Source organism: Canis aureus, chromosome 11 (genome assembly GCF_053574225.1).
Source record: "Canis aureus isolate CA01 chromosome 11, VMU_Caureus_v.1.0, whole genome shotgun sequence".
Classification (NCBI taxonomy): Eukaryota; Metazoa; Chordata; class Mammalia; order Carnivora; family Canidae; genus Canis; species Canis aureus.
The window spans coordinates 6,214,309-6,358,487 of NC_135621.1; the positions used below are offsets into that span (position 1 = coordinate 6,214,309).

Below are 144,179 nucleotides of genomic sequence, written 5' to 3' on the forward strand. Positions count from 1 at the left end.
CTGTTTTCAATCCCACCCTTTTGTACCTTTCTTTTATTTTAGACACTTGCTTTTCTACTCTAACAGTCCACAAAGTGTTCACTATTCTTGCTCTTTAATAATTTTTTACCTACTCTAGCAATGTATTTTGAGGCTGTATTTAGAAGGGTGAAGGGTCAGTGCCAATAAACAACATAAGAGAACAACAAATTAAGACTTGAAAATTTGCATGGGCATGTGCAAAAGAATTCCTTCTGAGAACTTGAAAGCCAGAAAATTTAGTGAATGAAACAATGGATTCAATAGTTTGAAAAGGGTTTGAAATATTTGAAGTTACAGTATAATGACATGTACAAGGAATTTTCAACACCATTATCCTTTCATTCCTTGACAGAATAATGATCCAACAGCTTCAGAAGCATTACATCTCTATTGTAAATTATTACTTAGCTATTGTATATCGTGAAATAATCATGTTGAGTTTATTTTATTTACTCTCATTTGAATATTGTTCCAATTAGTAAAGACTTGGCTTTGTACTCCTGGGTAAGTTGCAATTGCTTCAGAAAAATATTAATTCTTTCAGTGATGGATTCTAGATGTTTTATAATTATTATAAGATTCAAAAACCATTTTATAAGTATGAACTATTTGGGCATATGCTTATGACAATATTAGAGGAATTATAACTGTACACATAAGATTTTGAAATGGTCTGTTTAATTAAATTAAAATTATTATGACCAACTGTAGTAAGTGATAAAAGCAGATAGAAATCAAGACCAGATATGGCTTGTGACCCCATAGGACAATTGCAAGTCTATAATTTAATATTTTAAAATAATCATTTATGTAAATATTTAAATAATTTTTCTTAATCAACTATAGTATATTCACATGTGCTCATGTTTAATGATGGTTTCCTTTAACCCTAAATGTGATTTAAAATGATTGGATTGAATATTAGAAATATGCTAAATCAATTTCAAATAACATTAAATTTTAGTACTCATATTTTTCATGTTAATGCTTTTATAAACCCTGCATGTCCTATGACATGCTGTCATAATTGTCATTGTACAATTTTTAAAAACTCCAGTAATCAGGTTTGATTCTTAAATATATTTAAGAAATCATCATATAAGCTGAAAGAATTATTTAATACTCCAGAAAGTAAGTAGAAAATGGATATACAAATAAGAAAATTCAAGTCACTATCTTATTTAAAATGTTTATTCTATTTAAAAACACTCAAGATGTTCTTTTGTAATCTTTTTACTTATTACTAATTTTTGTAAATAGCAAGAATAAAATCAAAACAAAATAAGTAGAAATCTGCAAAGACATGCTTTCCTAGCAAACTGCAATAACAGTGACATGTTTTGAAATTTTAATATTTTAAAGATTGTATTATTTATTTATTTATTTGAGAAAGAGCGTGCACATGTGGGGGGAGGGGCTGAGAGAGAGAGAGAGAGAGAGGGACTCTCAAGCAGACTCCCACTTAAGCACAGATGATGAGATGGAGCCAGATGCAGGCAGGGCTCCATCTCAGAACTCTGAGATCATGACCTGCACAGAAATCAAGAGTCAGATGCTCACTGACTGAGCCACACTGGTGCCCCTTGAAATTTTATTTGCAGGTATAGGGACAGGATTAAGATCGCTCCTGGAGTAAGCATAGAACTCTTTGTGCCACTCTGCGAACACATTCCAGGCAAGGAAGGCTCAGAAAGAATGAGTAATTGAGGTTTGATGAGGATCTTCAGGCTTCACAGGTGAAGCAACTGGGATGAGACCATTGCTGTAATGACATACTCAAGAACCTTGTATGAATATAATCTTTCCTCTCTTTTTCTGTGTATTCCTTTTTCTTACCCATTTTTCCATCTCCACTTCTTTATTCTTGGAATCTCCTCTGTGCCTTCCTGAATTTGAAACACTTTAGTCACCTGTGTTCACATTTAATTCAAGGCCATGTGTTTACCCATTTTGGATTGATTCACATTAGCTAGATAATTCCAGGATGATGAATTTAAGCCTCATGGTTGCCAAGACCTACTTGGAGCATATCTTCTCACCCTGTGGACATGCTTCCAGGTCATGTATTTCTTATCTACATATCCAATATGGCTCATTGGCTGGGGTTCTGATCAGCATAATTATCATTTCTTGGAATAAATAGGAATAAATTTAGTTAAATCAGCCACCTGTAAAGTATACTTCTTATATGATCTTTCCAGTATAAATAGAAAAATATTTGCTATGAGAGGAGAGGAAAAACAATTTTCCTTTTACCCTTCCTTCTAAGTTCTCATGTAGGGCCCCTGTACCAAAAGACAAATTAATAAGAGGAATAAAAAAACCCAGAAATTTATAAACTTGTATAATTTATATGTACATCAGAGATAACCAAGGAAAAATGAGTAATTCTCAGAGATGGCTTAGGGTCGAAGCTTAAGGGGTCCCTAGGTGGCTCAGTTGGTTAATGTCCAACTCTGGTTTTGGCTCTGGTCATAATCTCTGGGTCCTGAGATTGAGCCCCTGCATGGGGTCTGGGCTTAGCATTGAGTCCGCTTGGGGTTCTCTCCCTCTCCCTTTGCCCATTTCCCTGCTCATACTTGCTCTTTTTTGTTGTTGTTGTTAAAATGAATAAATAAAATCTTTAAAAAAAAAAGGAATCTAAACTTAAATACCATCTTCAGCTAAAGACAAAAGAAACAAGGGAAGGGTGTGGAGGAGGCCAGTTATGAGGAGGTGACCAGGAAAAATGCAGAAAACTAGACTGAGCTCTGTTCTATATATAAGTCTGTATTCTTCATAAGGTTCTCTTATGATTTAGAATAATCCATTTATTTCTGGTACAGAGATGGAGACACTATTATAAATAGAAATTTCCTTTACGTAAAATGCATATTTCCCTTACAAACAGATAACTTCTACTCTGTTTTCAAAGCTTCTCCTGTGTCTATTGTTTCTCAAAAAAATCCTCTGAGGCATAGTTTGGCATAATTTGGAGTGGAATATTCTGGCTTCGAAAAGTCAAAAAAAAATTCAAGTAAACTATGAGGATGGTTCTTAATTTGGAGTTAAGTAAAGGTAATTACATAATTAATAATAACCACTTTTGTTTATGGCAATATAGCAGGCTGTATTTCCTACACTATCTGAAAAAAAAGCCCTATTAAAAACAGCTAAAAATGCTAATTAGAATTGACAACATTTCAAAAGCATAGTTAGGGGGCGCATGGGTGGCTCAGTAGGTTTAGCATCCTACTCTTGATTTCTGCTCAGGTCATGATCTCAGTCGGATCTCAGAGTCTGGAGATCTGAGGTGTGGGGGTCCCCTTTTGGGCCCCCACTGGGCATGGAACCTCCTAAAGATTCTCTTTCTCCACTCCCACTCCCCTCCACACCCAAAAAAGCATAGTTAGGTTTTCGAGGAAATATGGAAAAACTTAATGATAATATAAGATTCAACAGTGGTAAAGATAGTAATCCATGGAAAATGCCTCTCCAGTGAACATTTATCAATCTTCTTAATCAAGATACTCAGTATTTAACAACTACACAGAGTATAGAAGACATGTTTCAGGTCCTTGAAATCTTTAAATAAATTTCTGCCCAAATCTCAGACCTTTGAAAGTTTATAAACTCAGTAAAAGGTCTAGAAACAATATGCTCACCATCAAAAGTAGTTGGCAAGGAAACTTTTCTATCTCAAGTTGGAAGGATAAAAAGAGAGAGTATCCCTGAGACTTTTTAACTACAGACTTCCTCTTAGAATGACGGGATTTTATTTAAACCAACTACTTGACTCAAGAAACTCCAAGCTGAGAATTTAATTAGATTAGTCCTTATTGTTAGTTCATCAAGGTGCTGGTAAAACCAAAAATGAATATTCCTGGAGGAGCACAATATTGACAAATTTCCAAAGAGAAAGCCCAGGCAAATAGGATCAGGAAAAAAAAGAGAGAGAGAGAGAGAGAGAGATTCAGAGAAAGGCAGACATGCCTGCTACATGTCACTTACTGAAATATTGCTTATCAAAAAAAAATAATAATAATAACATTATTTTGTATAGATTGTTAAATAGATATATAAAATATTTTAATAAATAAAAGATAGTATAAGATAATGGCAAAGAAAGAAGATACTATTAAAAAATGCAAAACAGGGAAAAAAACTAGTAGAACTTCTAAGAAAAATAAAATAGTTGTAATTAAAACTCCGTGGATAGATTAAATGTTACAAGACATGCAGCTAAAAAGAGAAATTATAAAATTAAAGAGCTCTGAAGAAATTCAGAAGAAGCAAAGATAGACAAATGGATGAGGAATATGATGGAAGCATTGAGAAGAGAAATAGACATCATGTCCAATTAGAATTTAAACTCATCTGAATTATATACAGTAAAATTCATAATACATGTATGTATATACATTCTCATAAAATTCACTGACTGGAATATATGCACATATATATATATATATATATATATATATATATATGAATTTTGAATTCAAATGAATATATATATTCATTTATATAATATATATACATATATACATATATTCACTCAGTGAGTGAATTTTGAGAAATTCATAGAGATGGGTAATCACACCCATGACTGGGATACAGAAGAGTTCCCTTACCACGAAAAAAAGTTCTGTTTTCCCCAATTCCTCTCCCCATCTCATTACACCACTAATTATTTTCCTTCCTGATAGCTGTGACTTTTCCAGAATGTCATATACATGAAATCACACAGTGTGATATAGAATGTAACCTTTTGATTTTGGCTTCTTTCAGGAAGCATGATGCATTTGAGACTTATCTACATTGCTGCATGTAACAGCATTTCCTTTTTACTGCTGAGTGGCACACAGTGCTGTATAAGTACATACCCGTAAGGGCATCTGTTTGTAGGTTTTGACAATTATAAATTATGCTGCTACAAACATTCATATGCAGGTTATTTTGCAACTAACGTTTTTATTTCTCTGGGTAAACACCTGGGAATGGAGTTGCTGGATATATGGTAAGAGTATATTTAAGTTTATAAAAACTATATTATTTTTCATTCCCTCCCAACAATACGTGAGTCACATTTGCTCAGATCCTCAGTGCTTACTATTGTTACTTTTAAAAATTTTGGTTGTGCCGTGGTAATTGCTTAGAGTTTTTAATTTGTACTTTTCCATGACTAATGATGTTGAATATGTTTTATTGTGCATATTTGCCATCAGTATATCTTCAGTGGTGAATTATTATTCAAATATTCAAATTAATTCAAATATTTTCCACATTGTCCTTCAACAGATATGGAGAAAGTATTTTCTTCAGTCTTTAGCTTATCTGTGTATTCTATTAACAGTATCTTTCCCAGAGCAAAAATTGTTAATTTTGATGAAGCCCAATTATCAAATGTTTTTAAATCATGCTTCTGATGTTTTAACAGAACAGTTGGGTTAATCTGAGGTCATGAAGATTTTCTCATAATTCTTTTAAAAAAATATTATCGTTTTACATTTACATTTATTATTCATTTTGAATTAATTGTAGTATGAAGTATAAGTTAAGAGATACCAGAATATGCCATCCCAAAATACTCCTCTTTGGCATATAGATTATTTTGAGCTAAAGGCCACTCAAGAAGAGCTCTGAAAACAGGGCACAAATTTTCCTTTTTAAAAAAATTTAAAGTATGAAGGAAATTTCCATTTATAGAGATACTTACCAGGAAGGAGGATTCTTAAAAACGCTCATCAATGGAGAAAACACTGACTTAAAACTGCAAAACACACCTTACTAAAAAACCCTTGTTTATCATTATTTTCCTTGTCACGTCCCTATAACTTGTCTTCTCTGCCAAGAATGCCCCAAATCTCCTTTTTTGTTTGTTTCAGCTAAGATGATCTATAAACCAAACTAAAAGTTCTAACCAGACTTTGAGTTATGCATCTCTAGGTACTCCCACTTGTAAGTGCTATGCACATGGTATTAAATTTCTGTTTGTTTTCCTGTTATTAATCTGTCTTTAGCCAGTCTCATGTACAGGGCTCCAGCTGGATGACCTAACATGGGAAAATGAAAAGATTTTTCTCCTCTACAAAGGCAGAGATCATGTTCAATTTTTTGAAATAAATAAATATTGCGTGTACAAGGAAAGAAGACTCAACATTATCAAGGTGTCAGTTCTTTCCAATGTTACCTGTAGATTCAATGCAATACCAGTCGAAATCCTAGCAAGTTATTTTGCGGATATTAATAAATTCTGCAGTGTATATGGAGTGGCAAAAGACTCAGAATCGCAAATAAAATATTGAAGAACAAAGTATAGGACTAACACTACCCAATTTCACGATTTATTACAAAGCTACAGGAATTCAGACAGTATGGTACTGGTGAAAGAATGGACAAACAGATGAACGGAACAGAATAGAGAACCTAGAAATAGGTCCACATGAATATAGTTAACTGAGCTTGGACAAAACGGCAAAAGCAATTCAATTGAGAAGGGATAGTCTTTTCACCAAATGGCTGTAGGAGCAACTGGACATCCACACGCAAAATCATCATCATCATCATCATCACCACCACCACCACCATCACCATCTAGTCACAGACCTTACACCTTTCTAAAAAGTTAACTTGGGCAGCCCAGGTGGCTCAGCGGTGTAGCGCCTCCTTCAGCCCAGGGCCTGCCTGGAGACCTGGGATCGAGTCCCACGTTGGGCTTCCTGCATGGAGCCTGCTTCTCCCTCTGCCTGTGTCTCTTTGTCTCTCATGGATAAATAAATAAAATCTTTTTTAAAAAATTAACTCACATTGGATTATAGATCTAAAGGTAAAATGAAAAACTAGAGAATTCCTGGAAAATGTCATACGACACTAGGAGGGGTGGCTCAGTTGAGTATGTATCTGACTCTTGATTTCAGCTCAGGTCATGATTCTCAGAGTCCTGGAATTGAGCCCCAAGTTGGGCTCTGTGCTCAGCAGGGAGTTGGCTTGAGGATTCTCTCTCTCTGTCTTTGTCCTCCCCACCTTGCATTCTTACTCTCTCTTGAGCTCTCTCTCTCAAATAAACTTAAGAGGAGAGAAAGGAAAAGGAAAAGGAAAAGGAAAAGGAAAAGGAAAAGGGAAAAGAAAAGAAAAAAGAAAAGAAAAAAGAAAAGAAAAGAAAAAAGAAAAAAAAAGAAAAGAAAAGAAGGAAAAAAGAAAAGAAAAGAAAAAAAGAAAAGAAAAAAAAAGAAAAGAAAAAAGAAAAGAAAAAAGAAAAGAAACGAAACGAAACGAAACGAAACGAAAAGAAAAGAAAAGAAAAGAAAAGAAAAGAAAAGAAAAAAGGAAAGAAACCAACAATGCCCTCTCCCAACCTGTGGGAGTTTCCCAAAGTTCTTTGGAAGCAGCCTCCAGTAGAGACCTCGGCCCAGTAGTTATAGCTCCTCCCAGCCCGGAGAGACCCTATTAAATCTATTCCAAAACATCTTTGGGAAAGGAGAGAAAATGAGTGGGAAAAATCAGAGAGGGTGACAAACCATGAGAGACTCCTAACTCTGGGAAGTGAACAAGGGGTAGTGGAAGGGGAGGCGGGCGGGGGATTGGGGTGACTGGGTGAGGGTCACTGAGGGGGGCACTTGACAGGATGAGCACTGGGTGTTGGCAAATCGAAATCCAATAAAAAATATACCAAAAAAAAAAAAAAAAAGAAAGAAAGAAAAGAAAATCCAAAAAAACAAAACAAAAAAACCAACAACCCTGGGGCAGATCTGCCTCACAGAACCCACTGGTTCTCCCACCTTGACACATACTTTTGCTTTAATAAGCTGCTTTGTGCTGCTACTTTCCCTCTGGCTGTTTTTATTCTGAGCATGGATCCTCACCTAAATCTTCCGGTGGGGAATCCAAGGAAGGAGATTCCCATTCACACAGTGACTCTCTCGCCCTTAATAGTGTGATTACTGTAGCTTAATATAGTTATGCTTAAAATTGAGTATTGAGACCCAGTTTTGCTCTTTTCAACATCATTTTAGCTATAACAGTAACTTTGTGTTCCATAAACGATTTTGATCCAGATTGTAGATATCTACACAAGGTCCTGCTGGGACTTGATTGGGATGTCTTTAATCTATGGAACAATTTGAGAAAATTAACACAGTAATTATATGGAGATTTTCAAATCCAAGACCTTGAGATATCTCTCCATTTATTTATTTTATTTCTTTTATCCATTTTGTATAATTTTCGATGTGCTAATCCTACACATATTATGTTAGGTTTTTGACTAAAATATCTAACTTTAGAGCAATTTAAAGATAACTTTTTATTTCTGCTTTCAAATGGTCTTTGCTAATAAATAGAGGAAATATAGCCAATTTTGTATATTAATCTTGTATTCTGTTAACTTGACAATTTTTTATGCCTAGGAACTGTGAGATACATTTCTTGGTACTTTCTATGTAAACAAGCACTTTTTTGCATATGAATATAAAAGTTTTGATTTTTCCTTTTAAATCTGTATGCATTTTATTTTATTCATTTATTTTACTTATGGCATTGGCTAGGACTTATAGTGAAATCTTAAATAGGAAGAATGAAATCAGATGTCCATGACTTATTTAAAATTACAAGGAGGAAGTTATTTAGTCTTTTTTTAAGTATGAGGTTAGGTGGAGGTTTTGTTGATGCTGCTTGCCAGAGTAAGGATATTTTCTTCTATTCTTAAATTGCTGAGAGACTTTTATCATTAATGCATATCAAATTGTCTAATGCCTTTAAGCATATATTAATATGATCATTTGGTTTTGCTTCTTTATTCTGTAAATATGATAAACTATGTTGATTTTTAAAAATAGCTTTATTTATATATAATTTAGTTACCGTAAGACCCTTTGTCTACTTAAGCCTATAAGTTCAGTGCTTTTGGAAAATGTACACATGTGTACAACAATCACTACAACCTGGTTTCAGAATATTACCATCACCCCGAAGGGCTGCTTTAACATTCATTCAAACTTATTTTCTTTTTTTTTTAATTTTTATTTATTTATGATAGTCACACACACACAGAGAGAGAGGCAGAGACACAGACAGAGGGAGAAGCAGGCTCCATGCACTGGGAGCCCGACGTGGGATTTGATCCCGGGTCTCCAGGATCGTGCCCTGGGCCAAAGGCAGGCGCTAAACCCCTGCGCCACCCAGGGATCCCCAAACTTATTTTCTTCTTCCATTTTCAGCCCTAGGCAACCTTCTCTAGCCTTAAGTAATTCATACATTTAACATTTCTGGTGTTCTTCATATTTTCCTATAAATGGCATGGTGTTATTTCATTTCAACTTGAAGAACTTCCTTTAGTGTTTCTTACGATATAAATATTTCTTCAATTTCTTATTTAAATTTCAGTTGGTTAACATACAGTGTAACATTAGTTTCAGCAGTAGAATGTAGTGATTCATCACTTGCATACAACACTCGGTGCTCATCACAAGTACCCTCATACTACCTATCATCCATTTAACCCATTCCCCTGCTCACCTCCTCTAGTAACCCTCAGTTTGTCCTCTATACTTAAAGAGTATGTTTTCTGGTTTGCCTCTCTCTCTCTTTCTCGCTCTTTTTTCCCCTCTATGTTCATTGTTTTTGTTTCTTAAATTCCACATATAAATGAAATCATATGCTAATTGTCTTTCTTTGACTATTTTTTTGTTTAGTATAATGCTCACTAGCTCCATCTACATCTTTGCAAATGGAAATACACACCTATCAGAATGGCTAAAATTAACAGCATAGAAATCAACAGATGTTGGTGAGGATGCAGGGAAAGGGGAACCTTCTTGTGTTATTGGTGGGAATGCAACTGGTGCAGCCACTCTGGAAAATATTATGGAGGTTCCTCAAAAAGTAAAAAATAGAACAACCCTACAATCCAGCAATTGTTGCACTACTACGTATTTACCCAAAGGATACAAAAATACTGATTCAAAGGGACACATGCACCCAGTATTTATAGGAGCATATATCTATTAACACGAAATTATCAGTCTTTGTTTATCTGGGAAGTTCTTTATTTCATTTTCATATTTGAAGTATTATTTTTCTGGAGATAAAACTTTTAACAGTTTTATTGAGGTATAATTGATATGCAAAAAACTACACATAATTTAAGTATATACTTTTTGGAGTTTTGACATATATAAACCTATGAAACCATCATCATAATCAAAGTAATAAATATATCCATCACCTCAAAAAGTTAGGAAGAGGTTGTGTTTTCTTTCTAAACTTTTAATATATTCTTTCACTGCCTTTGGACTGTCAATATCTCTAATGTGAAATAGGCTTCAATAGTACTGATGTTTCACTATATATGATGAATCATATTTCTCTTTCTGTGTTCGAGACTTTCACTTTTCACTTTAAACTATGTAAGTATAAGTTTCTACGTATGATTTTTGTATTTATCCTATTTGGAGTTGATTGAGTTTCTTTGACATGTACACTGATGTTTTTATCAAATTAGGGAGTTTATTTATTTATTTTTTTTTTTCAAATTAGGGAGTTTAAAAACATTTTTAATCAATATTTTTCTTTTTCCAGTTTTCCATTACACATATTTTTGTATTTGATATTTTCCAAAAGTTCTGAGACTCTATTCTTTAATCTTAATTTTTTTATATTATTGGATTATTTATTGATAGTTTAAGTTATTAGATATCAGAAGTTAGTCCAAATACAGAAAAATAAGTCAATAGAATAAATAGAGAGAATACAAATATATTGGCATGGGATATATAACAGATAATACACTCCTAATTAATGGAGTAAGGATGGGCTAGTACAAATACAAAAATTAGACAAAGGGAATTTAAATTTTTTAATGTGAAAGGAAAAACTTCTAAAGTTTCAACAGCATTCATATAAGAATAACTTTATGATCTTAGGGGAGGGAGGTTTTCTGAAACAAGATGAAAAGCATAAGCAATCATGAAAAACTAAAAAATTTGATTTATTTATATTAAAGCCTTCTTTGTATCAAAATATGACAGAAAAAAGCATGCCACTCAAAAAGAAAACATTTTGAATGTATGCAAGCAATTAATATCCAAAATATATGAAGGTATTCAGTAAATCAATGAATATATGTTAAACATTAATACACAGAAGTAATTATATAAAATTAATTCCAATTATACTAGTAATCAGCAGAAGCTTAAAATTATGAATTATAATATTATTATCAAAAGTAAACATGTACAAACAAACAAAACAAAAACCTTAGCAGTATCAAGTTCTAGCACGAATATGGAATATCAGAATCCCTTATCCACTAACATTAGAAATGCAAATTGTTATAACCACTTGAATAACTATTTGGCAATATTTAATCAATTGAATATGCTTATACTCTCACAGTTCCACTACCAAGAGCTTACAATATTATAGTTTATATATGAATATAGGAAGATATAACAGTAATATCAGAATGGGATTAAAACATAGTGGAAGTAGATTACATGGAAATATTGAGTGTGAACAAATCTTTTGATTTGCAAAAAAAAAGAGTTTATTCAAAATATTTTTTAGATTGGAGAAATAACTTCATGTTTATATGCTAAGTGAAATGATCTAGTTGACATGTATGAGATTCAAAGGCTGGTAATAAATGGATGTGATGGTGAATATCAAAAGAAATTTTATGGAAATATTTTAGATCATAGAATATCCATATAAGAATACAATAATTTCCTCCTGACTTCTAATCTCCATCTCTACAACACTTCAGATTTTCCCAAGCAATGTCTCTATAATAAGTAAAAATGACAACAACATTTATATCCAGTATTCTAGCCTTACTACTTGGCAGGACTTGCACCTTGTTAAGAACTGCTACCACGATTTGGACACATGGAGAATCCAGTTTTGACCAGCTAAGTGATTCACCCTAGATCATCCAGCTAGGAACACAAGTGTAAAATTTAAACCAGCATCTTCTAACTATAGAATTCAATTAAAGCACTGTCATACTGCCCATATGACTATCTACATACTACTGCTCAAGTATTCTCCAAATATATACGTATATATATATATGCTTTATAATGCAGATTTTTCAATTGTATCTATTTTTTTTGAGATAGCAAGCCTCAAAATTCACATTTGCAATTACATTGCAATAGGCTGTTTGACAAGAAAACAAAGAGAAGGAATCTGATCTGAGATAGTCTTGTTTCTTTTATGTTTCTAGATCCATCCTTATCTAAAATCTATTTAGTCTGATATTTTATCTTTGCAGTTATATGAGCCAAAAGTTCTTTTTTTTTTTTTTTTCTTAAAATTATTTGAGTTGGACTTCTGACACTTTCACCAAAAGGGACCAGAGTAATCTATGTCCTCACCTTCAGTAAGGTTCAATCTTTCCCTTCCTTATATTCTCAGATATGACATTTAGGAAACTATTATTAAACTTTTTTTGTTTGCCTTTTCTACATTTTCAAACTGGAAGGTAAGAATTATGTCTTCTTCAGTTCTGGAGCACTGTTTTCCTTGATACTATGCTTTCTAAATAGTTATGGTAGAAAAATTGTTAATATAGTAAAAATGAATGAAAATGAATAAAAAGAATTGTGGCAGGACTTCTGATGCTTCAATAGTTGAATTCTTCTAACACTGATATGCTATGTTTTAATTTTTCCACTGGCATAATAGAAATTAAACAGCCTTAAAGTGTTAAAAGTATTAAAATTTTAGAGTCTAACATTTTTAGTATATGCAGGTTGATTGTATTGAGGGTTGTACATATATGCCTTCTCTATTTCTGCATGAAATTTTTTTTCTAAATATAATGAAAAGGTTTTAATCTTTTTACATTAGTAATCAATCTGAGAGGCATATTAATTGCTAGAATCAGTTACCATACACAGAAGTAGTTTCCCAGTTTTTTAACCTACCAAAATATATTGCATTTCCACGCTATCCACATTTTAATCAGCAGAAATATTATTCCATTTACTAATAAAATTCACATTTATTGTGGAAATATTTATGGTTATGCCAAAAATTGAATACGATTTCTTTACAAATCAAATGAAATTTATTTAAACTCGAAACAAATTTTTATTACCAGAGTCTTGTCACATAATTGAATATTTCTCTGCTTTGTACACAATTATTGGTAGTCTTCACAGAAAGGCCATTTCTTAACTTCTCATCTGGTGATGGCAGGTATTAAAATCCTGATTCTAACAGAATAGTTAAAAGTAGTAAAAATGACTCAGTGATTTAAGTTGAAAGCAGTACATTGGAACATGGCTCTTGTACTTAGTTAATAGGAATGTACAGATTTTTTTTATTAAAAAATGTAAAATAAAAAATAAATAAAAAATGTAAAATAATTTGTCAGCATGGACAATGACAGCAGCAAATCATTATTTACTGTCAATTGAAACCAGTAATTTAACATTATAGTGATTTTCTTAAACATCAGCCAGTCTTTTCTTTAGTCATTTCCTTCAATTAACCTCTCTGAAGTTATTGATGAGGAACACGGCCTTGAGCTTCCCTTCATAGTTCATTAATAATGGTAAAGTACTATTCTAGGAATTAGAACACGCCATCTGCTGTTCCACCTATTGCACCTATTCCAGGGTCTTTCTCTTTTTTGAGAATTTCTGTGACTGCAGTTCCTGCTATAGAGTGGCCACTCCAACAGCATCCAATAAAATAGTTCTTCCAACCGTAGTTGGATCCATGATTCCTTTTTCCATCATATTCACATAATCTCCAAATAGAGTGTCATAACTAATTTCTGAGGAATTTTGCATAACTTTCTCAATTATCAATGATCCTTCAGTACCTACATTCTTAGGAATGGGTATTTCAGGGATTTTGAGTGATCTTTTAATAATTTCTATGTAGATTTTTGATCTTCATTAGTGCGGGTTATTAAGTCCAAGGCTGCAATGAATGCACTGGTGCAGAGCACAAAGTCATCCCAGAAGTATGCTTTCTTCAAGAGCAGCTCATAGCATTGAGAACATCTCTTTCTTTTTAATCATTTCAACACCATTTGTCCCACCAAATTAGGCATAGCTACTCCTTCTGAGAGTTTTTCCAGTTGATCCTTTAGTTTTTTTTCATATTTAATAGTTGTGATATCTAAGTGATGATTTATTGATATATGTGCTGCCGAAGCGAGCACAGTGATGATTTATTGAATACAGTTTTCAACTTGAGCCTTCTCACCTTTTCAAGAGCATAGCATCATCTTTGGTCAAAATGACTTCTCCATTTTTTTCTCAGTCATGAGGCTGAACATCTTCAAGATTTAATCTTTCTTCTCCAGACATGGTACTACTAGTAGCAATAGCCATGTCTTTAATCTGGTTCTATTGTCACCAAAACCAAGTGCTTTGACCACTACAACCTAAAGACCATCTTTTAACCTATTCAAAACTAATGTACTTAGACCTTCCCCACAATATCTTCAGTGATTATGACCAAAGGCTTAAGGTAAGCATTGACAATTTCAGAAGCAGATGCAATGTACTCGCCACTAGAAATTTTCTTTTCATTCAATAGAAAATAGGTGTCTTGGAATTCATACTTTTTTTTTTTAAGATTTTATTTATTTGACAGAAAGAGAGCCCAAGCAGGGGGAGCAGGAGGCAGAGGGGGAGTGAGAAGCAGGTTCCCTACAGAGCAGGGAGCCCAATGTGGGCTGAAGGCCGACGCTTAACTAACTGAGCCACCCAGGTGCCCCCAAATCACATTTCTAACCTTCTGATGTATTAATAAAGTATGGAGAAATATAAATCAAACTTCATGTCTTCAATAATCTCTAACTCCTCATTTAGTATTTTTATATCCTTTGCTCCGATAACACCCTTTGTTCTGGCCTTCTTCATTGCAACAGAACGGATGTTGCCAATTCCTTTGTCTCCATTTGCAGGAATCATTGCAACCTGAGCAGTTTCTTCAGGGGTTCTCACAGGTTTAGACTGCTTCTTAAGTTCAGCAATTACAACATCAAGAGATAACATCACACCTCTTCTGATTTCCACCGGATTGGCATCTTTGCTAATCTTCCCAAATCTTTCCTTGGCAATAGAGTGTGCCAGCAATAGTAGCAGTCGTGGTCCCATCCTCAGATTCTTCATCTGTGTTATTGGCAACATCTCGAACAAGTTCAGCACCAATAATTTTGTATTCATCCTTTAAGTCAATGGATTTTGCCACAGTCACACCATGTTTTGTTATTTTGGGACCACAGCTCTGTTCAATAATGGCTGTTTTTCCCTTAGGCCCATAATATGGCTAAAGCATGGCATAAGAGGTATATGCTCTGAAGCATTAAGAGTCGGGAATCTGTACGAGATTTTATATCTTTAGTACATGCCCCAGTGAGAGGAGGAGCTAGCGCCTTGGATACTGGCCTTATTTGGCAAAGGTCTGTGGATAATCAAAGTCCTTCTGTGGTGTGTGGGCAGCCACTGAGACCCTTTGAGGGTCTGAAAAAAAAGGAAAACTGTATTTTTTTAACCTTGTTATTCACTTAATCCTGAGGTATCCTAATTTAAATTTGAACACACTTAAAGAGAAGGCAAAAAAAAAAAAAAGAGGAAAGATGACTAAAATTCATCTCATATTTATATTAGAAACATTATTTCATGCCCTAAGATATATTTGAACACAATTTTCTGTTGAGTAAAGGGTCAATATTTATAGTTGCAAATTAAGAACTGATGAAGATTACAAATAAAATGTGCAAGTTATACACTAGGCATTATCCCTGACCCATGAAGAAGTCAGTTCTTTATCTACCCTCAGTTTCTGAGAACTGAATTGAAAGGGACTTAATTTAAAAAATAGAGTGATGAGCCTTCTGTGCACTAAAAACTTAAGCTATAAACTCACTTACATAATATTCATTAAATTCATTAATCAAGAGATCCTCTGACCTTAACTCGGACTACTGCTTGTGTCCTTGTTCAACAACCTTAAGGAGCCCCTGTATTTTATTTCAAACAATATGTTGTTACTAATAATTAGTTTTGCTTTAATAAGCTTTTTCCATGGCAGAAAAGCATGCAGTGTTTTCAAACAAAAGTTTTAAAATGGCCTTATCTTGTGTTATAGTAAAACCTAGTTTCCTAGTTAATTATTGTGTAAATGTGTATTTTTTAAAAGATTTTATTTATGAGACAGAGAGAGAGAGAGAGAGGCAGAGACACAGGCAGAGGGAGAAGCAGGCTCCATGCAGGGAGCCCGACGTGGGACTCGATCCTGGGTCTCCAGGATCAGCCCTGGGCAGAAGGGGGTGCTAAACTGCTGAGCCACCCTGGCTGCCCGTGTATTTTTTTTTAATATCGATCTAACCAATGACATTAAAGCCTGTTTCCTAAAGTCCAAAGTGTATTTAACATGTGTTAATGTATGTGTATATATGTATATGTATAAATTATATAATTTTTTGTATAAATTATATAATTCATACATAAAAATGAAAGTAGTCCTTCCATAATTTAAATTTGTTTCTTTTTCCCAAATCATATGTAAGCATAAGAGGAAGACAGGAGTGTTTGTTTTTGTTTGTTCACTGCGGCCTCCCCTGTGGTCAGATCCATGCCTCCCACATAAAAGTTTGGTTAGAATATAGGTAACAATGTATGAATAAAATATCACCCATTAAAGGTCATCCTGTACCTGCCAGCGTAAGTGAGCAAACAAACAAAATACTTGCCTGGGAAATGCTCATTGCTCATTTATACCCTCTCACCCCATGAAGTTGGTTTTGCTGTGGAATGTCGGTAGGGAGTTAAAATCCGTGCCCAGGGATCCCTGGGTGGCGCAGCGGTTTGGCGCCTGCCTTTGGCCCAGGGCGCGATCCTGGAGACCCGGGATCGAATCCCACGTCGGGCTCCCGGTGCATGGAGCCTGCTTCTCCCTCTGCCTGTGTCTCTGCCTCTCTCTCTCTCTCTCTCTCTCTCTGTGACTATCATAAATAAATAAAAATTAAAAAAAATAAATAATTTGATCTAAAGAGATGAAGAGGGATCCCTGGGTGGCGCAGCGGTTTGGCGCCTGCCTTTGGCCCAGGGCGCGATCCTAGAGACCCGGGATCGAATCCCACGTCGGGCTCCCTGCATGGAGCCTGCTTCTCCCTCTGCCTGTGTCTCTGCCTCTCTCTCTCTCTCTCTGACTATCATAAATAAATAAAAATTAAAAAAATTAAAATCCGTGCCCATCTCTTCTTTCAAGTGTGGGCCACAAAAACTCTCAGCTTTTGCAGCAAATTAGCCAACAACCGGAGCAGCTCATCCAGATGCTGAATGGGACCCCTGGGGAGCCAGCAGACCTGTCAAATGTGGAGGGTGGGGTAGGTGGACGGGGAAGGAGGCGCTGCACATAAACTACGTCTAGGCGAAGCCACAGTAGAAAGAATTTATAAGGAGGTTGAAGGCCCTGGGCCTCTCAGAGAACCTGGTGATCCAGGACTTTCTGCGAGGGGGCGGGAGGGGGCTTGGGGGGTTTTGGAACTTGGCTGCCAACTTCCTCTAGAGTCACGACTTTGATACCATGTGATGCTGGGAAGCCAGGCTGCCCCCACCCACCTTTCCCCAACCCCAACTGCACAAAGAAAGAAAACCCTTAAAACAGAAGCACTGCAACTTCCAGCACCCCGCAGTAGCCCACTCCCACCTCAGCTGCGACCCGGCCGCGGGCTCCGTCCCATCCCTCGCCCCGGCGCGGCCGCCTCAAAGGACCCGGGAGGCCCAGTGGCGACCGCGCTCCTCTCGGCCTCTGCCCCCAGGCTCCGCAGCCAGGAGCGGCGCGGGCGGCCCCTCTGACGCCTCCCTGCCCCTTTCAGGGTGGAGGAAAGCTGCCCGCGGACTCCAATCCTTCATCACGCGACGCCAATCTCCCTTCCCAGGGGGCACGTGCAGGCCCGAGGCCGCCCCCGCAGCCGGGCCCCCGCCTCCCACCGGCATCCCCTGCTGCGGAGAAGGGCTCTGCTTTGTCCTGCGCGGGGAAGGGGGAGGATCAGAGCCAGTGCAGGCCGCGGCCCCCCAGCCCCAGCACCGAGCGCGGCCTACGACGTCTTGAAGGCAGCAAAACGAAAAAGGCGGAGGAACCACCCCGCCCTGCTGCGGGCTGCTGCGGGCTGCTGCCGCGCTGGGCCCCAAGCGGAAGAGGCCCTGCAGCTGCGCCTCCAGGAAAAGGCTCCAGGAACAGGCTCTAGCGGCCCTAGGGGGCGCATTCTAGACCCTTCGCAGCTGCTGGGGGCCCCGGCTCCGCGGACGGCAGCTGGGGCGGCGCAGGGGCCGCTGCAGCTTTGCACGCGCACCTGTCACCTTGCGCCCCCAGGTCGGTGCCTCGGAAGCCCCTGCCCGCCCCCGGCCCCCCGGCCCCCCGGCCCCCCAGCCCCTGACCTCCCCTGCCCGTGATCTCTTCCTCGTCGCCTGCCCTTCTCCCGGCCCCGTGACCTCTCCCCCGCCCCCCTGACCTCACCACCCGGCTTCCTCTGCCCTCCCTCGCCCCCTCCCCCCCGGGCTCCCCCCGCGCCGCCCTCCTGGGGGCCTTGCGCTCCCTCCACGGCCCCCGGCCCCGGCTTTAGGCTCAGAAGATCCATTCAACTGCGAGAAAGTGGCATTCGTGACTTAAACAAAATAAAAGTCTGGAAACAGCAGTTAGAATTAAAAAGCCTTTTCGGTTTTCGTCGTTCAAAGGTTCTTTCCGACTCGGAACCACAAGGAGGCTGGAAGCTCGAGGCGCGACATCAGGTCAGTGGAGGAGGAGGGGGGATGGGGAGGAGGGGGGATGGGCGGGGGCGGGGCCCGCTGTCCCGGGGGTTGGGGGTCGTGGGGGGGTCGGGGGGTCGGGCCCGCTGTCCCGGGGGCGGGGGGGCTGGACCGTGTGCCCCGCCCCGCGCCTCGGGAGCCCTGGGCGTGGCCGCGGCTGCAGGGACGCACCAAGCAGCGACTCAGTCCGGAGCCGAGCCCGGGTCACTGCGCCCTGCGGTCCGGGGTCCGGGAGCACGTGCGCGGCCGGTGGTGTTCGCAGGTGAACCGAGGGACCGGCCCTCCTGCTGGGGGGGGGGGTAGATGGGCGCCACGTGGTGCCCCGTGGCGGGGTCTCCTGCTAAAAGAGATGCTGCCGGCGGGGGCGGGGGCGGGGCTGCAGGTGCGTGCAGGGCGGGTGCCCCTGATGCCGCTAAACCCCTCTCTGCCTCCCTCGGCTCCTTTAACACCTGCTCGGTCGCAGTCACCGCCCGTTGCTCCTGTGAAAATTCAGACCAGCGCAGGACTTCGGTGGCTGTGAATCTGCGTCCCTGAGATCTCTGACTGTGGCCAAGGGCTCAATTCTCTGGCAGCCGCCAGCTGTGGCCCCTTGAATCCATCGCTGACCCCCACGGGCTGCTCCCAGCAGGGATCCTATCCTAACGCCCCATATGAGCAACTTGGGCTCAGAGATTTTTCCATCTGCCTGGAGAACGCCCTCCTAGAGATGTGCTGCAGGCTGGGACCCCCTCCCCCCCCCCGGTTGTGGCCTTGCTGCCAAGTCTGGAGGCTCCCCGAGCCCTCTCTGGCTCTAATGCTTTTTCTTCATAAAAAGTTTGCCCCAATAGATAAAATTTTGGCGTCTGTTTCCTTGAGTACCCAAACAATGCCTCTCCTAAAACTTAACAACTATCATCTCAGTTAAGAAATGGGCACTTGGAGCACAAATTATCAGTGCGAACTCGAACCCATCTTAATGGGTTTAACCTCCTCTCAACTTTCTCAAGCCTGTTGTCAATAGAAGCCTTACTTGGAATGAGGGCCAAGGCTCCATCGTCTTTTTCTCCCCGCTGTGCGTCTCCTTTTCCTCCTTCTGTTCTCTCTCTCTCTCTTTTTTTTTAATTTTTAAATATTTTAAAGAATGTATTAGAGCAAGAGTGTACAAGTAGGGGAAGGGGCAGAGGAAGAGGGAGAAGCAGGCTCCACGTTGAGCAGGGAGCCCAGTGCTGGGTCCCAGGACCCTGAGATCATAACCTAAGCTAAAGGCAGACTCGTGACCAACTGAGCCCCCCAGGTGCCCCGCCCCCCAATGTCTAATCTTATTACCCAGTTTTTGTGGAGAGAATTAGGAAAAAAGCAGGAAAAAATATCCCCCTGGAAGCTAGTTCTCACTCCCTGGACCTGATATTAAAGCTGACTGTATTAAGTAGTCTTTCCTCCAGACACTCAAAGATTCCCTGTATACTCCTTTGTCTACAATTTCTTTGACCTATGCGAGTGCAGTTTATCCCAATCTTTAGATATCTGCCTTCATCCCAGTCAGTTCCTTTACTGCTGGAATTTCTCCATCCTTTAATAGACACACATCGGAATAATGTGACTTACATGGTAAGAAATATATATTTGGTCTTTGTTCCCATTTTTAGCATACGGCTCCTAAAGCCATAGGGATTTCTTAAGTGCTAAGAGCAATAAAACTGTCTTAATATTCATAACCTCTTTCAACCACATCTGAGTTTATGTTACTGAGTTAATACTAAAGGGGAACCCTAAGATTGCCAGGGGACCCAGCCATGTGATTAGAGGGTTGGAACTTTCAGTCCCTGAGGGGTAGAGGGCCTGGAGTTTGATTCAGTTGATGGTGGTCAGTGGTTGATCATGTCTAAGTAACAAGGCCTCTATAAAAAAAAATCCGAAATGATGAGGTTTAGATCGCCGGATTGGTAAACACCTGGAGATGCTTGGGGGATGGTGCTCCCAGAGGGCAGGGAGGCTCTATGCCCCTTATCGCATACATTGTCCTATGAATCTCTTCCATCCGGGTATTCCGGAGGTGTATTCTTTTATAATAAATTGGTGATCTAGTAAGCAAAATGTTTTCTCTGAGTTCTGTGAGTCGCTCTGCAAATTAGCCAAACCTGGGGAAGGGGTGGTGAGAACCTCTGGGCTATACACACACTGTTGTGCGGCTGAATGTGGTTTAGATGAAATGCTGGCCTAAGCCGTGTCCTGATGAATGCCAAAAATGCATCATTTCAACCATCCCTCTGAGTTTGAAGTGAAGAGGCATCAGACTCTACTACTCTCTGTAATGCTCACAGATTGGAAGAGCTCTTACCAAAGAGTTCTTATCAATAAAACTTTCTCCCCAGTCAGCCCATTTTCTATCTGCATCAGACTTAGGAGTCTAATAATTGTGGAAATAGTCCTTAAATAGTTTCTTTGAAAATTTCCAAGAGGTGATTTTTTTTCCTCTCACCTTCAAATAGAACATTGTGTTCATGGTTCTTTATGCACACTTATAGTAAACGCACAATTACATTAATTGCAAATGATTAAAACTCACCCAGAGATAGAAGACAAGTAGCAGATTAGAGACATGGTACTTGGAGTTTCTTATTTCTGTCAGGTTCACAGAAAATTGCTAGAATTACTTAGGAATATTTGATGCTTTAGAAATAAATGCATGTGACAGGCAAATACCTGAGTCAAACAGTTTTTTAGGTGTAATTGGATTATTCCCATTGTCATGAATATTTTACCCATGCTAGTTAATCATAATTAAAATTACATTTAATAATTTGGGAGTTTCACAAGCAGAGTATTTTGGGGCTATTTGTATCCCAGTAGGTATTTGGATATTAATTAAGAAAAAAGACAAAACGAAAGGAAAATAAGATTAAGTTGATTTAAAGGAAAGGATAATTAAGTAAGATGGTGATAATAGTTGCAGATTATTAATAATAACAGGAATTCCTATACCTCAAGGAATAATACTTTTGCTTTGAATAAAACTAAGTAAATTTTTAAGATTTTTAATTCTTTTCATGTGATGCTATCATTTAAGATTTGTAAACCTTATGATATATGGGCCTCTATTCGTCTGAGGAATTTCAAAGTAGAAAACCCTAATCATTTCTCTAATCAATTGTTTTATATTAAGGAAAAAATTGAAATGTCGTGTATGCAATATGACATTTTTATGTAAAAGTTGTGCTCTTAATATATGTGGGAACCTTCAAATTATTGCTTCAATACAAAATCCTGTGTACTTTAAGGTTACATTTTCTAGGAGCACTGTGTAGAATGTATATATGTTTGGCACAGTGAACTCAGCACAAAATTGTTCTTTGAAATGATTTTTTTTTTTTTTTTTTTTTTTTTGCACTTGAGAGACTGGACAGATGTTTTTCCAGTATGTAGCTGCATCATGCTACCTAACCTGGTCTTTTCATCTACTCAAGTTCAGCTCAGTTTTTCATAGTTCTTGTTATCCAAGTGGATCAGGATATTGACTTGACTTAGTAACATTTGCTCTTGGTCTATAAGGCTTCTCTCCAAAACATGCATCTTTACGTTAATTAATTGTACAGATTGTTACCGAACCTTTTTAATGTTCTTGCTCTGGTTAAACAAGTGTCAATATAACAACCCTTTTTTTAAAGGACTTTTTGTCTAATCAGTAAAAGAAATTGTCCAATACATCACTAATTATAATAAAGTGGGATAATTATTACGCTGGGAATAGGCCTTAACCCTTAGAGAAGTACATGAGAGGACTGAGGATTCTCTCCTATTATGATATATAAACAATCTATATGAGAAAATGTATGTGGTAATAGGTACTTCCCAATCTGAGGACAATTTCCTCTCAGATACATTACCTGTAAATAACAATCAGATTTTGCTACATAGGTACATATGTTGATTTGTGAGCTTATTTAGGAATTTATGTCCTTAAGTAAACTAAAAAATTAATTTGATCTATAATGTACCTTCGGTAGATGAAAATAATGTGGTATGGTTTCAATAGGACCCATTAGTAGAAAGTAAAATTGAATAATTGATTAAATATAAATATGTTTATCTTGAATGATAGCAAGTAAAATATAAAAAAAACATAAAGGGAGAAGGGTGGCTGGGGAATGTAATTTAAAAAACAAATACATAAAGAGGCCATATAAAATAGTACATAAGCGTTCAGGCTCTGCAGACATTCTATACAGTCAAATCCTATCCCTATAACTTACTAGCTTTTTGACTTTAGAGAAATTGTTTTATATTCCAGTATTTTTGTTTCTTTTTCTGTGAAATGGAGATGATAATAGGTCGAATAGCATGAAATTATTATGGTTGGCTATTCTTTTATTTTTTAAAGATTTTATTTATTTATGAGAAACACAGAGAAAGGGAGAGACACAGGCAGAGGGAGAAGCAGGCTCCATGCAGGGAGCCCGAGTAGGACTCGATCCCAGGTCTCCAGGATCAGGCCCTGGGCCAAAGGCGGCGCTAAATCACTGAGCCACCCGGGCTGCCCAAGGCTCTTCTTTTATAGCTTTATTGCGGTATAGGTGATTTACAATAAACTACATGCATATAAAAGGTACAATTTGATGATTTTTTCTAAATATGTATATAAGTAAGAAACCATTGCTATAATCAAGATATAAACTGAGTAGTCAGTGGGAAAATTCCTTTAAGGACAGAAATTATCAAAGCTCAAGAAAAAATGAGATAGAGGAGTAGCCATGTATGTATTGAAGAAATTGCTTTCACAGCAAAAATAAAACTTTCTATAAAAAGAACTTTACCCTTAGATGGTTTCATGAATGATTATACCAAGTAATTGTTAAATAATAACAATATTACATGGATACTTTTAGAAAACTGAGGAGGAAGGAATACTCTGCAATGCATTTTATGAGACTAGTATTACTCTGAAACCCTAACTAAATGAAGACATTACAAGGCAGACTGTGTAAGGATAAAATCTCCTAGACCTAAACACAAAAGTTCTTAACCAAAAGCATATCAAATCCAGTAATATATTTAAAGATTAATACATCATGACAAGTGGGGATTATCCTGTAATACAATAATCAATTCAATATTAAAAATCAGTGTAATTCACTGTAGCTACAGACTAAAGAAGAAAAACATTGTAATTGCCTTAGTAGAAAGATAAGCAGCATTTGGCAAAACTTAACCTTTTTTCAGGATAAAAACTCTCAACCTGATAAAGGATATCTGTAAAACCCACAGCTAAACATCAGACTCAATGGTAAAAGACTGCATGTCTTCTTGACATTGAGAATGAAGCATGGGGATGCCTGGGTGGCTCAGCGGTTGAGCGTCTGCCTTTGGCTCAGGGCATGATCCAGTCCTACATGGGGCTCCCCTCTGGGACCCTGCTTCTCCCTCTGCCTGTGATTCTGCCTCTCTCTGTGTGTCTCTCATGAATTAAAAAAAAAAATCTTAAGATAAAAAAGGGAGGATGAGGCATGGATGGATGTTTAACCATTTCTATTCAACATTTTACTGAAGGTTTTAGTGTGATACGTTAAAAAAAAAAAGGAAAGAAAGAAAGGAAAAAATACATATTGGAAAGGAAGGATTAAAAAAAATTTTATTTGCTGGCAACCTGATTTTCTAAACACTACATCTATTAAAAAAAAAAGGCATCATTTGACAGTTTTAAACTCCCAAAAGAGCAAGTCTCTTGTTTTATCTTAATAATAATACAATGTAATTCAAAGGTTACGGTGATTAATTGATGTATTTGAATATGTTAATATACATATGGCATTTATCATTGTGTCTGTTTCAGAGAAAGTTATCTGTAACTGTTAGCTGATGCTTTTTGTAATGCATAACATTTATTATCTGCAAAACTTGGAAACAGCAATACAACACTATTTAAAATTGAAAAAAGATAGAAATAATGAGTAGGGACATGAAAATTAGAAATGAAATATTGTAGCAGGTAGTGTTACCCTAAGAAAAAAAGTAACCTCTGAGAGAGGAGTAGAAACTTTGGCTCTGAGTTTCCTCGCAGTTGACACTAAAAAGTAATCACCCACTATTATCACACGTTTATCAATATCCATACCATTTAAAAACATTATTTTTTTAAAAACAGATTAAGATATTAATGAGAAGCACAACCATTTTTGTTACTATGACCAAATAGAATCTATCTGGGCTCTCTTATTAAGGACACAGTGCAACTTAGGGACCACAACCCAAGCATTTTTTAATAACAAATAAATGACTAAATTTAAAGTATATTGTGTGAAGCTTATATTGTTTTTCCATTTTTTAAAAGATTTTATTTGAGAGGGAGAGAGTGAGCGTGTGTGTGCACTAGCAGAGGGAGGCACAGAGGGAGAAATAGACTCCCCACTAAACAGGGAGCCTGATGTGGGGCTCGATCCCTGGACCCCAAGATCATTACCTGAGCCAATCATATCATGAGGTACTTATACTATTATTGCCTATGTTTTAAAGATAAACATGCACAGAGAGGTCGAATGGTTTGGCTAAGGTCACACAGTTTGCAAATAGCAGAGAGAATTCAAAGGCCAGGTTGTTTAGTTCCAAAGGCCACTGTCTATTTTTACTGCCTGACCTTTCCTTTTTTGGGATCTTGTAGGTACCATATAGCACAGTAGTTTTTTCACTGTTGATGTGATTACATGTGTCTAATAGTCTCAGGTATTGTTTACCTGTTCTGATCATTCAGGATAGAAAAACCTGTTTCTCTGAATTTTCTAACCAAAGTCTACATGTAGGTAAAATTGATGAATCTGATGATTTGAGTCTAAGATAGTCTAATGTTAAGCACACAGGATCTTGAGCTAGACTTTCTAAATATATGTTCTTATTCAGTTACTTACTAAGTAACATTAGATGAGACACACAACCTCTCAAAACTTTATTTTCGTTTGTCACTTTTTGAAATAATAATAACTATCACAAAAGATTTATAGAAATCAATAGATAAAATAAGTGTTAGGTGAGGTGAGTAGAGGGATGGGTTGCTGTTTAACTTTACTGGAGATAAATAAATAGAAAAAAAACAAAAATAATTTCTGCTGCTCTTGTATTATTTCCCTTGGAACTAAGTTGCTTTTTTGCATCTTTCTTTAGTGTAGGAAATAAATTATTTTAAAACACTAATATTTTGTTTTTCACTTTTCTCCTTTACCAAATGATTCCTAAAATATATGCAATAGGGCATTTTTATGTAGGATTATCCATTTTATCAATGCATTGTGATTCCTTTATGTTGGAAACAATAGAAAAACAGCAATTGAGAGTAGCACTTACTATACTTTATTGTATTTCACCTGTTATAGGACAGTCTCCGTAACTAGCATAATTGTTGTTACAAATAAATGTCATGAAATAAAACATTCAATTATATATGTGAGGAATTTAGAACTGTGTCTGGAATAACTCGTGGAAGAAGCAGTCATAGAATAGCAGTGGCAGTTGCTCCATTAGACTGCAGGGGGCATTAAAGACAAGAACAATGTGATTTACCCTGGAGTCTACAGGATCTAGTGGCTCCTTAAAAAGGTTGGTTAAATGAATGGGCGAAGAAATATTAAACACATAAAAAATGGTAGGCTACGATTCTTTCATACCCCCTCCTGTGGAATATGCCAATTTGAAGAAAAGTAGAAATATAGTCAGGTTCAATTTTCACCTTATCTTCAAGAATACGATTACTTTTGTGTCAAAAAACTGGAAGCAGTACAAATAGTAGCATCCATGTCTACATATTCTAAGAGAGATTAGGGAAAATACAGAATAACTCAATGTTGTCTTGTTAAAAGGCTCAGAACTGGGAAAAGCTCTGAAAGTTTCCAAAGTTACAAGAGAAATAGATTCTCTTGGTTTTGGCTCAGGTCCCGATATCAGGGTGCTGATCTCAGGATCTCTGTCTTGTGCATAGTCCATTTGGGACTTTCACTCCCTCTCCCTCTGACTCTCTGTTTCACACACACTCTCTCTTTCTAAAATAAATAAATAAACCTTAAAAAAAGTACTTTATCTGTTTTTATATTACCAATGACACAATAATCTAACATTTGATAAAATATAACCTGAAATCTCTTTAGTCATTTCTTTCGACACACGTGTCCAAGATAATCTTGTAAAATCTTGTAAGGGCAGTAAAACCTGGAAGGCCATTCATTGTCAATGACTGAAAGTTCACAGAGGTAGTAATTTGTTATATTGCTGAGATAATTGTAATGGGCATCTCGTGTTCATCTTTGGAGAAAACCTCTTTAAGGGTCAAAACATGATCAGGTAATGGACTTTGTATAAGGACAAATCAATGAATAACTGTCTTTTAATATTTACAGATGGATACAAAATGGTGGTTAAATAGAAATCACAAATTCTACAATAACAGTCTCTCTACTAGTTTTTAATAGGGATGTTGAAATAGGACAGAATAGACTCACTGAAGAATCTTAACAATTTTAAGCGGTTATTTTATAAATCACAAGGAAGTATTTTCTTTGCTGGAAACTAAGGTAAAAAAGACTATAAAAATCTTACAGTTTTAGAAAGTTAATCAATATTGTGTAGAGTCACTCAAGATAAGGCACTTGGTAAGGCAGATTCAAGGATTTGGAGACATATATTCTTAAAATAGAGTGTACTTACATGGCCTAAATATGCTATTAAAAATATAATTAAAAATAGGTTAATAACAGGAGCGCCTGGCTGGCTCAGTCATTGGAGCATGTGACTCTTGATCTTAGGGTTGTGAGTTTGAGCCCCACATTGAGTGTAGAGTTTACTTAAAAATCTTAAAAAGGGGTACCTAGGTGGCTGAGTCGGTTAAGTGTCTGCCTTGGGCTCAGGTCATGATCTCAGGGTCCTGGGATAAAGCCCTGAGTTGGGCTTCCTGCTCTATGGGGAGTCTGTGTCTCCTCCCTCTGCCTTTCCCTCCCCAGCTCATGCTTTCTATTGCTCACTATTTCAAATAAATAAAAACTTTTAAAAAATCTTTAAAAAAAATAGGTAACAAGACTACAACAATTGATTATCCATTGCATGCTAGGAATTTTATCATGTTTAGTAGGCATCATTTTATCTAATCTTTATGAATTTCATTCATTTATTATTGTTTTTCAGTGAGCAATTATTTAAATATTTGATGCACTAAAGGGAACTTTGGACTTTGGAAAAAGAAGAAAAGTAGCATGTGAAATATATCAGGGAGTTAAATGATTGAAAAGACTTTCACATTGACCCTAAAGTGCCAGAGGAAGTTCTTTGGAGTATTTTAAGAAGTTATGTGATCTGATTTATGTTTTGACAGGATTACACTGTTGCTCTGAGCATTGAAACCTTCTAATTCATTAATCCAGATTAAGAATGATGGTGGTTTACAACAGACAAATAGTGGTAGAAATGGTGAGAAAAGGACTGGACGTTTTATTTTTCTAAAACAGAGGCAGAAGAATGTACTGAAACAGTATGTGTAGCTGTAAGAGAAGATTGGATTTGAGCATGTTGGTAGGGTTTTGTTATAGCTGAGAAGGGAAGAGTTGTTGAAAAAGCAGATTGAAATATGGAGAAGAGCAATAGTTTAGTTAGGGCATGTTGAGTTTCTGTCAGGAAATTGAATAAATTTGGAAATACCTAGTAGGTAATTCTGAGCAGAACAATCAGAAGGGAGTTCTGACTGAAGGTATAAATTTGAAATGTGCAAAAATATACATAAAAATAGCACATAAAGGCATATGAATGAGCTCATCAAGTAAGTGGTCAGTAAAGGTGAAAAAAAAAAGAGAAGTTAAGAGGCAGAGGTCTGGGGAATTGAAATGTTAAGGAAATAGAATCTATCAAAGACAGAGGAAAAGGCATTGCCATAGGTAGATAATCAGGGGAGAAACTGAATGGTCTGATAGCCATGTGAAGAACATGTTTCAAAGACTGATTCATAGTTAAATGGAATACCAAATTATGCACCCATTTTTATCCAAAAGTCATGTTCTCAGGTAATTAAAGATCTCTTCAGGGAGTCAAAGGGAGTATATGGTCTTTGGATACTGGTAGACCAATGAGAGTCAACCATTGACTAAAAAAAGTGTATGACACATAAGCTTGAAGATACTAGATACCTAATAAGAGAGTGGAGAAATAAATAAAGGCCAGATCTGGACAGGATGGAAGTCCAGCGAGATGAGACTAGCAATTCATGCCCCTTTGACCTGTTTTGAAGTCATGATTTTTCAGGAAAGTAAGTAGATTAAGAAGCTGAGTTAAAGTTTTAACTTGGTTGTTTGGCTAAGGCACTAGAAATTGGTGTTGAGAACATAAGAGGGAACCCTGGTGAACCCATTTGCTCAAATCTCAATTCCTGAAATTGGGTTAAGTGATTGCAGGCTGAATGTGCCCCCCAGTACATGGTGAAAGCAAAGACAAAATGCCTCACAGATTAATATGATGTATTGTACCTCAAGTTACTGCTTCAATTTTCACAGACATTTGGTGCTCTGTTAAAAAAATAACCACCCAGAAGGGGAAAGGAACAACATGAACAAAAGCAAGTTACAGAATATAAAAATAGATTTATAGTAGTTCTAGATAATGAGTCAAAAGACTCATATATAAAATAACTATAGTATTTTAGAAATATAATATTTTTAAAAACTGGTGGCAGAAAACCAAGAACTTCACAGCTGAAATATATAATAACCAAACTTAAAAACTCAATGGATGGATTTAATGGCCTATTTCCTACAACGGAGGAGAAAATGACCATGAAAAGAGAGAAAGAAAGAGGAAGGGAGAAAGTACTCATATGGGACAGACTGTATCTAGAGAATATAGAAGAGAAGCAAATTCAATGCAAATAAAGGAGGAAGAGGTAAGAGAAGAAATAGAAATTCATGAAGAAAATATAATAAAAGTCAAATTGTAAGAGTTTTTTGGGGAAATTCTAGTAAAACTGATAAATCTCTGGTGAATTATTGCGTCAAGGAAGTAAGAGAACAACTAATACCAGAAATGGAAAAGGAACATTATTAAATGTCATTTTAAAAGGATGTAAATAAATTTATGGATTAAATAGATAAGTTTGAGGAAATTGCAATTATATAATCTTAAATATAAAGACTAAAAAATCTAGATAGTTCTATAAACAATAAAGGGATTAAATATATAATATATATATTTTCAATCCCACTAAGTAAGATTTAGGCCTAGGAAATGTCATTAATGAATTCTACTAAGCATATAAGGAAAAAAATGAAGGCCAATCCTACATAAACCTTTTCATATACTTTTTTTAGGGTAAAACTCTATGAGACCAGCCTAATTTTAACAATGAAAAGACAAACATATTAAAAAGAAACCCGGGCTAACTGATGAACATAGAATTAAAAATTTTAAATATTAACAAACCAAATTAAAGACTAATTGAAAAGGATTACCGTTGCATCAAGGTTGGTTTTGTTCTAGGAATGTGATTTTGTTTTCACACTTAGATACCAATCAGCATAACTCACCAGATTAGCAGAATGAGGAAATATACACAATTACGGCAATAAAGATACAACAAGGATAGTTAAAATGCAAACTCAATTTTTGTTAAAATTTCTCAGCAAATTAAAAATAGAAGAAAGTTACGTTAAGATATTATATTTCATATAACAAACTATATTCAAAATCATAGTAGATGATGAAATGAGATGTTGAAAGTTTTCTTCTTGTGATCAGAAACTAGACAGTAGTCTCACAGTCACTTTTATTATTGTACTGGGGGTACTAGACAGCACAATAAGAAAAATGAACAAAAATGTAAATATTAGAAATGAAGTAAAACTTTCATTCTAACCAAAATTTGTTATTTTTATCTAGAATAGCTAAATAAATATAGGATTCAATAAAAGATTTTATAAGCTTGGTAGATGAAGGTCCAAAATATGAAAATAAACTGACCAGAAGCAAGAAACCAATATATGAACAACTATTAAAATTACTCAAAGTAACAAACATTTAAGAATAGACTTCATACAAATTATTAATAGCTCTTTAAAACAAAATATAAAATACTGTCAAGAGCAAAGCGATATATATTTTTTAATTAATTAATTAATTTATGATAGTCACAGAGAGAGAGAGAGAGGCAGAGACATAGGCAGAAGGAGAAGCAGGCTCCATGCACCGGGAGCCCAATGTGGGATTCGATCCCGGGTCTCCAGGATCGCGCCCTGGGCCAAAGGCAGGTGCCAAACAGCTGTACCACCCAGGGATCCCAAGAGCAAAGCCATATAAATGGAGGAATATATCCTATCCACTAGGAAAATATAATATATTGTGAAATTTATTTAAAGGACTTACCCAGTTGTGAAGTCTGGCGAATACAAAACCTGCAGAGAGGATGGCAGGGTGGAAACTCATGCAGGAATTTCTGTTACAGCCTTCGGCAGAATTTCTTCTTCACTGGGAAAGCTCAGTTTTTGCTTTTAAATCTTTTTGACTGATTAGATGAGGTCCACCAACATCATTAAGGATAGTCTACTTTATTTAAAGTCACCTGATTGTAAATGTTAACCACATCTGCAAAATACCTCCACCGCAACCCCTAGATTATTGTTTGATGACATTTATTGGACTATAACATAACCAAATTGACACTTAAAAGTAACCATCACAGTATAGCAATTCATAAATTAGCTATTATCTTTCCCATTTACCCATGGGAAAACAGAAAATCATTGATTTTTAATAAGATCTCCAATTTCACTCAACTTCTATATGGCTGAGCTAAGATTTTCATTCAGGTCTAGTAGGCTCACAAGTTCAAAATTTTAATCAGTTTATCATAAAACCAAGAACACAAAAATATTTTTAAAACTGTATTTGGAACAGAGCAGTATTTCTCTGGTGTACGTTTGTGTCTCTTTTCCCACATGTGTGAGAAGTTGAGTAACAAAGAGTCAGATGCAGTCAGAATTCCATCGTGGAGAACAAAAACTCATCTGGGCACAGAGCAGATGAGGGAAAGGATTCTGGACAAGATTGTAAAGGTAGACCTGTCAACATTCCATATCCAACAATCCGGTATTTCCTTTGGTAATTGAGATCACTGGTTTAGTGCTATTAACAATTTTTTCTTTAGAGTGTGAAATATAAATATTTGATCTGAATTTTCTTTGATGAATGCTTAATGTTTAGTGCCAGTTGCGTTTTAAGCTGCTAAATGTCAAGTCATTTGGAGACATAATGAGATGACAAAAAAGACTTTTTACTTTATTGATAAAAAGGTTGAAGGGCACATTCTTCATACTCTTTTTCACAAAGTAAACCACTCCTTCTGACTCGTTTCAGCTTTTCAAATAAAATATTGCATTATCATATTGTAGGTAGTGAGGTCAATTAGTACATGCTTCTGCAAAGTGTTCTGTGCTTAGCATCAAAGGAGATACTAGTAAAAGGTTGTGCTTGTCAACTTCATTCATATTCAAGTTATCTAAATTATAAACATTCCATCTTAAAGCTTTTTATATTCTCTGAACTGCTCAATTACACTACTTCTCTATAGAACTGTCAAATTTATATTACTTCAATCATATGTTTTTTTCTCGGTTCATCTTTGCAATCCTTCTCAAGCATGACTTAAAAAACCATTTTATCTATTTTAAATTCTCTAAATGGCAAAGTGTGTAGCTTAAGCTTTGTGTTATTTGAAAGGGTGCTTAAATTTCTGACAATATTATGAAATTTTAAGTTTGAGCAGTGATCTGTGATATCCGTAAATTCTTATAGTTATACAGTCAATAATATTTCTTTGCCTTCTTCTACAAATACATTATGAAGTAAATGTTATGTTTCCGTATTATTTACCACGAGACAAATATACATGTAGAAGATTGAGAATTAGGGAACACATGCAAAGGGAAAAAGTCACATTCCATCCAGGCTCTGCCTTCACTATTAGAAACAGAAATGTTAAAAATAAAAGAATAGGAAAAGATAATCCACATAGTAGAAATAATAAAGCTAATTTAGTAACGTCAACGTCATGTAAGAATTTCAGGCAAAAATCACTGCTGATCTTAAAAAGAAAATCATCTCATACGACGTCTCATGGTAGTAAAATGTTAAGTTAAACATCCATCTATACAGTAACACTAAGTTTGTATACATGTAATAACAAGGTTTAAAATGTATGAGGCAAAATTGACAGAAATAAAGAAGAAATGAATAAATTCACAGTCATATTTGGAAACTTTAAAGAAACCTCTCAGTAAATGATAGGCCACGTTGACTATATATATTCAAATATGAACAGCATGAAAAACAAACAAGCACATCCTCTAATACCTCCACAATGGAAAGTATTTTCAAATGCATTTGGAGCACTTGCCAAAATGGATCATGTACTGCTCAATAAGAGCAAGCTGACACAAATTTCAAAATACAAAGTCATATCCAAAAAAAATTATGTTAACAACAGTGGGATTAAGCTAAAATTGAATAATAGGTAAGTGGAAAATCCATTATGCAAGCAAACAATGTATTTCTGAATAACCCATAGGTTAAATGAGAAATAAAACAAGAAATTTGAATATTTCAAACTGGAAAATGGAAATAGGACAACAATTGTGAGGGAGCTAAAGCCTCACAATTGCAGAGGGTAATTTATAGCCTAATTCTTTACATTAGAAAAGAAGAAAAGCTAAAGAAAAAAAAAACAACTAATAGAGCTTTTCTTGATAATCTAGAAAAAGGATATTAAATAAAATAAATATAAGCAGGAAAAAAAACAGAGAAAAGGGACATTAAGTATAATCCTAAGTAAAAGAAAGGAAATAAAGAGAAAATCAGAAATCATAAGAGAAGATGTACAAAGAGAAGTTCAGCAAACCAAAACTTATGTTTTTTGAAAATTAAATTGCTAGGCTGATAGGAGGTCTTATTAAAAATAAAAAAGAAGGGCAGCCCAGGTGGCTCAGTGGTTTAGCCCCACCTTCAGCCTAGGGTGTGATCTTGGAGACCCAGGATAGAGTCCCCTGTTCTGCCTCCCAGCATGGAGCCTGCTTCTCCCTCTGCCTGTGTCTCTGCCTCTCTCTCTCTCTCTCTCTCTCTGTCTCTCATGAATAAATAAAATCTTAAAAAAAAAAAAAAGGATTTGTTAATAAATAAATAAAAGAGAAGAATAAGAATTGTCAATACTGGGAATGAAAAAAATATTGCTACTTCAGTATTTTAAAATATAAAAATAATATGCACAACTTAAAATTAAAAATTTAATGGACATATTTATTAAAAATATGATAAAAACAAAAAGGAATAAAACTCTCTGTGTCCTGTAGGTATTAAAGAAATATGAAATATAAATAAAACCTTTCCTACAAAGAAAAGTCTATTCAGTGATAAATTATTTGAAATATTTAATAAATAGCATCAATTTTAAATGAATCTCTTAGTCAAAATAAACTTACAAAGAACCTCTTCCTAACTCATCTTATGAAGGCATCAAATGTTTCTGAAGCCAAAACAAAATAAAAATATTAAAAAAATAAAGGTCAATTTCTTTAATAAATAAAATTCTCAATATTACCAAATAAGATGAACAAATAAAATTCAAAAATAAGTCAAAAGGACAACGCACCCTGAATAAAGGAAATTTACATACCAAATGCAAATTTAGTTTAACATTTAATGGCATTATTTAAATTAACAGAAAAAGTAATCATCTCCATAAAAACATTTAATAAATGATAAAAAATCTTTTTCACATTCTAGACATAAAAAGGAATTTTTATTGTATATTCTACATACAGCAAACAAGACACTTTGGGGGAAGCCATGCATCAAATTCAATTTAATCTAGGATTTCCTTTTTCTTTTTTCTTTTTTCTATTTCTTTTCCCTCTCTCTCCTTCCCTCCCTCCCTCCCTTCCTTCCTTCTTAGCAAAATTAGTATTAAACTATAGACATTTTGCTAAGAGTATTTCACAGATAGGGAGTCTTCTAGCAAATGTCATTAGTCTTTTTATCAGGAAGTAAGCTATCAACATATTTACAAAGAAATTAGACCAGGCCATCTACTTTCTTTCTAGGAAGAATATTCAGTAAAATGAGACAAACAGATGGCAGACCAAATAAATTTGCTGTCTTTCTTCCCACAGAAAAACACATTTGATTATTATTTTGATTTTAGGGAAATTAATTTATATTTCTTGTATTATGGATATGGAAAGTTTTTAAAAAGATTTTTATTTAGATAAATAAATAACATCTATTACCTAGTCTTGTTTTGCAGCACTTTCTTTGCTTACTTGGATTTAAAGCAAGATTGCTTCATTAATGCGGTTTCCATTGCCAAAAATGTAGAAACAGCTAATCACAACTATTTCCAGTCCTGGCTTCACTGGGGACAAAAATTCTTTGCTCGGTCACACTTTTAGTCAGATTCCTGAACCTTCTCAGCTCATCTCTATACTTTCTTGTAAATTCCAGTTCTAGCAAGAATCCTGCTAAGTCAGTTTAGCAAAAACCCTCCATTCTCAATGTCTGATCATCCTTAATATCTAATCAAGTTCCTTGTCTTCCCCCTTCCCTCAGGCCACGTCTGATCACATTAGGTGGGGTTAGCCAAAATCTCCCCTTAATCTTGTTACCTCTTAGTAAGTTCCCATCCAATGACCTCTACCTTGCTCCATGGCTATAAATTTCTACTTATCCAGGCCGTATGTGGGGTTGAGCCAATCTCTTTCCGCCACTGCCAAATCCCGTTGCAGCTGTCACTATATCTATCTATTGTGATGGTCTTGAAAAAGTCTACTTTACCTCTTTAACAAATGTTCACACACCCGCACCCTAGTCCTTTCTATTTGTCAGTAATTAGGGAGTCAGTGCAGCAAGTATGTGATGAACAATGACAATTTAGAAAAATAATCCTCAGTTCACCAGAATTTGTTTATTTTTTTTTCCTGGTAAAGGGGGAAAAAACAGGAACAAGAGAAAAGAATCAGGTGTTCTGTGGTAGTGTTAGGATTGACATCTGAATTCTGACTCTAAGCATAAGACTGATTCCTTTCCTGCTTGCACGCTTAAGAGTTCCGAGTTCCAGAAGTCAGGTGCAAGTGGGAGGTATTCCTGTAACAGTGATGGAAACATAATTGCTCAAGTTAGCCAATGCAGTCAAATGCCCAGCTGTGAATAAATTATAACCAGCAGCTTAGCTAAACTAATAAAGAATTTTTGTGATATACTTTTATTTTTTATTGTTGTTAAATCTTAAAAAAAAAAAAGTCATTTAGACTCAGATTAGTGGTTTTGCTTTTGTTTGCAACAACCAGTCGGGAAAAGTTCAGTTCAGCTCAAATCATTATGTTCAGGGAAGCATATTAATTCTGCTTTGATTTAAGAGAGAGTTGCTTATTCAAGTCTTGATAGAGCCTGGATGTACATCATGAGACACTAGCCGCTTGAGATGAAAGGAAAATGCTTAATAAAGAGAAAGCCTTGATTTGAATTCTCAATTGTGACATTGATCTAGAACAAACCTCATTGTACTGTAAGTTGATCATATATAGGTGAAGATAATTAAAGTGGCATGTGGTGGTATGAGGATGTTTGGTGCTTAGGACATTTCTGGGAACACTGTACACAATAGAGGTAAGCTAGCACCATGTAGGGAACAGGATGATAGCAAAAGGGTCTATCTGAGCAGAAGTGACATTTTGCTATCAGACAGAGAGCCATGAGAGGATCTAGGAGGGCTCATAAAGAGTAAGCACGTACTGCAAGCAGTGCCTGCGGGTACAGCTACATAGGGTCTAAATATGTAGGGAGTGAGACTGTCAGTTACAGGAGCCAGGTCCCTGTAAAATCATTTCTGATTTTAAAGTAGAGTGATTTCTGCTTTTTCCTTTTGGAACTCTTCCCCCAGATTAAAGAATAGAAGCATAGGTTTTAAAAAATTAGTAGAAAAAAAATTAGTAGATATCTGTAAATTAAAATCTCTGAGGGAAAACTACTAAATGCAGTCAAGCTCAAATGGGGGTGATTTTTTAAAAATAATTTTCTTTACAGATTTTATTTCTTTATTCATGGGAGATACAGAAATGCAGAGACACAGGCAGAGGGAGAAGCAGGCTCTGCGCAGGGAGCCCAATGGCAGGACTCGATCCCGGGAACCTGGATCAGGCCCTGAGCCAAAAGCAGATGCCCAACTGCTGAGCCACCCAGGTGTCCCAAAATGGGGTGATTCAGATCAATTCACCTATAAAAAAAACTGATAGTAAACTGTAGTTCTCTAAAGTGGAATTTTGTTCTCTGAGGAAAAGAGCTAATATTTATTTATCTGAGTCAATTAGGAGTATTCACAGGTTGGTATTGTGAACTTTCTTGGACCACACATGTTACCACAAAATAGTGTGAGAAACCATTCTGAACCAAGGATGAAAAAAAAAAAAAGCCATATCTCTGGGCAGATACCTGTTAATGAGACAAATTGAGGGTAGAGTCTCAATTTCAAACAGCCGTGTAGTTGCTAGTGCATGTATACTTGCAGAAAAAAAAAAAAACTTTTAAAGAAAATAACATTTTGCAGTGGGTAGGCACCACCTTAACTGGGTCAAAGTGATACTAGGTATTTGTCAGTATGATGCAATAGGAAGTAAGTAATACCACCCATATAGTTTTGTTAAGAATAGTTTTAAACTGACTCTAATCATGAAAAAAAAAAACGATCAGGTAAATTGGGGTTATGCACAATCCATAAGAAAACTGGTTTAGGATCTTGAACAATGTCAATTCCTTAAAAGACAAAAGTGTCCGGGGACTCTTCTCAGTTAAAGGAGATTAAAGAAACAGGATAACAAAAGGCAATCTGTAATCAGGCACTTGGTCCTGAAAAGAAAATAGCCACAAATGACTTGTGAGGAAAATTGGAGCAATTCGAATATGGATTGATAGTAGGTACTATTCGAGAATTAATGTGAAATTTCCTATGTGTGATAATGGTAGTTTTAAAAAAATTATATTGTGGTAAAAACTTAACTTGACATTTACCATCTTCTTATTTTAAAGATTTTATTTATTCATGAGAGACACAGAGAGGGGCAGAGGCACAGACAGAGGGAGAAGCAGGCTCCATGCAGGGAGCCTTATGCGGGACTCGATCCCAGGACTCCAGGATCACACCCTGGGCCAAAGGCAGGCGCTAACCCGCTGAGCCACCCAAGGATCCCTATAATAATAATACCAGAAATGCTACTTTTTTTGTGTTAGAGATTAGTGTTTTTCTTCGTTATCACTTCTTTATTCTTGGCTTTGAAAGTGATATACCTTTAAAAATGTCAACTTTTGCTAAAGTGTTAACTACTGAGTAAAATTTGGTCAACTCTTATATGATTAAGTATGTTACAGATTATCTATTATGTTATATACCCCATGATATAAATCAACACTCAGAGTAATTATTAAAACTAGCATTTTTTTATTAGAAGGAAAATTGTATGCATTGTGAGAATATTTTCAAATGCAAATTACAAATGGTCAGCCTGAAAATTGTCCATAAATGAATATTGATTAATAATGTATGATAAACATTTTCTACTAATACAATACTAACGAAATTTGCTGTGTTGCAGATATGATTTTTATGAAATTTGCATTTCAATTCAACCTTTTTTTCTTTTTTAGAAAGTATTTTGTTGTTTCAAAATTTGTTTCTTAAATTGGCTGTGGGGAACTAAACATATTTAAAGTCTATTCTTATTAGGATAAAGTACTCTAAATTTGGAACTTTCTACTTTGTTTTGATTGCATTGGTAGGTGGGAACTTTTTATCATACATAATGTGATCTTGAAGAGGTCTGTAAACAAGACACTTTTCAAACTATGATTTGTGCATTGGAGTCATAAACTTCAGTGGCAGTCAGTATCAACAGGTGAAATAATGCATAATATTCAATAATTTCTAGCCAGTATACACATAATAATCCCTTTGCAAATGATTTTTTCACATACACACAAACATCTCCAATTGCATATATATTATATACTAATTCACACAAATCACAAACCTTGATGAATATATGCATGTCAAATATCTCATGTTGATTTATTTTTTCTAAGGGAAACTAAGAAACTTAGAGTAAACCAGAGGAGTGAAACAACAATATAATTCTAGACCAAATTGTGTCCCCACACATTTCATGCTGAAATCCTACCTATCAAGGTGATAGAGCCCTTAATAGGTGCTTAGGTCATGAAGGTGATGAAATCCTTAAGAATGGGTTTAGTTCTCTTAACGAAAGAGACCCCAGAGAAATCCCTCACTCTTTGCAATATATGAGGTCACAGTGTAAAAGATGGTTGGCTGTGAACCAGGAAGCAGGTTCTCACCTGACACCGAATTTGTTGGTTTCTTGGTCTTGGACTTCCCACCTTCAGAACTGTGAGAAATAAGTATTGCTTTTAAGCCACCCAATCTTTTGTTATAGTAGCCTGAACGTAGAATTTCTAGGTCATAGAAATAATGTAAGCCTCTTCCAAATGATTTTTAAAAAACACTATATATTTTCTTTAAAAATAACTCCGTGGGGAAAAATGATAAGCATAACATTCTACTATGACTTATTTTCTTTTTACTTCATTAAAAGAAAAAAAACATGACTTTTAAGTTTTGTTTATGTGGTACCTGGGTGGCTCAGTCATTAGGCATCTGCCTTCTGCTCAGATCATGATCTTGGCTCATGGGATCAAGCCTCCTGTCGGGCTCTCTGCTGAGCAAGGAGTGTGCTTCTCCCTCTCCTTCTCCTCCCTCCCCGATTTGTGTGCAGTCACCTCTCTCTCTTTCTCTCAAATAAATAAAATCTTTTTAAAAAAGCTTTATTTTATTGATATTTTTATTTATTTATTTGAGAGACAGAGGATGGGGGGTGGTGTATTGGGAGAGGGAGAGAGAGTCTTGAGATTACTTGTTGAGTGTGGAGCCCAACTCTGGGTTTGATCTCACCATCCTGGGATCATGACCTGAGTGAAACCAAGAGTTGGTTGTTTAACTGACTGTGCCACCAGGCACCCCAGGTTTGTTTGTTTATTTATTTATTGAGTAGAGTTGACAAATAATGTCACATTAGTTTTAGGTGTACAACATAGTGATTTGACAAGTTTATACATGATGCTATCTATACTCCCCACAAGTGTAACTACCCACCTGTCACCAGCTAACACTGTTACAGTGTCATTGACTCTATTTCTTATGCTGTACCTTTCATCTCTGTGACTTATTCACCCATAACTCCACTTCCTATTGTATGTATTTCCTACTCCTCTTCGCCCATTTTGCCCATCACCCTACCCTTCTCCCCTCTGAGATCCATCCGTTTGTTCTGTATTTACAAGCTTAATTCTGCTTTTTCTTTATTCATTTGTTTTTCTTTTTCATTTCCACATATGAGTAAAATCATATGATATCTGTCTTAAGAAGGTAAATTTAAATGCTAATGTGTGAGATATGCCTTATGGCCTAATAGTTATGAACTACATTTACCAGAAATTCCATTCAAATAAAAAAAAAAAAAGTGATCTACTTAATGGGTTCCCTTTGGCAGAGTCTTGGCATTATCAATTAGAACAACATTTAAAAGATAAATGCTTAATCTTTCAGATTTGGAATAATTAACTTAAAAGATTTACTGTCTCAAGTTCCAAAAACGTTTCTCTGCCAAGTACATTTTAGAAATTACAAAATAATCTTTATCAATCAAGTGTTTTTAACACATTTTGGTTATATTAAAAATTAACCTAAGAATATATTCAAAATTCACACATTCTGAATATTTGGAGAGAAAAAGCAAAACTAAGCAACCAAAATGTTAACAACAAAAATCTATGCAACAAGTTGGTGGTTTTAAATTTTGTCTTTGTTATCTTGGAATGATAAATCTCTCCATTTTCTTAAGAAGATAAATCTCTCCATTTTCTTAAGAGAAGTGCTAGACCTATTCAGGAACGATGGACCACAAAAGTCCCTGATACTGTTTTTCTGATTATCCATGTCTAGTCTACCTAAAAGAAAATAGAAAAAGACAAGTCTAGAATCTGTGATGTGTTGACCCAGTGGGCATGACTGTATAACCCTTCTTTTCTCTCCAGGAGCTATTTCTCCCCTACTTTGAATAAAGTTGGCTAGGAAAAGAAGGTACCTTCACAAAGAGAAAACTAGTGTCTTCCTGCCTGGCTAGATCTTTGCTGAATGAGCAGTAGAAGGTTGTATAAGCACTTTGGTGTGACAGAGAGAGAGAAGAATCAGTGAGTGATTTTTTTTTGAAGTCACCATCTGTTCTCTGAAATTGGATGTCTTATGTAAAAAAAAAAAAAAAAAAAAAAATTCTGGAAAATTTTGAGGGTAGTGGCAAACTGAAACATCCTATCTTCCTATGGTGGCTGGAGTAAAGACAGACATTAGAGAATTTTGTACCACCTGCATTTATTATGTCGAGAAAGCATGATTGTCTGGTAGGTAATGTATGTACCCAGAACAGGAGCTGGGTATTGGTTATCTTGATGGGAGACCCAGATGAGGTGGTATCTTGGAACAGAGTAACTGCACCAGTAAGAGGTTGCAGATTGTGTAATTGGGTGGGGACAGACAAGGGCTGAGGAGGTTGAAAGAGTTTAGCCAGGAAGTGTATCACAGAGTCTGAAAGCTGGACTTTTCAGACAGTCATCCTCCAGGGCCAACTAATGACCCACACATGACCTAAGAGAGAGCCTGAGACCAGGCCGCATGTGACTATGGAAAAATAGAGCCACTCGGTAAAAATGTTCTTGTTCCAATTTATGTAGTTGTTTTCTGTACGTACTCTGAATTCAGCCCACTCAGAAAGATTATACTAGATCTTGATCTGAAGGACTCACAGAAATATTTTCAGATGGAAATAAGTATATCTGCAGTGATAGTTCTGTAAGATGCTTTCTGTGGTCTCCCTCACACCTCCATTGACCTGAGACAGATTTCATGGTTTGGAAAATAATCCGGGATGGTTATACTTATATGACTAGTACTAGGAACTTAAATTATCTTCCCAGTTGCATACATAGGACATTTTTAGCCTCAGTACCTTAATGTAGTAGAAATGTAGATCTATGAAAATATAAAAGGATCAAATTACTATGGCTGTTGTAACATGTTTTAATTCTTTTCCAATAAAATTGATTTCATTATGCTAATAATCACAAAAAGACTACCATCCCAAGTCAAAATATTTTGGATACCTCATATATTTGCATAATCAATGGACTTGAAAATGTTTTATTTTTAAAATTTTATTTATTTATTTAATTTATTTTTTTTTAAGATTTTATTATTTATTCATGAGAGACACAGAAAGGGAGGCAGAGATATAGGCAGAGGGAGAAGCAAGCTCCCTGTGGGAGGCCCAGTGCGGAACTCAATCCCAGGACCCCAGGATCACAATGTGAGCCAAAGGCGGATGCTCAACCACTGAGCCACCCAGGTGTCTTGGACTTGAAACATTTTTAAAGTGGGGAGATTTTATTGAGTTTGTTCTTAGTGTAATTTTATAATCAGATTATTTTGAATTGGGAAATGTATATTGTTGCACAAACAAAATAATATGTGTATATATATTTCACATATATGTATGTATAAGTTTGAATGATTTGTTAAATCTATTGTCACCAATTGGTCAAAAATCATTGAATATACATAATTGTGTGTGTGTGTGTGTCTGTGTATAATTTACAAACATAATGACATACCCATCTTATACTGAATCTTGTCATTTTACACAGTGTGATTTCTTACTGGGCTTGCAGCTTCCATTATTCTTTCTTCTTTTAGATAGGCTGAGTACACTACTGTGATGTCTGTTTAAAGTCAGATTCATGAAAAAAAAAAAAAAAGTCAGACTCATGATAATGACGACTGTGGCTGAAGTGGCCATTTAATCCAACATATTTTAATGCAGTAAATATACTGGTATAGTGAATGAATAAACTGGGGTAGTGTGAGATCACTTGGCACAGGAGTTTATATTAAAGGAAACATTACTTTAACTCTTCACATCTGTTGTGTACTCTAATTTTAAAAGACCCTAATTTACAATTGCAAAAGTAGGTAAGATACAAGTGATTGAAATGCATAAATGCATATTTATGTGCTGTGTTCAGCAGAACATGCACCTGTTTTGTTTACTTCTGGAATATTAGACGCTAATTGGGATGATTTCCTCTCTTCACTTACGAGGATAGTTTGGGGGAGGATTAAAAGTAGAAATTATTTTAAGGTGATTATCTTTTACAAAACTGTGACACTAATATAATTGGAACCCAATTAATAATGAATTGATAAGTATTATATTTTATATAAAATATTAGATCATAAAGAGCTTATCAAAAGTACTCTTTAAGAAAGATTGCTATTTTAATTATATTTAGATTGACCCAAATGAAATCAACAATATTAAACAATTTTTTTTCTTACATAAAAGGAAATTTCTTATGGTTCAATATAATTAATAAAGGAAATTGAGGCAGTCTCGAATTTAGTAAAGACCTAAGCCTTTTATGTTAGACAATGAAACAAATGGGGTGATTTCATGATTTATTCATGATTAATATTCATTTAGATTTTTAGATGTTGAATCATTCTTGCAGAAAAATTGAGTCTGTAAAGATATGTAGAGTTTCACTGTGCTTTTATCTATAGTATATGATCTGTTTACAGTCCTGCTAACTCCCTTTAATATGAACTGAGGATCATGGAAATTATATTATGTTCTCAAGTTTTATGGTCAATTGTTCATCCTCTCTTTCTCCATCTCCTCATCCCTGCCATTCTCTTGCATATGCGGGGGGACACACACATACACACACACACACACACACACACACTCTTATGCATTCATGCAAAATTGCATTAGCAAAGAGAGACCAGACTTCAGTTGACCTTGACTCAGCTGAAACAAAGGGTGGGAAGACTTTTAAGCAGTGAAGTGAGAGAGAAAACAGAGGCCATTTTGGTTTGCTGATTGGATTTATACAAAGGAAAAGTCAAATTTCTTTTTGTGAAAGAAGGTAGTTTACAACTTGGAACAAAGCACTACTGGAGGATGGCTCCTACCCTCCCACATCTGTGGGAGTCTGGATACTATCTCCCTTGGAGATTACATTTCAAAAGGACACTCCCAGCTCCTTAAGAAAGACATTTCTGGGTTATATAACTAGCAACAGGTTTTTTTAAAATGATTTACGTATCTAAAGGAAGAGGAAAATTTTGTAATGAACTAAAACAAACCCCCTTAACAACAACAAAAAAAGAAAGATCAGGGGACTAGAGTCTGAAAGTAGCCTGTCAGAAGTTTGGTTAAGGTGAGAGGAATGTTAAGACATATTAGTCACTAGTTTAAATTTTTTTTTCCTAAAGTTTCTAATAGTATACTAGACCTATATTCCAAACATGAATTTTGCAGACAGTATTGATCTGTATATCCCATCACCACATGCTCGCTTTTCTGAGCAGAGAGAAGGAAAAAAATTGTTATTAAAACTACATCTGAAAGATTTCCGAATCCCACTCGAACATGTAAAGAACTTGTAAGTTATTACTTCAACCTTCACAACAGGAAAAAAGCTGAACAAACTGAAAATCAACAACATTTCTTAGATCCGTGAGAGAATTGGGGTCACAGTATAAACCACTACCCTGGAACCTGGAGAGAAGGTGAATACAGAGAATATAGATCAGTTTAGCTGAAGCACAAGTTGCTGGAGCCAGTAAAGAATACTTACAGAAGAACTTCAGTAACTGTTGGAAGCTGAATGTCGATCCAGATTGTGAGTTAAAAACTGCTGGGGGCCCCTACCCCCCATTTTGTGGGCTTTACCTCCAGGAACCCCACCAGGTTCTCATGGAGACCAGAGAAAAGTCTCTTGTGCTTGGCCAAGAGGAAGGAAAAAGGTACCATTTTGACATATACCTAAAGGAAATGTATTGTGAAAAAAGCCTCTAGAAACTGCTACAATGAATGTCTACCAGACAAAAGAAAAGACTGCACTAAAGTCTGACTTGCAGGAGAGGAAATGACCTAATTCCATCCCCTTCTAGACTTCCTGCCTCAACCAAGGGAGGAAAAATGCTGAGAAGTTCTTGTGAAGTCATAACCCAGGTCCACTATAAGACTAAAACTTAAGCCCAGAAGTAGGGAATGCTCCCTCTCCCACACACTAACTACACTTTGCTACCACATTAACAGGCCTCCTAAGATATTTACTCAATTGAGATGAAAACTTGTATTCCACACAGTGCTCTGCGCATGAATGTTTATAACCGCCTAATCTGTAGCTACAACTGGAAACAAGATGTCTTTAAATAGCCAAAAGGGTAAACTATGGTATATTCATAATGAGATATCATCCATCAGTAAAAAGGAGAGAGCTATCAAGCCATGAAAAGACATGGGGGAATGTTAAACACATATTGCTAAGTGAAAGAAGTCAGTCTGATAAAGCTACGTAATGTATGAGTCCAACCATATAACATTATGGAAAAGGCAAAACCACAGAGACAGTAAAAAGATGAGTGATTGCCAGATGTTCTCTGGAAAGAAATGTAGAGGAGGAAAAATAATATTCCCTCTCCCTCTCTAGGTTCTTGTTGAGACCTCCCCTCCTCCCCCAATAATAAGACAGATTAACAGGAAAAAAAAAGGCAGAAGTTTAACAGCACGTATACCTCCTGTATACATGGGAGATACCCAGGGAAACCAAGTAACTCCCTAAGAGGCCTAAGCCATTACCTTACATACCATCTCCAGCCAGTTGTGGGAGGTTGCTAGAAAAAGCAGGGTGAACAAGGGTCAGGGTGTTACGCAGATCTGAGTCTGTCTTCTCCATTGATAAGAGTTTCTAGAGATTCACAATCATTCTCTTCTGATACAGACAGGTAGGCACCCTTACAAATGGAGATTTCCCTTGTAAATGTCTCTTACAAAAGGGTATTTTCTAGTCCGTTTTCAGAGCTTCTCCTGTATCTACTATTTCTTAAAAATAACCAGCTGAAGATAATCAGTATGCCAAAGAGGCATAGTTTTGGGTGGTATATTTTACTCCTCTTCAGAAGGGATGGATAGGTGAAGCACAGGGATTTTTAGGGTGGTGAAACCATTCTGCATGAAACTGCACTGGTGGTTACATGGCAATACACATTTGTCAAAACTCATAGAACTATACAACACAAAGGGATTAAACTGTATAAACAACGTATTGCACTTAATAATAAAGTTTGAATATTCTTTAGTTGTAACAAGTACACCACACTAATGCAAGATGCTGAAAATAGAGAAAAATATATGGAGGTAGGAGGTGCATATGTGGAATTCTCTCTCTTTAAATCTAAAAATGTGCTAGAATATAAAATGTATTATAAAAATATACAAATATAGGGAGATTTGTTATATAATTTTGTTGGAAATGATCACTTCTTTTTGAGTTTTAATTTTAATTCTAGTTAATATACAGTATTATATTAGTTTCAGGTATACAATGTAGCAGTACAATTCCTTACATCACCCTGTGCTCGTCACACACTTTATCTTGAGTATAAATGGCATTTGATTTTGAAAATACCTTGGTAATTGTGTTTGACTATAAAATCTGAAGCTCATAGGGCATAGCTTTCAAAAGAGCAGTGAAACAAAGAGAAGACTAAAATGTTCTGTATATGAAAAGAACAGAATTTGGTATGTAACAAAAAACCTGGTGAGCTTGAGAGAGAGAAAAACATGGGTGATTCTGTAAAATGACAGTTGAGGATAAAGAAGGTCTACAGAGAAGTACTGGGGTGAGATTCGCAAGGGTATGAGTAGATAAAAGAAGCATAGAAGCAGAGGTGGTTAAGTTATTTGCTCCATGGTGCTGTAAAGAACCACCTTCCATTCCCTTAAATTTTTAGTCAAATCTAGACACAAAAATATGGCTAATATTGGAGTCATACTTGAGAGCTATTTATCTATATTAGGCTGTAGTTTTTTTTTTAATTCTGTTATAACAAATCAATGCCATTCCACTTAGTGTATCAACACTAAAAATAATTTTTTTTAAAGATTTTATTTATTTATTCATGAGAGACATAGAGGGAGAGAGAGGCAGAGACACAGGCAGAGGGAGAAGCAGGCTCCATGCAGGGAGCCTGATGTGGGTTCGATACCAGGACTCCAGGATCACACCCTGGGCTGAAGGCAGCGCTAAACCACTGAGCCACCCAGCGATCCCCTAAAATAATGTTTTGCTCTCTGATAGCTTTATGGATATTGAAATTTTCTGATATTAAATTAAAGTTTTTAGTATTATAAGGTTAAATTTTTAGGCGTATAATGGCTTTTTTATATATGATGGCTTGCATTTGTAAACACTGCACACAGCTAACTTTTGGCACAATGTGCATGTTGTTTTTGTGTAACTTACTATTAATATTTCTGTGTTTTATTATGGAGGAAAATCTGTATCTACTTTTATTAAATTACAAAGCTCTGATAATTTAATGACATATCCTTAAATTATTTGAGAGATACCTGATTTAGAAACAAATATAGGTGCTTCATTTTCTATTCAGGTAAACTAGAGCATTTTGTTTCCTTTGCCAGCTTCAAGAGTTACACATGGTTACATGAAACTAGTGAGCATTATGTGGGAAAGTAACATTAAGAGCATTGTTAACTCATTCAAATCTTCAGGGTTCTTTCTTTCCCCCCAAAGATTTGATTTTTCTCCCATTTTCATTTGTCACTTACACCATATTTTCTTTTTATTTAGACCCTGTTGTATATGAAACTAAGTAAGAAACGAAACTGCAGACTTTAGGATTTAAAAAATAATAATTTAACTTATTCTTACGTGGAGTTTTCAATTTTGACTAAAACCTCCTAAGATATTTTCAGGTTTTGTAATTAGGTGACAGCTGGCTTATGAAATATCCAATGCCAATTAGCAGATAAAACTTTCATAATAGAACAATTGTAATATATCTTATAATTACCAAGAAGATTTGCTATACTTACCTCCAAAAAATGAAAAATACTTTTCTATTCAGTTCAAATACAGGTTTATATGTTTAGGATACAAGAATGCTTCTTTCTCTGATTGAGCTTGCATTATTAATATCCCCCCCCCCAATGTGTATGCGTATATGTATGTATATGTGCATGAGGTTGATAAAAATCTTAACCAGGTAAAGAGGATTCCTTGTATCCTCTCTGTGTGTATGTGTGTGTGTGTATGTATACATGTGTATGCATGTATTTGTAACCTTTTAATTTTGAAGTATATACTCTATGGCTGAGTTTCATTAGCATGAGGCAGTCCCATCTGTCATGTGGATGTGTACAGTAGAAGTTATTTTCTCTCTTCTCACAAAAATTACAATTTCTCTTGTGAGAATACCTAAGTGACTATGGGGGAAGGAAGTGAACATCAGAATATCTGTATCATAGAAAGAAATAGGGAGAGTAGTGGAACAAAATGTGCATGAAGAGATTGGGAGAGCCTTCTAGGCCATGGTCAGGGTTAAGGACTTGTGTCTTCTTATAATTTTAAAACTTTTAAAGGATTTAAATTTTTTTTATGCTTAGACTTTGAAACATCTGTGAATTTTCCATGTAATGATTTTAATAGGAAGTTGGATATGAGGACAAGTGCTCAGAAGGGATAACTTAGCCAGAGATAATATTATCTGGGGTCCTGAGAACAATGAGTGGTGCCCAAGGAGTAGTACAAGAAGTTAAAATACCTCTCAATTGCATTAGGCATGGATTTTTATTTTAAATTTATCAGTAGAGTTCCTCTAGGTATCTGTGTATTCATCCTTTCAATTTTTAAAAAATTACCATACATCTAAGTGTTCTAATTGCCATAAAGCAGTCTCTCTGCACTGTCCGTCCTGTGTCCCTGTGTATAGGTTTTATAATTTTCTCAGTTTTCCCAAAATAATTACAGTTTACACGGAGGGACTTCATACATTATGATGGAGAAACAGAGCTTAACAAAAGTAATGTTCACATGGGCATAACAATGGATCCATGACAAGTGCTTTGACTTTTCTGAGTTAGAGAACTTGATTTGAGGAAGAAAATAAGCAATTACAAGCAGCTATTGGTCTCTAAAGAATACCATCTACCATGCAAATTCTTATAGATCAGGGATGTTCAGGATATATGCAGCTTACATTATCCTTTAAATTTCTTAAGATCAAGAGAGAACATTTTCTTTTAAGTTTTGAATATTGGACTTAGTTTAAAAAAAACAGATGATAAATAATGTATTATACTTTAAGGCACCTGCTTAAAACCAGTTAAGCACCAGTTGGCCAAAAGTGGGTCAGAGGGTAATGGTATGGTAGGCAGACTCTGAAATAGCCCCCAGTGATATCTACTTGCTGGTCTTTATCCCTTTGATTAATCTCCTCTTAAGTGCGGACTAGACCTAACCATTGATATCTAATAAATAAAATACAACAAAATGTCACATCTGAGATTAGTTTACAGAGAGTGACTTTTGTCTTACCTCTCATTGTCTTTTTTGCTTGCTCTGAAGGAAAGGCAGCTGCCGTGTTGCAAGCTGCCCTACTGAGGGGCCCATGAGGGAAGGAACAGATGATTCTTGCCAACAGTCAGCAAGGGCCTGAGGCCTACAAACAGCCACATGAATTATCATAGAGGTAGATCTTCCCCAAGTCAAATCTTGAGATGACCTCAGCCCTTGATCACAGCCCAGAGACAGAGGACAATTTATCTACTCCTGAATTCCCAGACCATAGACACTTTAAGATAATACATTTTTGTGGCTCTAAATTGTAAATTTTGGAGAGTTTGTTATGCAACAATATATAACAGATACAATAGAAATTTTGGTTGATTTCAAAATATGCTTTGAATGGTTATCAAAAAATAAATGGAATTGAAGTATCTATGATACAGATACACTGACCTCTGCTGCTTTTCCCATCTACTGTATTCTGTATTTTTTTTAAAAGCACAAATACATCTGAATTAAGAGATATGGCTGTCTTCTTGGCTTTCTCTTATATCATTCAGAATAGGCTAGGTATGGTGGTAGAAACAGAGATAGAGAAATATAGAGTTATAAGTGGATATGAATTTGTTTTCCTTCCATCATGCTACTTGTACTACAGGTTAGTGCACACTGATGATTGCGTATCTATTTATCATAGTAATGAACCATGGATCTCAGTGAGGCGTTTGAGTCTACAGTACTGTCCAGAACATACCTGTTTTGTTTAAATTTTGTTTTTTTCCTAAGTAGCTTTGAAAGCAGTGTGTGTGGTGGGTGGAGGGGAGAGGATGTGATGGGTATCTGCAAACTAGCCTTTTTATTTTTTTTTCATTTCACTTCATCTATGTGGATTTCCCAGAACTTATCATTGTCTTTTTGTGTGTTCAGTATGGTTTGGTTTACTGATGATTCTCTAGATTTGCCATACTGCATTGCTCCATCTGGATACTTGAGACACCTGTCCGTTTTGTTTTTAATTAATTAGTTCAACAAATTTGTAATGAGCCTTTCTGCTTTGGCAGCATTTTTCTAGGATATATAACAGTGAAAATCTTTAAAAATATCCTGTCTTCACAGTGCACATCCTTGTGAGGAAGATAGATAGTAAACTGATGAAAAGTAAAATGTACATTATGTTACATGGTGATGAATCCTGTGAAGAAACAAATAAATAAGGAAGCATATAAGTAGCACTAAAGACTTCACTAATATACTGGCAGGTAAGAAGAAATCTAGAAAGTAAGGCAGTGAATGGGTCATGGTTACAAGAAGAAAGAACATTTAAGTATGAGAGAATTGTAAGTGCAAAGACCCTGTGGTGAGAACATCTTCACTATATTACTATTTTGAGGAAGTTTGGATAAGACAGAATGTGCCAGGGAGAGAGTGGTAGTAGTTAATATCTGACAGCTACTATTCTGTTTACATAGGACATTATATCTAACTGTATTTTTAGTATTTTATGAAAACTCTTGAGAATATTGAGCAGTTTGACAGGCTTATCCTTATATTTTAAAAGAAATAATATGACTTTAGCATTGAAGATAGGTACTGGGGATATGATGATAGCTGGAACACATGGGTAGAAGTGATGGAGGTAGTATGTTGTTTTATGATAGGCTTATTTTGAAAGGAGATTTATTCTGAAAGCTTGGAATAGACTGTGAGAGACAGAAAGAGGCAAGAAAGAGTTCAGAACTTTCTGCAAGTGAAGAATTCTCTTTTGAAAGAGTTGCAATTGACCAAAAAAGAAGACTAGAAGAGTAGGTTTGGATAAAAAAGAGTTTGGATTTTGGTATGTTAGGTGTAAGAGGCCAATTCAACGTACAAATGGAGATATTCAAAGCTTTGGATCATGCACTTGAAATATACGGGAGAAGTATAGCTGGAAACCTACATTTGGGAGTCATCTGTGTATTAATTATTTTTAAAGCCATAAGACTAGATATTATTACTAAAGACTGAATTGAGTGAAGTCAGAGAAGCTAAGAGGTCTAAAACTTGAACCTCAGGGTATTCCAACCTTTAAAGATCAAGGAGAAAAGAAGGAACTAGTGAAAGGCACTGAGAAGAGTGATTAATGAAGGGGGAATAAAATCAGAGTAGAATGTCTCTTAGCCAAATAAAAAAAAATCAGGTAATCAATTGTGTTAATTGCTGCTGACCAAGTAAGATGAAGACTGAGAATAGACAATTAGATATAACAATGTTGAGATCACTGGTAACCTTGACAAGAATGATTTCAGTGAAGTTGTGGAGTAAGAATCTGATTCAAATAGTTGGTGTGAGAGCAGGAAGAGAGGAATGGGAAGGGGTGCAGAAAGAGTGATGGAGTAGTTAGATGAGTGTTGGGTTCAAAGAAAAGAATTAGGATGAGAGAGATCACACATATGCACACTGGCTGGAGAGATTCTTCGGTAACGGAAAAGGCTGGTGTTTATTGCAAAAGTGCACATACTTTTTGGAGCAGTAACAGGAGAGGAGAAATAAAATACTGTCATTGATGCAATGGGAGAGCAGAGGTGGTACTGTGTGGAGTGCAAGGTTGACAGCCGAATGTGAAAAGAACCTTGAAGTTCGAATAGAGGAGAGGTGAAGCATGTGAATTAGTAGGTTGGGAAAATACAGAATAATTACTATGGCAGCACTTAGGAAAACTGGAAGTGTTTATAAATCTACAATGAGGAGAGTGGGCATGTTTGTGAGTACAGTTTTCGGTAGTGTTGGGTTTTGATTTTGTTACCTCAGTGTGGGCACATTATTCAATGTGATACATGTGCAGATGCTTTGCAGGAAGAGGTTAGGATTTAAGTTGTTTTGAGGTTTGGCCAGGCAGATGGCATGCAGATACACAGTGATAAAGGAGTTTAGGATATAATGAAGGGGGTAAATTAGACAATGGGATTTCAACTCACAAGGAAAGGAAGTTGTTAAATGGAACAGTGAAGCAGTAGTGAAATTTTGGTATAAAAATGTATTTTTTTGTTCTAGAAGGTCACATAAATTTTGGAGACAGGATACTCAAAGCTGTAACATTAAGAAGTACTGGTTGGAGAGTGGGATGGTTGCAATGAAGATGGTGGAGTTATGGGTAAAAACAGTTCTAGTATATGCATATTGAAGCATAGTGGAGGTCGGGATCCATGGAGCAGGAGAGGTCAGGGTACTGAGATGAAATTTTCAAATGTGACTACCAAAACAATGAGGGAAGTCTGATTCACAGTTCCCATCCTTAATTGAAAGGTTTTATTTAGAGGTACCATCATGGTATAATGACCACGTGGGCAGGCTGCAATATAAATGACGTAAGTCTAAGGGATATGGGTTAGCCACTTAATCTCTCTGTATCTGATTTTTTTTTTTATGTGTAAAATTGAGTTAAAAAATCACATGTAACTCTGGAGGGTCTGGGTGGCTCAGTTGGTTAAGCATCAGACTCTTGATTTCGGCTCAGGTCTTGATCTCAGGTTGAGCCTTGCATGAGGATACGTGCTGAGCAAGGAGTCTGCTGGAGATTCTCTTCTGCCCCTCCTGCTTGTGCATGCTCTTTCTATCTCTCTAAAAGCAATCAATCAGTCAATTAATCTTAAAACACACACATACACACACACACACACACACACACACACACACACAAATAACACCTAAGTCAGAAGTTGAGGGTGAGAAGTGGAAAAGCTAGTGCCATTGGTCAGCACGTGGAAAGCTTTCAGTAAATATCAGTTATTATTTTTAGCCTTGTTAAGATTTTTCAAATGAGTTCATCAGTTCATGTAGCAGACATTGTGAAAAGGAAAAGATTTATTCACCATGAGATAAAGTTTATTAGTGCTATTTTAAGTTCTCACATTCAAGCCCTTTCTAATGATCTTCAATTTGAACAATTAGAAATATAATAACTTCAAAAAAAAAGAAATATAATAACTTCAGAAAGATTTTAGTGTTACTCTCATTGGCAAATGTTGAACAAATTAATTCTCTAGATTTGTTAATGTTTCTCATATGCTACAGGCAGCTGTGGAACGAAGCTAAATAGCAAAAATGGGAGAAGTTGGGTTTGAGAGTAAAGAATTTTAGTTTTAAAACAAGATAAAAAATCTGTAATGGGGATTGGGATAGAAGACAGACTTAGTCTCCAATTTGTATGGGTTTCTTCAGTATTCTAGGGATAAGGAATGACTAGCCAGAGACACACCAAAGTGAGTTCTGCATGGTTTACTATATTGCTTTACATAATAATATATAAAAATTCTATGGTTAGTAAATCTATTATGCATTTAGTAACATAGGCTTAATTTTCTTTTTCTTTTTTTTTAAGATTTTATTTATTTATTCATGAGAGACATGCAGAGAGAGAGAGAGAGGCAGAAATGCAGGCAGAGGGAGAAGCAGGCTCCATGCAGGAAGCCTGATGTGGGACTTGATCCCGGATCTCCAGGGTCACACCCTGGGCTGAAGGCAGCGCTAAACCGCTGTGCCACCTGGGCTGCCCTGGGCTTAATTTTTCTAAAATAAATATTCTATTATGTTCATAAGAACAAAATCTCTTCAGTTACATTAAAAGTTTAGCACAGTTTTAAAATGTTTCAGTATCCTAAATTGTATATTAACTAACAAAGGTGTCCAATTCCAAAAATGCATTGAAGTAGTCTAATGTGAATAAATAAGAAATTACATTTTAAATAGTAAATTTTAATATGTGTTACATTGATATATAAATTATAAGCACGTAAGGAAATTTTTTTCTGTAATAGTTCCTTGGGAATCCCAGAACTTAAGCCAAGATTGACACCCAAATCATATATGGTTTACTATTGTACTTTATATTAATTGAAAAGTTTGCGCTGTTCCTAAAAATATATTTCATTCTCTCAAGGGGAGAAATAATATAATAATGAGTTTCCCTTCCGGAGAATCCCAAGCCTGCAGCATATTTTATATTAAATCTCAAGACCATGAAAAGGAAGGATCTGATTAATTTTAATTATTGTGAGCAGCAAAAAGATATGGATGATTCCTAAGGCAAACAGTGTTCTAATCAAACTGAAATAATCGTATTAAACCTAATGCCTAGGAAACCAGAAAGCATTCAACACAGTTTGAGAAGTGCGGAGGTAACTTTTGATAGTACCTCCAGGTATGATTTAATAGAGGATACAAGGTAAATCAAGTTCTAAAACTCTTTGAATGGAAAAACACAATCTGAGTTAAGATATGGAAATTTATTGGTAAAAGAAAACACTAAAGTTGCTACCAAAAGAAAATGGAAGATATGAACATCTCAGAGGGTGCTGTGTCTATTATCACCCAAGGTAGATGATGTTATGAATCAATATACATCAATACATGTATTGATCATTTGAAAACTATTTCATTCCCACTAACCTGTTAACACATCTATCAGTTGATATTATTATTATTGTTATTGTTCTTGTTCCTAGGAGACTAAAATTAATCTCCTTACCTAGGTAATATTTTTGCTAAGTGTTAAGTCTAAAGTTTAGCTCCACACAAGCTTGACTAGAACGGACGGACAGAAGTCATTTTCGAAATAATAATGTAATTCAGATCATCACCATCATGATATAAGTCGATAATCAGAGAATCACCTAGTCTTCTTCCATGTTGTGATGTATCACTTTTTTCTTGAGTCTACTTTATGTCTATTCTTTACTTATAAATTCTTTATTTTTGTATTACTTTCTTTTTATTTTTAATTAAATAAAGGTTATGCATGTAAAAGTTAAATGGTGTTAAAAGGCATACAGTAAAAGGAATGAATGATTCCTTGTATTTTCCATTCTCACCCATAATCCTTGTCTGAGAAGTAGCAATTGTCAATCCCATTAGATATTTGCTTTAGAATTCATCACATGGTTCTAAAAATGTGCTTATGTACCTCATCTACCACTGCGATTTGGAGGCATTTCTTGCATTCTTATTATAATAGGTAATAAATTAACTATACTACTACTATTACCTTTCCTCCTTCATTCCCTCATTCCCTAGATTTATTGCATAATATTTGGATAAATCAGTGGTGAGTGTTTCATTTAATAATTACAGAAATATTTTGTCATTTCTGAGACCATTGGTGTTACATGAGTTAATAATTCCCTATTTTTTATATACTTAAAATTATGACCATTTGTTTCCATATAGTCAAGTATGATATTTCCCCCCAGTAGTTGCCTTATGGTCTCTTCTATTTTATATCTCAAACTGAACTAATTTATTAAAGCCTGTGGCATAGCTCTTGTCCAAGGACTTTCTGAGTTGGATTAACTTTCCAAAATCTTTGGCCTACACCTTAATTTTGTTGAAGTGCATTTCTCAATTATTTTCTTTGATACTCTTTGAAAGAACTTAGATATATTTTGAGGTTTTGTATGTCTGAAGATAAATGTATTGGACCCTCACCCTTGATTGATATTGGCTGGGTATTGTTCACTCAGTTTTCTAGCATATGGTAGTGATGCAGAGAAATTAGATACCAGATTAGATACTGAACTCCATATCTTTGGAAGTTTATTCTTTCATGACAACATGCTCCAGTTTATTTTCATTAGTATGCAAGAACATTTTGGGAGTTATGAACAGTTTATGTTTCTTGTTTTTAAAAGGCATCTGTTAAATATTGGACTTTCTGGATTGATCTATTACATTATGCAATTTGATCTTTTTATTTTTTGGTATATCAGTAATTTGATTTGTTTTCCAACAGCAAAGCCAAGCATGCACAGTTATCTAGGAGAAAATTACATGACGAAAGTAGGAAATGGAACTGAGAAACAGGCATCTGATAGACTTGAAAACAGAATACTAAATTTTCCAATAAAAGTTTACTGGAAAGGACCATGGGCCAATTTGCAAACAGCAGTGGAACTAGAAGATGTTTTTGCAAAACACATTGCACATACAAGTGCAAATGGTCTAAAGAAGTCTCCAGTAACTGAATCAGATTCATCCCTGTAAACTCAGAATTAACAAATCATAGTATTTTTCTGATAACTATCATTCTAAATGTCTAGAAATACGCATTGAACAGGACAGCAAAAATAAGAGTAAAGCAAAACAAAGATCTAGATAAAATTAGGGTAATAGCAGTGGAAAACACCATCTCAGAAAGTATGTTATTTTTATCACTTTGTTAGGACATCAGAAAAAGAAGCATTAGAGTCAGAAAGCTATAAAAGCAATTCTGATTTACCCTTACCACTCAAGGTTCAGAAAAGTTAATTTCACAGAAAAATAAATTAAAGAATCATACCTGAATCACATTAAAAAATATGATTCAGCATAAAGACTTACCAAAAATGTAAGCATACAATTATGTGTCCAACTCTTGATTTCAGCAGGGGTCATGATCTCAGGGTCACGGGATGGAGCCTCATGTCAGGCCCTGCACTCGGTGGGAAGTCTGCTTAGGATTCTCTCTCTCCCCCACTCTCTCTCTCTCTCAAATAAATAAATATTTACACAATACTACATTAGTTTAAGGTGTACAACAAAGTGATTCAAGGTTGTACTATATTCACCATAAAAGTAGCTACCTTCTGTTACCATAGAATGTTTTTACAGTATCAATGTATCACATAAAAAATATGAATCAGTACAATGTCTTACTAAAAGTGTAAGCAGATAATTATAAAATTCCCTATGGTGTGTCTTTTATTCCCATGACTTATTCACTCCATCACTGGAAGCCTGTATCTCCCTCTTCCCTGCACCCATTTTTTGATCCCATCTACCTTCCTTCTGTCTGGCAACCACTAGTTTTTTCTGTATGTATGCCTCTGATTCGCTTTTTGCTTGTTTATTCATATGTATTATTTCTTAGATTTCACATAAAAGTGAAATCATATAGTATTTGTCTTTCTTAGTCTTACTTCACTTAGCATAATACCATCTAGTCCATCCATTTTGTCAGATATGGTGAGATCTCATCTTTTTTACAACTGAGCAATATAACACCCACACACAAACACATACCATATCTCTTCTTTATGCATTTGTCTATTGATGGACACTTAGATTACTTTTGTATCTTGGCTATTATAAATAATGCTGGAATAAACGAAGGGGTACATATATATTTTTGAATTAATATTTTTAGCTTTTGGGGGTAAATACCAAGTAATAGAATTATATAGTATTTCCATTTTAATTTTTTTTGAGGCACCTCCATACTGTTTTCCACAATGGCTGCACCAATTTACATTCCCACCAACAGTACCCGAGGATTCCTTTTTCTCTACATCCTCGCCAACACCTCTCATTTCTTGTCTTTTTAATTTTAGCCTTTGTGACAGGTGTAAGATGATATCTTGTTGTGGTTTGATTTGCATTTCCCCAAAGATTAGTGATATTGAGCATCTTCTAATGTACCTTTTGGCCATCTATGCAACTTCTTTGGAAAAATGTCTATTCAAGTCCTCTGCTCATTTTTTTAAAAATCCCATTGTTTTTTGTTGTTGAGTTATAGAAGCTCTTTATGTATTTTGCATGTTAACCCATTATCAGATATATCATTTGCAAATATCTTCTCCCATTCAGTAGGTTGCCTTTTTGTTTTGTTAATGGTTTCATTTGATGTGCAAAAGCTTTTTATTTTGGTGTAGTCCCTATAGTTCATTTTTGTGGTTACCCTTGCCTTAGGAGAAATATACACAGGAATTCTTCTTTCAAAAGACAATATAGAAGCATATTTGAAATACATGAAAGAAAAAAAAATGTGTGAGCTAAAAATGTGATGAATTGGCTAACAGCCAAGTACTGGCTAGAATGACATTATAGAAACCCTGGGACTCTCAGACACAAAGGAAGTTGCTCTCACTTTCACCCTTGACTCCCTGGTCCCCACTCTACGCATAAGGCAGCCAAGAGCTAGAAGAATTTGGGATGCTAGAGATGCAGCCCTGAGCTGTTAGAACCTGTTAGTGTTTTGTTTGTTTGTTTGTTTGTTTGTTTAATCTTTATAGGCCCAAGTTCAGGCCTGTTCAAGAAAGGTCTCAGAGGAGCCTAGCTAGAGTTTGGTCAAGGAAAGAATTTTGTTGTAAATGTAGGAAATTAGGATATGAAACAAAAAGCAAAATACAACAATGAGGAAAGAATTGAAAATTCAACAAGAGGTGTTAGGAAGAGAGGATATGTTTAAATAGAAGAAAATAAGAAACACCCTAATTGTCACTGAGAAAAATTATGAATATTCTAGTCTAAATGAATATATATTAAAATAAGAGCAAAAAACAGGAAATAATTATTCATAGGAATATAGAAAAATTTTCTTAGAATAAATTCAAGGTAGAAAAATTGTATCAAAATGATACATGAGGAAGGAAACTCAAATATATAATGTATTATGCCAAAGAAAAAAATGAATCCTTGATTATAAAAATGTAAGAGAGCTAATTGAATCAGTAATGAGAAAAATGTAGAATTTTCCATTTTCTGCCTTTCATATTAGCAACCTTTGAAGCCAAAAAAAAACAGTATTCAGTAATGATCAAAACTGAATAAAATTCAGTGAAATGAAGAGCCAAGTAATGGTAGTGAAAGTGTAAGTTGTTTCAGTTTTCTTCAAAACCTTTTTTTTTTTTTTTTTTTTTGTGAGGGGTGCTTGGGTGGCACAGTTGGTTAAGAGTCAGACTCTTAATTTTCATTCAGGTCATGGTCTCAGGGTTGTGAGATTGAGCCCAGATCAGGCTCCATTCTCCGTGAGGACTCTGACTGGGATGCTCTCCCCCTGCCTTCATCTCCTGCTCGTGCATGTGCATGCATGCTCTCTCTCTAAAAATAAGTGTTAAGAAAAACCAACCTTTAGTTTTTAATTTTGATTTTCTCCATTGATGGGGTAACATGTACTTTTCATAATCGACTTCTCAAAATCTAGTTTGAGGAAGTAATCATAGATGAGTTTTTCAAAGATGATCATTGTAACATTCTTCTTTATTGAGAGAATAGAAGCATGTTAAATACCCATATTTTTATGTAACAAACTGTCAGATAATGTCTTATACATTCATAGGGCTGTGCTGCTTCTGTCATTGAAGACCATTCATTACTATTCTCTTTATGCCTTTCCTCTAGGTAGTTGCATGTCTCACTTTCTTACTTCATTCTTGTCTCCACCAAAGATCACATTAATAGAAAGACCTTTCTTGATCACTCCCTGTGTGAAAAGTATCACTCTTTTTACAGTCATCAGGCTTTTTCTAGTGTCCTTATCGCACTTTATTTTTTTATATAGAAAATGGAACTTAACATTACACATCAAGTTATTTTATAGTTTATTGTCTGTCTTCTCCAGTAGAATGTAAACTGCTCGAAAGTAGAGACAGTTTTATTCAAAGTTGTAACCCATGCCAGTAATTATGCCCAATACCTAGTAGTTGCTCACTAGATATTAAGTGAAGGATACAGCAGAATTTCTTTTTTTTTTTTTTTAAGATTTTATTTGTTTGACAGTGAACACAAGCAGAGGATGTGGCAGGGGGAGATGAAGAAGCAGACCCCTTAACTGAGGAGGGAGCCCTATGAGGGGCTCCATCCCTGGACCCTGAGATCATGACCTAAGCTAAAGGTAGACACTTTAGTGACTGAGCCACCCAGGTGCCCCTCTTTTTTTTTATGATTTTGGGCAGTGGGTGGCTAAGTGGTTGAGTGTCTGCCTTTGGCTCAGGACGTGATCCTAGAGACTCGAGATCAAGTCCTGCATCCTGCTTCTCCCTCTACTGTGTCTCTGCCTCTCTGTGTGTGTGTCTCTCATGAATAAATACATAAAATCTTTTTTAAAAAGATTTATTTATTTTTTAGAGGACAGGCATGAGTGGGGGGAGGGGCACAGGGAGAGGGAACAGACTTCCTGCTCAGTAGGGACCCCCACTCGGGGCTCGATCCCAAGACCCTGAAATCATGACTTGAGCTGAAAGTAAGAGTCAGGCACTTAACTGACTGAGCCATGCAGGCACCCTTAGCATTCGTTATTAATGGACATCCTTCAGCTTACTTTGTGCTTAAAAAATCTGATGAATAATAAAAATGATATTGTATCTCCAAATTGACATTAAAATCTCCAATATATTTTATCAACTAGAATTTAGGAAAATATGTGAGTGGCCAGTTTACAATGCGAACATATTATCATGTCCTATTCCTAGGAAGTACTAAAAAACAAAATATGCCATTACTACCTCAACGTTTGGGAAAATTGTGAATATCTGGGTCTTTTTGATAGTTCTGTTTCTCATTTAAGTATAGGAAGTTGATATTCTGGATAATTTATCAGTCTTACATAAGTTTGGCTGATGGGAATTATTGTTTTGAATTTAGGCATTTCCAAGTATGTTGAGAGAACCCTCACTTTTTTCAGATAAGGTACAACTGATAACGGATCACAGAGGGATGACTTCTAGGAAATAAGTTCGTATTCACATGCACAAAGGGATAAGAATTACAAAGGATTCTGAGGAATGCATAACATTAATAACATAGAGCACATATATTTCAAGTAGTGTGCAACTCAAATATTTGTGTGAGATTTCCATTTCAAATTAAGAATTTGTATTTTCATGACATTACTTCAATGGTGCTATTGTGCAATTGTATTTAACCTGAGAAGGAAATTATAATTGTTCATACTGGGTTTCTTTGTGTGTGTGTGCATGCATGTTTGTTCTTCTTTTAAATATATTTACCTAACATACACACATGTATTAGAAAAAATATAGTTGGGCTATTTCCCCTAAATCATAGTTATGCCTGCCAACAACCCAAGAAATAAACATATTTAAACTCCTTTGAATAAATAAATTATATCTCCTGAATAGAGTCACCTGAAACCCAGGTATAGAGCTGAGAGTGAATTGACTTAAGCATAGAGATACTGTTGCTCTTTTTAAACTCCTCCAAGGTCAGCAAACATCACATCCCTTGTTTTGCAAAATGTCATTTCTCAGAACAATCCTGCAAGCGATATGGGGTTGACGTAATAGGATATTATAATTGATTCACTTATAAACTGTCATATCCAGGTTCAGGGCCTAATGACCCCATTACCGTTCGGTGAATTGTTCTACCTTTACTTCGTGTTACTAGGGCAGAGTTACCACAATACGCAGTTTACGGTGAGAGAGAAAAACTCTAGTCTTCATAACAATTTATAACTATTTTGACAAAAGCCATTCTTGTTTATTCTTCGAATCAGTAAAATCGATATCGACTTTTATCAAAAGACCAATGTACCAACAATGCCTTTTAAAAAACTGAAAATGAATTTACCAGCCAGTTATTTTATCAGCTTAAAGAAGACAGGATCAGGTTTGCACTTCGATCAGTCTCACAGGTGTGTGACCAGGCCTGCAGTGAATTGTACAGGAACAGTCTAAGAACATCAGATACTTGGAAAAAAATTTTAATCCCTCACGCAATTAGTCATTCCTATGAATATCTATAAATCCCTACTTATTTAATATTAAAATAAACTGTGAGTGGATAACACTTTGAATTTGTTTCAGATGTTGCAGCTACACTTGTGTGTGGAGTCACTAGGAGTCTGGATCCCTGGGTGCTGATGGAAAGTCCTTGCAGTGAGCACGTACCGTGAGTGCAATTGTTTGTTCTGTAAACTACTGAGATGAGAGGGTGAATTTGTGACTGCAGCATTTCCTAGCCTCTTCTGAAAAATATGAATATTTCAAAGACAAATTGTCATCTACTCTTCAATGAGTATGAAAGAAAGGTTATTGGTACAAGCAGTCTTCCTCCTAAGCTGATAAAGATTTTATAAGACATAAGGAGTTTCTGGGGATCCCTGGGTGGCGCAGTGGTTTGGCGCCTGCCTTTGGCCCAGGGCGCGATCCTGGAGACCCGGGATCGAATCCCACGTCGGGCTCCCGGTGCATGGAGCCTGCTTCTCCCTCTGCCTGTGTCTCTGCGCCTCTCTCTCTCTCTCTCTCTGTGACTATCATAAAATAAAAATAAAAATTAAAAAAAAGAAAAGGAGTTTCTGTAATGCATGCCTGCTTGTAGTGTCTGAACAAGTTTATCCAGCCTCCTTTTGTGAAGGACTTTCGATTTTGATTTCTGAGCCTAAAATATATCCTCATCTTTGGAAATCTACTTATTATTGAAATTGTTTTAATAGTGCCATCTGTCTTCCTTTTCCATTGAAAAATTAAATCTATATTCAATTACACATGATATTTTTCATTGTTTAACTGTGTCATTACCTATTTCCTCTTACTTATCTGCTTGAAAATAAATATAGATCTTCTTATCCTGGGTCTATAGTGATTTCATCATGCTCAAATGAATTTCAGAAAGCTGGTGGTTATCCTTTTCCTTTCATCAATAAGCTGATACTTTTAAAAAATCATGTTATTAAAGAATATAATTTATTTTAACTTTTCATTACTCAAAGTTTTCATCCTGTCTTCTTTCCAGCTGCTAATAACTTTTAATGTCCTGTGGCTATTTCTAAAAAGCTTAGAATTGAGCATCGCTCTCTTGCTCTCTCTCTCTCTCTCCTATTTTTATAGTATAAACTTATCATTATACCACAGTAATCTAAGATCTTATCTTATGTCTCCTAGAGTCACGTTCAAGTCATAATATCATTTTTATGGACATATCCATGTGCTGAATACATTAACTATGTGGATTATTCCTCTCTCTCCACATATATATATATATGTTTGGTATAAAAATTGTTTATATCTATATATATTTGTAGATAAAGATATATAGATATACATTAAATTTACATATCTTGCTTTCTGCTCTAACACTGGGCCTATCACTGAATTCAGAACAAATTATTGATTAAAGTTGCTATATTATGTTTTTATTTTTAAAATGCCCTGGAAAAGTTTCTTATTAGCTTAAGGCACCACTGCGCTCTACCATAAAACTCAACATTCTGGGCAGCCCTGGTGGTCAGCGGTTTAGTGCCTGCCTTCAGGTCAGGGCATGATCCTGGAGACCCGGGATCGAGTCCCACATTGGGCTCCCTGCATGGAGCCTGCTTCTCCCTCTGCCTCCTTCACTCTCTTTCTCTCTCTCATTGTCTCTCATGAATAAATAAATAAAATCTTAAAACACAAAAACCTCAACATTCTGCTCAAGTGGGATTCTATTGTCTCCTTTGCCACTTGGCATAATGAAATATTTATTTAAGGTGGTATGCAAGGTTTTTCAGAATTTCTGTTATTTTCATTGAATCTACCTATTGCCTATTCATAATTAGGACTAATCGTGTTCTTCTAAAAATATTAATCACATCATGTCTCTGCCTTGCTCAAAACATTCCAAGAAGCTTCACATCATCTTGGAATAAAATCCAAAATCCTTGTAATGGTTTAATATGGTAGATCTTATATGATCTGATCTCTGCCAACTTTTCTAATTCCTAAGCATGTATTTCAGATGCATTACATCTGAAATCTTTGCCAGAGTTCTTTGTGCTACTTTTGAATCTTTGCCAAACATGCCCTGCTGATTTGTGCTTTATAACCTTACTATTTCTTGTTTCTTTTACATGAAATTTTGCCTAACTTCTCCATCTCCTCACTTGCCCATTTCTCATATTATTTTTATCTTTGCTCATGTAAGAAGCATATATAATGTTGTTCAAGAGAGAGTGGTCTTTACCCAATTTCTTGGGGTGCTATAACTGCATAGACTGGATGGGTTGATCAACAAAATGCCTTTTCTCACAGTTCTAGATGATGAGAAGTCCAAATTCAACATGCTGCTGGCAGATTTGGTTCCTGGTGATGAATTTTTTCATGGCTTATAGATAACTGCCTTCTTGCTGTGTCCTCTTATGGTCTTTCCTTAATGCCCTGGCACAGGGAAGGTGAGAGCAAACTCTGTTATCTCTCTTTATAAGGACATTCACTAATTGTTGTAGCAAGGCTCTACACTTATGACTACAATTAATCATAATTATTTCCTAGAAGGCCCCATCTCCAAATATAGCCACACTGGAGGTTCAGGCTTCAACATACGGATTTGAGAGGGATGCAAATATTCAGTTTATAACACCACTAAAATAGCATGCTCTACAGTTCTCTACCCCTTATTCTTCTGTGATCCTCTTACTGAATTTCTCTTCCTCTACAGTTCTCTACCTCTTATTCTTCTGTGATCCTCTTACTGAATTTAAAACTGTTTGAAATGGTACTACAGGATGCCTGGGTGGCTCAGTCTGTTAAGCATCTAACTCTTGATTTCATCTCAGGTCATGATCTCAGGGTCTTGGGATTGAGCCTCATGTGGGACCTCATGCTTAGTGGGGAGTCAGCTGCAGGATTTTCTCTTTCCTTCTGCCTCTGCCACTCCCCCCACTTGCATGCTCCCACATTCTCTCTCCCTCTTTCTCTAAAGTAAATAAATCTTTAATAATAATACCTACATCTCTGTTGGATTTCTCAAATAGAATGGAGGATTGGAGATGTCATTATATAATTTATATTTAACAAAAAACTTTTTGTTTCGCGATAGTGGATATTTAAAGCAGCATGGGGATTTTACTTTTTTTTACTTACACATGAGATCTTATAAGAATAAATGAGTCATGGAAGTCCCCTTCACTCCTATTACAGGCAACTTATGTTACTCAAATTTCTATTAGGAAACTCTCCCAACTCTTTAAGCTATGTTTCTACATAATTCTATTTCAGGGAGTCAACAATATACCCGCCTTGATGATTATAGGATGCAAATATATTCTTACATAATTGCAGAGTACTTAAAATGCAAATGCCCATTGGAGGGAGGTAACTGAGTTAAATTACATAAGAAACTGTTTGTTAAACAATTTCTGTAGAGTTTTATATGCCAGAATATTGGTATTTTCAAAGAATGCATTTTTATTTAGACCCTTTAGATTGTTTGTTTTGTTTTGTCTCAGCACTGGTATTGCATCTATTCTCATTACTCTGTATTGCCTACATGTCCAAAGAATAATGGTGTCTCTTCTTCACTTTCTTCCTCATGTAATATAAACTAAATTAACCAATGCAAAATATGCATATGTGAACTTATTTTTTTCCTCCATGACCCTACAATGCACTAACCAGGGGGAGAAATTAATTGGAAAAAGGCATTAGAATAGAATAATTAGTTCTGATATGATTATGAATCCCTTAAATCTCTGACAGTTTCATCACTTAGTCCATTGATTTCAGGGAACAGCTTCTGGTACTTAAACAAAGCTACATTTTCGGTGGATATTGGAAATGATGTCAAGGAAAGCCACTCCTCTGAACATCACGTCTAACCTTCAATACCTCATTATTGACCAGATGCTGGCTCATTCATTCAAATTACTTAATTGAACAATTCAAGTCCAAGCATAAAGTGGACAAATTAATTTAGTGACTGTCAATAAACTGATATCTCCTGTGAAACTTCAGAAACTTTCTTTACAATTTGCAATAGTATTTGGTTGACCCATTTAAAAAACATATTATTTGAGTAAACATTACCTTAAATTCTGCTTTCAAATACTATTTGTGTTTTGTATTAGTTTATATTTTTTTCCTTATTGATAAATGGTTTTACTCTTGTTTTCATATCTTAAATCAATTCATCTTATGACATTTATTTTGGAATTATGCTTGGAGTAAGGTGAGTCATTCTTAAGTATATCTGTAACTTCATATTAAAATGGAAAGGTACCTATTTTTTTATGAAAAAACTATTTTTTTAAGAAATCTGAAGTTCCCCAAACTAGTTTTTATCCTCTATGTTCTTTGCCTTTATTGTTTAGTAAAATGGGTTCAGCTTCACCTTCTAAACCAACATTTTTACAAAACTATTCAATTTAACCTTTGGTATCAAAATTTCAGAGGACAGACATGGCATAAAATATTTTCCATGTAAGAAATTTTGGGGAAAAAAAGCAAAATTTTTATTGCGCACCTGTCTGAAAGATAAAATGCCCTCCAGTTCCCCAATTATAAAAGGTATAATCTCAAATACAATAATAGAATTACAGTCTAATCTATACTGAAAATTGAGTGCAGAGATTTATATCCCCAGTGCTATCATCACCCATTTCCAAATTTCTTTTAGTTTTCTTTATAGAGAATTCGCAAAGAATTAAAAACTTAAAAAAAGAGGGTGCCTGGGCAGCACAGTTGGTTAAGTGTTGGATTCTTAGTTTGGTCTTAGTTTGGTCTTAGATTTCAAGGTCATAGTTTGGTCTTAGATTTCAAGGTCATACTATTGGGCCTTGTGTCAAGCTCTAAGCCGAACACAGAGTCTCCTTGAGACTTTCTCTCCCTCTCCCTTTGCCCCTCCCACCCCCTTCTCTCTAAAAAAAAAATACATCTTAAAAAATAAATAAATAAATAAATAAATAAATAAAAAAAAAAAAAAAAAAAAACTTAGAAAAATTTTCCTTCTCCAGAATAAATCATTCTTTAGAAAAGTTCTTTGGAAAAGTTCTTAAAGCTAAAGAAAAATGTTCCATTATGTTTGTTTGTTTGTTTTCCACATTTCAGTTTTAATCTTTTAACTCTGTCGTAAGTGATAAGACCATTATACCTATACCAACAATTTTGGGACCGCTGGGTGGCTCAGCGGTTTGGCACCTGCCTTTGGCCCGGGGCATGATCCTGGAGTCCCGGGATCGAGTCTTGCGTCAGACTCCCTGCATGGAGCCTGCTTCTCCCTCTGCCTGTGTCTCTGCTTCTCTCTATATATATCTCTCATGAACAAATAAATAAAATCTTTAAAAAAATTCAACAGTTTCCTAAGAATATCACACAAAAATAGAATACTTGATATAAAGTATACATGCACTATATTTAAAAGAGTTCTTTGAGCTTTTAGCAGGACAATTTATGGCAAATTAAATTAATTTTGGAGTTATAAAATAAAGATGTTTAAAATATGTTTATAAAATATCAGTAAAAGAGTATCCTAGCAAATAACTACAATGAAAATGGCATAATTTTAAGATTGTTTGATTAGTGAATTATTAACTGTTTATAGCACTGTATGAGAATTTTATGTAAATCCCTAGTAATGCAAAGAAGTCTATAGTTGTAGAGGGTGAGTGATTACTTGCAGAACTGGAGGGAGTTGAGAGGTGGAACGGAGAAATTTGAAAAGGGTATGGAGAAACTTGGGGGGAGCTACATGTTTGTGATTTAGTGATGGTTTTGCAGAGGTATGTATATGTCAAGTTGTCAAATTGTACCCTTTAAATTGGTACAGTCGTTTGTATGTAAATTTTACCTCAGTGATGCTGGAAAAATACATATATAGCAAAATTGGCACAACTAAAAGGAGAAATAAAGAAATCTATAAATAGATTAGGAAGCTTTAACATCTCTCAATTGTTACTAAAACAAGTAGATGATACATTAGTAAAGGATAAAAGATTTGAAAACCACTTAACTAAAAAGGCCTAATGAAAATACAAAGGACATTATATTCTAGGGGAAAAAAATCTTTAATTACACATAAAGATTTACCAGAATTAACCATATACGGCCTGTAGGGCATCAGTGGTGAATTCATTTAAGTAATTAAGAAAATTTTAAATTTTAATTAAGAATTTTTTTATATTAGACAATTTTATAAAGATTTTTTTTATAGTTTTACATAAACTATTTTAGAAAAAAGAAAGTAAACACTTAACAACTAGTTATATGAAGCAACTATAATTAAAGATCTGGAAATGATTTTTATCACAGAGATTATTAAACATCCATTTATTTATGAATATAGTTGTAAAAATTCTGATGAAAATAACATCAAAACAAATTAGAAATATAAAACAACAGGTCTCTGAACAAGATTTATTTGCAAATTGAACAGTGTTCAAAAATCATATCTAATGTATTTATCACATTAACTTGGGAAAAAAGGTGAAAATTTAGGTTGTTATCTTGAAGCCAGTAAAAAACTTTAAAAAATTTTTAACACTCATTTGTAGTTAAAAAATTAGAAGTAAAAAAAATTAAATTTGAAAAATTAGAATAAAAGGCAGCTTTCTTAGTGATTTTCAAATATAGCAAAAACCTAGAGCACATGTATTAATTTGGCTTATTAGATAAATATACCTGATGCCATCATTTTTTACAGCAATGTATTAGGTCCCAGATACTGTAATAAGGTGATAAAAGTAAATAAAAAACATAAAATTTAGAAAACAAATTTTTAATATCAAAATTTTATATTAAATGGCTATATATGTAAAAAAAGGAAATTTCAGATAAATACCTACTAAATATTGTTAGAAACCATAAACTAGGAATAATTTTAGGAAAAATGTCTTCTGAATCTGTATATTTCAAAGTACAAAATGTTGAGAGAAATATTGTCGAATAATTATATTAAAAGGCATTTATTGCTCTTCAATTAAAAACAACTGATTTAAAGATGGCATCCAACTACTCGTAGTCATTGTATTTTTCGAGTCAGGCCCACACTGAAAGTTCAAAGGAAAAATTGCCAGTTTTACCAAAGAATGTTCCTAGTGAATAATGAAATAGGAAATACACATAAAACATAATAAAATATTATTCAGCCTTAAAAAAGAAAGAAACTCTGCCATTTGCAACAACATGGATGAAACTAGAAAACATTATGCTAAGTGAAATAAACCAGGAACAGAATGACAAATATTACTTGCTACCACTTATGTGAGGAATCTAAAAAAGTCAAAGTAAAAGCAGAAAGTACAATGGTGGTTGCTTGAGGCTGGAGGGGATAGGGCAGGGGAAATAGGAAGGTATTAGTCAAATGGTACAAAGTTTTGATTAATGCAAGAATAAGTCCTAGAACTCTACTGTACAACATAAGGCCTATGGTTAATAATACTGCAAGATATACTTTAAAAAATTGCTAAGCCTGTAGGTCTTATGCCGAATGGTTCTTATTGGATAAAAAATAATAATAAAGAAGACAGGAAGAAATTTTAGAGATGGTGGATATGTTGATGGCATGCATTGGGGTGATGATTTTATAGATGTGTATTATCTACAAATTCAAGATAATTGTTTTATTTTCTCAGACTCCACAGTCCTGAGTTCACTTTCAGGACAAAGGCTTTTGAAACTTAATCAATTTGGTCTGTTTTTTATGAAAGCACCCCTTTTATGATGTAATATTAAACAGTCTAACCACTGTAATATATGTGGAGAAGAGTACATCTAGAAGACAGAGATTGGTAGGCAGTGGGAAATAACAGAAGAATATACCTTTTTGCTTATGCATCTAAATTATTTTATACACATATGTAAGTAATGTGCAAAAAGCTCTCTCTCTATATTTATTCTACCGAAAATAATTAAACCACTTCTGAGTACTAGATGCTTTCATTACTGGTATAATATAATATAATAGTTATATTTACATACAACATATGAATGCTAAATATGAGGGATGTCTGTCACAGATTGGTCAGAATATTTTTCTCCCCACATTCTATTTTGAAATGTAACTAGCCCATCAAATGAAGGAGATGTTTCTCCTTGTATATAAGCTGACCTTTTGACCGATTTTGCCAGTGTACTGTGGAAGTGACATTGTGTGACTTTCTAAGACTGGATTTTAAGAGAACCACTGTTTCTGCCTTTGCATCCTGGAATGTTCCTTCTTGGAGACTACAGTCACTCAAAGGGGCTGACATGTTAGAGGACAGAAGCTTCTGGCTGTCTCAGTTGAGACCCATTGGACAGCTAGCACCAACTGCCAACTATATGAGTGTATCCATTTTCAAACCTCCAGATATCCAACTGAAACCAGGTAAAGATTAAGAACTGCCTGCAGAACTCATTAAGATCTGCAGAAGATCATAAGAAGAAATTACTGGTTATTATTTATGCTTCTGTATTTTGGGGCCGATTTGTTATATATGAAGAGATAGCCAAACAAGTCTTGAAGTCATAGCTCTGCCTTAAAAAAGGGACAGTGAAATATTTTCACAGAAAAAGTATTTTAGAAGATCGTTTTATATATTTATCTTCCCCTTCTATTTTCTATCTCTTGGCATTCACTCTAAACTCTGTATTATTTAAGCCAGGAGTCAAGAAACTATAGTCCACAAAATTGTTATGGGTTGAATCATGTCTCCCAAAAGTATGTTGGAGTCCTGACCCCACAGTACCTGTGAATATAACCTTATTTAGAATTAGGGTATCGAGTTTGGATGAGTACATACGGGATTAGTTTGAGCCCTAATCCAGTGTGAGTGGTATCTATTAGAAGAGGAGAAGAGACACAATAGAACACCATGTGACAATGGAAAGAGAGATTGGAGAGATACATCAAGAAGCAAAGACATGCCAGAGGTTGCCAACAACTACCAGAAGCTAGGAGAGAGGCAGAGAAGTGATTGTCCTACAGAGTGCCCAGAAGGGATCAACCTTGCTGACACTTTGATGTCAGACCTATAGGCTGCAGAACTATGAGAGCATAACCTATTGTTTTTAGCCACCAAATCTGTAGTGATTTGTTATGGTGGCTCTAGGAAACTAATACAGAGCCAAATGCAGCCTAACCACCTGTTATTTGTAAATAATATTTTATTGTAGTGCAGCCAGTTCATTCGTTTATATTTTATATACTGTCTGTGACTGCTTTCTTGCTACAATGGCAGAGTTGAATAGTTGCTACAGAAATCAAATGACCTATAAATGTGTGTGTGTGTGTATCACTGATTATATCATGCATCCTTTCTGAACACAATGGCATAAAACTAGAAATGAGAGGCACCTGGGTGGCTCAGGTGGTTAAGCACCTGCCTTCCACTCAAGTATTGAGCTTAGGGTCCTGGAATTGAGCAGTGCATTGGGCTCTCCACTTAACAGGGAATCTCTGCGTCTCCCTTTCACTTCTCCCTCTGTGCTTTCTCTTTCTCTCTTTCATAAATAAATAAATAAATAAATAAATAATAAATAAAATCTTTTAAAAACAAACTAGAAATCAATCAAAAGAAAAAAATCTGGAAAAAAATGACATGGAGGTTAAATAACATGCAACTAAACAATGGAAAAGTCAGCCGAAAAATCAGAGGAGATAAAAATATCCATAGAAACAAATGAAAACATAATGTTCCCAAATCAATGGGATGCAGCAAAAGCTATCCTAAGGGAGAAGATTATAGCCAAACAGGCCTACTTCAAGAAGTAAGAAAAATCTCAAATAAACAACCTAACCTTTTTACCTAAAGGAGCTTCAAAAAGAAGAACAAAGCCCAGAGCCAGTAGAAGGAAGGAAATAATAGAGATGAGAGCAGAAATAAATGAAATAGAGATGCAAAACACTATAGAACAAGTCAGTGAAACCAGGAGCCAGTTCTTCAAAAAGATCAACACAATTGATAAACCTCTAGCCAGACTCATCAAGAAAAAAAGATAAATGAATGAAATTAAAAATGAAAGAGGGAAATGAGAACTGACACTATAAAAATACAAAGGATTATAAGAGACAATTATGAAAAACTATGCTAATTTTATATGCTAATAAAGAAATGGATAAATTCCTTGAAACATACAACCTTTCCAAACTGAATCAGGAACAAATAGAAAATTTGAACAGACCAATTACCAGCAATGATAAAAAAAAACTTCTAACAAACCAAAGTTTAGGACCAGATGGCTTCACGAGTGAATTCTACCAAACATTTAAAAATAAGTTAAAACCTATTTTCCTCAAACTGTTCCAAGAAATAGAAGAGGAAGGAGCACTTCCAAATTCATCCTACAAGGCCAACATTATACTGATTCTAAAACCAGACAAAGACTACAAAAGAACTACAGGCCAATGTCTCTGATAAATATAGATGCATAAATCCTCAATAAAATATTAACAAACCAAATCCAACAATACATTAAACAAATCGATCATTCTCTAGAATCAAGTGGGTTTTTTTTCCAGAGGTACAATAGTTCAATATTCACAAATCCAATGAACACGATACATCATATTAACAAGAGAAAGGATAAAAAATAATCTCAATAGATATAAAAAAAATTTGACAAAGTACAACATCCATTCATAGTAAAAACTCTCAACAAAGTAGGTTTAGAGGGCAAATACCTCCTTATATGAAAAACCCATAGCTAACATCATAACTCTTAGGTGTAAGACTGAGAGCTTTTCCTGTAAGCTCAGGAGTAGGACAAGGATGTCCACTCTTAACCTCTTTTATTCAAGATAGTATGAAAGTCCTAGGTGCAGCAATCAGATAAGAAAAAGAAATAAAAGTTAAGGAAGAAGCAAAACTTTCATTATTTACATATAACATGAAACTATACTTAGAAAACTCTAAGGACTCCACTAAAAAAAATACTTGAATAAATTCAGTAAAGTCACAGGATACAAAATTAAAATATAGAAATCTGTTGCATTTCTGTACACTAATGAAATAGCAGAGGAACGAAAACACAGTGACATTTACATGAATGTATACATATGCACATATATACACATGTGCATAGACATATATAGATATGTAAAATTAAATTGTTGAGATTAAACGTCTGAGATAAAATATATTTGCAGTATCTTCCTCTATGGCAAATACCACAGTTCTAATGCTCTATTGTAATGGGAATACTTAGCAGTAAAATAAGTCATCTAGCAGTTAAATGATTTGCTTAGTTCCCATAGACATTCTGAGATAATAAATAGGATCTCTTAATATGACTTTGTCTTGAAAACATATTCAAATCATAACTTTATTCATGGGATAGTCTAAAGTATATTCTTTTGATTGCTAAATAAAAGGATCAGTTGTCTTTATGGTATCTTTTTGTGGTATCTCTTTACACACAGTCAAAAAAGAGCTAAAGTACTAGTTACTTTTGAATCATATTTGGAGTCAGTGAAGTTTGAGTTAAACTTGGAAAATGGTGAATTTCACTTGGTCCTGACTTACTAGTTCCAGTTCATTAGAGAAGGTATTTTAACCAAAATCTGAGGCTTTCATCAGAATTTCCTAAATATATATAATATTAAAGGAAATATGCTATATAATCTTAAAGTTAATCTTCATAAGTTGCAGGGGCCCTCCACACTAATGAAACATGGAAATTCCAATAAAAACAAACTTTAGGTCTTATGGAAGCTCATATCAGCAGATAAAAGTTTTATATCTTCTGCATATGTATTCTCTTTGTACATCTCCAGATTTGAAAGTGTTCTTGTGAATTAATGCTTTCTTTCTAGTATAATTGCTATTGAAATATGTCTCTATTCACAGAAATAGTTCTTTGACAATATATTTCCCTTTGTGTCCTTTGACAGTTCTTTGTCGAAAAAGTAGAAAACAGCATCATCTCCTGTATTAGAAATAGTTTATTTTTTTGAATTTTTAATTTTTTTAAGGATTTATTTATGAATTTTAGAGAGAGAGGGAGAAAGAGAGTGAGCGCACATAAGTGAGGAGAGGGTGAGAGAATCAAGCAGACTCCCTGCTGAGCATGGAGCCCTGACATGGGGCTCAATCTCACAACCCTGAGAACAGGACCTGTGCTGAAATCAAGAGTAGGATGCTCAACCGACTGAGCCACCTTGGTGCCCCTGGAGTAATGTGAGTAGAAATGTGGGTGGTTAGCACAGAAATAGGAAAAGAAAGAGAGGAGAATTCTCTAGGAGAAGTTTTGGCTATTGTTACCTTTTAAAATGGTTCTATTTTCCAAATGCTGTAATATTTACTACATCATATGTTTCATGAACATTTGGATAGCAGTTGAGTTGCATACATACTGTCTGTGGGCAATGTTTAAAATATTATCAGCTTATCAGCTAATTATTTGAAGAATACTCTATCAAAGAGTTTACAATTTCTTTATAAAGCAGAGTAAGATATTGGAGTGGAACTTTCACTGTTCCTAGCATAGGCAACTGGAAATGCAAGTTTAAGGTTAAGAGGAATCAAGAAAGCTTCATTACAGAGGAATCTTGAGAAGAGGAAGCATATCAACAGGTGAATGAGCCAGCTCTCTCCCCTCTTTCACCCTAGCCCTCTCTTCCCTTTTGTACTGTCAAACATGAGTGAGGACCACAGGTTTCTTTGGATCATGAAGGAATGCTGTGGTTTTCTTTTTTCCATCAGGAAGGAGTTATGACTGTGCAGTCCTTTCAGCGAAGATGATGATGTTTAAGACATTACCTCTTAGAGATTGTCCCTAAAAAATAAAGGGAAACAGCCTTTCCTTGGTGTTTGCTTATGCAGTGCACTTAAGGAACATGGTTCTGTGCAAAATGTCTCTATAGCCTAGAAGTAGTCTTAGTCTAAATAAAACAATGGTAAAATAGGTAAATTATCAATGGATCAATATAAACAGTTACCAAAATTTAAATAGAGATTTGAGAGAATGTTGCATATAATATAAACCATAATTATTAAAAGCAAAAGCAAGTTCAAATTTAGAAAATAAACCCAACAAACTCTATTTGATTGATAATGCTTCTCTAACCCCAAGCAATGGGTTATTCTCCAACCAGTTTTTTTAATCCTACTAATAGTGGTAGGATTTTTCATTTTGGGAAGAACTGATCACTAAAAATCATAGTGACCCTCAAATATTTGAAACTTGGAATAATTGAGTTTCAAATGTTCCAAGACTGTACTGTCCTAGACTGATGTTTTCAGACCTGATGGTTTGGGCTCAGGGGCTTTATTCCCAGCCTTAACTGCAATCTTACTCCTCTCTTACCCCTGCTCCTTTATTATTTTCACGGAGTCTTTTTCTTATTGTTTCTAAAAGCATATCTGACTCTAAACAAAAAGAAGTATTTGGGATTTAAAAAAAAAAAAGGATGAAACACACAAAGTAAATTTTAGTATCACTTTGGAAGCAAAAGACAGTTGAACTAATGATCAATATTTAGTTTTAGCTAAGCATTCTCGGTTCTTAAAACACCTTGGAACATAGTTTTAAGACAAATAAAAGTCATGCACTATGACCAGATATCTCTTTGTCCCTTAATATTTAAAATAAGTCTTTTAAAATCCCTGGAGAACGGTGTCTTCTTACAGATTGTTGTACATTCCCTGCAGCTAGGATTTTTCACAGTTACTGCTGGCTCTGAGCTCCTACTTTGCTAAATTTAGGAATCATGTTGTATTTCACTTGGGTTTTCTTGCTTATACTTTAGTGAAATTTGAGCCTTACACTTAATTTTTTCCCCAACAGACCTGTCACCTCGTATTGGTTTCCATTAAAGATTTTAGGGAAAAAAAATGGAAAACTAAAGTTATTTTTTTTAACTCTAGTCAGTTCTTCATCCTTTTTAAAGCTGTTAAACTTGAGTTGGTGTCATGCTCTACATTTTCCCAATCACTTAAGAAGCCATTGAGATACGTGCATATATTGCTTTTTCCTGCGTGGTAGAAAATTTGTTTTTATTTCTATATTTAGCTAATGGCCTACCTTTTCTCTAAAATATATGGAACTAATGGGTCCAATAATAGTCTCCCTTCATGACCTAGTGAAATATCATAATAGGTAGAGATTGCTTCCTCAAACTCTGATAAAACAAACAGAAAACACTCAACTTTCTCAAAAAGGGAATAAAAGACTTTTATCCAGCTGTTTAGTGCTGCCTTCAGTATATTCATTTGAAATGCTTCTTAACTATTCTAGTTATTAACACACATGTACAGCAGTGAGAGATTTACTGTAATCTTAATATACAGTCCAAGTTTCTCTGAAAGGAAAAGAGAATCCATTAGAAAACAGTGGTTTAGGAAGCCATAAGGAAGCCAAAGGGACTAAGACTCAAGCAATGAACTTTGGGAGGATATCAGTATTGTTGTATGAATATAAAACACATGAAACTAAATTTATTCTTGGACTGAATCACATCACTTACCATTTAACGAAAGCATTCTGATTGGATATCTTAGGCAAATCTCTAGATAGACCCAGTATTCCTAATACTCTTATCATCCTCATGTGTACTAACACTAGTCATCTGCAACTTTCAAAACATGATACGTATATGGAGTGTGGGTTTTATAAAGACTTTAAGAGGAAACATATATATATTCCAGTCCTCTTATTATAAAATTAATAACTTGAACATAACTGATGAGGTATCTTCACCAAAACAGAAAAATGGCAAAGTTAAGAAGAGTCCTGACTGCCTACCACTGACTTCTATGCTTATTTTAATAGTGGCTGAGGTTTAAAATAATATACTATTTGCTTACTTATAATGGAAATTTTTTTTATTCATATTCTTGTTTAGCCCAAGTTATGTGTGTTTTCAGAATGTTGTATGTCTTAGTTCTGGCTGTGGTAACAAAAATATTATAGACTGAGTGGCTTAAACTCACAATTCTGGAAGCTAGGAAGTCCAAGATCAAGGCACTGTCAGATTCTATGTCTGATGAGACCTTGTCTTCTCCCTGTGTCCTCATGTGGCAGAAGGGGCAAGGGGGCTCTTTGACATCCCTTTTAACAAGGCACTAATCCCATTCATTAGGTCACCCTCACCACTCAGTCACCTCCTAAAAACTCCACCTCCAAAAAATGTTACACTGAGGACTGAATTTGAACATTGGAATTTGGGGAGGGTGGTAGAGGGCACAAATATTTAGTCTAGAGCATGATATGAAAAAATATAGATATTTTATTTTTAACTTTTTTGAAATATAAACATTTTAAGTTAAATTTAAAGAAACATTTAAAGGAATTTCTCGTAAAGCAACGTGTCTTTGGGAAAAGTGAAAAATTATTCTTATTTATCTGCTTAGTTAAATGTATTTATACCTATCTACATTTACATATGACTATATCTTCCTATATATGGATGTATAGGTACATTTTAATATACCTAAATAAAAGTAATTCCTCCTAATTAACTTTGCCTTCATTCATCCGGAATGCAGTTTGAGGTATTACGTATTACCTAAAATAAATGTAAAATTAACTTTTTAAAAAATCTAATTTTGGGCAGCCCAGGTGGCTCAGCGGTTTAGTGCTGCCTTCAGCCCAGGGCCTGATCCTGGAGACCCAGGATCGGGATCAAGTCCCACATCAGGCTCCCTGCATGGAGCCTGCTTCTCCCTCTGCCTATGTCTCTGCCTCTCTCTCTCTCTCTCTCTCTCTTTCTGTGTCTCTCATGAATAAATAGATAAAATATTTTTAAAAAATCTATTTTCATAAACTCCATGTGACAGATACTTACCAAGAAACTCTATCAACTTAATGTTTCTAAACCTAAACATGTATAAAAATAAATGTTCAGATGTTCTTTAAAACCAAGTTTCTAAAAAAATAAAAATAAAAATAAAAAAATAAAACCAAGTTTCTGATCTTGTAAAGAGTTACTTCTTACCAAATTAATATTAAGATGATATTATTTTTCTGAAATGTATAGTATATCTAGTTTTTATACTTGCAGAAATTTTTTGTACACAAAATTGAAATTTGGATATTAGTTATATTTTAAGTACTTTTATTGCAGAGTTTTAATATACTAAATTGCTAAATAAGTAATGTTAGCTAGATATATTTGGAATATACAAAGATAACTAATATTTGCAGGGAAGACAATAGACCATTGAAATAGTCCAATTTTATTTCATAACTATTCACACTAATAGTCAAATGTAAATATGCAAAGAACAAAATTGTACGTATTTTTGTTCAAATTTCTCACAGAATTTGGAAAGAAGTTGGCTTAAACATGTAGGTATTGAATTGACTTCATGGAAAATTTTAGTTTTTTTTGTTTTCTGTTTAAAACTTTTTCCGTATCTGACTTGGGTTTCACCTTTAAGATAGTACCTTTTCTCAAAAAATCTATGAGGAGTTTAGGAAAGTAAAATACTGCATGTCATTATATATTCAGGTAAAATCATCTTGGGCAATTAAGCATTCATCATCACTTTTAAACAAATTTCCTTAGCCATTTTACAACTGAATTGTATTAATTCATTTATTTAATTGACTGCAATTGGTGACCTGCCCTTTTTGGACCTTTATTCCTGCTCTGTCATAGTTTTAAAATTGAATGCATGAAGAAAACTGCAAATTTTTTGGGGTAAATATTTATATTTTATTTTCATGGAAAATAATTTATTTCAAGTTAACATTCTATTTCTTAAGTAAATTTGGTCTTTTCAGTCAAAAAGAATGAGGTAAGGGCAGCCCCAGTGGCCCAGCAGTTTAGTGCCGCCTTCAGCCCGGGATGTGATTCTGGAGACCCGGGATCGAGTCCCACATTAGGCTCCCTGCATGGAGCCTGCTTCTCCCTCTGCTTGTGTCTCTGCTTCTCTCTCTCTCTGTCTGTCATGAATAAATAAATAAATAAAATCTTAAAAAAAAAAAAAAGAATGAGGTAGGAAATACAGAATGTCATTTTAAAAAGGGACAATGCAATTTAATGTGATTAAAAGTGAATGAAATCCATGGTACCAAGGAAGTAAAAAGAAATTAGTTTACTAAAAAAAAAATTAAAAAATTAAAAAAAAGAAATTAGTTTACTGTTTTAAGGTAATATATGGATCATATGTAGCTACACACCAAGGCACCAAAATGAAGAAGCTTAAGTATGCTTTTAAGTTTTGAGAATTCAGTGGAAGTAGTTTCAGGATTTCAACAATGATTTTAGGTTTTGTCAAAAAAAAAAAATAGTGCTTTAACTGGAGAGCATGATAGTCATAGGTATAACACTAGGTTTTATCATACTTTGAAGTTTACACAATATGTTTTTTCTCCTCTTCCCAACCAGCCCCTGTATACAGTGTAAAGAGTGCTTGTTACATGGTAGATTAGACAAAAGGGTTTACCTCTGCTCTCATACTCATGCGCTCTCATACTGCTCTCATACTCATATCTCTGCTCTCAACTTCGCTGATGTGATAGCATCAAAAAGGAAATGTATAAAACTATATAAACAGAGATTCATGGGGGAAAAAGGAGCCAGCAATGAATAAATATTAATGGGTAGCAGAAATAAAAGGATTTAGCAATGCTAAAGAAGCTAAACACTAAAGGCCTGCTAAGGGGGATACTTATGGCAAGAAAGAATTCAAACCACATATACCCAGAAAGCCTCAGGGAGCCAGCAGGTGCAATGATGAAGGCAAGATGAGTGGATTGGCTAAAAACAAAGGAAATAGGTGAGGGCATTTATGAGAAGTAAGGAGATCCTCAGGCCCTTTCCCTCATTCACACATCTTCTAAGAACTTGTCCCACAAAGATTGTGTAATCTGTACATAAATTGGAAAAAAAAAAAAAAAAGACTAAAGTCTTTGAGAATTAAGACAGAGTGAAAAGCTGGGGAAGAGCAATATATGGAAATGGGAGAATAAGTCTTCATCCCTCTCCCTCTTGCGTTCTGGAAGAGGATAGAGAGTTCCTTTGGAGAACCTGAGTAGCCTCAGAGGAAACACAAAAAATGAAAAATGGTAGCTTCCAAGATGTGGGGTTCTTTTTTTTTTTTTTTTTTTTTATTTTTATTTATTTTTTTAAATTTTTTTTTTATTTATTTATGATAGTCACAGAGAGAGAGAGAGAGAGAGGCAGAGACACAGGCAGAGGGAGAAGCAGGCTCCATGCACCGGGAGCCCGACGTGGGATTCGATCCCGGGTCTCCAGGATCGCGCCCTGGGCCAAAGGCAGGTGCCAAACCGCTGCGCCACCCAGGGATCCCGATGTGGGGTTCTTTAACAATATGGTTGATGCTTCAACTGGTTTCCATACAATGAAGCATAACAGGAGACTGACTTTCCCATGCACCCTGCTTTCGAACACTGTATGATAGAACAACCAAGTTTGCCAGACATCTGTACCCAACATGAAGGTCACAGAAACTAAAACCAAAGTAAAAGAAATAGAGAAAATAGGTCACTGACCAAAGATTAGGAATTCAGATTAGAAAGAATCTCTCATTAACAATACTGTATACTAGACAAAAATGTAAAACTAATGTAAAATTCTGAGGTGAAATGTTATCCAAAAATCTATACCCAGTCCTCCCCCCCCTAAGAAAAGTTGAGTATAGAAGGAACAGGTCTTTTATAAACTAGAGTTTCTTCAAACATCTCATCTACAGAGAGAGTGTACACAAGCCAGAGAGAGGGTCAGAGGGAGAGGGAGAAGCAGACTCCCCACTGAGTGTGGAGTTCAAGGTATGGCTTGCCACTGCTCCTTCCCAGGACCCTGACGTCAGACAGCTGACGTCAACCAACTGGGCCACCCAGGCGCCCCTGTCTTTTTTTTAAATAGTACCCTGAGGGTATAAGGCCTAATTTATCTCTTTAAATTGTATATGCTTTTATTATTGTTTGATTAAATATTTTAAAATAATTTTTAAAGGAATAGTTTCAAATAGCACTACCTTATGACAAAATCTGACAATTGTGAGTTTGAGTTATATATGTTTATACACGTTGTTTAACATTTTTACATAGGATGTGCTGAATAATAAATTCTCAATCTAAAAAATGTTCTTATATCCATACCATAGAGCTCTATTATTATTCATATCTGGTTTAATATTGATATTACTGACTTGGATTAAAGTACAGGTGACACATTACTGCTCTGTCTAGATTGGCTTAATTGCAATAACAAAACATTTCACTGTGGCTTAAGGAAACAGGAATTTATTTTTCTTGTGAGAAATTTGGGAGTTACCCATTTGCTAGAGTGTTTTTTTTTCCTGTTTATTAATCTGTATTCCTATATCATGCAAAGGAAAATCCAATATTTAAGCCCATAGAGGTAATACAATATAAAATCACAGGTCATACAGAAGATGATATTGGCAACTGAACATTCCAAAAGTTTGCCTTATTTATTCCCATTTTAAAATTGAAGAGTTAATTTCTGGGTACAGACATAGGAAATCAGGTTTATACCCTATCCACTTCTCTGTGTATAATTGAAACCACATTACAGTATATAATGACAGCTCTGGCTGTCTTTGCTACAGAGCAAATACATATGTTGATGCTCCTGATGCTTTTTGGCACCAATTCCCCACAAAATCTAGAAGAAACCTTGGAATTTTAGTATTTAAAATAATATGATGACCCTAATTGCCATTAAATTGGTGGCAAAGAGGATTATTTTTCAGCTTTATTGAAGTATAATTGTCAAAATTGTGATGTATTTAGCATACCACATAATTTGATATATACATATGTTGTAAAAGGATTCCCCCATCAAGTTAATGAATTCTTCACCTTACGTATTTACCTTAGGCTCTAGTTTCTTAGCAAATTCATATTATACAATACAGTATTATCAATTACAGGCACTGAACTATATATTACTCAGGTCTTATTCAATCTTACAATTGAAAATTTGTACTCTTGCCAACCTCTTTCAATTTCCTCCACCCCTTTCCCCTGGCAAACAATTTTCTACTCTGTTTTCTATGAGTAACAATTTTTTTGGGGGGTAAATTTTTTAAGGTTGCACATATAAATGTTATCAGGTGGTATTTCTCTTTCTCTTTCTGGCTAATTTGACTTAGCATAATGCCCTCCAGTTTCATTCACACTGTTGCAAATGACAGGATTTCCTTCTTTTTTAAGGCTGAATAATATTCCATGTAAATATCACATTTTCTTTATCCTTTCATCTATTGGTAGATGCTTAGGTTGTTTCCATATTTTGGATATTGTAAATAATGCTACTATGAACATAAGAGTATAGATATGTTTTCAAGATAATTATTTCATTTCCTTTGAGTATATATCTAGAAGTGGATTGTATGACTGTATGATAGTTTTATTTTATAATTCTTAGGTTTTCCTAGTGTCTGCACCAGTTTAAATGAAATAATGTGAAAGGGTTCCCTTTTCTCCACATCAATGCTGGCACTTGTTATTTTATCTTATTTTTTAATACTATCCATACTAACAGGATTAAGGTGATGTCCTATTATGTTGGTTTTTTTTTTTAGGTTTTATAATTTCCCTGATAATTAGTGATGTAGAGTATCTTTAATATACCTGTTGGCCATTTGTATGTATTCTTTGGAAAAGTGTTTATTCAGGTCTTTTGCCCAGTTTTTAATTGGATTATTATCATTACTATTAACTGGAGAGCATGATAGTATTGAGTTATATGAATTACTATTGAGTATTTACTATTGAGTTATATTAATTCCTTATATACTACAAATAAGAATCTCATATCAGAAATGTGGTTTACAAATATTTTGTCCTATTCCATAGGTTGTCTTCATTTTGTTGATGGTTTCCTTTGCTGAGGAGAAGTTTGTTAAGCTTGGTGTAGTTCCGTTTGTTTATGTTTTCTATTATTGCCTTTGCTTTTGGTGTCAAATCCAAAAAATCATTTCTAAGACCATTGTCTAGGAATTTATCCCCTCTGATTTCCTTTAGGAGTTTTATGGTTTCAGGTCTTATGTGTAAATCTTTAATATTTTTTTAATTTGTTTTTTAGAGAGGGAGAAGGGGGAAAAAGGGCAGAGAGAGAGGGAGAGAAAATCTCCCAGCATAGAGCCCAATGCAGGGCTTGATCTCACCGCCCTGAGATCAGGACTTGAGTCAAAATCAGGAGTCAGATGCTTAACCAACTGAGCCATCCAAATATCTCTAATTTTTATGTGTAGTATAAGATGGAATCCACTCTCATTCTTTTGCATCTGGCTGTCCAGTTTTCCCAGCATGAACTCAAGAGACTTTCCTTTCTCCATTGTCTGTTTTAGGCAACTTCGTCAAAAATTATTTGACCATTTATGCATGAATTTATTTCTGGGCTGTCTATTAAGTTTCATTGATCTATGTGTTTGTTTGTTTGTTTGTTTGTTTTTACCAATTCCATACTGATTTGATGACTGTAGCTTTGTAATATAGTTTGAAATCATGAAGTGTGATAGATACCTTTAAGCTTTTTCAAGATTGCTTTGGCTATTTGGGTTCTTATATAGATCCATACAAATTTTAGGATTGTTTTTCTTTTTCTGTGAAAAATGCACTAGAGTTATTCTAATTGTTCAGCTGGGTTACTAAGAACATGGGCTCTACCTACCTTTCCATTCCATTTCCTGAAAATGTAATCTTGTCACCTCCACCATGGTCAAAAACTGCAGTTTCCGATGCCAAATCTGTATTCAGTATAGCAAGTAGAAGTGGAAAGGGAGCCACCTGCAGCACTAACCACAGTGCCATCCTTAATCAGAAAAGTAAAAAGCTCTTTGAAAATCTCACATACCACTAATAAGGCTGCCCAATGTCATGTGCTCATTTCTTGCTATAAGGGAGACCGTGAATGCGAGTATTAAGAAGGGCTGCCTTGAAACAGTTAGTATTCTATCTTCAAGGGAAAATTGAAGAAATTAATAGTGAGTAAACAAAACACTGATCATCCACACTTACTACTTTTATAGATATTTGAAATTAGTAACTAATTTTAGTAACTAAAATAAAAAAATTAAATATCTTATAGGTTATAATAACCAAATTTAATATAGCATGAAGAATGGAAAGGAGAAAGTAATGCTAGTTTTCTACAAAGTTGTTCAGGATAATTTACATAAATTTTTTTCTGTAAGTAACCAATTGGGATTCAAACTCAGGTTTTTTGAATTTTAATCCTCATTTTTTTTTTAAAGATTTATTTATTTATTTATGATAGACATAGAGAGAAAGAGAGGCAGAGATACAGGAGGAGGGAGAAGCAGGCTCCATGCCGGGGGCCTGACGTGGGACTCGATCCCGGGACTCCAGGATTGCGCCCTGGGCCAAAGTCAGGCGCCAAACCGCTGAGCCACCCAGGGATCCCCTAATCCTCATGTGTTTTCCATGACCTACCATGTGGGGTTGTTTGTCCATTTTAATGGGTAGAGGGGAATCTAAACTCACACAATCATGTTTCTAAAAATGTAGGAGTACATGTGTAAGTTGTGTTAAAAATCATTTGAAGAAAGTTTGGGGGTGTAGTTTACTGTAAGCTCACTATAAGCCAAGGACAATAAGATTATCAGAAATTCTTTATGCCTCATGCTACCTTAATACAATAACTCCAGTTCAAAAGACATTCATCTTATTGAAACTAGCCAAGTCACGTGCAAGGCTCAGTGGTTATGATTTTCATAAGCCACACATTCTGATGTGCAAAAATCAGAACTGTCTGTTTTGATTTACACTGGACTTCATATTTATCTCACATTTCTATTTCAACCTGCTGCCAAAAACTTAATTTAGTAATTTCCGGGAAAACTAAATCAAATTCCAGGATTCTTTTAAATTGTTTTAGGTTTAAAACTTCCCAGCCCACTCTACTTTCTCTCCCAGGGGTTATTTCTGAGTGCCTGGCTTATGCAGTTCTATGACATGGTTGGGAGGGAGTGTGAAATGGTTAGATTTAAATCAGTCTGTTCTCTGAGACCTAAATTACTGGTTTGATTTTCAGGATTGCCTCCCCCTGGTGTCTACTGAGAGAACAAATATCCTACTGGCTTCTGATCTCAAATTCTAGTAAATTATTTGCAGTTCTATCCCTGGTCATTTTTGTGGGCCAACCCAGCACCTTCAGACCATGCTTCTTTCCTTTAACTACTTGAAGCTAACTTTTCTGCCCGATATGGAGGAGTAGGGAAGGTTACAGCCCAATACATTTTTAAATTTCAAGGGAAATTCAGAAATCCTCATCTTATATAGGAATTTTTTGACCATCTATTCTCCACTGTTAGGTTGTTAATACCAGAATATCAGATACTCTAGAACACATCTTCACTTTCTGCTCTACTTACAATGAGAAATGTTGCTAAAGGGACTCTTCAATGAATGCTATGAAAGCTTTCTATCTTGCTGGATTCTCCAAACTGTCTGCAATCTTAAAAAAAAAAAAAAAAATCTTAGCAATCTTAGCATTGTAAATGCAGATATTTATCTTTAGGGGTGGGGTAGGTATTCTCAGTCTTACCAAGTGTGAATCTTTAACCTTTAGGCATATGAAAGCCAACCAAAAGCCACCTTCAGGGTTTTGAGGAATGAGAAAAAAGCTAGAACGTTTGCACAAAATGGGTTAGGAAAAACAAAGGTAATAATAACACTATGGAAGACCTAAAATATGGTTTTAGTAGATAACATGGTGCTGAATCAAAGACAAGCTTTCTCTTACTTTTCGTCCTTGCAACAAATTAATAAACACTCTTAATTTTAATTAACCTCCCACTCCTTTAAATGTTCTTATTTTCAAATGAAGATGATAGGGAATAAATTCAAACTCTCTTTTAATGCTGATTTCTAGAGTCCTAAAGCTGAATTGTATGTATTCGTGTGAATTGATTTAATGATCCCCACCCATGTTTTTGGAAAAGTACGTTCAAGTGTGCGCTGTGTTTGCCTAAGGAAATGAGGTTGGAAAATCTCTGTCCCAAAACTGTCTCTTTTATGCTGATATAACACTCATGTCACCCACTCTCAGAAATATTCTCTATAATGCCTTTCATGACAATTGCTTGAGTTGGGAAGTTCTACTTACTCCAAGAAATCTCTTTAAGCTTTTGTAAATGGTGTATTGTACAATGCAAGAAGCAGACCTCCAAGGAAAAGATAAAATTTCTCTATTTGGGTTTCTAACAAAGACTAGGAACATGCATTCTTCAAAAAGAAATGTAATCATGAGATAGACCAGCTACTGCTGTAATGAATACCTGAGACCTGTAACTTTTAAGTCATGAAAGTTATTGATCTCTTCTTATAAGACCCTGAGAAATATGGCTTTCTTTGAATAAACGGTCTTGTACTTATTTGATAACTTCTAGGACATTTTAGCCCACTAGAAGATAGTATAAATTCTCTATTTTGTTTTCTTGACACTTTAGAATAATTTTCTCGCAATTCATAGGTGATTAATAAAAGATGACTTTAACCCATTGTGTTAATTCTCACTTCATTTCATCCACCCATATTAAATTTAGGCAATATAGTGGATTCAAGTATAAATGGTCAATTTCATAAATTGAAATATGTACTTTTCTGTATGCGCAGTAGCAATATTCCTATTTTGAAGAGATAGTGTTGATTTTAAAAATTTAGTCATTTTTGTTCTATTTAGTTTTTATTTTCTTCCAACTTAGAGTTTAAAATAGGCATTAAAAGAGCCTTAGGTTTAGACAGATTCTTGACTACATCATTTTTATGCATGTATAAAAAGAAAAACCTAGAGAAATCATTTTGGGTAAGGTACTCCTAAGACAAAAACAACTACATCACAACTGCTGCATGGCTAAGTGATTGTAAAACTATCCTGACTTTAGAGTTGTCAAAATGTGACAAAACAAAAGTGAAAACAAAAACATGAACAGAAAACCACATCATCATCCCCATGACTTTGCTTAGGAAACAGAATAATACTCAGTAATATTTTTTTCTTTTCTTTTTTTTTTTTTTTTTTAGAGACTGAAGATTACTGGGATACCCAGTAATATTGATGTCCCTGTTGCACACCTTCATGACCACACCTTCCTACAGTCCACCCTACAAGGAATCATATTTTGAATTTTGTGTTTCTCATTCCCTTGTTTTTCTCTATAATTTTACCAAATATTTATCCTAAGCAACACATTGTCTGGTTTTATTTAACTGATATAATAGAAGAACCATATATATTACATGTATTCTTCTATGGACCTTTTTATGTAATTTAGCATTATATTATATTCATCCACACTAATGTGTATATCTACTATTTATTTTCAGTGTTGTATAGTATCCTACTGTATTCATATCATGGAGTTTGCAAATTCTCATCATGGACATTTGGGCAGTTTCTAGTATTTTCCCATTATATATGCATCTGCTATAAACATTCTTATAGTTGTCTTCTGAAACATGTCTGAGGGTTTCTTCAAGGTATCAGATGCCTGTGAATGGAATCTAGATAGCTAGATAATATTGTTCAATAGAATTTTCTGCAGTTATATAAATACTCTATATATCTTATCTACTAATAAGTAGCCACTAGCTGCAAGTGCTGTTGAATACACTTGACCTTTTAATAACTTGGGTTTGGATTATGTAGGTCCACTCATGCGCAGATTTTATATATATAATATATAATATATAATATATAATATATAATATATAATATATAATATATAATATATATATCTGGTATAGCATTCTAAATGTATTTTCTCTTTCCTATGATTTTCTTAAAAAACATTTTTCTCTAGCTTACTTTATTGTAAGAATACACTATACACTATAGTGTACACTATATACACTATATATATATAGAATACACTATATAATACACATACAAAATATGTGTTGACATACATGTACATATGTATGTACATATGTACATAATATGTAATACATATTATAAAATATGTAATTGGTAAAGCTTCTGGTCAACAGTAGGCTATTAGTAATTAAGTTTTTGAGGAGTAAAGAAGTTATGTATGGATTTTTAGCTTCTTAGGGGTCAATGCCCCTAATGCCAATGTTGCCCAAGGGTCACTTCTACCTGAAATATATACCTAATTCATACTGGGGACCTAGTGTGATGTCAGATGTATGTTCCTTGTTTCCCAGGCGAAAGTCTTGGGGAACTAAAGCCATAAAGGGGATGAGGCAAAAGCCAATTCTGTTGAATCTCTTACACTGGCAGAGTTTGAACTAGTTGTAGATGTGTTTCTACTCATTTTCAAGCTTCCCAAGATTCTTATACAGAGGAGTGTGGTAGGCACATTTTTAAGTGAAGGACCAATGTCTGTTGCCTTCTCAGCTGCTCTGATTTTTATTTCTTTTTCATCAACTCTACTAGTTCCATGTTTGGCTAAGGAACAATGAAAGAATAATTTAAGTTTGTTGTGGTGTCAGTCTATATCTAGTCCCTGCTACTGTCCCTTTAGCAGGCTCTTGAGTTTTCATGCCTGCAAACACAAAAGAATGTATGCTTGTAATGAACACACTGGAAATTTTATGAATGCCATATATGTGGAAGGCAGGGTGGATTCCCTTGCCTCTTCACCAAGCTTAGTAAGCAGAAAAGGTGAATTAAGATAGCTCAGAAACCACATAAATGCTTTGATGCTAACTTTATTCTCATTTCCTTTTTCATGAAGCTCCCTGGTCCCTGAGCTCTTTTTTTTTTTTTTTTCTCTACTACTAACATAGGATGCCCATGGGGTCCCCATCTGTTGCTCTTAAGAAATAGGTAAGTTTTGCCAATTAGATAAATCCATCTTTAGGCATGATTACAAACTTTAAAGGAAGTATCTTGGTTTGCTCTAAGGCATTTGGAGGCACATATACAAATGTGATCTGACCACATCAAAGAACCAGAGGATAATGCTTAAGCACAGTGCCCAAGTGCAAACAGCTCATAAGTGCCAAATCTGGGATTCACACCTAAACTATATGGTTCCAGATTTTTGGGTCTATGAGGTTTACTATACTTCATATCGATGCTGTTTCATCTTTTCAGTTATCACAATTGCAGTTTTACATTTGTGCTTCATTCATGGTAAGCACTCAAGAAGGACTCATTGAATAAATAAATCAATAAATCTCTGAACAGCTAACTGGAGTAAGGATGTACATGAATGCAGTGGCAGGCACGTGCATATCACTGTAATGGGTTGCCAAGTATAGAGAATATGTAAAGATCCCAGTACAGAGGCAAGAAGTCAGTGTAAGTGAAAGTGGCAAAATATGATACCATTTCATCCATGGATCTGTAATTTAGGTTAGAATTTCATTTTCTAGGGGGGTAGTAAGCCCGACTGAAAATTGCAAGCAACCTAAAGTAGCTGCAAGCATATGAAGATAAATACTTGGACTTGTGAAAACTATCAAGGATTCAATTGTGGAATGAGATCATCAAGAGAGAACCAGAGAAAAAGGAATTTGTACTTGTTTCTGAGTTTCCAGTACTCTTGGTATTCATCAGTAAGGAAGTACTTGTTCTGAAAGCTTAAGGGGCCAGGAAATTGGCACGAGACATCAGTAATTTGTTTATGTACTATCTCAACCTCGCATTAGTGATGAATTCTTAAATTCAGTGCTTATGGAATAGAGGTTCTGCTAATTTGAGTTTCTGTTTAATTGCAAACATTTCCTTTGTTCAACACATTGCTGAATAGCTTCCTAGATTGTATCATAAAAATTCATTCCTAAAATCTAATATTTTAATAAATTAGTAGAATTTGTTTCAATTTATTTCATTTTCTTAAAAATACAGCTTGTGAGATGCCTGGGTGGCTCAGCGGTTGAGCGTCTGTCTGTCTCAGGTCATGATCCCGGGGTCCCAGGATCGAGTCTTGCATCGGGTTCCCCACAAGGAGCCTGCTTCTCTCTCTGCCTGTGTCTCTGCCTCTTTCTGTGTCTCTCATGAATGAATAAATAAAGTCTTAAAAAAATACAGCTTGTAAAAAATAACTAGATGAATCTTTACTCATTATTGATTTTATTCAATATTCAGTTTATTCATTGATCATTCAATAAGGGATTCTTTTTAGTTTTTTGGAATAAGATAATGAAAATTATAGTTGCTCTTGCTATCTTTACAACATATATGACTTATTAAAATAGGATAGAATATTGTAGTAAAGTGTGAAAATCACTGAAAGAAGACCACATTGGGTGGTATAAGAATGTATAACGAGCACACGCCTCACTCAAAGATAGTTATAAAAAAATTACAAAAGATTTTGATATTTAAGGTACAATGTGAAAGATGATTAGGAATTTGCTAAACAAAAATAGAATGTTCATGATAGGGAGGATAATATAAATCACAGTCTAGAAATGAGAACAATCCTTAGGAGTTTGGGAATCTAAAAGGAAGTTCACCATAGGGGCACCTGGCTGACTCAGTCAGTAGAGCATGCCACTCTTGACATTGAGGTCATAAGTTTGAGTCCTGTATTGGGGGTAGAGTTTACTTAAAAAGAAAAGAAAATCTCAAAAAAAAAAAAAAAAAAAGTAAAAGAAGTTCTCTGTAAATAAATTATGGGTTGCAAAGAAGAAGGCAAGTTAGGGAGAATGGTAAAAACTGAGGCAGCATGGATAAGAAAGAGCAGATGAAATTACTAACTAATACATATCCATTTTACTGAAGATGATCTGAATGTCAAAGGATGCAGCTAAAGGTATTAAGCACGTGAATGATATCATTCCATTTATAGTTTATAAAACTGATTCACACTGCTGTCTTGAAGAAAAATTAAAAGAGATAAAATGGGCTGTATACATACGATGGGATACTATTCAACCTTAAAAAAGAAAGGCCATCCTACCACATTCCACAATATGAACGAATCTTGAGGACATTATGCTAAGTGAAATAAGAGTTACAAAAAGACAAATACAGTATGGTTCTACTTATGTGAATTATCTACAATAGTCAAATTCATAGAAACAGTAGAATAGGGGTTACATCCTCTATCTGAGTGGGGGAGAAATGGAGAGTTATTTAATGGGTAAACAGTAGGTTTTTTTTTTAAGATTTTATTTATTTATTCATGAGAAACACACAGAGAGGGAGAGACATAAGCAGAGGGAGAAGCAGGCTCCCTGCAGGGAGCGAAATGTGGGACTCGATCCCAGAACCCCAGGAACACACCCTGAGCCAAAGGCAGACACTCAACCTCTGAGCCACCCAGGCACCCCAATAGTTTCATTTTTGTAAGATAAACAATGCAACTATATTTAATGTAATTGAACTATACACTTAAAAATAGTTAAGATCAAAAAGTTTATGTTATATGGTTTACAACTTTATTTTTTTAGAGTAGTTTTATTTTCATAGCAAAATGAGAGAGGTAGAGAGATTTCTCATGTGCCCCCTGCCCACACACACACGCATAGCCTCCCCTGTTATGAACAACCTCACCAGAGTACTTGTTACAGATGATCAACCTGCACTGATGCATCATAATCGCCCAAAGTCCACACTTCACATTATGGTTCACTCTTAGTGTTGTACATTCTGTGAACTTGGAGGACAGATGTATAATGACGTGTATCCATTGTTATGATATCGTATAGAATATCTTCCCTACCCTAAAAATCCTCTGTGCTGTACCTACTCCCTCCCCAACCCCTGGCAACAACTGATTGTTTTACTGTCTCCATAGTTTTGCCTTTACAAGAATGTCCTGTAGTGGGGCCCCTGGGTGGCTCAGTCAGTTAGGCATCTGGTTCTTGGTTTCAGTTCAGTTCATGATCTCAGGGTCATTAGATCAAGCCCTGCCTCAGGCTCAGTGCTAAGTACAGAGTCTGCTTGAGAGTCTCTCCCTCTCCCTGCCCCTCCTCTTGTGCCCCTGCTCCCACTCATGTGTGTGCATGTGTGCTCTCTCTCTAATGAATTCATGAACGAATAAATAAATAACATCTTGTAAAAAGTGTCATATAGTTATGATCTTCTAGCATGTAGCCTTTCTAGATTGACTTTTTTCACTTAGTAATAGGGATTTAAGTTTCCTCTGTGTTTTACTGTGGCTTGACATCGCATTTCTTTTCATTGTGGAGCAATATTCTATTGTCTGGATATACCACAATTTATCCATTCACATAGTGAAGGACATCTTGGTTGTTTCCATGTTTGGGCATTTATGAACAAAGCTGATATAAACTTCTGTGGGCAGGTTTTTGTATGGAATGTTAACATGTTTTTTACCACAATTAAAATAATTTAATATTTAAAGGCTTATATGGGGCACCTGGGTACCTCAGTTGATTAAGCATCTGACTCTTGATTTCAGCTCAGATCATGGTCTCGGGGTCCTGGGATCAAGCCCTGTGTTGGGCTTCTCATTCAGCAAGGAGCCTGCTTATCTCCTTCTTCTACCCCTCCCCCTAATCACACTTGCTCTCTCTCAAATAAATAAATCTTAATAAAAAGGGGGTGGGTGGGTGCCTGGGTGGCTCTGTGGTTGAGCATCTGCCTTTGGCTCAGGTCTTGATCGTGGGGTCCTGGGATTGAGTCCCATATGGGGCTCCTTTTGGGGAGCCTGCTTCTACCTCTGCCTATGTCTCTGCCTCTCTCTGTGTGTCTCTCAAAAATGAATAAGTAAAGTTTTTAAAAAATAAGGCCTGATATAACAATTAGATTTAAAAAATCCAAGTGAGAAACCTAGTGTGACCTGACCTTGAGTAGCAGTACTGCACATGGAGATACGCAATTATATGCAATTATTTTAGGAGATAGAATTGAGTTGACCCATGCTATTCATTGTTCTAGGAATATAAGATGCAGACTTAATTTGGGTAAGAAAAAAATAATTTCACTTGTGATATGTTGATTTTGAAGTGTATACCAGATGTCCACATATCATTTGGAAATACATTTCAGAAAAAGAGCTTTAGGCATAAAGATATATTTGAGGGTCAAGAGAATTCAACAGTTACTAATATTCTTCCTAAAACATCCCTTTCCATGGCAAAAACTTATGATAAAAATGATACCCAATTAGGACCAAGAATCCTCTATAGGGGAATATATTGGGTATTGGGTGGTAGGAAGGAGTATATAATTTGGAACTGTCCCTTGAAGGATTTGATTTAAGCTTTCCCCTTCCCAGTGGAAGTTGCATCATCCTACCCCATTTAAAATTACTGACTGATAGTAATTTGAAGGTATGGCAATGTATAAAATAGTTCAGAGAGATTTTCTTGGGTGAGAAAAGAGCCAAGGAGAGAATCCTGAAGTATAGTACGGTTTAAGAAATGGGTAGAAGAAAAAAATGTTCTTTGTTTTGAATAGAATTCCAAACTCCCAATCATATCCCCCAGCTTTTCTCTATAGCAGTTTGTTTTAAAACTGAGGTTAGGTGAAGTAGAATTTGGAAGAAGAGGAACAGGGAAGGGAATGAGGAGAGAGGTATTCTATAAACAATATTCTTACTTTTATTTTCCTTCCTCTTCTTACTTCTTAGGTTCATGATTAAATTAGAAAGATGGTTTCCCAAGGTACTGAGGTGTTCCTCAAGGCACCATGGCAAACACAGGGATGCTGTCAAAGAAAAATTGCAACCATTAAGTCTAAGGAAGACTTCATTCATTACCACTGCAACAGGGAGAGATGCTAAACTCAACTCTGCTGAAACAAAATGCAGGAGAGATTTTAAGTGTTATGGAAAGCTAGTGGAAAAGTCTGAAGGACATTAAGGGGGGTGTTGGTCAATGTGATTAGGCCATCCATGTTTTCTACCCGACAGATAATGAAGTTAGGCTCTCATCCCCAAATAGAGACTGGGAGATAGAGGCAGTATCTTTCTGGTGACTACATTTTAAAAGGATGGCTCCCAGATACTTAAGAAAGACATTCCTGGCTTATAAAACTGACAAGAGACTGGGAGAAGACTTAAATCTCAAAGGGGCAGAAAAACTTACAATTGGAAGTCGTCTAAAATGAATGCTCTGAATAAAGGGAGGTCAGACTCTATAGTCAGAAAGAAACGTGTCTACCGTTTAGTCAACCTAAGGGGCATGTTAAGACAGTCTTGGTCAGTACCTCATTATATATTTTATATATTCAAGAAAAGAACAGCAACATCTCTCAGATACTACATTGACTACTACTATTATGTTGTTTTTACATAATTACTTTTGACTTAGGGCATGCCATAGAAAAATTACTAAGACTTTAAGGGCACCATAAAATGAGATTTTGTGAATCTCCAGATTAGAGCAAATAATGAAGGGGTATAGAATCAGATGTTCTGTGTTTAGCAGGAAGGGACTGCTACTATACTGGCAAGATATCTGGATAACCTAGAATTCTTGTTAAAATTTGGATTTTAGGAACACCTGGGTGGCTCAGTGGTTGAACATCTGTCTGCCTTCAGCTCGGGGCGTGATCCTGGGGTCCTGAGATCAAGTCCTGCATGGGACTCCCTGCGTGGAGCCTGCTTCTCCCTCTGCCTGTATTTCTGCTTCTCTATCTGTGTCTCTCATGAAGAAATAAATAAAATCTTAAAAAAAAAGTTGGATTTTAAAAAGTAATATATTTATAGAACAACTTCTTAAGACAGAGTTGTCTATGAGAAGCTTTTCTGTCTTGGTTTTTTATTGACTCAGTCTCTCATAATGAGGATAAAAGGCAGTGATAGAAACAGGGAGAATCGTGTTTCCTCACATATTCTGTGAACCCACTCTTTTCTCTTTTTCTATATTTGCCTTTTCCCTTGACTGATTTTTAAGTTTAAGGATATGGATAATTTTACTGAGTGTCATTTCTGCTTTCAAAGTATTCTTAGCTTCAAAACACTTTTTAGAAATACTCCTTATGCCCAAATAATATTCATTGACTTATACTAACTAATGTAAATGACTTTGTAGTTCATGTTTTCAGTAATAATCCATAAAAGATATATTTGTAAAGTGCTCAAGGACTAGTGAAGGGGTCATTATAAAGTATGTTTTAATTGCATACATTATAAATTATGTTTACATTACATACTTTAAAGGACTCCAACAAATGGACGTTTTCTACCAAGTATTTATTTTATAAATGGGATCAACAAAGGATATAGAGAATCCAAGTTCAGAAAATTAAATGGAAAAAAAAAACCACCAAAAAAATATGGTATGGCATTATGAAATCAGTGGAAGGAATCAAGTTAAATAAGATTGCAAAGAATATATTCCTATCATCTGTAAAAAAAAAAAAAGGAACTAATGATTACAATGAGAAAAATTTAATGGAATACTAGGAACAGAAACCAAATTGCCATTGGTGAGGAATAATGTGAGAAGAGGAAATAATGAGAGAAAAGCATGAATAATTCTTCCCAGAAGTTCGACTTGAAAGGTTAACTATTAACTAAGCTTTAACAGAATGGGGAAATAGAGTTAGGAGAAGCTGTGGGATAGGAGGGGGGCTTAATTAAATTAACTGGAACATATTCTGTAACATATTCTATAATGTATAGAAGTATCTTCAATTGTAGAAACTTGAAAAAGGCTATATCCAATATATTTTATACATATTATTGGAATTTATAAGATAATAGAATAGTCTATGGTATTATTTATAAGATAATAGAGAAGGTGGAGTTTGGAGGTTTAATGAGAGTGGAGAAATTTAGGAAAATACACTGGAGACACTGGATAGAGAATGGATTAAGAAAACACAGAATGGAGATTAGACACAAATTTTTTTTCAGATTTTATTTATTTATTCATAAGAGACAGAGAGAGAGAGAGAGAGAGAGAGGCAGAGACACAGGCAGAGGGAGAAGCAGGCTCCATGCAGGGAGGCTGAGGTGGGACTCTATCTTGGGTCTCCAGGATCACACCCCAGGCTACAAGCAGCGCTAAACCTGTGAGCCACCCGGGCTGCCCTAGACACAAAAATTTAACACCAGTCTTCATAAGTTTTTTTACAAGATTTTATTTGTATATTAGAGAGAGAGGGGGCAGGAGTAGGGGCAGAAAGAGAGGGAGAAGCAGACTCCACTGAGCAGGGAGCCTGACTCAGGACTTGATCCCAGAATCCCAGTACTCAGGACCACAACCTCTGTTGAAAGCAAACACTTAACAACTGAGCCACCTAAGTGCCCCCACCAGTCTTCATAGTTATCTGATTTTTTCCTAGCAAGGCTCAGCAACCTTGTTGGTTATCTGTTGCTATGTAATGAATTACGCTACTACTTAGTAGCTTCAAATAACAAGCTATTACTATGGATCAGATATCTGTGAGCAGGTTAGCTCTATAGTTCTTGCTCAAGATCTCTCATGAAGAACAGTCAAGCTGTAGTTTCCAAAGACTTGATGAGAGCTGAAGGACTCACTTCCAAGCTCACTCAGGTGACTGTTAAAAGAGGCTCCATATAGTTGCTCACAACATGGCTTACCATGTGGTAAGCCATGAGTAAGTCAGGAGAGAGAGACAGAATCACAAGTTAACAGTGCCTTTTATAACTTTATCTTGGAGTTGCATACTACCACTTCTGCAATATTCTGTTTTTCATACTGGCCAGTCTTGGTCCATTGTGGGAGAAGGCTGCGTGCCAAAAGCATAGATCATTGGAGGTCAATTTGAGATTGGCTGCAACAGTAGGGGAAAAAAAGAGAATGCAGTCAAATTCACAGATGGATGCTTTGCCAAGTGGGTATAATAGAAGGGAATTGGAAAAATGAGTTAAGAATATTGACAAAATATTGGGTAAATTGCTGGTATATAAAATTTGATCTGTAAATGAAAGAAAAGAAAGGACCTATAGGTAGGAAAGAAATTGAGGAATAATGGAGTTGGATAATAGAGTTGCATAACTAAAAGTTTAGGGGCCTGAAATTATTATTTCAAGTCCCAGAATGAGAAGGAAGGAACATTGTTGGCCAAAATGATACGAAGAGAAGATATTTGGAGATGATTAGAAAAGGAATTGCTAAGTTAGGATGGCAGGTGATATATGTGGAAAGACCATAAGTTCTGAAGTCTTTATTGTATTAGAAGAAGTGACAGAGAGTTCAAGACAAAGATGGCGAGAGAGTATTTTTAGCCCAGTGGACCAAGTCTCACAAAACCAGCATTTAGCGACTCCCCACTCATAAGTAAATAAGTTAAACAGCTTGGAAAGCATCAAGGTACAGAAGTCTAGGTCACAAATTTAGTGTTCGTGGATGTAGGACTTGAAAAGACTCCATGGAAAGTGATTTCCTCATCAAGAAGCCATTTTTCAGCTAAAAACAAAAATGAAGAGCTGGAGGATTTAGGGAAAATTGCTCTCCATAGAACAGAATTTTCAGAGAGCGTGAATTATAGGACAAGGAAAAAAAAATAGGAGTAAGAGTAGAGGAGAGAAGCAAAGTGGAATATGATGATGATCTGAAGGCTGTCACATTGGAGGATGCTCAAAAATTGCAAACACGTAAGATACATTGTACTTAACTGGCAATAAATTTAACAAGAAAATTAATTCTAGCATCCCATCAGTCCACTGGTGTCTGAGGATAGGCTTTGTGGTAACCTGTGTAGGCTATAAATCTGTCTCTGAATTTCCACCCTGTCAGGATTCAGCTGCAACTCTGGAGCATTAGAGTGTTCTAAAGAGGTTCAACTTGGTAGTGAATCAAAAGCCCTAACATTTCAGGATATAAATGAAAATACCATGTAATGTTTGATGGTTAACACAACTAGCATTTCTGCAGCAATGGTTGAGCCTGTGTGTTGTGTTGTGATATTCTTTGAAATGGAGTTGAAGCTTAGTAGAGCAACATATTCTACATGATGGATGTTTGGGGTGGAGAGGCTCTGGTATAATTACCATGAAATGATAATTCATTTCTGAAAGGTGAAAGATTTATTTATTCTATCATATGCAATTTGAAGTAGTCTCAGAAGTTTCATAAAGTCACTAATTTCCATTGAGCTTAATTTCTTACTGTCTGCTATATTATTAAATATTTGCTAGAGGTGGTGGTAATGGAGAAATGAAGAGAAGGAATTGACTAATTATGTTCATTTAAAGGATAATTCAGTGTTCGGTCTCTATGATAACACCCATCTCTATTGAAAGCCATTCAGCAGTTGACATGTTTGTATACAGTGAATTTCTTAAAAACAGAAAATATATTTAATTCATACCTATTTTTAGTGTCTAACATAGCACCTAGTCCATAGTAGGTGCAGAAGGAAATTATTTTATTGTATAACTTAAGAAATAGAAATTGAACTGAACCTTTCCCAAAGTTACAGTAGTCACTTTAAAAGCTAGAGAAAGAAAGAGAGAGAGAAGCTATGCTGTAGATTTTGTTGACTTAGTATTTATCCACTGTATTTATAGTTTTCTATGTATGTGTTTTTCTGTCAATTTACCTTCATGATGCTTTGAAGATTTGAGTCGACCAAAGCAATTGAGACTTGTGCCCACTTAATTAGGAAAGAGCTATTTGAATCCTGATCCCCACCTTGAAAATTGACTCCTAATTTCTTTTAAAGATAGATACAAAACGCATCTGAAGATCTTATTAGTATCATTTTGCTATTATCAGTAATTACTTACATTAGCAAAATAACTGAGTTCAGGTAATCTTGTATGCAAAAGATTGGCAATTCCCTGGGTTTATCTCTCTTCTATTAATTTTCCTCATTTCATGAAAATTCTAGTTGTTACAAACATAAGAGTGATGTAAATTAAATGAAAATAGGTTGCTGATTGTTTGGGGACTTGCAATTTTTAGTTCTTAATGGTCACAAAAACAGATGCACACTTATGAATTTCTCTTAACAAACTGTTTTCAATGCATCAGTATTTCTCTCCTTCCCACACCCTCAATCCCCAGCTTGGAATTTCAATAGGAAAATAAAACCTACAAAATGAAAACGAAAATCAATCTTCTTTTATTTAGGAACAAATTAAATTCCCCTTCTAAAGTAATGATTTTTACCTTAAAGCAGTGATAACTATCTTGTTGCTCTGTCAAGGTTTCTCACCTCCTTATCTTACAACAGTTAACCTTAATAATCCCCTCACTTTCAAGCTCTTCCTGACTTATGGCTCTTTAAGCACTTCTGTTAAGCTTGATCGTTTACTTACACTTGGCCTCTAATGGAGTCAGTGTCACTTTGAGGATTGTAAATGGATTCTGCTGAAAATCAAGTTCTTCAGACACTCTAGAATTAATGTTTTTTTTTTTTTTTTCCTTTTTTTACCTTCTGGTAATTGATATCTGTGTTAAATGGATTCTCACCCTGAGTTTGTAGCTTTCTTTAAGCAAAATGAAAGGATACTAAATTTGGATTTTTTTTGGTGTTCAATATTTGATACTATCTAGTAAACATGTTAATAAATACATAAGTAAAAAGAAACAGCTCTATAATACCAAACTTAAAAAGTATTTCAATTTCAATTTGGAAATTATATTTTTAGAATCTCCAGGTAAGTTCTATACTTAGTCATTTTATGTAAGTGGGTAGGTCAGTTTGTGTCCTAATTCTGTTATATTTCCAATATTCTGTAATAACTCTAAATGTTAAAAGAATATAGTACTACTTATGTGAATGACATGTATTTTAGAATATACTTTTTTTTTTTTTTTTTTGCAAATAGTAGCACCCTTTCATCATATTTGAAGATAAGAAAAACTTTTCTAGATTAACTTTAAACTTTATCATTGGCTATTTATTTATTTATGATTGTATATTTATAAATGATTTAATTGTCTTATTTTGAAAAGGAAATATGTTCCTCATTTTATCCCTTAGGAGGTCTCTGAGCAGGTCTTTAGGTAGCCAAATCAAAAGAATTATGGTTGTAATAAAGTAAGAATTGTTTTGATTTTGTTTTTATTTTTGCCTTTGATTGGACTAGCTATTGATTCAAGGCATTTGAGACTATACTATAGTACTTAGTATGCGCTAAGTACTCTACTAAATATTTTTAGTATTCTAACTTGTCTTCTTTTCACAACTATTCTGTGAAGAAGGTAGTATAAGCCTTATTAAGAGAAGAGGAAATAAATTCTTGGAAAGGTTAAACAATTTTCTCAGTATTATCATGACTAATAAATGTTAAAACAGGAATTCTGATGCAGATGCATTGCATATTATAAGTACTGTTCAAATAAAGGAAGGTGATTATGAGGGAAAAAAAATCCTAATACAGGACGAATCTCAGAAGTTGGCAAAGGCTTATTTCCATCAAGCTCAAGGAGATTGTTACCTTGCTTTTAAATAATGAATCAGTGCAAGTTGAAAGCACAGCTTCTCTTAAGCATTGAGTAAATATTTACTTTAAGTACATTCAACATTCTTTTATGTTAGAAAAAAATACTGTTAATGGTACATAAATGAGTTTTCATTATATTGCATATTTCTTAAAAATACCTATTACTACTACAGATGTAGGAAAGGCATGGCCAAAGGTCATATAACTGTTAAATGAAGATGGCAGGATGGGCGAGAGGTCTGCTGTGAAAAAAAAAAAATTACTTGTGTGTGCTCTTACACAAGTTCTGAAAAGACACCCAACTTACCCTGATTTTGTAAGTGATTTAAAGAGATCTTAAGTATCTATGACATCACTTTTGATATTACAAACAGAATTTTGAAGCTATCCAATGTATCCTAAATCAAGGCTAGGAAATTAGAGTCGATGAAATAATTTAGAATCTATATCCTATGGAGGACAAAGAAGAATGGAGTAAAACTAAAAAAAAAGAAAGTTTGCTGATAAGGACTTTTCTACCTGTTTGTTTCCCATAACCTAACACACAGTCTGAACTACAGAGCCATACCATTCTTTCTGACAGAACCTAATGCAAGAGGCTAAGATATATTTACAATGAGTAGAAATAGACTGAGTATTACCTTGTTTCATATTCTACAATGCTGTCTAATCTGGAGAATAGCTTTCTTTGAAGTAAGTCTCATTAACCTCTCTCCAAGACATGTGTTCTACAACAATTCTCATCTCTGCTTTATGATGATAGACCAAACAGGCCAACTGATATCAGCCTTTCAACTATGAATGAAAGTAACATTGACTTGTGTCTCATTCATCTTTGTGTTCTTACCAAAAAAGAAGTTTCATGAAAACTCAGCAGTGGCTTTTCTCATGAAGCTAAAAGTGGGAAAAATTTCCTCAAATTTGGAATTATATCCAGTACTCTCTATATGACAGTAAACTTTATTCTGAGATCTTTAGCAAAAATGAATATAAAACATAAATTGTACATAAATATGCATGTAAGTATAATACAATATAAATTATATCTCTGATATCATTGTAACTTCAACTTTATTCAACAACTATTTTTATTCATTCTAAGTTGAAGTTCATTAGTAATGATGAACCTGAAACTTTATGTAAATTCCTCAGTGTAGATATTAGCATTTTTATAGTTGTTATTTATACCTAAGATGTTTCCTCCTCAGATCAATGAAATCAAATTATATTTTCTGAATTATATCATAGTATAGCATAATGCTTATTTTAAGAGGAAAATGCTGGAGTCAAATTGCCTGAATTTTAATCTTAGCACCATAATTTATTGACTGAGAAACCTTGGCCAATTTACTTACTCTCCCTATTCTTGAGATTACCTCAATTTGCATCCAATAAGAATACCTGCTTTATAGAGTTTTACTAGCATTAAGTTTTCAAATATATATAAAGAACTTAAAACAAGACTGGGTGTGAAGTAAACACTCTAAGAGTTGTTTTTAATTTTTTTTCCATTTGTTTTTATTCAAGTTTGATTTGCCAACAGATAGCATAACACCCAGTGCTCATCCCATCAAGTGCCCTCCTCAGTGCCTGTCACCCAGTTACCCCCAACCCCCCACCCACCTCCCCTTCTGTAACCCTTTGTTCGTTTCCCAGAGTTAGATCTCTCTCATAGTTTGTCTCCCTCTCTAAATTTTCCCACTCAGTTCCCACTCTAGAGGGTTTCTAATAACAATTCCATAATTATGTCCATATTATTCTATGCTACATACATTGATGGGCATTTAACTGTATGCTATACTGATTTATACACATTCAATTATATATTGGACATTTCTGTATATCCAGTTATAGTATCAACAGTGTATACTTTTATGTATTTAACTATATGACATGAGAGAGATTGAGTATTTCTAAATCTGTCTTTACTATTAGAAAAGAGAATTAGAACTAGAAGCATGCCTAGTATCTTTATGGTTATGATAGATTTAGGCTGAAAGTACGATTCTGTTATTAAATTAGTAAACTCCATTATTAAAACACACAAGATATTCAAAATGAATTTCTAAGTTGATCAACTATATGTGGTTATGGACTTTGCATTTGTTAATCATGACCATGTATCCTTATCACCATAAACATAGGGAAGCACATCCTTTATGCAGCATATTAAAAGGTGAATTAAGTGGGAAAGTTGAGATAGTTACTACATAGAAGATATTTGTTCCCAAACAAATAGATGTTGGATAAATCTCAATTTTAAAGGGGTAAATGTAGGCCTGAAATCTAAGAAAGGATTGGAGGGTAAAGTGAAAGATGTAAAATGAATAAACTATTGGAAATAAATATGGACAGGACAGTACAAACATAAGAAAACATAAGAGATTAAATTAAAATATTGCATTGTTAAAACAAGTAGCTAATTAAAACATTAAAAAAGAAAATAGATTTTACTTGTCTAGGAGATAACTTTAACTGAAGAGTGACAATAAGTAATCTCTTCAGCGTGGATTTAAATTTCTATACTCATGGATTCATCTATTAGAATTGAGAAATAAGAAATATCAATTAACAAGTGTAAAGTTCATATTTACTTACTTACATGAATAAGGTTCGTTGACCTTAAAATAAAACAGCCAGTTATTTTACCAGCAAAATGGATTTATTTAGGAATAGCAGAGGAATTACAATGTAGGACAGACATATCATAGCAAAGAGCCATAGGCAAGTCCAGAGAACAAAGGACAAGAATACTCTTTTATAGTAGAAAGGGGAGAATTAGGAGGGGCTGCAAACAGAAAGTCCCCTGGAGAAAGTGGAAGTTCACAATGTAGTGGCTTTTCATTGACTAGGTTTTGACAATGTCTCGTTGGGTGGGCTGTTGCTGGGCAAGAAGAAAATCTCTCTTCTGCTGAGGTACTAAAGTAAGCCTCTACCTGTTGGGAATGCAAGGTACTTCTCTTCCTGTTGGGTCTGCAAAGAGCTGCAATGAGTGGTAGAGTGTGAGCACTCCCTCTTCCAACTTCTGGACTCCATTTTAAATAAGGTTTCCTGTATTCATTTTCACAAGTTATGTATCTTATGTATTTTTATCAGTATATTTTTATGTTACTGTATAAATAAGAGCATTATTTGACATGCAAAATCACTTTAATAGAATAAGCACTTGACTAAAGTTTTTATTTTGAAGATCTTATATTTGAAAGCATTGAGTTCCAGTATTTTGGAGTAGGGCAAAAAAAAAAAAAAAAAGGTTTTAATGAAGAGGAATGGTAAGATTAAAATGGATGACATAATCCATAGCATCCATAGCATGAAAAGATTATTAAAATGAGAGTTGAAGTAGAGTGATATATTTTAGTCTTAGAAAATTATTGGGTATTGGACATACAGCATTTTCCAAGAATGAAACCATTGAAAATTTCAAAAAGTTTCTTATTACTAAAAAATATTTGATTTTTTTTTCTTTGTTTTAATACCTAAAATTCAATTTTAAACCTGGGCATAATTATAATGACTTTAGAATGTGTTTTGCTGGTGTTATTGTGTGTATGTGGGTGGGTGTGGGCATATGTATGAGTGTGTAATTCAATTTCAGTAGAACATCAACCAAAAATGGAGTGTCTGTTGGATTATATGTATTTTTTATCATAGGTTTTTGCAAATATATGAATAATCATGACCAGAATCTGCTATTTACTTACTCTCAGATAGTCTTTCAAAATGTTTATTAAAACTTAAGAGTTAATATGTTCATTACTTACCTTTCCATACTTGTTAATGTGTATTATTAACTTTAAGAAAATACTAAAATATTTTATATATCAGATTTCATATATGTATAAATATACAATACAAATTTTAGCTATTTTTTATTTGAAGTAAAAAGATTTTGGGGGGTATTTTTAGTAATATATTCAGTACCATCACTGTCTTGCTTTTAAGTGACAACAAATTGGGTTTTGCCTCTACTTTTTTTTAATTAAAGAAAAGTTATTGAGGTAATATATATCCAGAATAACTTTAGATACTGAGGAACAATAGGAACATATAAGCTATATTATCACAGAATTTTTATCTTAATAAACCAAAATAAATAACAAATAAATCAGTTGCCTACAGCTAGCAAAATGGTGTGCAGTAATTAATTTTTTTTTTTTTTTTCTATTTTGAGCAGGGCTCTCTGAAGTTGTGATATTCTCCAGAGGGAGCCTGCTTCGGGACTTGATTCCGGGACCCTGGGATCATGACCTGAGCCAAAGGCAGATGCTCAATCATTGAGCCGCCCAGGCGCCCCTCTAATTATTTCTTTACAATCATTCCTAAGAGGAAGATTACTGAAACAAAGAATATTGTTTCTCTTCAGGTTAGAAGGTGCTTCTCTTTCTGGCTTGTTTATTTGCCCTTTTAAAACATCCTTTCTTGTTTAAAATTGCAATGGTAATTGATATTTTCAGGGCAAATCTCAAGCATTACACTGGAATGCACTTTGTCATTAAAACATCCCACCAGAAAAAAAAGGGGGGGGAGGGATGCCTGAGTAGCTCAACTGTATCCCACCAGACTGTATGAAGGACAATGAGAGACTTCTCATTGTGTCCATTAATGGAACAGAAATATTGGGGCCTCCTGGTGTGTCTGCTTAGAGATTCTTGTGGCAAGGATTTTCAAGATTGGCATCACCTAATTCCTATTCATAATAAATCCAGATTTTTAGTTCCTGCATTATTATGTGAAATCTCCAGATTTTTAAAGTTGGGCACTAGTTAGGAAGTTTAAAAACACCAGGGGGACAAATACTTTATAAACCAAATGGACCATGCTTGTGGACATCATTCTTTTTTACACCCAGTGCTTCAAACTCTCTTTTGGAATGATACATGCATTATCTAGATCCATAACTGTTCCCTTTCTCTCTTAATTTGTACAGTATTAATTGTCAAATGATTAATATAAAGATGATCTAGAGTGATAATATGATTTTTAATAAGGAATATATATTTGGTTTTCATCCCTTTTCCTGGTACACAGCTTCTAAAATCCTTTTTAATTTCCTAAATGGTAAGAGCAACAGGGCAACAGGGATATCTTTTTTTTTTTTTTTTTTTTAATGATATTTGGTCTTTTGCCCTTAGTTCCTGAAATAGCTTCAAAGCTATAAAGTTGAAAGGAGTGTCTCTTGCTATACATAAAAAGCCCCTTTCAATCACACCTGAGTTCATGTAAATGAGATGAGTTTTGAAAAAACTCTAGACCACCACAGGATTTGGGCTGACTGCTAGGGGACTTAACCATTTGATTAGAGAATTGGAACTTTAGTACCACCCCTGATCTTTGGGGAGAAGTAAGGGTTTAGAGGTTGAAGTAATCACCAACGGATGATGATTTAATCAATCTTGCCAAAGTAATGAGGACTCTGCAAAGATCCCTAACATGAAGTTTGGAGAGCTTCTGGGCCGGTGAGCATGTAGACGTGCTGGAGGGTGATGAGCCAAGAAAGGACACGGAAGGTCTCTTTGCACCCTTCATATACCTGGCCTTATGGATCCTTTCCATGTGGTTGTTAATAAACTGAAATCTAGTAAGTAAATTGCTTTCCTGAGGTTCTGTAAGCTGATCTACTAAATTATCTAGGTTGAAAAGGAAACCCCTGATTTACATTAAATTAGTCAGAATCACAAATAACAACCTGGACTTGCAACTGGCATCTGAGATGAAGGGAGCAGTCTTGTGGGAATGAGCCTTAACCTATGAGATCTGATCCTGACCCCAGGTAAAGAGTTCAGAATTGAGTTATAGGACACCCAGTTGATGTCCACAGTGAATTGCAGAATTGTCTGCCAATTACTAGTTGTGTGAACTTAGGCAAGTCAATTAGCATTTCTGTGCCACTATTTCTTCATATTTAAAATGGATGTATCAGGGTCCAATCAGGAGACAGGAACAAACGATAAAGAGTTCTGAAGAATACCCTAGGTCTGTGGGAGAGTACCTATAGAATGAATAAACTTGGGAAGGGTCTCCTTTCCCCAAAGTTGTGATTCAGATCTCATTAGAAAACGTGTGGTTATAGGCAGATGGGCTGTGAAGGAGTTCTCTTGGTGGTCCCAGGCCAGAATCGATCCACATTCTCTGGGCAGAAGCTAGGGAGTGGAGAACTGCACCTGGAACCAGCAAATGAAAAACAAACAAACAAACAAACAAACAAACAAACAAAAAACCAAAAAACCTCTCTAGGATGCCAGGGAAATCCACCCTAGGAGGTATCTTGGGTACACCTGAAATTCATTGTGGGAGAGCTCCACTCAAATCACCGGTAGGCATGCAGTAAGAGCAAGTGGAAGGGAGAAGGAAGGGAGAGAAACAAGATAATTTAAAATAAAACAACAGAACCAGGAAGAGAATCCCCTTCTTCTTAGAGTGTCCCTCCAGTGCCATCTACTGTCAAAGAATAATATGGTGCTAACGGCAAAGGAGAAACATTTAAAGGGCCCCTCTCAATTTTCACAGAACAGATAAGGAAGGTTGGAGCAATACATTGATAATTGGTATATTAGTTTCGAAGGGGTTCCTAACAAATAACCACAAACTGGGTGGCTCGAAACAACAGAGATTGTTCTGTCATAGTTCTGGGGCCAGAATTCTGAAATCAAGGTAAGGGCCCTATTCCCTTTGGAGTCTCTAGGAAAGAATCCTTCTTGCCTCTTCCAGCTTCTGGTGGCTATCCATATTTCTGTGACTGCATCAATTGAATCTGTCTTTGTCTTCTCGTGGCCTTCTCTTCTGCTCTCTCTCATAAGCGCACATTTAGGAACAACCTCTATAATTCAAGGTTATTTCATCTCAAAATATATGACTTATCTACATCTTCATGGTCATAAAGGAATTAATACATGTAAAATACTTAGAACAATATCTTATTCATAGCAAGCACTCAAAAATTGTTATTGTTATCATCGTCATTGTCCTCATCTTTGTGGTCGTCATCATCATGGTTGTTGTTCCATTCATCTATCACTGTGATTCCTCCCCACCCAGTGCCCTTCCCTTCTACTTGTAGATAGGATAATTAAAAAATTGTACCTTGACTCTATATTTACTTGAACTTGTACTATATTTACTTAACTCTATTTTATCTTGAAATTGTTTCCCACTTTCTAAAATGCAGATATTTTATTTCATTTGAAATATATGCCAGATAGTCTTATCCTGATTAAAGACAAAGAAATCAAACCTCAGTGTTATATAACATCAGTGTCACTTAGTAAATGGTGGTGACATCATTTAGTCTCTGTGGTATAGTATTTAATTACTATTTCTACTACTAGTGCTCCTATTTCTATTATTATCTTCATTAATGATATCACTATCTTTAAAAAACACAAATTAGATATTTCAATGTCTCATTTCCATTATTCTCTCTTTTTAATTAATTAGCAGATCTTGGAAACCTATCACTTACAAGAAACACATTTTCCTGAATTGGCTTCTCTTTTAATTACCTCTGCAATTATTGTTTTCTTTCTTTTTGTACCATTATAATACAGTACCCTCTTAAATAATCTCCCTAAATGTTGTGTCCTCCTCCCTCACTCTTTCTTCTAAATAGCAAAAAAAAAAAAAAAAAAAAAGGAAAAAAAAGGAAAAAAATTGTGAAATATAGATTTATTATCATTTTACTATTAAAATTCCTTTTTTATTTTTGTGATTCTTCAGTACCTGGGGCTAAAATATTTTTTCAGCCTTATCTTCTATTATTATAAACTAGGCTACTTCCACATAGTACCTCTAAATGATTTCTCCCAAAATATCATAAACACTGTATATTTGTTCATAGAAGTTCCCCTTTTGTATTGTTTGGAATTTAAATCCAGCTCAAGTATCACCTCTTTTGTAAAATCTCCAAATCTCAAGAGATAAAAGAAGTTTTATCTTCTATGTTCAGACCAAGTGAGTGATTTTTAATTTCACCACTGGGAACACCTTGATTAATGAGATTATGCAACTATAAACCTAAGTTCTCCCCCCTGGAGAGTATTTGGATGGTTCTCTCTATTCTTCTATAAGAAAGGAACATACAAGAGTGTTCTATGTTTTTAAATGGCTAACGATAAAGACTAAACAGAGTTTTTGTTATTTTTCAATTAAGAATCCACATTGTATAAGTATTTATATGATTTATTGTATAAGAATAAAAGCCCATGTAAGAAAAAGACAGAAGCTAATACTAACTAAAATTTAATTATTGCTATCCAGATACTAGAGCCTAAATTATGGGGTCTAAAAATAGACATGTTGAGCAATTAAACAATTCAATCTAATTAAATAATTAAACCCATTAAATGGATATTAAAATAATACAGAATGACAAGCATTACATAAAATAATATTCATCACTTTGGACTCCCTGTTACTAAATCATACTCCAATTCTAATGTAGGAAAAAAATAAAACACCAGAAGTGGAATTTAGGTATGATAATTAGTTTCTGAGGCATGATGGCCTATGGTTATGAAGACACCTGTCTCTGAGATTTTGCTGCTAGGAGTTTCAGACTCATGGAAATGAGTAGAAGCCTAGGACTGCTTGGATTTTTGCTAAAGAGAAGTAAGTGAATAGGGAGGGGAGATTGGGCCACCTAACCTCTGAGAACTGACACTTCTCATAATTCTATGGGAAACAGAAAAAGCCAGTGGGAGACTGGCAGAGCTTGGCAAAGAAGATGATTTCCTAGCAGCAAAGCAGCAGGAAGGACATAGTTGTATGTGAGATGGGCTTTACTGAAGATAATTCCAATAAAAATGTACTGAGCACCCGTTCTGGAAAGTCACTGAGATGATAGTGAGCAATCAGAATGAACAACTGCATGTGCATAAGAAGATGTTGATATGAGGCTTTTAAAAGCATTCTTTAGGTTTCATTGTGTTACACAAACTGTATTATCTTGGTACGGAGAAGGTTTTACTTAATATCACTGAAGGTATTATACACTTGCATAGAGTAAGAAGTATTACGTGATAAAATGTGGGATCCCTGGGTGGCGCAGCGATTTGGTGCCTGCCTTTGGCCCAGGGCGCGATCCTGGAGACCCGGGATCGAATCCCATGTTGGGCTCCCGGTGCATGGAGCCTGCTTCTCCCTCTGCCTGTGTCTCTGCCCCTCTCTCTCTCTCTCTCTCTCTCTCTGTGACTATCATAAATAAATAAAAATTAAAAACAAAAAACAAAAAACAAATGCTTAAAAAAAAGAAGTATTACGTGATAAAATATATTATTATAAAAATGTAAATAATAGGCATCTTGCTAATACCAAAGACACCTAGATAAAACATGGCTTTCGTTACTTAGCATTTCAAAGCTTTTTTACCAAAAAGAAAAACAGAACAATTGAGGCACATAATAAGTTTTTTCCTTCTCTGAATGGGCCATATGAAGAAATAAGATAATTAGGTATAATAATCGTTATTCCTAATTCATTCCTCTGTCTTCTGACATTATATGTGCGGTGAAATAGAGTTTTCTTGCTGTCATGGCTAGAAGGCAGTGGTGAGAAACACTGTAAAGAGTCAGTGTCACATTCCTTGAAGAATATTTCCTTCTAAAATGATTTCCTGAATTCCACATACTTCTCTGACTATCCAGGATAAAGTTAAGTCTTAATCTAAGGGAAGAAAGGACTTTGCATCCGCAAATCTCCTCATGCATTGTGAGGGAGGAAAATCTGATACTAAAAGATTTTATTCCTAGAGAAAATATGAAGACTAGTTCTGTATATTCTCATCCTAAGTAGAACTCTTTTACTCTTCTCAGTGCTTTGGTTTTGTGTCCTTATTTCAGTTTATATATGTGACTAAGTTAAAGAGATTTAGAATAAGTGAATTTTATTCCTCCAGCAGGAATACAGAGGACATTTTGTCAAAACAACAGCCCTCTTGGCAGCTTGGTTTTCTGGGACACAGGCTTCACTAGCTTCTCTCACTTCACCCCACCCATGGAAGATAAAGCTTTTGAGTGGGAAAGCTTTACCCCAAGGTCAGGAATAGCATAATGGGGGCAGCAAAGCCTAGATTGGTTCACAGTCCCCGGTAATCTGAAAGCCAGATATCTGACAAACAGAAAAAAAAGATATTTAGTTCTGAGTAGTCTCAATTTTCTGGGCTCTTTGAACCAGAGCAGAATGGAAATGTGATTCCAGCAAAAAGCTCATGGAGGCAGAACCACATGGTATTAATGTTGTGTCAAAGCTGGTATAGCCCAGAGAAATGTATGTGCTGATGAGTTACTATACTGTGAGTCTTAATCCTTAGTGTATTATTCTCTCAATTCCTCTAGTCTCTGTGACAGGATTATTATAAGAATCAAACCAAGAACCAATGCAGCAAGCATAGGAAAATATATTTTATAATAAGCTGTTAAATTTTTGTTTTTTTTGCTTTACTTTTTAACATCTATTTCCTATTCTTTTCTTTTTTCCTTTGGAGGAGTTATGAGGCTGATTTTATTGGAATCTATGATACTAGTGAAAATCAAAATTTGACATGATATTTCTATGTTGACTTTTAATGACTTTGAGAAATAATCAATCATATTTTTATGCAAGCCCTTAAATTCAACAACGTTGAATAAAATATAAAGGATAATGGAAAGCAATTAGAAAAACATTTTCTTTTTGATATACAGTATTTGGTTGATATGACTTTATAGTCATTTCCCAATAAGTTAAATGGGAATTTAAGTAAAGTCCACGTAAAGTTCTGCTTTAAATCCATACTGGGGAAAAAAAGTGCCTGTCTTGACACAATCTGCACTTATTACATACTAACATTCTAATAGAAGAGTTATCATGGAGTTGTTGAAAGAGTTCTAAAGAGTTCTAAACAGGAAATGCCAGTTACAGTTTATGCTATACTATTAATTAGTTTTTTGTATGTATAAAGAGAATTTACCTTATCTAGGCCATATCTTCCTAATTTATAAAAGTGAAAATGCTGAACTAGATATTATTTGAGTTCCTTTTCAAGTCTGGCATGTTGTGGTTCTGAACGTAACATTTATATTTAAATGCATTTGCAGCTGGACTTGTGGCTCATCTCTGGTTGAACATCCTGAAGAAAGAGATGGATACAAAAGATTTCAAGAAAGAATTTTAAATTTGCCTCCATTGTATATAATAAAGGGACAATTTTTTCAAAGAAATATATTTTGTAATGTTTATTAATGATAAATGCTAATGAGTCACATGCAGATTTGTTGTATTTGTTTAAAGAAAGCCTATCTAGAATTACCCATTAAAAATAAGCATTTTTAAAAACAGTAAGTTCAATACAAAAGGGTTTTATTCCAAACTGTGAAAACCACATATAGTCCAGGTTCTTTTTTTTTTCTTTTTTTTAGGATTTTATTTATTTATTCATGGCAGATATAGAAACAGAGGCAGATGCAGGAAGAGGGAGAAACAGGCTCCCTATGTGGAGACCAGTGCAGGACTCTCTCCTAGGACCCCGGGATCAAGCCCCCTGAGCATGAAGGCAGATGGTCAACCACTGAGCCTGTGGTTCCAGGTGTCCCAGTCCAGGTTCTTGTAGAGGTTCTACTCACTTTCATTTCCACCAGCCAGCACTAGGTACTTCTGAGAAAAATTGGAGGCAGGACAAGAGACCAGAGAGAGCCTACTATAGTGGAGCAGGTGTGTGGATGGGAATGGCTGCAATGACCGAGTGAGGGAAAAAACTTAGCCCCGTTTTCTGGATTCTTCTCATGTACAAAAAGAATCCCTAAACTGTTAGAAGAAGAGCAGACAGATTTCTACCTCTCAGGCCCAGGGGAAGATTCACTCCAGAGAGAGGACAGAAGAAAATACTCTGTCTCTAGTGGTGGGGTAGGAAAAAAATCTCACTTCAAACCCACTGCTTCTAAGAAGATACAGAAGCAAAAATCTTCTAAGAAGATACAGTTTATCAGGAAGATAAGATAACCAGATAATCCTCTTGAACCCAGGATCCTGCAAGGAAAAGATGCACTACTATTGGGAGGGAGTGGAAAACATTCTCCTATCCAAGAGTCAGTCCCTGGATGTAAGAGAGTCTAAAAGGTTCAGATGCACAGATCCTGCTTAAAACTGAAGCTGAGAAAGAACCTAGATATTTCACTTCCCCACCACGAGTGCATACCATGGAGAAATCAGCAATAGCAGTCTGCCTTTGAGGAGCTTTAAGAACCTGGAGAGAGACTGTCTCCTTAGAGCAGACGGGCACCAATTGCTGGAAACTGCCTAAACACTGAAAATAACAGCAGTCCCACCAATAGAAAAGATTGAAGTTTCAGTTGACAAGAAGATCCTACCTAATCTAGATTCCTAGATTATAAAAATCTGTAATTGTCTCCAAGACAATAATAGATTCAGCTTCCGCTAGCACTGATTTTTCTGTTTCTACTTTATTTTACTTGAGGGGTTGGCACCAACTTATTTTTTTGGAAAATCAAGTATGGATCTACATCAATTGGGGAGCTAGAACTAGGACTCCTACATAAAAATGCAACTTTTTTTTTTATTTTTTATTTTTATTTATTTTTTTTTAACTTTTTTTTTTTTAATGCAACTCTTAAAAAGCCACAACTTCGTAAAAATAAAATATAAAATCTGACCATTGGCAAAGGAAGATAGCCTCTCCTAAAAATTCTTATGGGAATTTATAAGAAAAGTTCTGCTTTCTTCAGATATTTTCATTTGGATTTATATTGCTTATAGATGCAAGGAAATCAAGCTCAAAAAAAGGATGTTAAAAATTAAAACGGAAATTAACAAAATATTTTCTTGTATGTATAGTTCCCCAAGGAAGAGCAATTTAAATCTTCTTGAAAAACAATTTAAAACCAAAATTCTAACAGCTAAACCCTGCTGACTATGAATTAATAATATAACTTAAAGCACACAAGGAAATAAGCAATCATGGAAGATGATAGGAAGGATCAAACAAACAAAATTCTAGCAGCAAAATATAAATGTACAAGAACTTCAGATAATGGAAATATCATTACAAAATATGAATATGATAAAATGGTATGTGTGTCTGTATAATTTAATCAAAATATGAATAATTAAAATATATACCATAAAATATTTTGGAAAGAATAGATGAGACCTTCTAGAAATGGAAAATATTGAGTTCAATTAAAATATCAATAAATAGATTTAATAAAATAGATTTTAATAAAATAGCATATTCAATAAAATACCAAATTAGCTGTAGCTGAAATAACTATTTAATAGAACTGAAAAAATTACTTGGATTTCCATATAGTGACAAAAAGTTTAAAGAAATGACCATTGAAGGGACATGGAAAAAGTTCTGGTTTCATGTAAACAGAATTCCAGAAAGAAAAGCTTAAAGAAAAGGTGTCAGGAAATAAAGAAGTAGAAAGTGAGAATTTTTCAGAATTGATAAAAAAGTCTGAATAAGATTTAGGATGCTAAGCGAAATGTGGACCAAATTAAGAAAAAAAAATCTAGATGTGTTCCAATTAGATTACAAAACAGTTACCAAGGGAAGTTTAGAATTATCCAGACAGAAAAATGAGCAAATTTCAGATTATCTAATATAGTAATGCCAGATTTATCAATAGCAAATATAGAAGCCTGAAAAAAAGTAGAACGTTTATTGTGAAGAGTCATCTTATCAGAAAAGTTTCCTTTCTAGCATGAAAGCAAAATGAAACCATATTCAGACAAACATATTTTCCATCCATAGACCTATAACTGAAGAAACATAATCGGGAAAGAAGAAATATGATCCCTGAAGGAATTAGTGACATGCAAGAGGGGATGGTAGCAAATAAATTGTTAAACATGCTATATTGAAATGAACTTTGAATTCATAACACATTAATAGCATTGTCTTACTGTGGAAATTAAAAATAAATGTACAAAAATATTGAACAATTATAATGAATGAGATAGGCAGAGATTAATTGGAATTAAAGCAATCTAAAATATTTACATTGTTCTGGATGTAGGTAGAAATATTTATTTAGCTTTTTTAGACTTTAAAAGTATGCATTTAAACATATTAAAGTTAAGAAATGAAAGAATAAGGGTCCATAGGTGGCTCAGTAAGTTGGGCACCTGCCTTTAGCTCGTCATGATCTCAGAGTCCTGGGTTAGAGCCCTTCATTTGGCCCCCTGCTCAGCAGGGAGTCTTCTTGTCCCTCTCCCTCTGCTCCTCCCCTCTGCTTGTGCTCTCTCTCTCTCTCTCTCTCTCTCAAGTAAATAAATAATCTTGAAAAAAAAAGAGACAAAATAAATCTGATAAATTCCGAGAGGTATAGAGAAAAAGGAAGAAATAGTTTAAAAGTTGAAAAAAGGAGAAAGAGAACTAAACTTAAATGGAAAGTAGCCAATAACATCTTAGAAATATTCCTTTATCAATTACTGTATTAAATGGTGCAGGCTGACCATTTTAAAAGCAGAGATTTTTAAATTGGTTTTTGATTCAAAACATTTTACAAATTTCAACTGTTAAATACTTTATCATATAGCATCATAATATATCAGGAAACTGATGAAATAATAAGGGATATTTTATATTATGTGAAGAAATACCACATTTCATAGCAATATATAAATCAAACAAAGGCATAAGGTTTTTTTCCCCAAAGAACTGAAAATGTGTTAAGAGATACTCTTAATGAACTACTTAAAATAGACAAATACTGAATATTACTTCCTGCATTTAAAGAGTACTTATCCATGTCAAGCTCACATGAGATACTTAATAAAACTGACTCCACATTAGCCCTTAAAAGCATGTCTGATTATTGAAAGATATGTAAAATAAAGTTCTATATACTCTGGACATAATACAAATTAATAACAAAGCCAAAATATGAATACCTCAAGAGTATGAAAATGAAAAACCAACACACTTATGGAGACTTCCGCTCCTAGGCAAGACTAAGTAACAGGGACTAGATGTACAACTAGAAAACCCAGACAAAATACATGTAGAGAACCAAGGCTTTTAAAATTAGATAACATATAATATAGGAGTATAATCTCTTTGGGAAAGGAAACAAATTAGTTTCAGGACTGTATCAATTTATTACCTGGAGACCATTTTTGGGTCCTAACACAATAAAGGTAGGCACAATTACAGCTATTTGGTCCTGCTGAATCATGTAGACAAAGATCAGTATTCTGGGGCTGACAGATGGCTATAATTGAGAGAAAAGAGTTTGCTACAGAGCAAGCTCTGGAGATGTATAGGGAGTTCCTCTTGAGTCTTAGGTTGAGTACTGATAGCCACGTGCATGTGAGGAAACTACACAAAGCTGGGGAAAGAACACAAACTCACCTGTGTGTAGTAAGTAGACCACTTCTGGGGGCTCACAGGAATCTTGTTATAGACTGTTCTCATGAGTCAGAAAGACATTGTAAATAAATGGGACATGGGAAACAATACTCAGAACAATGCTGTCTTACCGGTAGTTTTAATTAGCTCTAAACACTGCTTTGAATTCACCATAACAAATCTTAGGAAATAAGTTATCAAAAAAAATAAGATCCCATGTACCTTAACTGAATGCCAGAACGGAATGCATCACCCCCAATGTAAAACTCACAACAGCATGCTTCCAACCAAAAACTACCAGGCGTATACAAACAGGACATTATAATGCATAATCAGAAGAAAATTTGTGGAAGTAGTAGACAAATATTTTAAAGCAGTTATAAAAATGCTCCAAAAGGATGTATAGATAACCAAAACAAGGAAAACTAGAAAATAATAAAATATGAGGGCATGTGATTCAAACTAGGTGAGAGCCACTACAGGGAGGGTTGCAAGATGTGCAGTGTCATTGAAGGGTAGCCACAGTTTCCATAAACATGAGGAAGTGAAGGAAATATTCAGAAAAGAAGGAAGTATTCAGAAAGGATCCTAAGGGCTTAGATGCTATTGCTTCTGATTGGTAGTGTATGAGTTGCAAGAGGCATCTTGGGAAGGATTCCTGAGATCCACTATGACCATGAGATTAAGCAGAGTATCAATATGCAGAGGCTAAAAAGAAGAAAAGTGATGGAGTATCAGGGAGACTTGGTTTTCTGGTTGTGAATGAGATAAAAATATGTAAGACATGATAGAATTTATCTGACGTCCCATTCAGAAAAAGAAGATTCACAATTTCCTAATATAACCTCAGAAATGGTCAGCGAGGTACTTCTCCCTTTTTAGAAGGTAGCATTTTTAGCCTCGTAGTGGAAGTAAGGGATGAAGATAGGGTATGGGCTCATCCTACTCATCATGGGTGCTTTAGCATCTGGGAGAAGGATAGTGTTAATGGGAATAATGTGGGGGTCCGAACCTCCTACTCTTATTGTTGCTGGTGGAAGAGTTTTCATAAGAAATACTTTTTTTTTTTTTTTAATTTATGATAGTCACAGAGAGAGAGAGAGAGAGCGGCAGAGACATAGGCAGAGGGAGAAGCAGGCTCCATGCACCGGGAGCCCGACGTGGGATTCGATCCTGGGTCTCCAGGATCACGCCCTGGGCCAAAGGCAGGCGCTAAACCACTGCACCACCCAGGGATCCCAAGAAATACTTTAAATCAATGTGCAGGTGGTTGTATTTTCATGGATGGGGAAGTTCAGTCTTTTAATATGAGTAAACTCAAATTTAATTCAGGTAAGAATGATCTAGCATATTTTTATGTATTCTCATATTAGCATAAAGTGTTTGAATTTGAAATTTTCTAAGTTCTTTTCCACCCCTCAGACATTGAAGGATATATCCATTCTTTTATCAGTGTCTAGGTAAAATATTTCCTCCAATAACATAATGCTGCAGATAATCTTTGAATAGGAGATATTAAGATAGAATGTTGACTACACCAATGGCAGGATTATTCTCAGTCCAAAAACTGGAACTATATGTGCTCATGGACTGAGAAGATTTTAAAGCCTCAAAAAGTTTGATACATACATTATATTCATAGAATTGTCATCCATTATCATTAAAAAATGCATTGATTCATTTTTTCTTTAGTCATTGACTGTATAATATTTATTGAGCACCGACTATGTACCTGTCACTTGACTAATGCCATCAGTTAAAAATCACATTACAATTGTGATAAAGAGGAAGCATGACAAAAAATGACAAACTGCCTAGTAGTACTGAAGATGATGTTTCAAAGAGCGTGATTAATGAGTTTGATAATTGGATTACGTTTCTAGGTGGACATAGAGGAAGGTATTTAACACAGTGGAAAATCGCTGTTAAAAGCCATTGAGTTATGAAAGAGAATAATAGTTACAGGAAGGTGGAAGTCTGTTAGGAAAGGCTATTGTAATACAAGGCGCTTACTGGTGTGTGAGAGGGACAGAAGGCTACATTGGAAATGTAGGAAAGAACCATAATATACAAAGATAGAATATCACCTCAGAAAGTTTAGAATTTATCCTAGATCAATGGAAACTCACCGAATACTTTCCTGCTTAATCAGGAAAAATGATATGATCAAAATTTAGTTTTAACTTAGTTCCGTGTAAATTAGGGACTGTAGGTGATTAGAGTGGATGTATGTTGATGAGTAGAGCTATAGCAATATGTCAGGGAGAAATGATATATTAAAATGAGCAGTGATTGTAGGGTACAGAGGAAGGGAAGGAAATAAATACTTATTTTAGTGTGGGGTATGGAAACGTCTTGGTGATAGAAGTGGGTAAAGGCAAGGCGTACAACTAGAATGACATCTATGTCTCAGGCTTCTTTATATAAAGTACTGTAAGTAGAGGGTGGCAGCTTTGAAAGTATTGTATAGACTAGTATCCAAGATCTATAAAGAACTTCTTAAACTCAACAGCGAAGAAACAAACAGTCCAAACATGAAATGGGCAAAAGACATGAAGAGAAATCTCACAGAGGAAGGCATAGACATGGCAATGCTCCGCATCACTGGCCATCAGGGAAATACAAATCCAAACCACAATGAGATCCCACCTCACACCAGTGAGAATGGGGAAAATTAACAAGGCAGGAAACCACAAATGTTGGAGAGGATGCGGAGAAAAGGGAACCCTCTTACACTGTTGGTGGGAATGTGAACTGGTGCAGCCACTCTGGAAAACTGTGTGGAGGTTCCTCAAAGAGTCAAAAATAGACCTGCCCTACGACCCAGCAATTGTACTGCTGGGGATTTACCCCAAAGATACAGATGCAGTGAAATGCCGGGACACCTGCCCCCCGATGTTTCTAGCAGCAATGGCCACAATAACCAAACTGTGGAAGGAGCCTCGGTGTCCATGGAAAGATGAGTGGATAAAGAAGATGTGGTTTATGTATACAATGGAATATTCCTCAGCCATTAGAAATGACAAATACCCACCATTTGCTTCAACGTGGATGGAACTGGAGGGTATTATGCTGAGTGAAGTAAGTCAGTTGGAGAAGGACAAACATTATATGTTCTCATTCATTTGGGGAATATAAATAATAGTGAAAGGGAATAGAGGGGAAGGGAGAAGAAATGTGTGGGAAATATTAGAAAGGGAGAGAGAACATGAAGACTCTTAACTCTTGGAAATGAATTAGGAGTGGTGGAAGGGGAGGAGGGCGGGGGGTGGGGGTGACTGGGTGGCGGGCACTGAGGGGGGCATTTGACGAGATGAACACTGGGTGTTATTCTATATGTTGGCAAATTGAACACCATAAAAAATAAATTTATTATTTAAAAAAAGAATAAATGAAACAGTTAAAATAGTATTAATTAATCCAAATTGATTAATCCTAATGGTTTTCTTACATTTAGAAAGTTTCTGTCCCTCTCTTGTTTCTGTTTCTTTATCCATAAAATACATATATACATACCTATTGCATAGTGTTAAGATGAGAAATAAAACAATAGTATACATTAAATATACTGTATCTGGTAAGCATTTCTGCCAGTTAAAAGGCTCTCAGTACACATAACAGCGTTCCATTTCCCGCCTAAAAATTTAGTTACCATGGTATGGTTAAAGAGTCAAGTTTTAGCTCATTATGCCACATTAACACTATATATTAAATATTTAAGTTGATAACTTCTTTAATGCAATAAAATGTAGAGGAATTCCATGAGGGTTTAGATAGATTGTTATTTAAAAGGTAATTCCATCTCCAAATACCAGTTCAATTCACTGTATTAAAAAAATGTTTTTGCTATAGTTTTCTTTAGGTCCAGCAGTTAGATGTTAGTTGATTACATCTATGTGCACAGTATTGGAAAATATACCTTTTTTTATAGACAGTGGTAAAGGAATTTAGCATATATCTGTAATCTAAGCAAATCTCTTAAAACATTGGTCAACAAAAAATAATTTTTGTGAAAAGTGGTGGCTTGCATATTTTTCGTTATTTTTTTTATGACTAGTATAACATTTTCAATTTGATTCAGGTATATATTTCACATTTATTCAAATAAAGTAAGCATTTTTAAAGGCCTTTTTTTTTTAAGCAAAAGCAACATAATAAACTATTTTTATTCTTTAGCTTGAAGGCAGGTTATTCTGTTTGCTTAAATTTTTCAATCACTCTTTAGAACCATCCGGCATTCGGCCTGTTTCTTCTGCCTAAAACAAGCAGTCAATTTTAATTAACTTGGTGCACAGAAGTCTTTGGCATTTGTGGAAACTGGGCACACAGCCAATCCTCAGAACACCACTGATCAATTTGCCTAGAAAGAAGTAAAAAATGGAAGATATTGGCTTCGAAGAGCTTTTGAGTATTATCTTAAAATTGAACAGATAAAAATCCAAAACTAATATTTAAAAACAGTTTTAACTCAGGTAAAATGTAATAGCGTGTTTAAAAATTACAGATTTAGCAATTATTTGGAAATTTTTGATGTGAATTAATGATGATTGGTTAAAGGCCTCATTTTATTTTATTTTTTTATCTTTAACATCTACTTAAACAGTGTTCCATGGTGTTAAGGCAGTAGTTTTGGAGGAAAGTTGATGCGTAGAGCAGTCTTCTTGGACTGACTCTGTGAGGAGTCATTAAGGTGCTAAAGTTATATATTGTGTTTCAAAGAATAGCAACATTTACTGTAATACTGTCTCTGAAAAACAAACCCGATCTTTAAAATATTCAACTTCTGTAATAAAGCAGGAACTATACAACTAATAAGCCTGGTGTGCATGAACAAGTGTAAATTGTTTTGCTATTGCTTCCAAAATAAAATCGCATATAGCGTTTAAAATATTTTCAATGAGAACATCTTAGAAATGATAGATTTTCTTGATCTTTCCAATATATACTCCTTTAGCCAATAAGAACCTTTCATCTTCAGGGGGAAAATTTATTCTATTATATTAAGAAATCTTGTGATTCCCAAACTGGAATAATATCACATACCGACTAAGAATGGAAAAGTCAAAGTTTCAACCTAAACAATGTTTTACAAAATAAAAATAACTTTGGTTTTCTTTTCCCAATGAGTAAACTACACTGGCCTCTCGTATCCTCTTTGGAGAAATGTCTGTTCAGTTCCTTTGTCCATTTTTTAATTAGGTTATTTGTTTTTTTACTATTTAGTAGTATAAGATTTTTAAAAAATCTATTTTGGGTATTAACCCTTATAAGATATATAATTTGAAAATATTTATTTCCATTCTGTAAGTTGTTTTTTAACTTTGTTGCTGTTTTCTTTTGCTATTCAGTGGTGTATATTTTCAGTATTCAATTTTATTGAATAAAAAGTTAAAAGGACATTAATAATAAAACATTGGCTACAGGTAAGAAAACTAAATATTTTCCCCTATAGTTGTTGAATACCATGACTTGCTATTTCTCTGAGATTTCACAAGTTAGAAAATGTGTGTCATCGTGCATTTCATTCTTTCTGAACCAAGTGTCAAGTTATACCACTTGGTCAGAATTGAATTGAATGAGTTGAATTAAATTGGGTCTACTTGCTGTTACAACTGGTGTGTAGCATGTGGAAAGATAAAATGTCAGCAAGTTACAGAAGAATTTGCATTCAACCAAAACAAACATGGGAATTATTAAAGCATTACTCATAATCTATACACATACTCATAATCTACACAATCCTCCCATTATGGTCACTACTTAGTTACTCAAAAGTAGTTAACAAAGTTTATTAAAAAGTCCATATTCCTTGCTCAAAGGTACAAAATGTTAGGATGAGAAATATTTTCAGTGATGTGTAATAATGAAAGAGGTTCCTCTATAAAGACTAAAGTGGGTTTCAAGCTTTGGATATCATTGAATATTTATTTTTATGAAATCTTAAAAAGTTATCTTAAAATGTGATGAGCACTCGGGTCAAAGAAGATGAGGAGGCCAGAATTTATCAGCTCTCTCCACCCATTATTCTCAGCTTTGACTTTTCAAACACATTTGATAATTGTCTATAAACGTTCAAAGATTAGTTTGAAGAACAATGGTCTAATCTGTCATACAGAATTTATATGCACCATTTTTAAGAGAAATGAATACCTTAGGTTTAGCAGATGTTCAAATTTAAACAAATAATTAAACCTTATAGCATTTTTCTTTATTTTTATGTCAGTTATACTACTTACTACATCCTGTCCCCTCCTACCACATACACATTTGTAAGAATTACAAGAATAAAATAGATCTGGACATGCTCTGACTGGAGGATGAGGAGGCATTAAAGGGATTGTAATGATTTGTGAAAGGAGTCCCTAGTGGAGAACTGAAGATACTTAGGTAAAAAAAAAAACCTGTTTAGATGGACAAATCAAGTCAACTTAAGACAGACCTTTTCTGTTGTGAGGACAGTGCATCTTCAGTATTATCAATTCATCCAGAAGCCTTTCCTGATCCACCAGATGTACTTGTGCTACTTCTCTCCTTTATCCATATCCTGTTCATTGCCCTCGATATGGTATTATTACTGTTTGTTTTTGTGTCTTTTCTACTCAACTTTGGGATAATTGAAGACTTCTATAGTCCCATAGCATAGCCCCTTCATAGAAGCTCATAGCACAGAGTAGCTGCCCAATCTATGTTTGTTGAAAGACATGCTAATCGAATAAGTAAATAAATAAATGGATGAATAAATAATTTGATGTATCTAATGTAATTGTATTACTAGGAATATCTCTTGCATTGCAAAACCTGATTAGTGACTCATAAATCAAGAAAATCTAGTCACTTAATACTTCTTTTCTGCCTTGGCTTTTATCATTTTGTATTTTCTCTCAACCAAAAGTTGAATATTTAAAAAATATTATTATTATAATTAATCAATGTTTATTGATAATCAAGTAGTAATAAAATTATTACTGAATCATTTAAACAATAATTAAATATTATTAAAATTAAGATTTTTAACTTTAATTCTAGGGTTATAGTAAGCTTATTAAGCTTAGGGGTTATAGAAAACAACTACTTCTAATTTTCTGTTTAACATGTATACTGTCAGTATATCCCTTTCCATTGCTCATATTCTCTCTCATACTTTACTTTTTCAGTTTTTAAATGTATTTCATGTATCATTCATCACTAACTCATTAATTCATTAAACATTTATTTAGCAGCTGTTTTGTGACAATCACCGAAATAAGGTCTGGGAAAATAGAAATGAAAGACATTGACCTCATACTTAAAAGCTTATAATCAACTGGAGAAGACAGGAAAAACCAGATATGTGACTCCTTATTTCTCTAACCCTAGAACTGAACAATAAAACTACAGTCATAATAAGAGTAGTGAGAGTCTGACTCTGCTTTTTCTTTTCTTTTTTTTTAATCTTTAAATTCAATTTAGTTACATATAGTGTATTTTTAGTTTCAGGGGTAGAATCTAGTGAGTCATCAGTTGCATATAACACCCAGTGCTCATTACATAAATACCCTCTTGATGCCCATCACTGGGTTACCCCACCCTCACCATCCTCCCCCCAGACATCCCTCAGTTTATTTCTTATATTTAAGAGTCTATTATGGTCTGCTTCAGTCTCTCTTTTTATCTTATTTTATTTTTTTTCCTATAGAGTCTCATGACTTATCTCCCTCTCTGTTTATCTTATTTTTCTTTCCCTTTCCCTACATTCATCTGTTTTGTTTCTTAAATTCCTCGTACGTGTGAAATCATGTGGTATTTGTCTTTCTCTGACTTATTTCACTTAGCATTGTACCCTCTAGTTCCATCCACATCATTGCAAATGGCAAGATTTCATTTTTTTGATGGCCGAATAATAAATTCAGCCATCTATCTATCTATCTATCTATCTATCTATCTATCCCACGTTTTCTTTATTCTTTTATCTGCTGGGCATCTGGGCTCTTCCCATATTTTGGCCGTTGTGGATATTGCTGCTATAAACACTGAGGTTCATGTGCCCCTTCAAATCGCTGTTTTTTTAATCTTTTGGATAAATACCTGGTAGTGCAATTGTTGAGTCATAAGGTAGTTCTACTTTTAACTTTTTGAGGACCCTCCATACTGTTTTCTGGAATGAGTACATTTCCAGAGTTTGCATTCCCACCAACAGCGTAAGAGGATTCCCCTTTCTCTGCATCCTCACCGACATCTGTCATTTCCTGACCTGTTAACTTTAGCCATTCTGACTGATGTGAAGTGGTATCTCATTGGTTTTCATTTGTATTTCCCTGACACCGAGTAATGTTGACCATTTTTCATGCGTCTATTCCTTTCTTTAGGAAAATGTCCATTCGTGTCTTCTGCCCATTTGTTGACTGGATTTTTTATCTTTTGAGTTTTGAGTTTGATAAGTTCTTTATAGATTTTGGATCCTAGCTCTTTATCTGGTATGTCATTTACAAACCTGTTCTTCCATTCTATAGGTTGCCTTTTAGTTTTGTCGACTGTTGTTGTTGTGCAAAAGAGATTTTATCCTGATGAAATCCCAGTGGTTCATTTTTGCTTTTGTTTTACTTGGCTCAAGAGATGTGTCTAATAAGTTGCTATGGCTGAGGCCAAGGAGGTTGCTGCCTGTGTTCTACTCTAGGATTTTGATGGATTCCTGTCTCACATTTAGATCTTCCATCCATTTTGAATTTATTTTTGTGTATGATATAAGAAAGTGGTCCAGTTCATTCTTCTGTATGTGGCTGTCCAGTTTTTTTTTTTTAGATTTTATTTATTTATTCATGACAGATACAGAGAGAGAGAGAGAGAGAGAGAAAGGCAGAGACACAGGCAGAGGGAGAAGCAGGCTCCATGCAGGGAGCCCTACGTGGGACTCGATCTCGGGTTCCCAGGATCACACCCTAGGCGAAGGCGGCGCCAAACCACTGAGCCCCCGGGGCTGCCCCTGGCTGTCCAATTTTATCAGCACCATTTGTTGAAGAGACTGTCTCTGCTTTTTGTCTTTTCAATAATTATAGAAAGGTCAGACCCTTATAGAAGTATTTTAGGGAATCTCTAGAAAGTTGTTTATGTGTGCTCATGAGCCGCATTATTTAACCTGCAATACTGTAGTGGGTATTTTACTCCTTGATACATAGGTGTTTATTTGTTTGTTTGTTTTGAGAAAGAGTCATGTCCACATGCAGGACATTGCAAACATTGATATTGAATATACTTGTGAGGCTGGGATACAGCTGCTTTGCCACTGGGATGCTGCCTTGAATTTGGCAGAAAGGCTTCTGAATCAGCCAGTGCTGCCCTCCACCCTTACTCGTCTTATAGGGAGGAGTGTTCAATAGTGGCAAAGCACAGGGTAATTGACATCTAACTGAACTGAGGCCACACCTTGCCTCCTTCATGTGAAAAATAAACAAAGCCTTAAATATGTCTCCTTAATCTTTCTGAGTCTCAACATGGTCATGTATGAAATTGGAATATCTACTAGACATAGCTTGCCCATCCGAGGAGGCTAATAATATCTCCATGATGCCCCCCAAATCCCAAATGTGATACTACTATACCTCCTCTTTGTAACCCTAATGGTACGCCTTGTCTCCTTCTGGACTTGACTGTCAAAAACCATGAAGTTCTGAGATGTTACCCTGTTTAGAAGCTGCCCAGTCTGCCACATTTTCATAAAATGCTGATGAAAGATGCAAGACTCTTGGATCAAAGATAAAGTCAAGTTTATTATTTACAGATATGACAGTAGCCAGAATATCAGAAATCTTGTATTGATTCTCTAAATTCCACTTCATACAGCACGACCTAGAAAGGACCTGTGTGATACCTGTGTGCTAAACATAATGTGTTTCCTTATCGAAGAGGAACATTAAGCTTAAGGAACCCAGGAATTATAATGTGAAATAAGCTTTAGTCTAGAGGGGAAACATTGTCTGTATTACACTGTGCGGTAAGTAGCCTGTTCTTGGTTTGGAGGGAGACACCATCTCTGTCTCCCAATGATGTTTGCTGTATAAACATTCTTTTTTTTTTAATGATAAATTAATTTTTTATTGGTGTTCAATTTGCCAACATATAGAATAACACCCAGTGCTCATCCCGTCAAGTGCCCCCCTCAGTGCCCGTCACCCATTCACCCCCACCCCCGCCCTCCTCCCCTTCCACCACCCCTAGTTCGTTTCCCAGGGTTAGGAGTCTTTATGTTTTGTCTCCCTTTCTGATATTTCCTACCCATTTCTTCTCCCTTCCCTTCTATTCCCTTTTACTATGTATAAACATTCTTAAAGAGATGATGAAAGACAGAATATTTTGCTGTGAGACATGGAGAAACACAGGAGACCTATGAAGACTGACCCAGTCCTTGAATCTCCACTAGCCCTTTAACTTCTTCAGTAATCACAATAATTATAATAATACATTTGTATATCAGTGCATAAATACAAAGCAATCCATCATGCAGCATGGTTTCTAGAGTCTGTGGGAAATCGTAATTTTAAAATGTGCTATTGAAGTCAAAACAACTTTTTTTTATTTTTTTTAATTTTTATTTATTTATGATAGTCACAGAGAGAGAGAGAGAGAGAGAGAGGCAGAGACGCAGGCAGAGGGAGAAGCAGGCTCCATGCACTGGGAGCCCGACATGGGATTCGATCCCGGGTCTCCAGGATCGCGCCCTGGGCCAAAGGCAGGCGCCAAACCGCTGCGCCACCCAGAATCCCGAAGTCAGAACAACTTTTATGTACATGGTGAGCAATTTGTTTTTTGTCCTTTTACCCTACTATATCTCCCTCCTTCTGGGGTTAAAAAAAATGGAATTTTCTCTCCTCTGAAAAAGTATATCATTTATTTCTTTTATTTTCAATTTATCATGATTCAGCATAAACTATCCTGTAATTATGAGGCAATATTTCCCATGTCTCAAGTAATCTTTTGGTAGTTGATTCATGTTTGTGTACACACCTCTAGTATCTTTTTACTAGACGCTCCTATATAATAGCGTATTGATTTTATTTCTCATCCATGATGCAACTGTGAACAAGCATCAACAATTTAAATATCTGTTCATTTTCCTATTTTAACCAAGCAATATTTTCAGGAGATTGCAGCATAAAAAATAACTAGAGTGAATAGCATATAACCAGTTGCTGGAGGGAATGGACATAGCATTCCTGTTAGGGAACAGAATGCCCATGATTAGAACAGATTGCTTACAGTAGTAGAATCTCCACAATAGCTGATTGGTATTAATGGATCAGGGGTTGTGGGAAGGCAAATGTATTGTCCAATGTTGGTATTTTTTTCTTACATGCATGGTGCTTCTAATAAGTTGGAACAGCTGTAGAATAACACCCTTGCCCTTGCTTATTATAAACCATTCACTCTTTGGCATTAGAGATATGAATAGGACCTACAGAAAAGAATGGATTCCAGTTCAACAATAGAAAGAGACCATTGGCCAATGAAGAAAAAAAATGTATGAAGCTATATTATTTCCAGAATTGAACAGCCTCACCAGTTGGAAGTGTGGAAGGAAAACATCTGCTACTGATTTGTTTGGGAATGTTTATTTTTCAGGGCTTTCAGAAAGGAGTATAGATAAAAAGATTAAAATTATCTGGTGTCATTCAAAAAGAAGAGATATTTTCCTTAGTATACTGGAGGAAGTAAATATAGCTGATTCCTATTCGGATCCATGGTGCTTAAATTCAAACATCCCAGTTAAATCGAATGACAGTCATTTGATATCATGTGTAATATTAAGTACAAGGTAGAGTATAGGGCATTGCACTTGATTTCATTTAAAAATATTATAGTATTTGAGAAATTATGTGAAAATAAAATAGATTTCAAGCCCAACCTAAACTTCCATGTCATACTTTGTGTGTGTGTGTGCATTAGGGAAGACAGCTGAACTAATTTGAAATTCTTATGTAATAGACATGTTTGCTTCCTTTACATTTATGTGAATTAAAATCTTTCCCTTAGGGGCAGCCCAGGTGGCTCAGTGGTTTAGCGCCGCCTTCAGCCCAGGGCCTGATCCTGGAGACCTGGGATCGAGTCCCATATCGGGCTCCCTGCATGGAGCCTGCTTCTCCCTCTGCCTGTGTCTCTGCCTCCCTCTCTCTCTGTGTCTCTCATGAATAAATAAATAAAATCTTAAAAAAAATAAAATCTTTCCCTTAAAACTATATGTAGCAGAATATCAGTGTAAGAATTTAAGATCATTGTTGGGCTATCTGGAAAGCCCATAGGATCTATTTACATGACAGATGAAGAAAATTTTAGGAAAGTGTGTTTTGTTTTTGTTTCTGTATATAATATACTCTCACTCCAGTGCTGTTCTCATTTAGAGAATGGCAGATTCCAACAGAGGCCATAGAAATACATAAGAAGAAAATTTTCCTTAAAGTGCTCCTATTTTAGAAGCACAAAGAAATATTTTTTGATCCACACATGATAGGAAGCTTTTTGACTGCAGCTTGGAAGTCAGTAGCCTGATCAGTTGGCTCTGTATGTCACTGTGGCAACATCAACAAACATTGTTTGAAGGATATTGTTTTCTTCTAAAAACTTACTCCTAATCCTTTTCTGTCTGGCTTTACCCAAGGACACTGATCTATACTGACTGAATCATAGAGGCTCTCTAGCCACACACGCACATGCACATGCACACACATAATTTTTCTTTTTGATTTACTTTGGGTAATAACAGTTTCATTTTGGTAGACTGCAGTGGTAGCTAGAAATGTAGGACCCATTATCATGAGAATGTGGATAAAAATCAAGACAACTCTCTATATACTTACAAGAGTTTAGTAAGTTTTAAGTTTGGAGTAAAAAAAAAAATAGGACATTTGAATTAGGATCTACCAAGTAAAGTAGAATTTCAGCTGATCCTTTTGGGTTGGACATGACTTACATTTGAAGAACTATAGAAATAGAGCAATTCTTTTTTTTTTTTTTGCCTCAAGAAAATAGCTTAACTATTACATGTCTATTTTAAATAACAGCAAAAATGAAAATTATAAATACATGTATATTTTTTCTTGTATCCAAAGTTCCATTTCAGAATAGAATTGCAAAAATAATACTACCCCACTGTGTAACGGAAATGAGAAATGCAGAAGCCATTAAGGAGGATTGTGAATTTATACAGTGCATTAGCACCAAAGGATATATAATATGGATATTTCTTTAAAATTCAGGTTTAATGGCACTCAGATTTACACTGCTATCTGTTCGAGTTGCAAAATCCATGATGAGATCATCATGTACCTTATCTTGCCAAAGAATTTTGAGATGGTTTTGCCTATATCAGTTTCTCACTTTGTTTTAATTTAACAATGAGGAAATGGTTCACATTAAACACCCTGAAGACAGAAAACACAATAATACACATAAGTTCTTGTCTAACTAAACCATAGCAAAATCACATAAAAACCATCTGTGTTGTTTGAGGGTGCTGGTTCCTGCTGGTTTTGTTCAGCACTCATTACTGAATATAAAATGAAGACAATAGAGTTCTGTCTCTTTTTGTAATCCCATTTCATATTCATATCACCTAGCCACCTTCCCACCTCCAAAATAGAGGAGAGTGAATTTGTACAATAATGAATATATATATTCTAATGTGTATGTTATAAACATCTCTATCTCCATATTATATTACATATAATATATATTCAAATGTGAATATTAAGCATATATATTCAATGAGTTTTAGGTCTTTTCAGACTCTATTATAAATGCAATGTTTTTGGGGTGTGTGTTTGTGTTAGAAGCGTTCAGTATCAGTTATTAGGATTTTACAAATTATTTTTTTAAGATCTTATTTATTTATTCATGAGAGACAGAGAGAGAGAGGCAGAGACAAGGCAGAGGGAGAAGCAGGCTCCATGCTCCGGGAGCCCGACGTGGGACTCGATCCCGGGTCTCCAGGATCACGCCCTGAGCCGAAGGCAGATGGTCAACCGCTGAGCTACCCAGGTGTCCCAGGATTCAAAAATTAGTGAAACATCGTTTTTCTAATAGATTTTCAAAGTAAATGATATTCAGTTTGAGATTAACAACTCCCAATTCAAGTAAAGAATATTGTAAGATCTTAATCATAAATACAGTTTTCTTAATATGATGGTGAAACTTTTCTGCTCTATGTGAGATGACTAGTGCTCAGGATTTTTCCATTTTTACTTACTTTTTTTTCATTTTTAATAAAGCATTTTTATATTTATATCCAGTATAGAGTTACCCATTTCTAAAAGTTTTCACCAAAATGCTGGTTTCAAGCTGGTACTCTGTGCCACATGTGTTTTTCCCCCTCACGTAATTAATGGTAATTTCACCAAGGTTCAGTGGCAAAAACCAATAAAGATCCCCTTGTACAAGCTCTGGCAAAAGGAGAAAAAAGTAGATTATTTCGAAATCTGGACAAGATGTATAAGGTAGTAGGAACTGAGGTAAAGAGGCATTTAGTATGAGGTTTTATGTTAATCAGGCCAGGATTTGGGCTGTGTTTATTTTTTGTGGTTTTTGTAGCTGCTGGAGGCTTGAAATTCTTCTAATGTCTCTTTGTCTTCCCTTTTGACCTTGGGATTTCCTAATAACCCCTCTGCAGATGTAATCTTGAAGCCTTTTAGCTGCAGCCCACTCTTTATACCAGAATTCTGTTGATGTGGTGATAAGGTGTGTAGAGAGAGAAGTGTTCTCTAATCTTTTGATTAAATATCACCTGTTTCAAGGGCCTCACTGTATGCACCATGCCCTTGGCAAATGCTTCTTAACTTTCTTTTTTCTTCCCTTCCTTAGGTGAGATTGGAAAGTGAGAGGGCCTAGCATAGGAGAAATATCTTTCCCAGAAGGGATAAGACTCTGGAGAAATATTTTTCCTGGAGTTAGAGAGGACAGTCTGGGTATATTTCATAATGGAATAGTTAATGTAATTCATAATAAGAATTGAGATCTCCAAGAAAAATAACAATCCTCAATGCATATGAGTGATTTCTTATTAAATGGTTTTTATTTATCTCTTTCTATGATAGTAATTTATTATAAATTTATTTATTTATTTATTTATTTATTTATTTATTTATTTATTTATTATAATTTCTTATAAATTATATGCCTGTTAGAGGAACTTGAGATTGCATAAGTGATCAAAAACCTCTTGACCAAGAGAAGTTTCAAGTGCTGCTGAGAATGTAGAGAAATTGGAACGCTTGTACGTATCTGGTGGGAATTTAAAATGGTGTAACCCCTTTGGAAAATAGTTTGTCAGTTCCTCTATAAGTTAAACATACGCTTTTCATATCACCCATCAATTCTACTACTAAATATAAACTCAAATCCATGAAAACGCATGTTCAATGAAAATGTTTACAAGAATGTTCATAGCAACACTATTTACAGTAGCCAAAAGATGGAATCAACCCAGATTCCGTCAACTGATGAATGGATCAACAATAGATGGCATGCCCATATTATAGAATATTATTCAACCACAAAAATGAATGAATTATTGATATATGTACAACATGAAGAGACTTTGAAAACATCATGACAAAAGAAGGCAGTCATGAAAGTTCATGTATTATATGATTTAACTTACATGAAATACATTAAATAGACAAATATCATAAGGCAAAAACAAATTAGGAGTTGTCGGATGCTGGGGACAGGAGAATAAGGAGTAACTTTTTAATAGCTATAAGTTTCTTTTTGGAGTGAAAAAAATATCTTAATGAGAGTGGTGAAGGTTGCATAACATAGTGAATATGCTAAATGCCACTGAATTTAACTCTTTAAATGATTAATTTTACATCATGTGCTTTTTATTACAGTGCAAAAAGCTATTGCATATATGGAGAAAATATAGTTCAGTATGAAACATATTTTACAGGTCTTCAGTCTACATATGATCCAGTTGTATGCTTTCAAGCCCTGTTTAGATTCTATAGACTAATTCACCGAATTATTATCTTTTTTTTCCTGCCATCTTGGTATATATGAACACACAGTGCTTACATACAATATTCCCTTCAAAGTAGACTAAATTAGTATAGGCTTATAGAGTCAAACTCAGTTATATTCTAACTATTTTGTTTAGAAATGTATGTATGTATCTGTACATTTGGCTTCATAGTTGTTAGGAATTCATGAAACAAAGATGTTTAAATGGGCAAGTATAAAAGACCAATAACCTTGTTCCTACTCTCTTAAATAATGACCAGAATTTTTTATGGTATAGTGTTTTAGAAGAATTGTCATTTGGCTGGTTGTATGATTATCAGGATCAGCTCCTTAACACCCTTTCAATCCAGCTTTCCACAGTCCTCACAATGGGAAGACCAATCACTACTGCAGATGACCTCTTAAAATAGGGCAAATGAAATGAGTGAATAGCTTATAATGAAATGAAATGTTGGATTCATTCTGGGTCCAAAGAGAGTTTAGTTTAATTATAGTCAATCCACTGTGTAACTAATTATTCAGTGTCTGTAATACTAGTTCCAACCCCCTGCTCAGTATTTATCGAAGAAAAATTACGAAGATAAATACATTTTGATTAGGAAATTGTATTGTTCCAGAAATTGTTTTCTTTATAAATATTCATATTTATTAAGTATTTCCATATATTTTTATGAAATGTTGATCATTTTGGTTCAGATATTTCACATTTACATCCCTCTCTTACCTCCTTATTGGCTTCTATTTCTGGTACAACTTCCGATTGTTTCCCTAGTTCTAACCTTAAAATTAGGAATATTTTCTTCAGTATTCACTTATCCTAAGCCCTTTCCAAACCATCTGGATGTTCTTTAGGGCAAAAAGGCATCTGTCCCTGGCTCTACCCTAGGAGAGAAGGATTGGAACACCATGTCCAGTCCAAATAGATTCTAAGTATCTTCTGAGATATCACCATTTCCTTTTTTCTAACACTACACCATAGATGTTTTATTACTACTTTCTTCATAATATTGAGATGGCATTTCTGCTGACATCTCTCCCTATGGAACCAGCATTCTGCAATTCATCCTCCTTATCACCAACAAAATGTTCTTTATGATGAAAAATTTGATAGCGCCACTCTCCTGACAAAATTTCTGTAATTCCTCCACAAAGCCTACATAAATTCCAAGTCACTAAGCCTGGCATTGATCCTTCAAAATCTGTACCTACCTATATTTTAGGCATCATCTCAGCACCTCTTTTCAGTTGTCTGATCACTAGCCATATGATGTGGATATCAGACTGTTCCTCAATTTTATTTTTTTTTAATTTATTTTTTATTGGTGTTCAATTTACTAACATACAGAATAACACCCAGTGCCTGTCACCCATTCACTCCCACCCCCCGCCCTCCTCCCCTTCTACCACCCCTAGTTCGTTTCCCAGAGTTAGCAGTCTTTACGTTCTGTCTCCCTTTCTGATATTTCCCACACATTTCTTCTCCCTTCCCTTATATTCCCTTTCACTATTATTTATATTCCCCAAATGAATGAGACCATATAATGTTTGTCCTTGTCCGACTGACTTACTTCACTCAGCATAATACCCTCCAGTTCCATCCACGTTGAAGCAAATGGTGGGTATTTGTCATTTCTAATAGCTGAGTAATATTCCATTGTATACATAAACCACATCTGTTCCTCAATTTTAAACACATACTATTGTCCTCTTCCATTTGGAATTAGGAAAATAGGAAATGAGTTTCTTTCTGCCTAGATTATTCTTTCCAATCTTTTCCCCAAACTGCAAACATTTATCCAGACTTCAGTACACTTCAGTTTCAACTTTGAGAAATGTTCTCTGCTCTTTAAAGGAAAAAATAAGATCTTCTTTATTATTCTATTCCATAGTACTTTGTAAATGTGCTACCATAATTAATTAATTGATTGTGCATCCTTCTCACCAAGTAGACATGGGTTCTCCTCTATGTCTTTGATCTTTTCCTTTCTGTTTATAGTCTCCAGACTATAAACTATCTCTTCCTTTGCATTTCCATAAATATATGTTTTTAAAATATGATGTCACTGATGCTGATAAAATTTATGAAGAAAATGGTAATTATATTGAGTATGTATGATTTTGACATGGCCTGGGACCAAATGCTTTATGTGCTTTAATTGCCTTCTTAGAAATTCCTCATTTTCTTTCAACTCCACAAGTTTGCTTTAATTACTTTTTTTGATTTTTTTTAAGTTCCCATCTTTATATAAGTCTTAAACATAGTATTTAGAAAGTATACCTAACTCTTAAAGATGATACAACTATAAATGGTCATTCTAGGTTTTCTCCTTAATTAGGCAAAGTGACAAATGGTCAAGACTAGACTTCCTGAATTCGACTCCTTTGCCAAGTCTTAGTTGTGTGATATGGACATGCTGTATTCTCTACTTAGGTTTCTCCATTTATAAAATAAGCCAGTATTAGTAAATATGTCATAGGTTGTCATAACTGTTCAATGAATCAACAGTTACAGAAAACATTTAGAACAGCACTTAGTGTGAAGTAAAAGAAACATATTTTGTCACCTCCCAGAATTCTGTTTTTTTCTTTCTTTATTCTCACTCTTTATGGTTTTAGAATTCTCATATCTCCATATCCAGTTGTCTCATTGGCCTTCCTTCCTAGATATACAATAACATACGAACAATGAAGATAAGTATTTTGTTTTACTTTGACTTTAGTATATAGGCAGGGCAGAGCCCCAATGCCTACCAAACACATTTTCATGATACATGATAGTGGATTGAGAATATATTTGGCACAATTAAAAGAGAGAGTGAATGTTAAGGGTTTATACCAGAGGCTCACTTTCTGTAAAGGTACAGTTAGTAAATATTTTTGGCTTTGCCGCCATACAGTCTCTATTGCATAAGCAGCCTTGAAGTGCAAAAGCAACCATAGACACCATATAAAGGAATACACATGGCTACATTTCAATAAAACTTTGTCTTTAGACAGTGAAACCTGAATTTAATATAATTTTTATGTGTCAAAAATATCAATTTTTCAACCATTTAAATATATATATATTATACATATTTAATATATATATAAATATGATATATTTATATATGTTTTATAACTATATATATCCATAGATCTACATCTTAGCACATGAACTGTACAAAAGCAGATGTTAGGCTGGATTCATCCTGTGACTATAGTTTACTGACTATGATTTAGACAAAGAGGCACCTTCCAGAGATTTTTATGTTTAGTTCTCCTCCTATAGGTTGCTGTGTTTGTTGCTTTTCAAACATTCTTCTCAAGTTTTTTTTGTAAATCACCAATCAGCTGAAGGACTTCTCTTCTGAGGCACGGATAGCTAAGGTCTGTTTTTGAAATATCTGTAGACAGAAGGAGGGAGATAAGACAGTATAAATAATAAGATGGCAGATACACACATGCAGTATATTAAAACTGCAAAAACGCTTTCTTACCACATGTGTATCAGTGAAGAAATCTGACAAATGAGAACTCTGGCTTGGAAGAAATGATTTCTGAAAGAATTGAGTGGAATGAGCATGCAGACAATGCTTCCTTTATTTCTTCGAGCTGATCTGGTCATTTACCACTGTAGGTGAGTGTGAAATATAAAATGTTATTTGAAACTTAAAGTTCTTGAGATCTACCTTTAGTTACTCCTAGCACAAATTACTCCCCTTGGAAAATCATGCATTTGAGAGGTCAAGCAAGAAAGGACCTCCTGGCATAATGTGTTTCCTTTGGAGATGTCCTGACAAAGAGAAGAACAAATGTAGAAAGTAAATATCTGACAAAAGCAGAAAAATTAGACAGGTTCAGTTTTTCATTTTACTCCCTACCTTGCAGTTCAGTTCCTTTGAAATCAATGAGAATCTTTAATGCAGGGGAGATCTGCACAAGGCCAAAAGAAATGAAAGTCTGATCCACAAAGACCAGTATTCAATAAAAGATTAAATAAAATGCTGCTGTTTTTTTTTAATTTTCTTTTTTTCCCTCCTATCAAAACAACCGATTTTAGATATAGTCATTTATAATAATAGTAATAATCTACTTAATTGTTACATGGTACTAATTTACCTAGGTTTTAATTTAGTTTTACTATGGTTTAAAATATATTAGAGATTATAAAAAATAAAGAATTTGTAAATGTTAAGCAAGATATGATTAATAAGGAGACATTTTGTGATTTAACCAGTAAAGAAGAGTGAATGAAGTATCTAAGTTTTTTTTTCTGTAGCTCTATAGAATAGTTTATTAGTCATAACAAAACGTTTTTATGAAAAGCAACACTTAACATCTTTGCACATCCCAATTTGGCCACTTTATTTTTTAGTTACTCCATGTCAGCTCACTCCCTTATCATGATTTAGAGTTAGGCCAAGTGTCTGTCTTTTTGGAAAACCTGGTAGAATGAAAATCTCAAAAGAGAAAATCTAACTATAAATTCTTTAAAGATTATTATAATTTATCAAGTATTCATCCTTTGATTACCTATTAAAATTCATTTTTTAAAGATTTTATTTATTTATTCATGACACACACACACACACACACACACACACAGGCAGAGACACAGGCAGAGGGAGAAGCAGGCTGCATGCAGGGAGCCCGATGTGGGATTGGATCCCGGGTCCCCAGGATCATGCCCTGGGCTGAAAGCAGGTGCTAAACCGCTGAGCCACCCGGGCGTCCCTTAAAGTTTATTTAAGTAAAGTGAAACTATTGAAAAAACCTTGAGTCTATTAATTCTAGGGCAAGTATATAAAAATTAGGAAATCTTTCTACATTGCAGAATTTATTGTCTATCACTTCTCTGTAGCCTTTATTGTAGAAGAGGAAATGTACATTTATTAAACCCATGGGAAAGTGTATTTTTGTGTCTTATGCTCACTCAGTGCCCTATGTTAGTCTTTTTGTCAAGTAAACTGACTCTTTAGCAAAATGTTGAAAGAAGCATATACTTCTTAGATTTTTGAACAGTGTCTAGAATTAAAAAAAGAAAAAAACCAGCCACCGTGATTTTTGTCTACCCTTCTAAAAGCTTTGCCTGAAGATAGTACATTGGAAAGTCTAGAAGGAAATTAATTCTTGACAACCATAGATTTTTATGATTCAGATATTATAGAGGAGGAATCATATAGTACTATTTTTCTATTATCATGAGAGAAGAGTCTGCTTTTATCATCCTCAAAGTCTGGTAGCTTTCTCATTTCTCATTTTATAAATATTAATTGGTCAACGTTTTATATAGACCATGCTAGCACTAGGATAAGGTCTTCATATAATGAACTTAAGGAACTTACAGTCTAGTTGAGGAAATATACTTTCTTCTTAAAAATACCTTTTATACAGAAGAATTTAAGTAAACTATGTAGATGTGCTACCCTCTTTAAAGTATCAGAGCATAATTCCCCATTCATTAAGTGTAGTCTGCTTTTAGCGAATTTATTTCAAAGGGTTAAAGTAAGGAAAGAAAGAAAAAAAGTAACTTTACAGTGGAGAAACCTGGCAAAATGTATAGTGCAAAAACCTGGCATGGATTTCCTATGTGATAAAGGTAAGTATTATCAGTGAAAAGTTGCATTGTTAGCAGATAGTCTTGATGTGATGTATTGAGATTTCTACTGTACTTCTCTCATCTTCCTCCAATGCACATAATCTCAGTCTAATCATGAGGAAACATCAGATGAATCCCAGGAGAATGGCGTTCTGCAAAATATCTGGCCAGTACTTCTGAAAACTTTTAAGGTCATGAAAAACAAGGAAATTCTAAGAAACCATCGTAGCCTTCAGTTACGATGAAAAAGCCTTTGTTTTTTCTTAAAAATAAAATAAAATCTTAAAAAAAATAAAATCTGAAGAAAGTATAGACTTTAGCTAATTATAATGTGTTAGCATTGGTTCATTAATTATAATTAATGTACCATACTAATATTAGAGAAAACTGAATATAGGAAATATAGGAACTCTTTGTACTAATTTTGGATTTTTTTTGTAAAACTAAAAGTATTCTAAAATAAAAAGTTCATCAAAATATATATTTTTTAATTATCAATTTTTTAAAGATTTTATTTATTTATTCATGACAGACACAGAGAGAGAGAGAGAGAGGCAGAGACACAGGCAGAGGGAGAAGCAGGCTCCATGCAGGGAGCCAGACGTGGGACTCCATCCCAGGTCTTCAGGATCATGCCCCGGGCTGAAGGTGGTACCAAACCACCAGGCTATCGGGGCTGCCCTAATTATCAATTTTAAGAGTAAAATCAACAGGAGTAATTGGGTGGCTCAGTTAGGTAGGTGTTAGACTCTTGATTTTAGTTCAGATCTTGATCTCAGAATCATGAGTTAAAAAATTAAATAAAATCAACAGAGATGTAAAAGATCACATATTTAGTAAATGGGGAAGAAAACATGAGGAACCTAAGAAACCCAAAATCAATGGATGTATTTTTGACCATTTAGAAATTTCTTTTAAAATATTTGCATGTGAAGTTTTAGTACTATATCGTCATAAAAGTAATATAAGCATGCTGTGCAACAAATATATTTATTTACATATTTATATTGGCATAATTAAAAAGAATTTAAGTATTCTTATTAGTATCGTGACATCCCTTCTAGAGAGAAGTGTGGTGGAAATATTCTGTTTTAAACCATCTGGCTTAAAAATTCTGTTTTAAACTGTTCCATACCTTGGTACATTTAGGTAGTGGTTCACATTGTTTAAACTGTTATAAGCACACATATAATTTTATTGCTGGTACTTACCACAATAAATTCCAGGGTTTTAAGTGGGGCTGTAGTAGTTATATCTATAGATTACTTAAAATATTTCTGTAGAAACAGTAATATATGCGCATGTGTGTTACTTCAAACTATACTTGAGGATCCTGAGTTGTGCTAGTCATAAATTCTGATTCCAGGGGTTGTCAGCTAGCATTTCATAGGAAGCTTCATAGGAAGCTTCAATTCAGAAGCTATGGTCTTCCTATGAAATGTGCTATGAATGCATCTAGCACAAAGGTAGTTGCTATCAATAATTCCCACCCATGTTTTAGCCATACTGATCTCGTTCAGCACCTGTCTTTTGATGATAAGCAAAATGAATGCTAGAAATGAAGTTTCATTGGTGAAATGAATAACTTGTGAATTAGCATGTTGGCAGTGTGATATAGGCTATCATGGGGAATATAGTTTGTTTTCAAAATATATACATGGATCAGAATGTTTCAGAGACACTCCTCATTGTTTTATGAACCAGACAAAATAATCTAGAGCAGTGGTGTTCAGTAGAAATATAGTGAAACCATATAGGTATTTGAGTTTTTTGTAGTTTAATTAACAAAACTAAAAAAAGTACAAGTGAAATTAATTTTAATAACATATTTTATTTAAAATAATTAATTCAAAATGTGGGCATTTCAATTTATAATCAATATAAAAACAATTAGATATTTTACTTTTCTTTTTATACTTAGAAATTGGATGTATTTGAAACTTAGAATACCTATCAATTCAGAAGCTATATTTAAATTAGAAAAAATTATCTGTGTTTAGATTTAATGTAATTTATGATTGAAAAGTAAATTCACATACTGAAGTATTTCCAAACATATCTAAATGTTGACCAGAAATTGAATAGAGCGTAAAAATAATTTTTCTTTAAAATTTGCTTTTATAAAACCTAAACTAGTTAATATTTTAGATTACTTGAATTGGCTTTAAGGCAAACTGTACCAGTTTCAAAACTGTGTCCGTGTTAAGTAACACTAACTCGTGTCAACTCACTATTACTAAATTTGAATTCTGATAGGTGCTGTATAAATTTGAAAGCATCTCTAAATTTATCAATAACAAAGTGTTCTTTAGAAATGTTAGTTTTGCAGCTCTCCATCATAAAATACTATCAGTTATATTACAATCTTCTATATATTGAGTCATGTTAGAAAAAATGTGCAAAATTATCATTGGTCTATATTATGAAAAGTTTAAATTGTAAACTTTTCATTGTTTAGCTGGGTAACAAACTTTTTTCCCCTTATATCTTCAAATTCAATCCTTTTTTTGTGCAGTGAAATATTGGAGAGGAAAAGTAAATCACATGACAGTATTTTCTGACAGTATGTTTTGATTCTTGAACATTTGGTAACCTTCCCATTTAAGAAAATCTTTAATTAGAATTAATAGTAGGAGTGTCATCACCCAGTTGGCAGAGTAGGAGGCCCCAACCTCCTTCCCCCACAAAAGATCAAGAACTATACTTCTGTTTGTGAACAAAACAGCTCTCTGGGAGAGGTCTGGAGTCCACTTAAGAAACCTCAGTTGCACAGTGGAACACAAACTTGATAATAACTACACCCATAGGGAAGGAAGGACAGCTTCATTTTGCCTGCATCATCCAAAACCAGCATAGCTAAGCACCAACAGGAAACTCCAGCTAGAAATAATTCCCTTCACCAGAAATGACAGGGAAGCGTAAGTTACCAGCTTTCCCAGCCTTTTGGGGCACCACAGGAAGACAGTTCAGCTTTACCTCACCCAGAGACCAGAAAAGCTGAGATGTATTGAAATGGCTTAGAACAAGGAAGAAAGGCAGGGATTATCAGTATCAGCTACACAGTAGGAGTGAAAGTGGTTGCCAGACCTGCTTTGCAGATGACCTCAACAACTTTTGCCACTGAAGAAGCCAAGGACCAGCATAGTTGCTGTGGATCCTCTGCAAATTTCATGCGTTTCATAGGTATCCCCATTAGTAGAGCCCAACTGCTTGAGACCCTCCCTGCTTCCTCCTGCACATAATTCCCCTACTCTCCGTCCCCCACTGTAGAGCCCAGGACTAATACCGGGACCCAGCAGAGTCCTCTGTGCTGTGCAAGCACCAAGTGCCAGTGTAGATCCCCTGCAGCAGATCCCCACCACCATATGCACTCTTGGGGCTAGCCTTCCCCCCTCCATGCCCAGTGGCTCATCTCAGATGCCACCATCAGGCACATGCCAGCGGAAAGTCCATGCAGCAGCCACAGGAGTGAGTACACACCAAAAGCCTGGACTCTGAATGCATGTGTGGGCTCAGACCTACAACTAGTTCCTCCAGCCTTGAACCCACACCCCCCCACCGCCCCCAGCCTTATTCGTATACGTTGTCCTTTACTGCTATATATCATGGTGGGAATCAACAGCCACAACTCTGGACTAACTCTGGGTGATATACCAAGAGAATTTATGATCCTTTTGTGTTGTAATAACTAACCTTTTTTCTTTTTATGAAGTGTTCCTCTTTTTTGCACTAAAGATTCTTTACTTAAAATTGACTTTGTATAATATAAATACACCAGTTTCTTTAGATTAATATTTACACACATACTGCTTTACGTTATTCTGAGTACTCTTACAGAAGTATCTGACTAAGCTATTGAAATTGGGATAACTTTTTATCTGATTCTGGCAATCATTAACTTTTACTTGATACATTTTTCTTTTTTGATTTGATATAATTAATGATATAGATTTTTTTTAGATCTACCATCTTACTATTCATTTTCTATTTGTTTCATGTTTTTCAAGTTGTATCATCTTTTTCCTTGTCTTGATGATTTTTAGATCATACAAATATTACCATTTTCTTTTTTCTACTTCCAGTTTATAAGCGACACGCATTTAGCCGTATTTTAGTGATTATACCAGAGATAAAGATATGCATTATTGTCGTCCATGTCAAAAAAAAACCCAAAATACCCTAATAACCAATCAGTGAAATGACCTTTCTTAAGAAGTCATAGTTTAAACTATTAATTGAATTTACTATCTTTAAGGACACTCTACCAAGAAAAAAAATAATGGAAAATTATTATCATGATAATATCTTAGTAAACATTTCACTTTTTAAAATCTACAACCAGGGGATATCTGGGTGGCTCAGCGTTTTAGCGCCTGCCTTCGGCCCAGGGCCTGATCCTGGAGTTACGGGATCGAGTCCCACATTAGGCTCCTGCAAGGAGCCTGCTACTCCTTCTGCCTATGTCTCTGCCTCTCTCTCTGTCTTTCATGAATAAATAAATAAAATCTTAAAAAAAATTAAAATCTACAACCAGATCAAAATTGATTCAAAATGGCAAAGCCTTTTTTTTTTTTTTCCAGTTGCTAGGGGTGTAATTGAGAATGGACACTAAAATTAAATAGCTGTCAGAGTTTTCTTGGCTACTGATTTGAAAATTTCAGAGATATAGGTTATAATTTATCTGATACCTCCTGCTATTATACTGAAAAAACGCCTGGCTTTTGTGAATGACTCAGCTTGCCAATTAGTCCTACTGCTCTGTTGAAGGAACAAAGATATTAAACAAAGGGTGCTCTTTAATCTATGAGATTCCCCACAGTGATTTCATGTACTGCCAAATTTCACAGATTGACATCTTATTGTAATCCTACATAACAAAGCAGTAATATTCACAAGAGGCAGATATTTTGACCTGGAAAATAAATGAGAACATAAATACAATCTCTCTACTATAGTGAATATTGATATTTTTTTACCTATGGTAAAAATAAATACACGGTAGATAATCTGTTCCACCTGTAGCTTTATGCCAAAATTAATACAGAAATTGAACAAAACAAACATCCTCCCACAATTTTGAAAGGATAAATGGAAATAGTTGTAAAATAATATTTTTGTTTTAAATAAGTGTATGATACTAATTTATGAGCCATTAATATTTATATAATATTTAGAACTGGGATAGTCATTTGACATAATCAGACAATTCATTTTACAGATGAGAAAATTGAGACGGGAGATCAAATATTTGGAAGGTCTGTCAAGCTTGTACTTAAACCCCACTACCTTGAATACATCTACAACATATTAATTATCATATCCTAATGCAAATAGTATTTTCCCTGAATGCCATTTTATAATCTGAGTTCTTTAAAAATAGATAATATGGTTGGTTAATTTTTTTGAATTCTTAATACCATATATCATTTTTGATACACTATAAGTGTTATAAGTGTTAAATAAATATTACTAAGTCAGAGAGAATATTACAAAAGTTCTATATTAGACTCTAATTACTTAAGAAGAGACATATTAATTAAAATATTTACATGTCAGATACTCTTGTATGTTCACAAAATATAATAACAAATTAGTAATTAATACAAATTCCAATGACACTGTGGTCAATAACTAACAGTTATTACCACTTACTATTTGCCTGATGATTTACATGGTTTAGCTCATTCAGTTTTTAGAGTTTTTATAGTAATAGGTACACAATAATAATTACAATTAATATATTCACTCATCCAACCATATATCAAGAACCTACTATATATTAGATATTGTTTTAGGTGTTAGAGTATTTATCACATGTAAAAGATAGTTTCTTCCTTCATGTGCTTTATATTCTGATTGAAAGGATACCTGGAGGTTTGGTCTGAGCAAGGGGGTAGATGATGTTGTCATGTGCTGAGATGTACAAAACAAGGGAATGAACTGGCTTGTGAAGGGCGTGCGGGAGGAGTGACATAGCATGCTTTCAAACTCCTTTCTGTTCTTCATCACTCTGGTGAGCTTGAATAAATCCATTGGAAACTTGGAAGAGCCATTTTACTTTGCATAGAAAGGACTGAGTAGTAGAGAGGTGCATGGAGATAAAGGAGAGATTTTAAGGATGGGAATATTGATCATGTTCAACAATGGAAGGAAAAGAGCTGGAAGTGATAGTAGGAATGATGGAGAGCAAATGACTGATGAGTAAATCACAGAAAAGGCAAGATGATAGGATGTTACACATATGTAAGAACTGGTAACAAGGTACTCCATGTTAAACTACTTGAGGAAGAGTAGTGAGGATTGGATTGAAAATGTATCTCCTGAAAATATCAAAAAATTTGGGAGGAGATTTAATCTAAAATCACTGGTAAAGGAAATGTCAGTGAAAGGGAGAGAGCTGAGGATTAAAACTAAAATGGAAGATCCAAAGTTTAAAATGATGCACATTTTTTTTATTTTATGGAAGACAAATTCCTATAGTAGACTCCAGCCACCTCAATACATGATTATAGATGTTATGTTATAGTAAGGAACCACTGTTCAAATTGACTGGGACTGTGCACAACTAAATCACAGGGGTGCAAGGGCAAAGCAATGCCTCATGATGATTGAACTTACAAGCTATGGAATCAGGAGTGCCTGGATGGCTCGGTGTCTGACTCTTGATTTTGGTTCAGGTCATGATGTCAAGGTTGTGAGATTGAGCCCTGCACTGGGCTCTCTGTCTAAGAAATTAAATAATCAAATCAGTTTAAATCATGGATTCTTTTTTCTCCTATCCCAATCTGATATTGAGTCTATCTAGTGAATTTTTTTTCACTTCACTTAGTGTCCTTTCAACTCTAATTTTTGCTACTTTTTATACTTTCAATGTATTAAATACATTTTTTATGTAATTGTGATCTTATTGTTCTTCAATTATTTAAATATAGTTTAATTCCTTGAACATATTTGTAATAGCTGCTATGAGATTTTTACATGATAAATTTAACATCTGGGCCCAGTTATGATTGTTTCTGTTGATGAATATATATATTTTTTTTAATTTTTATTTATTTATGATAGTCACACACACACACAGAGAGAGAGAGAGAGAGAGAGAGAGGCAGAGACACAGGCAGAGGGAGAAGCAGGCTCCATGCACTGGGAGCCTGACGTGGGATTCGATCCCGGGTCTCCAGGATCGCGCCCTGGGCCAAAGGCAGGCGCTAAACCACTGCGCCACCCAGGGATCCCCGATGAATATATTTTTAAACTGAGTATGAACCATATTTTTTTTCTTTGTATGTCTTGTAAGTATTTGTTGAAATCTGGACATTTTAAAGTTTA

At 35.0% G+C, this 144,179-nt stretch overlaps 1 protein-coding gene and 1 pseudogene across 1 annotated transcript; one reads left to right on the plus strand and one right to left on the minus strand.

Moving 5' to 3' along the window:
* Positions 1-13,581: 13,581 nt before the first annotated feature.
* On the minus strand, positions 13,582-16,735 carry LOC144323155 (60 kDa heat shock protein, mitochondrial pseudogene; annotated as a pseudogene).
* An 826-nt stretch (positions 16,736-17,561) lies between these two features.
* Positions 17,562-111,161, plus strand: LOC144323156 (uncharacterized). The gene is made up of 5 exons (XM_077913239.1): positions 17,562-17,791; positions 17,849-18,345; positions 18,708-18,761; positions 61,862-61,946; positions 111,012-111,161. Exons 1-5 carry the CDS (start codon positions 17,562-17,564, stop codon positions 111,154-111,156), a joined length of 1,011 nt encoding a protein of 336 aa, XP_077769365.1. The 3' UTR covers positions 111,157-111,161.
* Positions 111,162-144,179: the final 33,018 nt, after the last annotated feature.

What these genes read in the sequence shown, in the direction of transcription:
- LOC144323156 (XM_077913239.1), top strand. Translation starts at nt 17,562, where the DNA reads ATGCTGGGAAGCCAGGCTGCCCCCACCCACCTTTCCCCAACCCCAACT. An exon ending in CTCTCGGCCTCTGCCCCCAG is followed by an intron (nt 17,792 to 17,848) that starts GCTCCGCAGCCA and finishes TGCCCCTTTCAG; the next exon opens with GGTGGAGGAAAGCTGCCCGC. An exon ending in CTGTCACCTTGCGCCCCCAG is followed by an intron (nt 18,346 to 18,707) that starts GTCGGTGCCTCG and finishes CGTCGTTCAAAG; the next exon opens with GTTCTTTCCGACTCGGAACC.